Here is a 122,479-nt window from a genome sequence, read left to right as displayed (position 1 = left end):
TTTACCCAACATAATAGTAGACCTGCAATTTGTAAATAGCCCACCTATAATTTAGCCCAAACAACTACCTCTTTCCCAACTGTATTTTATTTATTTATTTATTTTGCTCCTTTGCACCCCATCATTTTTATTTCTACTTTGCACATTCTTCCATTGCAAAACTACCATTCCAGTGTTTTACTTGCTATATTGTATTTACTTTGCCACCATGGCCTTTTTTGCCTTTACCTCCCTTCTCACCTCATTTGCTCACATTGTATATAGACTTGTTTATACTGTATTATTGACTGTATGTTTGTTTTACTCCATGTGTCGTTGTATCTGTGTCGTTGTATCTGTCGAACTGCTTTGCTTTATCTTGGCCAGGTCGTTGTATCTGTCGAACTGCTTTGCTTTATCTTGGCCAGGTCGCAATTGTAAATGAGAACTTGTTCTCAACTTGCCTAACTGGTTAAATAAAGGTGAAAAAAAAAATCATTATGGCATTTAGCTTGAGCCAATCCTATGTTTCTCAAATGAAATTCCTGCTATATAGCTCCTGATGCTGGAAGTTTTTGCCATTCTAGAAATTACTTAATCTTAACCGGAATGCATCCCTCCTATGGTTATAATGTCCTTAAGTGTTCATGGTTTTGGGATTCACACAAAGCCTAGCCGTTTCACCAGTACTTGAAATGAATTTGCCATCACAATGGTTCTGAACATATTTGAAGCTGGGCTGGTTTAAACTGCCAAGTCTGAGCCCCAGAAGCACCATTTGGGTTGTCAGCGGGTGGAATCACAGGGTAACAGATTGTTACTCTGTGACAGGCCAGCATAAAGGATGTTGTATTACAAGGTGTGACCCCCCCCCCCCCACCCCACAGACACACACACACACACACACAAAACACTCACAAGGAAGAGGGAAATTGCAAAACCACAACAACAACAGGAACACTTCCAACTTTGCCTCCCCCCGGTCAGATTTCAGTAATTTTGAATAATGCATGGGAAACAAGCTGTTCACTGGTAAACAGTCTGAGGAAGGGAGAATTAGACAGAGGGTAGGGAATCCTTCACGGTCCATTCCCCAGCCAGACTCACCGACGTTGGACATTTCAGGCACTCTGGCGTAGTATGGTCCATGTAGGAATTCAGGTGGGTTGTCATTGATGTCCTGGACCTTGACTATGAACTCAGACGGAGGCTCCAGAGGCTTGTTGGTGGCCCTGTCCACAGCCTGAGCTGTGAGGGTGTACTGGGCCTGCTCTTCCCTGTCCAGTGTCTTGGTGGCATGGATGTTGCCTGTCTTGTCATCAATGACGAAAATGGTGCCTGCACCCTCCCCTGAGAGAATGTACTTGCAATTGCCATCCCCAGCGTCAACGTCTGAGTGGAGCTGGAAACAAATGGACAGCAGAACATTTTAGAAAAATTACTTGGGGGAAAATATGTTAAAAACCATTTTAAAAATACTACATTCCAACATGTAGTGTGATCACTAGGAGGAACATGGATAAGGAGAAGCACATTCAGCCCAGGCAATCATGTAAATGTGATTATGCTAAACTGCCTTGAAACCAATATGTTGCAACACAGAGAATCAATCTATATTTACTCTGATGATAAACATTAGGTGCAACACAGCAACATTACAATTAGTGGTATGTCACCTTGTCAGGTAGTTAGTCACTTAGTTGATTGGTTCATTTCTGCAATTCAAAACACATAGGACTATATTCCCACAAACGCATATATGAACGATATTTTAATTTTGCAATATCTACCAACTTTTCATTATATTCTATGAACTATTGTTCATAGAAACCTGTCCTGCATGCATGTTGTTTTTGTTGTTGATTGATGTCATGATTGATATCCCAATCCAATAATAACAATACCATCTCTGTCACTGCTGGAATTAGAGGCAAATTTAGGTCCCCATTTGTAATCATCACTTCTGTGGACCCATAAATCGCTTGTTTCCCAGATGTCAGTGTCTTTGGGGATGCTTTGATATTAAAAATGAAATCCAATTCATAACCTTTAATCAAGTGGGCCACTGATTGCTTTTGTGTAACAAATTGAGGATATTGCAAGGTCTCCGCTGGTAATGAAAACCCCTTGTGACTCTAATTCAGCAGTCAACAGATAGAGAGAGGGAAAGAATGGGAGAGAAAAGAGAGGTGGGAAGGTGATGATTAAGAATTTAAAACAGTGACCTTACCCTGCCCACTAACACTGGGTCTGGCCCTGTGTACTCCTCAATGACAAAGAACTGGTTCCAGACCCAGCCTCTCTTGGAGCGGTGTAGGACCTGTCCCTCTTTGCCTGTCCTCTCCCGGTGCCTGTGTAGGGAGAGGCGGTGGCGGTGGCTGTGCTCCAGGGGTGCCGAGGCGGCCACAGCGCTGCACAGCACGGCGCCCAGGCACATCAGAAACACCTGCAGTCCTAGTCCCTCCCACATCCTGCTGCCTGCTGCCTGTTGCCTGCTGACCAACGCTACTCCGACCTTCCTCTGGGCTTTCCTGCACGTGTGCCTGTGTCCCCTGAGAGGCACAACCCAGAGATAATCCTGGGAAAACCTTCCTCTGAGGTCCTTCCTGGATGGTGGCTTCACTCCACTCACTCACTAGCCTGGGGACTTGGACCCTAAGCCTTACCGGATCCTTTGGTTTTGCTTTATGCAGTTACTCATCACAACCCCCTTCTTCTTCTTCTCTCTCTTCCTCCTTCTTCTCCTCCCGACGTAGGCCCTGAAATGAAAATACACAGTCAGTCACAGGGGACAAAACAGTTCTGTACAAGAGTAGTTATCGTCAGCCCACACTCCAACCAAAGTTTTAATTGACTCCTCTCTAAATCTCGACATATTAATTCATTTTGTGACTCTGTATCTCGCTCTAATTAAGTGACAGAGGTTGTAAACTCATTTGCTCTTATTTAATTAGACATCAAGCCACTGGTGTTCTCAAATTGAAACGTTGCCTATGTTTTGTCCCTTGTAGTATTACATTAGGTGATTAGAGCAAACGTGAAATTGTTTCCTTGAAAATTCTTATTTGGATAAAATGCATCACTTAATTTTAATTCCCTGACCATGCACCGATGGTCAACAATGTGACAATGGAGCTAAAAAGAGAATAGTCTAATAGTTGATTTTCTCAGTCACAACTGCAACCAAAAGCAGGCTTTATCACATGCCAATAGGTTATGTTACACATCCGACAATTAACCAGATGAGGTGTTGTTGTCAGTCCCATGATTGGCTTTCATCACTTCCTACTTGGCTGCTCATGGATGGACAAAGGAACAAATGGCCCTGCGGGGGGGTTTTCCCATTCAGTGAGCCACTAAGAACCTTCAGCCTCAGCACTTCAGCAACGATGCTAGCTGGAAGCCCAACCACAACAATAATGCTTTAACACACTGCTTAAAGCTGCCTCTCACTGGAACCAGTTAAACACACAGTCCAGCAGGGAAGAGAGGGAGGGAGAGAAGAGAAAAAAAAACAGAACAAATTTCCAGCTTGTGTGACAGAGCTCATAAATAAAGTCCAAATAAAGCGCATCCACCAGTGAAGTAGGGAAATGGCACCCTAACTCAGCTGGACCTCTCCACTGTCAGCCCCCATAATGAACGCCTGATAACGCTTCATGCTTTCCAGTGTCTCAGCTGTAAATTGGCAGCTACTCTGGAAAAATAATACATTTTATGCTTTCTTTCATTATTGACTGGCCACCAAAATGTCAGCAAACTGTGTGTGTAGGAGTGGTTTTATTGCCTCCGAAGCCCCATCATCTCAAGGGGAGTGTTTCCCATTTAAATGCTTCGGGAATCACCAGCATTCATTCCTTTCCAGTAAATCCAGATGGCTCCTATAGGCCCACTCTGCAGAGGTACATTAAAAAAAATGGACAGCTAATGCAGCTCTATGCTATCATGTCGGAAATTCCTATGCAGAAGCAGTTATTTTCAATCTGTGTCAAATCAAAGGAAATGAGTTGAGATTCAAACAGCCGACTCAGAAGTCTGAGACACAAGAGTCCTACTTGTTTGATGATGAAATTACGTGACTAGGATCTAATCAACGCTGGATATTCCATTATATTCCACAGGATTTAAGCTTGACTCACACACCTTTCGTAGGTCTACATTGGGTGAAATGAAACCCACTCCATGTTAGTATTTCTCTTGGTATGTCCTCTAAAGAGGTACTTGAAAGAGTGAGCTTCCACCCACAACATGTTGCAACAATATCCATGTGGTACATAGGGGAGGCAGGTAGCCTAGCATTGGGCCAGTGGCCGAAAGGCTACTGGTTCAAATCCCAGAGCCGACTAGGTGAATAATCTGCTGATGTGCCTTTGAGCAAGGCACTTAACCATAATTGCTCCTGTAAGTCGCTCCTCTGGATAAGAGCGTCTGCTAAATGACTGAAATGTAAATGTAAAAAAATTGCAGTCCTATAACTTTGCCTACATTTGATTTAAAATGCATCCCCACTCCAAGACGAATCAAGAGGGTTCTAATACATGATTCACCTCCAGATCGATCTCCATTTGCTTCCATCTTGGCTAAGACAGATGTGCTGAATAAGTAGTCTGGTCCAAAGTCACTAATTGATGGTAAGTGATTCACCAGTGATGCAAAATCTCTCATCTGTTACAGTAATACAGTGATTGTGAGTCATGTATTAAGTATTCCAGTGGATGGCTAGACAGCTAAATGTTTCAATGCAGCACCACTATGGAATGGTGAGAATTTGTGAATATGGAAAAATACACTGAATATACCAAACATCAGGAACACCTTCCTAATATTGAGCTGCACCCCCCACCACCACCCCTTGCCCTCAGAAAAGCCTCAATTTGTCGGGGCATGGACTCTGCAAGGTGTTGAAAGCATAACACAGGGATGCCGGCCCATGTTGACTTCAACGCTTCCCACAGTTGTGTCAAGTTAGCTGGATGTTCTTTGGATGATGGACCATTCTTGATACAAATTAGTAACTGTTGAGCATGAAAAACCCAGCAGCCTTCCAGTTCTTGACACAAACCTAACTTTTGTCTTGCCTATTCACCCTCTGAATGGTACACATACACAATCCTACAAAGCCTTCTTTTACCTGACTCCTCCCCTTCATCTACACTGATTGAAGTGGATTTAACAGGTGACATCATTAAGGGATCAAATCTTTCAACTGGATTAATCTGGTCAGTCTATGTCATGGAAAGAGAAGGTGTTCTTAATGTTTATATACTCACGTGTATATCAACACGCTATAGCATCTTATAAATATTGTAAAAGGATGGATAGGCCATAACTGCAGACTGTAATATATGCAGGATTACTGTCATGAGTCTTGCCCTGGAGGCAGGACTGAGCGACTGCAGCAAAATTGACCAGCTGCAAAGTGAACATTGGCTATATTGTAAAAATGTATGATTTTTTTGTTGCTTTATGGCCCTTTTTTTAGGGTTAGCAGTTGTGGTTAAGGTTAGGGTTAAGGTTAGGTTTAAAATCAGATTTTATCACTTTAAGGCTGTGCCAGCTGGTGACCACTCTGCGCTGCCTCCAGAACAAGATTCATGAAGAAAAATGTTAAAGAAGAGTATCCTGTTCCTCTTGAATAAATAACTTAATGAGGGGTAAGAAAATGCCACAGCTGCTTGTAAGTGCAAAATTATTACTGAGACGTAGAGACAATAATTATGGGAAAAAGGGAAAAAAATAGCTTGTGCTCCAGAAGATACTAAATTGCTAGCTACAAATATCCTTGTTTCTTAATTGTAGTGTGTGACTCCGGCTCTATTTCTACTGTTCAAGCCCAGCCATGGACAGTGGTGGAGAGGGGATGTCTGAGGAGAAATGGAGAGACCTGACAGTGAGGGACAATTAAAACAATCCCTCTAGTCTTTCTCCAAGTCTCCGCTATTCTAAAAGTAGCCAGTAACTTCACACTATCACAGCCATAAAAAAGAGAAGATCAGGAGAGAGGCACTGGGCAGAAAAATCCTCCCTCTCTTTCAGTGCAGTCTTTTTGACATTAAGCAAGTGACTTCAGTATCTCATAGAGGTGCTGTAACAGCACGTCTTAGTGCCAATAGGACTATTTTAAATGGAACCAAGGGGAAAGTCGAATACTTGGGTTCGTTCCATGCTGACGTTTCATATTGAGTAGCAACACATCAATAGACCCTAAAAGGCATACGATCCCACACCATTTGATTGGGGGGGAACCCCAAAAAGCACTTATCAGCTCAGTGGGGCTCTTACATAATTGAACTCTAACCAGCAAGTATAGTCCTCAAAGGAAATATCATTAAGCAGTGCATACAAAAAATATTTTACTGGTTCAATGCAGGGCTTCATTAGGGTTATAATGAGAATCAAATATCTCGTGATTTTCACACAGTAGAAAGGGGGCCTGTCAAATGATGTCCTCAATAAGTAAAGCATTTCTTCAGCCTCTGAAGGTGCATGTGGGGGTTGGGGTTTGGTTTTTACAGCTGGGAGATGTGTTCTTCTTTTTTTTTAAGTATGAAGCACAATCCCTCCCCAATGGTTATTGGAGCTATCATTTTTTCATCGCAAGCAAAACAAATGCATTTTAACAGAAGACAGAGGATGGAATTGTATGCTCAAACCCGAACCTCCCTGTGCAGAGGGGTTCAGCTTACCTACCATTAAAATTGTACAAGGGGGCTTTCTTCTCTCTCTCTCCCTCTCCCTCTGCCACTCCCTCTCTCTCTCTCTCTCTTTTTCTCTTATTCTCTAGTGCCAGTTTAATTCTGTAAGTCCAGTCACACATAGGCATAGATGGAATTGGTTTAAAGCAATAAAGGTGATTCATGTCTGTGTAGATTTGATATATGCCCCTGTCTTCCAGAACCCTGGAGGCTCCACCGTCTGTTCTCACAAGTGTTTAGGACTGTATTGTCATACTATTGTGTGTGTGTGTGTGTGTGTGTGTGTGTGTGTGTGTGTGTGTGTGTGTGTGTGTGTGTGTGTGTGTGTGTGTGTGTGTGTGTGTGTGTGTGTGTGTGTGTGTGTGTGTGTGTGTGTGTGTGTGTGTGTGTGTGCACAAAGTATGTCTATTGAGTGTGCACATGTACTGATTGTGTGAATGGTGTGGGCAAACAGTATATTTATTGGGTGTTGTCATTATACAATGAATTGCCTACACTAACCTTTACTAGGCAAGTCAGTTAAAAACAAATTTTTATTGACAATGACGGCCTACCAAAAGGTGAGAGGCCTCCTGCGGAGACAGGGGCTGGGATTAAAAATACAAATACAGGACCAAACACCCATCATGACAAGAGATACACCACAACACGACATAAAGAGAGACCTATGACAACAACACAACATGGTAGAGAGAGAGAGAGAGAGAGAGAGGGAGAGAGAGAGAGAGTAGAGAGAGAGAGAGAGAGAGAGAGAGAGAGAGAGAGAGAGAGAGAGAGAGAGAGAGAGAGAGAGAGAGAGAGAGAGAGGAATACAGAGAGAGAGGGTGGAGAGATATACAGAGAGGGAGGGTAAGAAATACAGAGAGGGAGGGTGAGAAATATAGAGAGAGAAATACAAGAGAGAGAAAGCGAGGGAGAAAGAGAGAGGTAGAGACTCCAGTCTAGCGTTACAAATGGGGTTGCTGAGAGGGATGCAAGCCGCTTTGGAATTAATTCTCCATGTGCTGCCTGCATCCTGGCCTTCCCTTTTCGTGACCAGCTTTGAAGCACTTACTGGAGCAGTGGAGGAGGGTTTAGTGCTTGGTTTACTGTGCAGCTTGAGGGGATGTAAAAGAGTGGAGGTATTTCTGCTCCTAGAATGGCATGTGTGACATACCTTTGCACTGCTCAAATGCGATATTGAATCATTTCACATCCTAATTACCTAATCTATATGGAATAAAATAATGAACATTACAACAATAACAAATACCATTAAATATACAGCCAAATGTATTTTCATTCAAGTTCCAAGAAATGTTAAATACAGGGAATAAGATGGCACCTCTGAACAGTAGGCTATGCATCTGTTAAAGATACAAGCACGGTACTGTACAGGTTATAAGGATAAGAAAATGCTTGCGCTCAACACAAAGTGGCCATATGATCACGGCAGATTGTTAGACAGACCATATCATAATGAAAATCAACCACCCCTCTAAGCCAACCACATGCTCTGCAATACGCCACTTTCATGGAAAAACAAGGTGCACTGCAGTCTGTATATTACACCATAGGTGCTGAGTGTTTCCCTTTAACAATGCTGTATTTTGGAGCATGACCCCTGTATCCGCCTGAGTGGTGGTTCTATTCCTAGGACTCAAGCTTTCTCGGAATCTTAACCCCTTGCACACATAAAATCTTTGTTTGGATAAAAAAAAATAGAAATAACACCACCGTCACCACCTATTCTTACAGTGTTGAAATAAGCAGATCAGGGTCAAGTGATCAGGACTGTAGTCTTGTGTAGTCCTCAGAGCTTCATCATGCTGCTTCTCACTCTGACAGGTAATTGCACTATTACCATAGAGGACTCTTGAGATCAGGAGGTTCTCTGCTATTCTCCTATTCATTTTAGAGTGAGACATTTTGTTTCTTTTAAAGTTAATTTCCTGGAATTCCACACATTTTGCTATGGGGAGCAGAGAACATGTTGCCGTTTTAAAGCAAGCTTTCTGCAATTCTACACATTTTGCCATGGGGGAGCAAACATTTTGCAATCTTATAACACATTTCACACAATTCTACCCATTTTGCCATGGAGTGTGGAGAACACTTTTGCCAAAACGTAGGCCATGTTAATGATAGCTGAGTGAGAGTGACTAACAAAATCAGTGGGGGTCCCCTGGCAGACAGGACCCCTGGGCACCTGCCCAGTCTCAATCCGGACATGATAACTACAAGTGTAGTTAGCTGGCTAGACTAACTTACCAAGCAAAAAATTGTTAGCTGACATTCAAATTTAAATTTAGTGACTGACAAAAAAAAGAGAAACTGCTGAAGCGAAACCAAATTTTACTATTCTAAGTTGCAACAGTAAGTTGAGACACCGACTGAGTCCCAATCGGCCAGGGGCCCTAAGCAACCACTTGTGTCACATATACCCTGCTGACAAGTTTGTCAACTTTCAAAATACTGTCCTGTTTTTACCTTTTGTATACGACACGGCTTCTGTAAATCAATGCCTCACAACAAAGACATGCTAGTATATCTACAAAAGATATCATAGCATTCATGGCCTTGACGGACTAAACTCTTTAAAAGAAGACATAAGAGGATAAACAACAACAACAAAAAAACGATTTTCTACTCAATACGACTGCATGGAAAGAGGCTTTGAAGCCGCACTGCAAGGAGGAAAAGTGGTCTTTGGTTTCTGGTTACTGCGGGCTGCTTCCTGTGGCTTTTATAAGCAACGAAATAGAGAAAAGAAATCAACGATTGTGCTCCCAGGACATATCCTCTTAATTGCCATTCAATTACACAGACTAATCAGTGTAGGTGTTTCACAAACAAAATACCCCAGTCTGGCTTTCTGCACTTCAGAAACAAAGAGGTCATTAGTATTCTAACAGGTGAGTGACGCACCCGCTTTTTTCCGCCTCTGAGCTGACAGAGTCAGAATAATATGCTAAAGCCATCATCTACAATGTGGCGTCACAGCTACAGGTGAAGGAAGAGTGCATGTACAGAAGATACTGTTACTGCTGCTACAGCCTTTGCATGCTGCTGTTCGTGTTGCTGCCGATGCCGTTGTTCAGAGGGATCTCAACAGCCGTGGAAAACGACTGATTCCACGGATAGCAGCCAGTAATTTGCACCTTGGGAGTAAGGGAAAGCATCCAAAAAAAGGGGCGAGGGAGAGGATGCAGAGGATGCAGCTGAGCTTGAAGCGATGGTGGGAGTCTCGTTACCGAGACGGCTGGCTGTGGGATGGAGATGGAAATGGCGGAGGAGGTATGTATCACAGAGGAGCTGCACTCAAAGTGATGATATTTCAGATCGGCCCTAGGCTTCTTTCCTCTCTCGTGTGCTCAGGAAGGCAGTGCATGCCCTTGGAGTTGAAAGGTTTATGACTGGGTATCATTTTACTGTGGCAAACAAGGCTCAGCACTCAGGTTAAGTTACCTTGAAATATCTGAAGGTTAGAAGCCCTGCACAAGTCAACCCCAGTGCTTCTTCTGTATACCTGGCTACAGGAGTGTGGGTGGGAAGGGGTTTGATAGAGCACTGTGAAGGTAGGATGCACCTGTCACTCAGGACTACAACAAACTGGAAGGAAAACAAGATGGAGAGTAAGTGAAGGACAAGAAGCTACAGCTGAAACAGTACAGTGCATACACAGCCTGAACAAAGGGCAGTCACAGACAAACCACAAAGGGAATGATAAGGTTCAGCGAGACAAACGTGATTGTTCCACTTCACAGGAGCTTCTGACTATGTGTGTTCATGTGTGTTGCGTGTATCTGGTGGAGTAGGGGGTATCGGATCTCTCTTAAGCCACTACATAAAGTTAAGGAGTAATTATTAACTACAAGTACCCACATCAGTTTGTTCATAGACTAGTAAACCTAGTCTCAGAGGACATGAGTACACTGTATTATGTATATGAACACAAACAGCATTAATAATAGGCCTATCTAGGAAGTCTGACATTTTACTTATTCATGCCAGGATCCCCAAACTGTGTCATTTAGAAAATGCATCTTAAACTTAAAATGAATAAAGCAGAGGAAAGACTATCTTTGTAAATGACGAAAATGGTTAGGTGCGCACAGAAGTTATGCATCTTCTTAATGAACATTTACTTCAGTCAGCAAAACTGAATTGATGTTGCAATTGCACAACAATACCATTAACCAAAGAGTTGTATCATTAAGAAAATGCTGAATAACTATTCAGCTCAAAAATATACTTTCTAAACAGCTGGGAATACAATTAAAGAAACAAAAAAGCAGTAAGACATTTGAATCGGAAATAGCTAAATAGACTGTAATTGCAAGCACCAATCTGAAATCTCTCCACTGAATGTGAAACTAAATGGCATGTACTCAAAACCTTTACAAAGGGTCTCCACTACTGACAACCAGCAGACGTCAGAAGGCAACGCATGCTATGGTGGGGCCTCCAATTAGTAAGAACCAGGGTTTCTCTTTTTGTGTCACATCCATAACATAATAATTATGTCTTCGGTTATTATGCAAGTCTAATTGCTATGCCTCATTGCTGTGTATCCAAGAATGTTAATGACTAGATATATAGAAAAAGTAAGAAAAAAAATAATTGAAGACATCTGCATCTCTTCCGCTATTCAATCACCCACAAGACAATTTAACCATAATTATAATGTGTGAGGTTTATAAAAAAAATCCTGTCTTTTCCCTTTTGTCTAGCAACGAGATGCTAGTATTTTAGTCACAAAAAGAGGAATTGCCAGCATAATGTCTTTTTACAGCTACACTCAAACTGTGGAACAGTGGAACTGTCAGTTTCCAAAGCCCCAAACTCCCCAGCCTTCTCCTATTCCTGGAAATGAAGGAGTAGCTGGAGTTTCAGATGGCCCAGTCCAGCCAGCCTGATCTAGGGAGCAGGAAACTGCGGTGTCTGGAAGTGATTTGAGGCAAAGGGAAAATAAAATACTTCAGATTCTTAAGGATAGGGGACAGGAGACAAAAGCTCCAGATCCCAACCATTATGGCTGGGGGATGACACACGAGAAGGACGGAGCAAAGTGAGAAACTGTAATAGAGTGGGGGTTTTGTTAGTTAATTCTGTGTTGAAATGCCCAGAATGAAAATGGAGACCAGAAATGTTTGGAGAAAAGCCTCATACACAAAGTGTATGCACAGAAGGAAAAAAATACCTAAATATTTTTGTGGGGAGAGCACCTTTGCACCAGACTGTATGACCAGACTTTACTTTTCATAACTGTCATAATTGAACTTAACTAATTTGAATTAAATATATATATATATTATCTTCTGTGCAATGTATTCCCTTGATGAACAAATTGATTGACAGCTTTCCAACTTGGAATTTGTATAATGATAGAAAATCTCTTCTCCTATTAAAGAGGTAATCCGCATTTGAAACAATAACAAAGCATCTCCCCACCACTATTTTTGGGTAAAAGCTGAGGGCTGGGGCTTGAAAAATGTAACCACTCAAATGTATTGACAGAGCTATGGATGCAAGGACTGACCATCCATAGTTTTAATGTCATAGCCAGCGTAATAAGTCATTTTAGCCATTGCTAAAAGTAAGTAATTCGTCAGTGGTAATGAATCTGCCAGGTTGAATAATGATATAGAAGATAGTCTACACTGTGGGTTATGTATCAATATATTGAATCAGTAGAATCCATAAAGCATCTCACAAACCATCTAGCTACCACTGGTTGGTAATCTGCCTTTGCAGCAGCCGAAGAGAAAAAAAAAACATTACTAAACTCACAATTTCATAGCCACTGAACTGATTTCTTTCATGGACAAGAGCAGCAGACCTGAAACAGTCTCCATGGTTGTTAAACAAACAAAGAAGATGTCAAGGTGATGAGAGAGAGCAAAGTGATCAAGATGAGCAAAGAGAAATCAAAGGGAAAGCACACAGAATGTCAGGGACAACTTCAGTGCTTCAAAGTTCCCCTTATTGATGATGAAGACAACAATGTCAATTCACAGAAAGAGATTTCAAATTGAATGCATACCTCTAGTTTCCGGATCAGATTTCAGTTGACCCATAAAATACACTGACCTTGTTGGCTTTTTCCATAAGCAGTTGTCACAACCCACTGGACACAAAGTGGTTGAATCAACGTTGTTTCCACGTCATTTCAACCAAAACAAATGTATGTGATGACGTTGAATCAATGTGGAAAACTGATTGGATTTGAAAAAAGTCATCAGCGTAAGGGCATTTAGTCTTTTTCTCACCCAAATTTTTACCTAAATCCAATGACATGGTGATTTCACATTGAATACACATTAGTTGACAACTCAACCAAATGTAAATCAAAAAATCTAATTTATTTGTCACATACAGTGAGGGGGAAAAGTATTTGATCCCCTGCTGATTTGTACATTTGCCCACTGACAAAGAAATGATCTGTCTATAATTTTAATGGTAGGTTTATTTTAACATTGAGGGACAGAATAACAACAAATAAATCCAGAAAAATGCATGTCAAAAATGTTATAAATTGATTTGCATTTTAATGAGGGAAATAAGTATTTGACCCCCTCTCAATCAGAAAGATTTATGGCTCCCAGGTGTCTTTTATACAGGTACCGAGCTGAGATTAGGAATACACTCTTAAAGGGAGTGCTCCTAATCTCAGTTTGTTACCTGTATAAAAGACACCTGTCCACAGAAGCAATCAATCAATCAGATTCTAAACTCTCCACCATGGCCAAGACCAAAGAGCTCTCCAAGGATGTCAGGGACAGGATTGTAGACCTACACAAGGCTGGAATGGGCTACAAGACCACCGCCAAGCAGCTTGGTGAGAAGGTTGGTGCGATTAGTTGGTGCGATAATTCACAAATGGAAGAAACACAAAAGAACTGTCAATCTCCCTCGGCCTTGGGATCCATGCAAGATCTCACCTCGTGGAGTTGCAATGATCATGAGAACGGTGAGGAATCAGCCCAGAACTACATGGGAGGATCTTGTCAATGATCACAAGGCAGCTGGGACCATATTCACCAAGAAAACAATTGGTAACACACTACGCCGTGAAGGACTGAAATCCTGCAGCGCTCGCAAGGTCCCCCTGCTCAAGAAAGCACATATACATGCCCGTCTGAAGTTTGCCAATGAACATCTGAATGATTCAGAGGACAACTGGGTGAAAGTGTTGTGGTCAGATGAGACCAAAATAGAGCTCTTTGGCATCAACTCAACTCGCCGTGTTTGGAGGAGGAGGAATGATGCCTATGACCCCAAGAACACCATCCCCACCGTCAAACATGGAGGTGGAAACATTATGCTTTGGGGGTGTTTTTCTGCTAAGGAGACAGGACAACTTCACAACATCAAAGGGACGATGAATGTGCCATCGGTGAGAACCGCCTTCGCTCAGCCACGGTATTGAAAATGGGTCGTGGATGGGTATTCCAGAATGACAATGACCCAAAACACACGGCCAAGGCAACAAAGGAGTGGCTCAAGAAGAAGCACATTAAGGTCCTGGAGTGGCCTAGCCAGTCTCCAGACCTTAATCCCATAGAAAATCTGTGGAGGGATCTGAAGGTTCGAGTTGCCAAACGTCAGCCTGGAAACCTTAATGACTTAGAGAAGATCTGCAAAGAGAAGTGGGACAAAATCCCTCCTGAGATGTGTGCAAACCTAGTGGCCAACTACAAGAAACATCTGACCTCTGTGATTGCCAACAAGGGTTTTGCCACCAAGTACCAAGTAGTCCTTCTTCTGATGACCAGGTGGCGAATCGCATCTCTGCATGTCTGGCAGACATATCAGTGTGGATGACGGATCACCACCTCAAGCTGAACCTCGGCAAGACGGAGCTGCTCTTCCTCCCGGGGAAGGACTGCCCGTTCCATGATCTCGCCATCACGGTTGACAACTCCATTGTGTCCTCCTCCCAGAGCGCTAAGAACCATGGCGTGATCCTGGACAACACCCTGTCGTTCTCAACTAACATCAAGGCGGTGGCCCATTCCTGTAGGTTCATGCTCTACAACATCCGCAGAGTACGACCCTGCCTCACACAGGAAGCGGCGCAGGTCCTAATCCAGGCACTTGTCATCTCCCGTCTGGATTACTGCAACTCGCTGTTGGCTGGGCTCCCTGCCTGTGCCATTAAACCCCTACAACTCATCCAGAACGCCGCAGCCCGTCTGGTGTTCAACCTTCCCAAGTTCTCTCACGTCACCCCGCTCCTCCTCTCTCTCCACTGGCTTCCAGTTGAAGCTCGCATCCGCTACAAGACCATGGTGCTTGCCTACGGAGCTGTGAGGGGAACGGCACCTCAGTACCTCCAGGCTCTGATCAGGCCCTACACCCAAACAAGGGCACTGCGTTCATCCACCTCTGGCCTGCTCGCCTCCCTACCACTGAGGAAGTACAGTTCCCGCTCAGCCCAGTCAAAACTGTTCGCTGCTCTGGCCCCCCCAATGGTGGAACAAACTCCCTCACGACGCCAGGACAGCGGAGTCAATCACCACCTTCCGGAGACACCTGAAACCCCACCTCTTTAAGGAATACCTAGGATAGGATAAGTAATCCTTCTCACCCCCCCCCCCCTTTAAGATTTAGATGCACTATTGTAAAGTGACTGCTCTACTGGATGTCATAAGGTGAATGCACCAATTTGTAAGTCGCTCTGGATAAGAGCGTCTGCTAAATGACTTAAATGTAAATGTAAATGTAGTCATGTTTTGCAGATGGGTCAAATAATTTCCCTCATTAAAATGCAATTCAATTTATAACATTTTTGACATGCGTTTTTCTGGATATTATTGTTGTTATTCTGTCTCTCAATGTTCAAATAAACCTACCATTAAAATTATAGACTGATCATTTATTTGTCAGTGGGCAAATGTACAAAATCAGCAGGGGATCAAATACACGTGTTTTCCAGATGTTATTGTGTAGCGAAATGCTTGTGTTTCTAGTAGAGGTCGACCGATTATGATTTTTCAACGCCGATACGAATTATTGGAGGACCACAAAAGCTGATACAGATTAATCGGACAATCTTTTTTTTTTTGTAATAATAACAATTACAACAATACTGAATGAACACTTATTTTAACTTAATATAATACATCAATAAAATCAATTTAGCATCAAGTAAATAATGAAACATGTTCAATTTGGTTTAAATAATGCAAAAACAAAGTGTTGGAGAAAAAAGTTAAATTGAAATATGTGCTATTTAAGAAAGCTAACGTTTCAGTTCCTTGCTCAGAACATGAGAACATATGAAAGCTGGTGGTTCCTTTTAACATGAGTCTTCAATATTCCCAGGTAAGAAGTTTTAGGTTGTAGTTATTATAGAAATTATAGGACTATTTCCCTCTATACCATTTGCATTTCATTAACCTTTGACTATTGGATGTTCTTATAGGCACTTTAGTATTGCCAGTGTAACAGTATAGCTTCCGTCCCTCTCCTCGCTCCTCCCTGGGCTCGAACCAGGAACACAACGACAACAGCCACCCTCGAAGCAGCGTTACCCATGAGCAAGGGAAACAACTACTTTGAAGGCTCAGAGTGAGTGATGTTTGAAACGCTATTAGCCCGCGCTAACTAGCTAGCCATTTCATTTCGGTTACACCAGCCTCTTCTCGGGAGTTGATAGGCTTGAAGTCATAGACAGTGCAATGCTTGACGTACAACGAAGAGCTGCTGGCACGAAAGTGCTGTTTGAATGAATGTTTACGCAACTGCTTCTGCCTACCGCCACTCAGTCAGATACTTAGATACTTGTATGCTTGTATGCTCAGTCACATTATATGCAATGGAGGACAAACTATATAATATCTAGTAATATCATCAACCATGTGTAGTTAACTAGTGATTATGATTGATTGTTTTTTTAAAGATAAGTTTAATGCTAGCTAACAACTTACCTTGGCTTACTGCATTCGCATAACAGGCAGTCTCCTTGTGGAGTGCAACGAGAGGGAGGCAGGTCGTTATTGCGTTGGACTAGTTAACTGTAAGGTTGCAAGATTGGATCCCCCGAGCTGACAAGGTGAAAATCTGTCGTTCTGCCCCTGAACGAGGCAGTTAACCCACCGTTCCTAGGCCGTCATTGAAAATAAGAATGTGTTCTTAACTCTCTTGCCTAGTGAAATAAAGGTATAAAAATAAATCGGCAAATCGGCACCCAAAAATATCGATTTCTGATTGTTATGAAAACTTGAAATCGGACCTAATTAATCGGCCATTCCGATTAATTGGTCGACCTCTAGTTTCTAGCTCAAACAGTGCAGTAATATCTAACAAGTAATATCTAACAATTGCACAACAATACACACAAATCTAAAGTAAGAAATGGAATTAAGAATATATAAATATTTGGACGAGCAATGTCAGAGCGGCATAGAATAAGATACAGTAGAATAGGACAGAATTCAGTATATACATATGAGATGAGTAATGCAAAATATGTAAACATCATTAAAGTGACTAGTGTTCCATTATTAAAGTGGCCAGTGATTTCAAGTCTGTGTATATAGGGCAGCAGCCTCTAATGTATTAGTGATGGTTGTTTGACAGTCTGATGGCCTTGAGACAGAAGCTGTTTTTCAGTCTCTCGGTCCCAGCTTTGATGCACTTGTACTGACCTTACCTTCTGGATGATAGTGAGGTGAACAGGCAGTAGCTCGGGTGGTTGTTGTCCTTGATTATTTTTGGGGCCTTCCTGTGACATCGGGTGCTGTAGGTGTCCTGGAAGGAAGGTAGTTTGCCCCAGGTGATGAGTTGGGCAGTACTCACCATGCTCTGGCGAGACCTGCGGTTGCGGGCGGAGCAGTTGCCGTAGCAGGCGGTGATACAGCCAGAGAATGTTGCTGTAAAAGTTTGTGAGGGTTTTAGATGCCAAGCCAAATTTCTTCAGCCTCCTGAGGTTGAAGAGACGCTGTTGCACCTTCTTCACCACACTGTCTGTGTGGGTGGCACATTTCAGTTTGTCAGTGATGTGTACTACGAGGAACTTGAAGCTTTCCAACTTCTCCACTGCGGTCCCGTTGATGTGGAGAGAGGGATGCTCCCTCTGCTGTTTTCTGAAGTCCATGATCAGCTCCTTTGTTTTGTTGACGTTAGGTGAGAGGTTATTTTCCTGGCACCACACTCCGAGGGCCCTCACCTCCTTCCTGTAGACTGTCTCATCATTGTTGGTAATCAGGCCTACTACTGTTGTGTCATCTGCAAACTTGTTGATTGAGTTGGATGTGTGCATTGCCACACAGTCATAGGTGAACAGGGAGTACAAGAGGGGGCTGAGCACGCAACCTCGCTGGGGCCCCAGTGTTGAGGATAAGCGAAGTGGAGCCGTTGTTTCCTACCTTCACCACCTGGGCGTGGCCCGTCAAGAAGTCCAGGACCCAGTTGCACAGGGCGGGGTTCAGACCATGGACCTCGAGCTTAGTGATGAGCTTGGAGGGTGCAAAGGTGTTGAATACTGAGCTATGGTCAATGAACACCATTCTTACATATGTATTCCTCTTGTCCAGATGGGATAGGGCAGTGTGCAGTACGATGGCGATTGCATTGTTTGTGGATCTATTGGGGCAGTAAGCAAATTGAAGTGGGTCTAGGTTGTCAAGTAAGGTAGAGGTAATATGATCCTTAACTAGTCTCTCAAAGCACTTCATGATGACAGAAGTGAGTGCTACGGGGAGATAGTTATTTAGTTCAGTTATCTTTGCTGGACATCTTGAGGCATGTGGGGAGAGTGGACTGGGTGAGGCAGAGATTGAATATGTCCGTAAACACTACAGCCAGTTCGTCTGCGCATGCTCTGAGGATGCGGCTAGGGATGCCATCTGGGCCGACAGACTTGCGAGGGTTAACACGCTTAAATGTCTTACTCACGTCGGCCACGGAAAACTAGACGTTGAACTGATGTCTGTGCCCAGTGGGAAAGTGCTTTACAGATACTCAGCCTAAAATCACAACGAGCAAGCAATGCAGATGCCGAAGCAAAGTGTCTCGGAAAAACTCCATAGAAGGCAAGAACCTAGGAAGAAACCTAGAGGCTCCGAGAGGTGGCCAGTCCTCTTCTGGCTGTACCATGGTGGTCATTTAAAAGTACATGCGCCCATTACATGGGTGAAATTTTTTGTCATTATTCTGAAGATAAATGTAGGCTATTTACCGGAGGTCATACCATTAAAACTCCATACAAATTAGGGCTGGGAATTGCCAGGGACCTCACAATATGATATTATCAGGTGCCGATACGATGTTTATTGCGATCCTCACGATTCTCACAATTCTATATGTATTGCGATTCAAAACTGCGATTTCATTACGATTGAATGTTCCAAACATATTGCTCACTATATCTGCTGCAGAGAGGCAAGAGTTCTGGCGCATGTATAGCGAACTAGCTTTAGCTGACTCTACCTAAAGTAGCAAAAAAATAAAATGCATGTTTTTATTTTGTTACAAATCGATACTTGGAGTCAAATATTGATAGAATATTGTAATAAAAATAATGTTGTGATATGTTACTGTATCACATTTTTCTGTCCAAACACAGATGGGACTGTTCAAGTGCTACTACAACGGCACGCTGCTGACTAAACTGACCATATCCGCCTTAAGAAACATTAGTATGACAACAACAGTTGATAGGCTTAATCCCTTCTTCTGATTCAGTGAAAGTGAGTAAAAATGAGCCAAGCAAGAGGATAATAACTCTTAGACACAACAGAGTGGCCAACAGGGGAAATAAACAAGGGAAGGAAGATAAGAGACAGGAAATGTGATCCCACGTGTTATCAATCTTACCGGGTCTTGGCGGTTCAGTCCAGCCACCATTAATTAGAAATATCCTTTACGTCTGGGACTGATATGTCTATTTGTGAATAAAAATCCCATATATCATCTATTCCACAGACGCAGGTTAATGAGTCACATTCTAAAGTCAATTATATCCAACTCAAGCCTGTGGGAGTCACCATTGAGGAAATTACCCATCACCCTCTCCTCTCATAGCACATGATTGTGAGACTAATTGGAGAGAAAATGAACGATGGTGTGTTATGACCTGTCTCTAAAGATCCTGTGAAGATTGAGCACTGGCAGGATATCTGCTCATTTAAAATGAGATATTGACAGAGATGTTCAACTCCATCAAGGTCCTCAAAAGATAATTGTGTCAATTCCGAGCAGAGGTATGAAAAGGGGGCATTTAAACTATAACACATAGACCAATAATGGATGAGGGGCTCTCATCATCTCAGGATCAGAACAATGTGCTGGGCCTAAATCAACACACATGCTCTACTTTTGAATACGGGCACAGGGAGGAAAAGTGAATATACTGTATTTTACACAGTGCTAAAAAACGTGCTACAAAAACCCAAAGCATGAATGGACACATTGATAACACAACAATGACAATGATCTGTATGCACCCTTAACCCCTGTCTCTAAAGAAGTCAGCCATGGTTAATAAAATCCCAGTTCTCTGCAGCCTGTGACAGCAGTGACCTTTGGCAGTGTTGTGAGGCGGAAGGCGATATAGCGTTATCATCAGGTCTGTCTCCCGGAGCCCCAGAGCCCTAGGCTAGGTATTCTCTGGGTTTAATCCAACATTTAATGCACCATTACTGTATCTGTATCTTGGCCTTTGCTTTATCCTTTTCCCTTTATATAAAGTGATATTCTTTTCTGCAGGCAATGGAAGGAGGGGGAAAAACATGCCTGACAGGGAATTCACCCTCTACACACAATCCGCCATTTCAGGTAACGCACAAAGGAGACAAAAAAGAAATGTAGCCCTGCATCGCTTTGACCGGAGCTGTCTAGGCTCTGATGCACAGGGCTATGCTTTATCCCATAAATTGCAGAAATTAATACATTATTAATATGACACATATCAAAGGAGGAATAGAAATCCTCTTTTCATTCTTGCAAGCAGAGAAATTAGATTGTTAATCCTCAAGGGCTTACATTTGTTTTCTGTATCTCTGAGTTTGATTCCTTTGGGATTTATGAACCATGGTAATCCCACAGGAAGTGAGTTCAGCTTCTTTTTTTCCCTTTGCACTGGGACAGCATCAATATTGCTTTGATCTGTGTCACTGGAGCCTGGCAAACATTTGGTTTGATTTGGGCACCCAGACAGAATTCTAATTCTTCCAGGTGACCTTGATGCCCAGTCGATCAGAGTATCGAGGCATAATTTCACCGTTTGACCTTGCTGTCAGGTTTGGATTTAGATGATGGATTGTTGCAAGTATTGCAATGCCCTAAGTCCCAAGAAATACGGAAACTTGTAATGAATTGTAAAAAATAAATAAGGAAAACTGGTTACATCATGTCACTCAATGTTTAGCTAATTCAATTCATTTGCACAGTGAAATACAGTAAATATCCGGCTGCTACTTTAACTTTACTGTTTGTACTGATTTGTCAGTTTTCTACCCTACATTTGTTCAAACCTCCTGGTAACAATCAATAGTGTTACTGGGTATAAAACACAGCAGTGGCACAGGAAAGATCCCAGCAAATCTGCCCCAACAAGGAGATGGATTTGGCAACGCCAGTCAGAACCAGGTATTCAGACAGAGGGAGGCTGTTTATCTATTTATAGTGACAAACTAAACACTAAAAGAAAATCAGTCTTCTACCATGGCAACAAGACAACAAGTAATTGTGTAGCGTGGCTGAAGCAGTAATCTGCAGCTGAAAGCCCTGACGCTAAGCGCTTTTGTCCCTGTGCGAGATGTGCACAGAGCTGATGCTCCACCCTAAATGTGTCTGCGAAGAATAGAAATAATCTGCATATTCAAAAGAGTTAAGGCTGAAATAAAAGTCCCTATATCACTGATGGATCTGGCTTTAGGACCAGGGGTCAGGGGTAGAGCTAAGAGGGGAGGCCTTCTGCTGGAGATATTGACATCCTACTGCCTTGCCTTGTAGCTAAAACAGCTGCCATGCTGTCTGTCTTTTTCTCACATTGCAGGACTTTTCTAAGATTAGAGACTCTGGTACTCTCTGACGTAAGGTCACCCAGGGACACAATCCTAATAACTACATCTCATTTAGATAAATATTTCGAAATCATACATTATTTAAAAAAAATATATAATACACGTGTTTCTCAAATTAGTGTTGCTCACAGAGGGGGTGGGCGGCAACTACATGTCTCCTCCGATTCTTTTCAGTGTGGAAAAAGTGACTTTGAATAATTCTATACCGCTATCTGAGTAGTGGGTGTCACAGACAATTTGCACACTTTTTGATTTCAAAACACCAAGGGATGTTATGAAGCACAGTTTCTACATAATTCCAGTCAGTTATAATCAAACCATGTTTATTCTGTGGCGGCCATGCTTTCTATTTATCGATGTAGCATGAATTCCATATGACAAGAAAATCACATAGCATAAGTCAACCAACCTAATGAAATGGTCATGAAGTCCATCAAAAATCTGGAAAATTAATAAATGTACCCTCAAACATGTTACAGTGCTGCAGCGAATCCACAAAGTTGTATATTTGAATAAGGTCAAATCAATTGCCTTTTTGTAGAAGTCATCTCACTCTCTTTTAGAAATGGGCATTCCCATGTAAAAAGCCCTGTGAGCACTAACATGTGAAGTTCATTGGAGCGCATACAATTATGTCAAATGAAAGCTAAGAGTCAATTTGGACAAAAATATAAACACAAGAAGTGTTGGTCCCATGTTTCATGAGCTAAAATAAAAGATGACAGAAATGTTCCATGTTCACATAAAGCTTATTTTTCTCAAATGTTCTGCACAAATTTGTTTACATCCCTATTAGTGAGCATTTCTCCTTTTCCAAGATAATCTATCCACCTGACAGGTTTGGCAGATCAAGAAGCTGATTAAACAGCATGATTACACAGGTGCACCTTGAGCTGGGGACAATAAAAGGCTACTCTAAAATGTGCAGTATTGTCACACAACACAATGCCACAGATGACTCAAGTTCTGAGGGAGGGTGCAATTGGCATGCTGACTGCAGGAACGTCCACCAGAGCTGTTTCCAGCTAATTGAATGTTAATTTCTCTAGCATAAACGTCATTTTAGAGAATTTGGCAATATGTCCAACATGCCTCACAACAGCAGACCACGTGTATAGCAGTGTGCGGGCGAGCGGTTTGCTGATGTCAATGTTATGGTAGGGTTATGGTATGGACAACAAACACAATCGCATTTTATCCATGGCAATTTGAATGCACAGAGATACCGTGACGAGGTCATGAGGCCCATTGCTGTGCCATTCATCTGCCGCCATCACCTCATGTTTCAGCATAATAATGCACGGCCCCATGTCACAAAGATCTGTACACAATTTCTGGAAGCTGAAAATGTCCCAGTCTATGATTTATTTGGTGTTATTCTGTTACCAAATCTGTAACAGATTGACCAAAAAACCTGTAACAGATTGACTGCAACTGAATTGGCAACAATGGGAATTCATAGTAGTCACAAACCACAGTTGGGTCACCTGCTTCTGTCCTCCCTTCCAGTGGCATACTGTTGTGTTCAGCTCATAACTGATTTCTTTCTATTTCTGTCAAAGCAAGAGTGTGAAAACTGTCTGGACAACCCGTCCCTCTCTCTGTGGCCTTGTTTGGGGGGTGGAACTCAGAATAATAATACCCCAACATGCAAAGGAAAATGTTCTACCTTTGTATACCTTTCAGGGTGCATCACCATGAAGATAATGGCGTTCACAATAATGCATTTCTGTATAGTACAGATCAGGGACTCGTGATGAAATTATCTTACCAACATTCTGTTACCGGGTGTTAATCGACTTTACTTACTGTCGTTCGATAACCAAAATAGATTTTTTTCAAACCCGTGTCTTATCATAGCTGACACCCCATTATTTCTGCAGACATCTTTGAATCTTAATTCCGAGTAACTATATAACCGAGTTCAGGGGAAAATATAGTCACATACAAAACTGAGGAAGATTATACTGCCATTCCGTTGCCAAACTTTACATCTGCACTGTTCGAGTAAACGTATTTTTGTCAAAAGATCTATGGAAATTCAAATAAATAGTTATTGTGCATAGAGCTGTATGCTTTGTTTAACTTTGCAATCAATGGGTTTTGTTTGCCATACTTTTAAAGTGAAAAAGCAGTCACAGCGTCATTCTGTTACCATTGAATTTGGCCACATATGAAAATCCTCTCGTTTTTGATTCTCTGTAATGAGTTATCATCAACTGTTCTCTCTAAACTATACAAAATTAAGCTGTTTAATAAAAGTATTCCCGTGATTGAGTGTACAGTAACTGCACACTCCAACAGTCTACATTACCAGGTTGAATACCAGAAAGTTTTGCTTATACATTCTTACAATTATTTTTATTAGCCACATAAAACCTCTCACTCACATACTTGATTTATTTCACTGTAATGATGTAAAACTGGCATATACTACTTACGTAGTAAGACAGCAGTGAGGGAGGAATACTTTTTCTAAATACTGTAGCAATGAAATAAATTGCATCAAGCTACAAGGACATTTGGAAGGGATTTGAGTAGATCTCCATTTGTCTTCCCAAGGAACAGTTACACAACACCGACTTCACCCTACAGCAATCATTATTTCTTGCTTTGTCTTTTAAACACTGAAAAGTCAGATTATTTACACACGATGACACACAGAACTATCAAATCCACAAAGAGTTAATTTCCCCCTTGATGACAACACCATCAGCCTTACAGACGACATCAATCAGACACAAATCTCTAAGGTGCACCGTTAGTATGTCCGTAGACATTCACTCTCATCAAAGAGACCAGAAAAGAGCTTTCCACATTGAAATGCAGTACAATTCGATCAGCTACGCACCTCCATCTGAGGAACTTTTATAAAAATTGAAAAGTTATATTTCACATCTCAGTCATTCTTTGAGACCCTGCAATGACAATGGTCTGCATACAAACACTGGTACCATTTCCATAATGTGGTTTTCACTCTTGATTAAGATACAGTATATTGGACCACATTTGTGGTGATCATCCACCTCTTTTCTCTCCATATTAAATGATATACAGTGCCTTCATACCCCTTGACTTATTTCACAATTGTTTGTGTTACAGCCTGAATTTCAAAATGGATTCAATATTATTTTTATTTTTGTACCCATCTACACACAATACCCCATAACGACAAAGTGAAAACAGGTTATCATTTTTGGGGGCAAATGTATTGAAAATGAAATACGGAAATACAGTATCTTATTTACATAACTATTCACACCCCTGAGTCAATACATTGTCGTTGATTCCCCCTCAGTTGTATCACATCCATCCAAACTCTGTAGTTGGTTTGATGTCACCATTGGCCCCCTTCCTCTCTGGAAACAAGGACGCCTGTATCGTTGCAGTAACTGGGTGTATTGATACACCATCCAAAGTGTAATTCATAAACTCACCATGCTCAAAGGGATATTCAATATCTGTTTTTTTTACACATCTTCCAATAGGTGCCCTTCTTCGCGACGCTTTGGAAAACCTTCCTGTTTTTTGCGATTTAATCTGTTTGAACTACACTGCTCGACTGATGTGTGGGGTACAGAGATGAGATAGTCATTCAGAAATCATGTTAAACGCTATTATTGCACACAAAGTGAGTCCATGAAACGTATGGTGACTTGTTAAGCACATTTTCACTACTGAACATATTCAGGCTTTTGCCATAAGAAAAGGGTTGAATACACATTGACTAGCTTTTCCTTTTGAATTCATTGGTGCAAATGTAAAAAAACATAATTCATCTTTTACATTATGGGGTATTATGTGTACGCCAATGACAAAGTCTAAATGTAATACATTTTTAATTCAGGCTATAACACAACAAAATGTGGAAAAAGTCAAGGGGTGTGAATACTTTCTGAAGGCACTGTATCTGCATACAGCACATCATCGTACTGATCATCTTCAACATAAGAATATTACTGCTAGTGGATCTCTGGTATCTGATTCACTCTGACAACACAAAGCCACGGCAGATGGTCATGGATGGTGCGATATAGGCTCCTTTGGAAAAACATTCACACAACACAGTGAAAGTAGGTGTATGTCTCTAAATGTTTGTGTCACTGAGGCCTCCTGAGGTCAACTCACCCTGGTCTGTGATTCTACAAATCCTCTACTGTGAGATAGGGATTACCAGCAAACAGCAGTCTGACAGAGTAATTATTATAAGAAGGAACAAGATATTGTTGAAATAAGGTTTGTTTTTGGTCAGATCGGTTATGGGTGACTGCTCGGACATAGGAGAGGGCACACAAATGAAATTGAGATCTATGTCTCTAGAATTATGTGTTGTAACAGCAGCTTCCTTTCAGGCCTTGGTATTCAACCTCAACAGAACCTTGACTTCTGATACTGCGAGAGCAGGACCAGTGCTATTGGACCCAACCTATACTCTACTATGCTCTTACCTGTGATGCATGGCTGCATGAGCAGAATCAATGAGAGGGCTTTCAGGCAAAAACAGAATTATACCAGCTTTCGGGAGGATTTTGCAGGCCACAGCTGTGTGGAGTTGACAGGTGGCAACGATGCCAATGTTCCGAAGTCCCTTACACACACACACACACACACACACACACACACACACACACACACACACACACACACACACACACACACACACACACACACACACACACACACACACACACACACACACACACACACACACACACACACACACACACACACACGACCAACGTAGCTGAACAAGGCCACAACCACACCAAAAAAAATGTCCGTGCAGAAAGACTCAGTTCATCTATTCTGCAAGTCTGATTAAGAGGACTGTCAAATGATGCCAGGCAGAGATGTTCAAAGGACACGTCTTCATCCTGGCGCACTAGGGCCAGTATTTACCCTAGATAACAGTTTCCCACTTCCTCTACATTAGATGTTAGTCATTCTAGTCACACACACGCACGCACGCATGCACACACACACACACACACACACACACACACACACACACACACACACACACACACACACACACACACACACACACACACACACACACACACACACACACACACACACACACACACACACACACACACACCGAGCACCTCTGGACACATTCCTGGTACATATAAGTCATAGGCTATTCTGAAATGTCCTTCAACTTCTCACATTTTCCACAGTTCCTCTGGTTAAAACCATTGTAAGAGAAGCTCATAGAAAAGCCTAAGGATGGCTTGCTGAACATAACATAAGCAGATATTTCACAGCTTATTGCATTACAACAGGGAAGTCAAACTCAATCCATGGAGGGCCTATTGTCTGCTGGTTTTTGCTTTATATTTTCAATTAAGACCTAGACAACCAGGTGAGGGGAGTTCCTTACTAATTAGTGACCTTAATTCATCAAGTACAAGAGAGAAGCGAGAACCTGCAGACACTCAGCCTCATGTGGAATGAGTTTGACACATGCTCGACAAGAACACCTGCCCACACGATGTGTTCTGCAAGCAAAATGTAAATTTAGACATAAAATATATATAGAAAAATAACAAATTGCCAAAGTCAATATAAATGCAAAGTAACGTAACAATAACCACCTTAAAGAAACCCAGTACTACAAACCTGCTGCAATCCCCCGGAGATGTGTTCGTGGTGCCATCACTGACAGCTCTGTATAGGCTTGATTTCACCCACTTCAAATGAAACGTGGGAGAACAAACTGAATGAATAAGTAACCACAAAACAACATGAGCCACCATACACAGCAAGTGCAAAAGGTAATTGAACGGAATCAGAGTAAATCTCCACAGAAGAGACTAGCATTATCCATGACACATTGATTTAGTGAACCAAGAACAACAACCCAAATCCTTCTAGCCATCTGACAGGACTATCGAGTAGAGGAGGGCCAGAGGGGGTTGTCCAATACAGAATCAAAATAAGCAACATTTTACATTTTATAATACGCATTGCAGCACTGGACTAAGGAATATGGTGGCTCAAAACAGCTTGGATGAAATCCAGTATTCAGAGTGGATCGACTTAATATCAGTCCCCAACAGAATATATCAATGCCATCCTAGCAAGGGAACAAAAATAAGGTCATTGGAGTAGAAAAGCCTATCAGAACATCAGCTTCGACAAGCATCATTCACCCACTCTTCCTTTCAGAGCCACTAGGCTTTGATAGCAGACTACCCTTTGTGTGGCCCCTATTTGACACACCCATTGAGCTGTTGATAATGACAAATGACATTATTCAAGTCAACTCTCCTGTCACTCTTTTCAGCAGCTGTATTTTCTTTCCAGTCTTTTAAAAACAATACATATGTGAGACGGAGGGAAAGGGAGATGAAAACACCCCGGCAGTTTTTCTTTTTGCATTTTGTATGAATTATACAATAGGCGCACATCCTCGTGATGAGTTTCAGGGCCATTTATTTGACCTTGCCCCTTCTTTATCAACAATACTCAGCATTTTTCCATGGTTGGAGAGAAGATTACCTAGCCAAGGTGAGTGAGCCTGTGTGTGTAATGGCAGCAAGAGAGCCAGAGTGAAATTGCACAGGTAATACATTTAAGAGTCGAGAGAGGTGGGAGTGGGAGTAGGGAGGTAGGGACATAAACTAGGCCTGGACAGTTAGGAGATAAAAACGCTCAATCCCCGAGCCTGAATCTTTTCCCCTGTATGTTGACATTCAGAGCAGTGCTCACCTCTTGTGGATGATGTTTATGGATAAGCTGATGAATATGTATTTGCCTGATTATGAGCTTTTGCCACCAAACGACCGTCCTCTATTTATCCAGATAGAGGTCGCTGACCTCCTCTGCTGACGCTCACCCTACTTGTGCCCGAATTAAATCCCTCCACTTTGCCTCCTTGTCTGGTGATTCATTCTGAAGGAGATGCTGCCACCGCCCTCGTATTACCTGTGTAGAGAACCTGCAATTGAGGGAAATTCAATATGCTTTTAACGTACATTTAGCCTCAGCAGCATGGGTGTCCGATTCGAAATCTATGTTTCACCCAGGAGAACAAAAATTAACATCAAATCATTTAAGTCCGTCTTTCAGTTTATAAACCATACTATTTTGCTTCACAACCGAAAGCAAATGATGTTGTCTCTCACCAGTGCTGACTAATAGGATGTGTAGCGGCTGATATTAGATCGCATCAATTTATCTCCATACATCTTCAAACTGCATAGGAGTAGAGTACATGCTGTGAAAATGATAAAGTGCTATTTAGACATTGGTATTTCTTTGTTTATGATATTGCAGTTCTCTCTGTGGAGGAGATTAGTTTGTGTAAAAAAATAGCATAAAATTGAATAGCCATGCAATACATAATAGATAATTAGTGTGGTGGTGGACGTTTGAAGAACTCGCCCTATTTAAGAAAAAGCAACTGCATTTAATGAGATAAGCCCTTGGGTAATCTGCCATACTCTAAATTCCTGAACTTTGCCTTACACCATTTCAATAGTCAATAAAAATGTTGAGCATGATTTGCATTAATATTTCCACCATTCTCTCCACTTGTATCGAGCCTGTATCTAATGGCAGGCTGGAACCATCAGTCCTAAAGGATAAGACAACAATCTTCCTCTTCTAATGAGAAGTAAGTGCAATTTCTCTTCTTTGCTTTTTTTGTTGTCATTGGTAAATAACCTATAGTATCTCTTTTTTTTATTTCCTGGAGTAGTCAAAAGAGCTGGGCCACCGAATGGTTATCTTGATAGGAGTAAGCCCTGAGCTAGTCGCGCTGAGACAGCCTCCAATGAATATCAAGTGACATGAGTCAGAGTGGGAGCAGCTCCGGGAAAAAAAAAATGCTCTTCCATTAGAGTCGCCTTCTTCATTTAAACAGCCATTTCTTCACAGCACACTGGCCAGAGGTGAGGCGGGGGGCGCTGACATACACCCGCTGTCGCTTGCCAAATTAAAAGAGGCTCCGGCCTACTTTGGTGAATACTAAACATCGCTTGGCTCGCTCTCTATGCCACTAATTCATTCCCTCCGATTGGACTTTCACAATTTGCCCACACACTGCAAACTCCCCACAAACCCTGTTACATGGGTGGGAGAAATCGATCACTTTGAATCATTTGATAAATAAGGCTTTGGCATGGGCTTATTTACAGGTGTTAAGAATCATTGGTGCGGACGAAATTGGCTGCAGCAGGATGCTAAAGGACTCTCTCCTCCAACCACCCCTCCCTCCCTCCCCCTACCTCTCCCTCCCTCCCCCTACCTCTCCCTCTCTCCCTCTGTGCCAGCCTGTACGCTGTATAATCGGACCCAGTTGGGGCTCATTCATCAATGCTGGCTAGTCTCCTCCCACCACACACGCCCACTCACTGAGAGGACCAGGAGATGTAGGTTTCCCACTGTACGCTCCGCTCTGCCACTAATGACTAAATCTGTCATTTTCAATGTTATGAGGATTTCTGTGCATTCTGCCTACAACTCCATCATGGCTGATTAGTTCCGGTGAGCGAGATCCAGTGTGAGATAAGCTCCTCGCTTTCAGACTCGACCTCCCTCACTCTCTGTCCCCTCTCTCATCCTTTACAGTGTCTTCTCACTCTCTATCTCTCACTCTTTCACCATCGCCCTTGATTATTGCACAGACTACAATGTGAAATAATTCATTACATAATGAAAATGGTTTGAGCCAGCCAGCTCGACTCCTCACTATTTAAATAATGCATCATTCAATAATTTCCATTCAACGTGCCCTGCTCTCCAGCTTCTGATGTTTAATGGTTGCATATTAACTTTTTCTTGCAACAAAATAGGATAAGTTCAATTGGATAACAGCTGAAGTAAACACAATTCATTATCTATTTGGAAGGGGGGGACAATGGGACAAGTTTGTATTATTACTAGTACAAAATATATGCCAGCTGTGTAGACCCTCATTACCACTTGAATTGAATTATTTACCTAGTAATTAATGGAAGCACTTGAGCAAATGAGAGATACATATGAAATACTCACAGGTGTGGTTCCTAAGTTAATTAAGCAATGAACATCCCATCACGATTAGGGTCATGTATAAAAATGCTGACCGTGAACTTAAGCATGAGAATAGTGTGCTATTCACCTGCTATTCGTTTTGATCGTGTGGAGATCTAATAATTTAAGGTGTGGCAGAGGTGTGTTTACAGATACGCTGTATTCTGACCTTTCCTAATAATTCCACAGCCTTTACGCAGGAGAAAACCATGAATGAGGTCTCGCGAACCTACCAGTTCCAAGTGGAAAAAGATAGACTTAATTTTTCCCAATAGAAATAACACCATTCTCCACGCAATGTAATTTACAACTTGGTAAGATATATTGAGTAATCTGTTCAGATAAGGGATTTGTAAATATGAATTTGTTTTAGATATATTTTATTTTATATTCGCTACAGAAAAATGTGAAACCAGTCATATGGCAGTAAACTGAAGCATATCAATATATATATAAACTTTATGAAATGTCATTATGCAGAATTTACATTCTACAGCCTTTTAACTTGCAGGAATGGGCACTCTCGAATGTCTTAATTATAGGCTACCCCGACTTTCTCTGTTTCCTGTTTCTATCATGTAAAATATTAGCAACTATCTGTACCAACCGTCGGTAGGCCTAATAACAACATAACTTCCAATTTACTTTCAGTTCCCTTCAGTTGGTATAGCCTACATTATCATGCCATTTAATTACATTGTTTTGTTTACCTTCATTTGCTTCCTCTGTAAACAATGTCACAGCCATGTGGTAGTTGCAGAGGATCATTAGTAACCGTTGTTAATATTAAAAAAAGACAAGTAGGCAAATTAAATCGCTACGGAGCAAATCGCAGACCAAGCGTAACAGTTTGAACCCAAATCATGCCGCAATACTTGGCTGTGTCAGTACACAGTTCCATGGTTACTGCAGGCAATAGACGAGGGTATATCCTACTATTGTAGACTTTTCTCCCTATGATAATGTTATGTAAACTAATCTTCCAACATCACAATGGGTTAAATAACGAAATATTCAGAATGAATCAAACCAACGTTTTCTTTCTTTCGCGCATAAAAGCTCTCCAAACCTGATTTTTATGATTCATAAATACATTCCTAACCCTAAATAATCTACAAGATCAGAGTATTTTCAAATATAGCAAAAGGTGCTGAAACGGCTTGCTTTCATTGATACCTAATATTCTGAAACCATTGTCTCGTAATATTCAAACTGAAGTGTACACAATTCATTAAAGGAAAGGCTTAAGATAAATGTACTGAAAACCATATTGAATGAAAACTCCATGAGAAAATCTGTGGGCCAGCAAGAGGGAGGGTTTTCAGCAGTTGAATTACAATTATTCAGCACGTGTAAAGGAACCATGCCTGCAATGCCTGTTATGCACCTTCATACGGTAAGTCTGAATACGAAGTGCGTAGGAAAGGTGTGCGTAAGAAAGGCGTAATTTCCAATGTCTGAATGAATGCCCTATATGCTTAGGCATGTGTGAACAAAAATGTGAATGGAAGTATAGGATCTCTATGGGCACAGAGATCGTCCAGAGAGAACCCAGACAGCACAAAGCCACTCTCACCATGTTTAATCTAACAATAATTAATTAGAGAAAAAAACACTCAATTTGTTTCAATGTAATTCCACTTGTTACCACTTAGAATCAATGAAAAGGCTGACCTTAAAATAAGGGTCAAGACAATCAATTATGCAGTTATCTTAGACCTAAGTCACACACAGTCTCTGACTCTCTCTCTCTCTCTCTCTCACACACACACACACACACACACACACACACACACACACACACACACACACACACACACACACACACACACACACACACACACACACACACACACACACACACACACACACACACACACACACACACACACACACACACACACACACACACACACACACACACACACACACACATTATGCCCTGTCTGCCTAGCAATACTGGAAAGTCCCAGTCTCAACCATACTCCCACAGTGATGATATTTTTCTTCTCAATCTTAGTTTTTTCAAGTTTTTTCAAGTCAAACCCTCGACTTCGAGAACTGCCACTGGCCAGTCATAATCTGTTATTGTTTCCCTGAAACCATGTGCGATTATACTTTTTTTTCTTTCTATTCTTCTAAATTAACTATCCAGGCTGACTTGACATTGGGCAGGATATGATGGAGCTGCACTATAAATGGTTTATGTCATAGGTTTTGTCAAGTTCCTTTCCCTTGCAGCTCCACTTTGTAATGGAAAAGCCATTTCAGAATAAGATGAGTTAAGGGGGCTGACCGGCTATGTTTGCTACATTCTGAAAACTGACTCTTTGGGGAAAATGGGCGATGAGCGGCACTGGTCAACTTTATTTGACACATTATCAAAGCAGGGGCTCGCAAAACCCAGATACCAACTGAACCCAGCAAGTCTCACTGGATGCATGTATGCTTGTGTATCAGCTAAGTTAGAGTAAGATGAAGTCGCTGCATTTTTACATTGGCTCTTTTGAAAACGCCTGTTAATAGCAGGAGAAAAAAAATGAAGTCAATTTAGTATCAATGTCATATCTGTGCAAATCCATTCAGAAATCTCAGTCGAGGCCGAGCAGATTCACTTTCTAATGGCTTCGGCAGACATGCACATTTCTGTCTGACCCTCGATCTCTCTGTCTCTCCCTCTTCCTCCATCTCTCTTTCTTCATTTACCTCAGTCTTTCTCCCTCCTGCAGAGGCCCCCAGGTGCTGCTTTGCTTGCAGAGCGAAGGCTGGTGATAAATGGCCACATCTGTCTGTCTTTAATGCCAAGTGCAGTTCGAGCTTCAGTCCCTAATGTAGCCACACACAGTATCACAGGGCCACTTATCAACCCATACAAACACCCAAGAGACTCAACTAAATCCCCAAAACTAAGATCTCACATTCTAGTCAGGCATGTAATTGCTCATATTAAGTGCAGGTGGTAGTCCAAGTGCTGTACTGTTTAGTGGCTTGTGAATGGGAAAAATAAGTCAATCTGTATGCCCACCTCAGCATAACCCCTGATCATTTACACCCACATTTTTCAAGGATTTAAAAAAGATACAGCCATCAGTATGAGCTACTATACACCTGCCATATTTATGGGCCTAACAGGTGAGCCTTTACATTTTTTATCAAGTAGTGTCTGACAGATCAAGGCACCAAGGACGAGGGAACAAGAAACGTCAGCGTTTCCGCCAAACACAAATCTAACTGTGAGGCATGCAAGCGCCTCCTTCTTCAAAGCCACGCTGGCAAATTGTTTTTGAAATGCTTTATTCAGGTGGATGTGTGTGCTGAGACCAAGGCTGCTGCACCTCTCTCGAAACAACAGCAGACACTGGCTGCGTCTGAATCTCCATACTAGCGTACTACATACTTAAACTGCATACCATGTACTCATTGTCGCATACTTTTTTAGCACGTACTGTTTTAGTAAAACGTATGCAGTGTGCCACAGCCACAATGCAGTAGCAGCTGAGTAGGTGGGGCGGGACCAAGTGCGGGTGGATTTTTTCCAAATTCAACAGACATGCATAGTATTAATCAGCCTGATAATAGCTTGTTTCAATTAATTTCTCTAAACTATGAATAGAATAGGAATGAAGTTATAGGCCTACTCAGGCTGGTTATAGGCAGACTATCACATTAGACCTATACCGTAGCCAATATATCCCATCTATCCTATTTAAAAAGGACAGAAGACAGAAACAGATCATTGAGTTCCATTTCAACATACAGTATTCATCCGTGAAACCAAAGTGCTGTAACATACAGTACCAGTCAAAAGTTTGGACACACTTACTCATTCAAGGGTATTTCTCGGTTTTTACTATTTTCTACATTGTAGAATAATAGTGAAGATATAAAAACTATGAAATAACACATATGGAATCATGTAGTAACCAAAAAAGTTTTTTTTTTTAATCTAAATATATTTTAGATTTTAGATTCTTCAAAGGAGCCAAGATTTGCCTAAGATGGATTCCTAGGCATCATCTAGGAAGCCATTGAATAAACCAGCGTTCTGCTGTAACTAAGGAGAGTAGTTCAAATGGAAGCAGCTGCCAGGCCTGCAATAATGCAACTGGCCTTCAAACGTAAAGTAGGTTTCGTCCCAGTGTAAAATAAATAAAAGGCGAATGGTTTGATTGCTGGGAAGGGATGGCTAAGTACTAACTTGAACGAGCCTTTTGGGCAGCAGATGAAAAGACTACCATTTTACATGACAGAAAATAGAAGCTGGGGATTGTTTGCTCTCTTGTGTGTATTGGTGGGGGTGACAGGGTTATGGTATGGTAAGGGGCCTGGTGTTCTGGTAGAAGGCACAGCAGGAGACATGCCTTCCCATCTCCCACTCCTGCCCTCCATTACGATCAGGTCCTCGTTTACTACACCCATCTGAGTGTCATGTTAATGACAGCCCTCCTGGAGTTTACAGCCCCAATGTCCTTGCGGGAGTGACAGGCATCTTTCAGCCCACAGCCGTTTCCATTGAGCAGGCCATGACATTCCTGGTCCTTCACTGGTTGTGCTGCTCATGCTCAACTGCCTCAATTATAAAGGGAGAAAAAATGATTTCCTTAAAGGGATATTTCAGGATTTTGGCAATGAAGCCCTTTATCTACAGTACCGGTCAAAAGTTTGGACACACGTACTCATTCCAGGGTTTTTCTGTATTTTTACTATTTTCTACATTGTAGAATAATAGTGAAGACATCAAAACTATGAAATAACACACTAACTAACTTTGCACACCAACAGGTGGCCTTGTTAAAAGTTCATTTGTGGGCCTCCCGGGTGGCGCAGTGGTTAAGGGTGCTGTACTGCAGCGCCAGCTGTGCTGCCAGAGACTCTGGGTTCGAGCCCAGGCGACCTCCCGGCCGTGACCCGGGAGGTCCGTGGGGCGATGCACAATTGGCCTAGTGTCGTCCCGGTTAGGGAGGGTTTGGCTGGTAGTGATATCCTTGTCTCATTGCGCACCAGCGACACCTGTGGTGGGCCGGGCACAGTGCACACTGACCAAGGTTGCCAGGTGCATGGTGTTTCCTCCGACACATTGGTGTGGCTGGCTTCCGGGTTGGATGTGTTAAGAAGCAGTGTGGCTTGGTTGGGTTGTGTATCGGAGGACACATGACTTTCAACCTTAGTCTCTCCCGAGCCCATATGATAGTTGTATCGATGAGACAAGATAGTAGCTACTAACAATTGGATACCATGAAATTGGGGAGAAAAAAGAGGTAGAATTCAACAACAACAACAAAAAATGTACTTGTGGAATTTATTTCCTTCTTATTGTGTTTAAGCCAATCTGTTGTGTTGTGACAAGGTGGGGGTGAAAAAAGACATCCCTATTTGGTCAAATTTGGTAAAATACCAAGTCCATATTATTGCAAGAACAGCTCAAATAAGCAAAGAGAAACGACAGTCCATCATTACTTTAAAACATGGTAAGTCAATAGGGAAAACTTTAAAAAACCATCAAGCACTATGATGAAACTGGCTCTCATGAGGACCCCCACAGGGAAGGAAGAACCAGAATTACCTCTGCTGCAGAGGATACGTTCATTAGTGTTACCAGCCTCAGAAATTACAGCCCCAAAAAATGCTTCACAGAGTTCAAGTAACCGACACATCTCAACATCAACTTTTCGGAGGAGACTGGGTGAATCAGGCCTTCATGGTCAAACTGCTACAAAGAAACCACTACTAAAGTTCACCAATAAGAAGAAGAGACATGTTTGCGCCAAGAAACCTGAGCAATGGACATAAGGCCGGTGGAAATATGTCCTTAGTCTGATGAGTCCAAATTTGAGATTTTTGGTTCCAACAGCCGTGTCTTTGTGAGACGCTGAGTAGGTAAACGGATGATCTCTGAATGTGTGATTCACACCGTGAAGCATGGAGGAGGACGCGTGGTGGTGTGGGGGTGCTTTGCTGGTGACACTGTCAGTGATTTATTTACAATTCAAGGCAAAATTAACCAGCATGGCTACCACAAAATTCTGCAGCAATATGCCATCCCATCTGGTTTGCGCTTAGTGGGACATTCATTTGTTTTACAACAAGATAATGACCCAACACACACAGGCTGTGTAAGGGCTATTTGACCAAGAACGGGAGTGATGGAGTGCTGCATCAGATGACCTGGCCTCCACAATCACCCGACCTCAACCCAATTGAAATGGTTTGGAAAAGTTGGACCGCAGAGTGAAGGTAAAGAGGCCAACACGTGCTCAGCATATGTGGGGACTCATTCAAGACTGTTGGAAAAGCATTCCAGGTGAAGCTGGTTGAGAGAATGCCAAGAGAGTGCAAAACTATCATCAAAGGGTGGCTATATATTTTGATTGGTTAAAATGTATTGTTGTTTACTATCTATTATTTCGTTGTTTTGATGTCTTCACTATTATTCTACAATGTAGAAAATAGGAAAAATAAAGAAAAACCCTTGAATGAGTAGGTGTGTCCAAACGTTGCTTATGTTTTATGTTTCTACATGCAGTTTGAAGGAAGTTGCTAACTAGTGTTAGCGCAATGACTGGAAGTCTATGGTAACTGCTAGCATGCTAGTAGAGACCATAGATGTCCAGTCATTGTGCTAATGCTTGTTAGCATTGGCACTTGAAACTTCTTCTAACTTCCTTCATACTGGATGCAGAAACATAAAACTGGTATCCAGGAGTTAGACGGCCAAAATACCAAAGTATCCCTTTAATGGGTACCTACCCCTGGGCCACCCACAATGTCAGCCACTTAACCCATGTAGTAACAATTTCTGCCCTGCTGTAAAACTCATCCCAAGAAACAAAGGCCATGGAAAGATTATAAACTGCTTCAATTACCTACAATATAATCTCAAGCCTTTAAATTATTCTCAGAAGAAAAGTTTTAAAGTGACAGTTATAAAGAAATCCCTAGATATGAGGGAGTTAAAACAGAGGTAGGAAATTAGCTGAAACTTGGCCTCATACCAATCAGTGGGGCCTAAAATACTTTAATGCACTTTCCAAACACACAGAATGAGAAATGACCCAGAGGGGTTTCCAGTCACGGAAAAGCCATCTCATTGGAGGCTGACAAACAGCTCTGGGACAGAAATCAAAATGGCTTCCCTGCAGACACAGTGGAGGAGATGGTGGGGTCTAATAGGTGCCAATTCCAGAGTGGTGAATGGGTGCACTGATGCAAAGCTACCCTGACAGTTTGAAACAACCCAAGCGAACATCACATAATAGATGCAAACTTTTTTCTTTCTTTTCTCTCTTTTTTCCCTATTTTGGTTTTAGCATTGTCTGCCTTATTACCCATGGAGTCAAATGGAAAGTGACAACATACTTCAAACTCTTACAGACAGTGCTGAGTCTGCTGCTGTCCAGGGGAAGAGTGTGGTCAGTATTGACTATATCAAGGGGTCTGGCTCGGGAGAAGAGAGGGGGGGGGGGGCTCAATCCTTCATTGTTGCGAGCTGATAAAGAGATTAGGGCACTGTGAAAAGAGGCAGGACTGAATATCCCAGCATCTGAGACGCCTGTATGAAAGGGCCCTGGTACACATCCTGCCTTCCCTAAACACTTGACAACCTAAACAGTGGACAAGAGAATTCCTGTGTCAGACAAAACTCTGCACCAAAAGTTTATCAGCCTCATTTACAAATGTATACGTTTGTGACCAAATAATTCCCCATTAGCAGAAATACTAGAAGCAGAACTAAATAAATTATTCAAAGATTCACTGTTCTTAATGGTTAAAAAAGAAATACAACTGTCTTCATGACCACATGACTGAGTAAAGAAAAATAAGTTGATTAAAAAGTGCCATGCATCAGTTTGAAAACATGTGGTGGTAAGGTTTTTCTCTAGCATTTGTGTGTCACTGAGTTTGACTGGTTTGTGTGGTTAGAATCTGCACGTCAAAAGCAGAGAAACCATTTGAGTGGGCCACCAGATGTACCATCACAATGGGATTCACATGAATACAGCCTTCCCCCCTAACCTATTGATTCCCATACAATTTCCCCTGGAGGAAATTAGAACTTTAGATGTGCAAAATGAAAGAAACAAATGTAATCAATGACACTCCATTTCTTATTATAATGACAAATAAAATCTAAAATGAGAAATGGGAAAAAATAATTTGCATACCTATACAATTTTAATGCATCCAGGATGGAAGCAAAGACCACATTATACCACAGTACATAGCCTGCATCCCTCTTCCACAAGAAGTAAACAAACTACTGATGATGATCCGCGGGGGGTATTTTTGTTTCATAATTCATATGAGACAGATTTCCTTCCATGGGTAATTCTGAAGCTCGGAAGATCGCTGGAACAAAGCTGTGAATGCCAAAGACCACATAAAGGTTTTCAATGAGTCAACAGACTATGAGTGCAGCATCTGGTCTCCTTGTTTCACCCCAGTGTGTTAAGGCGTATGATGCCCTAACAACTTCTACAGTATGTGCTGACTGCACTTCCCCTTACATGTGTGCTAAATTCCCGATGAATTCAAAAACCTTTGTCTCGCCACCTCCCTCTACTGTGAAATATATGCTCACTATTGGAAGTCAAAGATCATATGCAGCCAGTCCAAGGTTGACTTAATCGTTTTTTTATATCAATAAAATGATATTACATTCTCCAGACTATTCCTAATTGGCCTCTGGTTAGAGCATTTTATTTAAACTTGTTTAAACTTTTATTTAAACCTTATGACCCCTTCTGAGGAAAAGGGTTACCAAAGGATTGAGACAACTGGGAGCAGACCCTGATTATTCCCTCACCATGGAATTGTCTAATGGTAGGATTGACAGTATTAGTATACATTGCCAAAGCTTTTAAGACCACATATATCCCAGTTATAGCATGGAGGCCTTAGGGCTCTGTTTTGTCTTACTGTCCTCCAGCTGTGACTGATAAGATGACACCTGGTCTAGTGCAGCTTGTGTTTGGCCTATCTCAAAGTGATCTTGGATTCCCCAAGGAAGACAGGCCTACATCTCACAGACACATTAAATCCAGTATTTTTTTTGTGAAAGGTGCTGAGAGGGGAGCCTGGCTGACTGGCAGGGTGCTAACAGACTGATGAGGGATAATACCAAGTGAAGAAGCCTCAGCTCAGACAGAACAGGCTGATAGGGCTGCGGCTGAGCTCAGAGAGGAAGGTAGGCCTGAGATTAAGAGTGAAGAAAAAGCAGGAAAAGCAGCCAACATGTGCTCAGCATATGTGGGAACTCCTTCAAGACTGTTGAAAAAGCACTCCAGGTGAAGCTGGTTGAGAGAAGGCCAAGAGTGTGCAAAGCAGTCATGAAGGTATAGGGTGGCTTCTTTGAAGAATCTACAATCTAAAATATAATTCGATTTGTTTAACACTTTTTTGGTTACTACGTGATTACATATGTGTCATTTCATAGTTTTGATGACTTCACTACTTTTCTACAATGTAGGAAATAGTACAAATAAAGAAAAGCCCTTGAATGAGTAGGTATGTCCAGATTTTTGACTTGTACTGTACTTCCCCAGAGTATAGCATTTTATGTTTCTGTGTGCAATTTGAAGGAAGTTGCTAACAAGTGTTAGCGCAATGAATGGAAGTCTATGGTAACTCCAAGCATGCTAGTAGAGAACATAGATTTCCAGTCATTGTACTAAGGCTAGTTAGCACTGGCTCGTGAAACTACCTCTAACTTCCTTCCTACTGGATGCAGAGACATAAAAATGCTATCCAGGTTTACATCTGACTCTGGGGAAGTAGAGGGCCAAAATCCCAAAGTATCCCTTTAATGGGTACCTATCTCTGGGCCACCCACAATGTCAGCCACTTAACCCATGTAGTAACAATTTCTGTCCTGCTGTAAAAAACCCAAGAAACAAAGGCCATGGAAAGATTGTCAAACCGCTTTCAATTACCAACAATATAATCTCAATACTTAAAATTATTTTCAGAAGAAACGTTTTAAAGTAACAGTTTGCAGATAGATAGAAGTAGTGAGGTAGCAGGTGGACAACACTAAGTAGAGCCAGGCAGCCTGAGATACGATGGGATAAGTTTCACAATCCTTTATTACAGACAGTGTGACATTTACAGTCCTACTCTGAGTGGGGAAGAAGCCGGACACAGCTCTTGGCCTTCACTTTATTACAAGCAGCACCTCCACAATATACACTCACCGGAGAGTTTATTAGACACATCATCCCGTTCACAAAAACGGATCACTCCTACAGACAGTGAGTCACGTGGCCATGGCTTGCTTTATCAAGGAGGCAGACAGGCATCGAGGCATTCAGTTACTGTTCAATTGAAAATTAGAATGGGGACAACAAGTGACCTAAGTGACTTTGAGCATTGGTATGATTGTCGGTGCCAGGCGCGCAAGGATCCAGTGTTTTAGAAACAACCGCCCTCCTGCGCTTTCATGCAAGACAGTGTCTAGGGATTACAGAGAATGGTGCGACAAACAAAAAACATCCAATAAGCGGCAGTCCTGTGGGCGAAAACAGCTTGTTGATGAGAGAGGTCGAAGAAGAATGGAAAGAATCATGCAAGCGGGCTACAAACAGATAAATAACAGCGCAGTACAACAGTGGTGTGCAGAAGGGCATCTCGGAACGCACAACTCGTAGGACCTTGTCACAGATGGACAATTTCAGCAGACGACCACACCGGGTTCCACTCCTATCAGCTTTAAAACAAGAAGAAGCGGCTCCAGTGGGCACTCGATCACCAACACTGGACAATTGAGGAGTGGAAAAACATAGCCTTGAACAAGACAGTGAGTTCAGTTTACTTGAGTGGCCAGCGCAGGACCCAGACCTCAACCCAGTAGAGCATCTTTGGGATGAGATCGAACGGGCTGTTCGCACCATGAATGTACCGCCATCCAATCTGTAGCAACTGTGTGATGCCATCACTTCAGCATGGACCAACATCCCTACGGATCATTTCCGACACCTTGTATAATGCCTGTCCTGGAGGCAAAAGGGGGTCCGACCTGGCACGATGGATGTACCTAATAAACTGGCACAATGCAGAAAATAAGGACAGCGAAAATGAAAAGGCCTATTGAAATATGTTGCCGCTTACAGTCTTGATCTATCAAGCTTCCAATCAATTTCATATGTTTTATTGTGGCAGCGTAGCCTAGTGGTTCGAGTGTTGGACTAGTAAGCAAAAGGTTTCAGATCTCTGAGCTAACAAGGTAAAAATATGTCCTTCTGCCCCTGAACAAGGCAGTTAACCCACTGTTCCTAGGCTGTCAATGAAAATAAGAATTTGTTCTTAACTGACTTGCCTAGTGAATTTTAATAAAATAAAACATTGTGTTTCCAATGTTACTATCAAAACCCTTCTTTCCCCAGAAAAACACATTATCAATCCTAGGTACCTCCCATGATAGCGGGCCGGTGGCGGCGGCGGCAACCTGTCGGCGTAGGGGTCTCTGGTACGTGGTAGGTTGTACATCGCGGGCCGAGAGACGGGGGGAGAGCCGGGAACGCTCATAGGAGTAACCGTGACCGGCGGGGGGCATGGGGGGAGGAGGGGCCCTCCGAATGGGACTGCGGTCCCTGGTGTAGTACGCAGACGGGGGAGGAGGGAGGGGGCGACGCTCCCACTCCAAAAAGTGGGTGGAAATGAGACCGTTTTCAAGGTGTCTTCAGACAGTATGGGAGTACTTGTCCAAATATAAGCCAGCAAGTAGTTTGCTCTTTGCATCTCATTCCAAATTACATACAAACGGATGCAAAAGAACCAGACACTGTGAAACACTGTTATTTCCACCTGCCATTTTCTGTTACTTTGCTAAATCCAGCTAATTTCACAGGCTGCTGAAGCAACTGATACACATTCAAAGATGGAATATGCATCCGTGATTAACACGGGCTCTTTTCATATCTACAGACACAACTTTCAAATAGCTACACATCAACAGAAAATGTAACAACAAGCAGGTTGTGATTCTCAGTTCGCTTTCATTCTTTCTTTCGGGATCGTCTAAGACGTATAATTAGACTATTTAACGAAGAGTGCACATCACTGAGAAGTTGAATTGCCCTGAATCTCACACTGCCAATAGGCACAGCAAATGATAAAAGGAAGAGAGCTAGAGTATGCATTAGCTGATTATGCAAATGTATCACCATATGCCAGCAAATAATGAATGAACCTAGTGCACTTAGCACTCTGATTGCAGACTACAGGTGATTTATAAATCAAAAAGATGTTATCTTAGCATTAGAGCAAGGGGGAAGATGGGCTGCACATTTAGTGCCTGTGTATTCCATCTTAGTGGTTCCTTTAAACAGAAACGCTTTCCCCTTGTCCTCTTTATGTTTAGGTGCTTTCTGTTGACTGGGTTGGTGTGTGGGCAACCAGCAAATAGGGTTATTGCAGATGTAGAGTGGGTGTAATGGAGCCTGTCATTGCTAATCAATTCCTCCTCCACCCCTTACAGGACTAAAAAGGAAAGTAAATGTTGAGGTTGATTACAAGGTGCACCTCCGAGATGCTTAAGATGATTGTTTTCAACCAGGGGTCTGCATTTATACTTCGGTCTTAGGTCAACGCAACAGTGTTTTCTGTATATGTTTAGCTGTAAGCATTTCCATAGTAAACCGAGACCATAATCCTCTGAGTAATAGTATCTTATTAAAAAGGTCAAAAGCAAGCTAATTGCTTTTGTTCAGCAAGCTCATTTATGTGCCCCTTCCATCGCTCCCCTCAGTGCCCTTGCTTATTGAACCTACAGTACAATGGCATTAGATGTCAAGTGCAAAGTCCTATCAGAAATACTCAGAACACATCTGCTAATGCCTTGGAGCAACAGTGTAGAAAAGCACCATGCAGTGACTGTCAGTTGTCCGTGAAAAACAAACAAAGACAATACCCAACAAACAGCATATAAACTTTTTTTGTCTTTGAAATGGAAAAGATATGCACCTCTGCTCTCAGGAAAGTAGGGCTAAGAAGGTCTCCTAAGGCCTGGGAGAGAACTCAGCCATATTACCATACATACAGTATATTGAAGCCAAATCCCTTATGGACTGTGTTTTATTTTTAAAGGTCAGCTCGGCCATAGCTCTTATCAAAGCAGTTTCTTTCGATTATGCCATGAAAAATTTCATTTAGGAATCAAGTTTGCACAGAAAATACAGGACTTATTGCATACATTCATATATTTGAATTTTTATTCAAGGACTAGCAGTGGTATGCAAGCAGAGTAAACTAAGCAAAAAAAAAAGAAACCACTTTTTCAGGACCCTGTCTATCAAGGATAATCCAAATAACTTCACAGATCTTTATTGTAAAGGGTCACTGTTTCCCTGCTTGTTCAATGAACCATAAACTAATAATGAACATGCACCTGTGGAACGGTCGTTAAGACGCTAACAGCTGACAGATGGTAGACAATTAAGGTCACAGTTATGAAAACTTAGGACACTAAAGAGGCCTTTCTACTGACTCTGAAAAACACAAAAATAAATTAGTTATTTTATTTGATTCATTTAACCTTTATTTAACCAGGTAGGCTAGTTGAGAACAAGTTCTCATTTGCAACTGCGACTGGCCAAGATAAAGCGTAGCAATTCGACACATAGAACAACAAAGAGTTACACATGGAATAAACAAAACATACAGTCAATAATACAGTAGAACAAAAGAAAACAAAAAGTCTATATACAGTGAGTTAAAATGAGGTAAGTTAAAAGGAAATAAATAGGCCATGGTGGTGAGGTAATTACAATATAGCAAATAAACACTGGAATGGTAGATCGGCTGAAGATGAATGTGCAGGTAGAGATACTGGGGTGCAAAGGAGCAAAATAATTAAATAAACAAATAACAGTATGGGGATGAGGTAGTTAGATAGATGGGCTGTTTACAAATGGGCTATGTACAGGTGCAGTGATCTGTGAGCTGCTCTGATAGCTGGTGCTTAAAGCTAGTGAGGGAGATGTGAGTCTCCAGCTTCAGAGATTTTTGCAATTCATTCCAGTCATGGGCAACAGAGAACTGGAAGGAAAGACGACCAAAGGAGGAATTGTCTTTGGGGGTGACCAGTGAGATATACCTGCTGGAGCGCGTGCTACGACTGGGTGCTGCTATGGTGACTAGTGAGCTGAGATAAGGCGGGGCTTTACCTAGCAGAGACTTGTAGATAACCTGAAGCCAGTGGGTTTGGCGACGAGTACGAAGCGAGGGCCAACCAACGAGAGTGTACAGGTCACAATGGTGGGTAGTGTATGGGGCTTTGGTGACAAAACAGATGGCACTGTGATAGACTGCATCCAGTTTGCCCAGGGTCCCTGCTCATCTGCTTGAACGTGCCTTAGGCATGCTGCAAGTAGGCATGAGGACTGCAGATGTGTTCAGGGCAATAAATTGCAATGTTCGTACTGTGAGATGAATAAGACAGCGCTACAGGGAGACAGGACAGACAGCTGATCGTCCTCGCAGTGGCAGACCACGTGTAACAACACCTGCACAGGATCGGTACATCTGAACATCACACCTGCGAGACAGGTACAGGATGGCAACAACAACTGCCCGAGTTACACCAGGAATGCACAGTCCCTACATCAGTGCTCAGCCTGTCCACAATAGGCTGAGAGAGGCCGGACTGAGGGCTTGTAGGCCTGTTGTAAGGCAGGTCCTCACCAGACATCACAGGCAACAACCTCGCTTATGGGCACAAACCCACCGTCGCTGGACCAGACATAACTGGCAAAAAGTGCTCTTCACTGACGAGTCGTGATTTTGTCTCACCTCAGGTGATGGTCGGATTTGCGTTTATCGTCGAAGGAATGAGCATTACACCGAGGTCTGTACTCTGGAGCAGAATCGATTTGGAGGTGGAGGGTCTGGTCATGGTCTGGGTCGCTGTGTTACAGCATCATCAGACTGAGCTTGTTGTCATTGCAGGCAATCTCAACGCTGTGCGTTACAGGGAAGATATCCTCCTCCCTCATGTGGAATCCTTCCTGCAGAACGAGCTCGTTCTGTGAGTGATTTCCTGCAGGTCAAGAATGTCAGTGTTCTGCCATGGCCAGCGAAGAGCCCGGATCTCAATCCCATTGAGCAGGTCTGGGACCTGTTGGATCGATGCGTGAGGGAAGGAGCCATTCCCCCCCAGAAATGTCCGGGAACTTGCAGGTGCCTTGGTGGAAGAGTGGGGTATCTCACAGGAAGAACTGGCAAATCTGGTGAGGTCAATGAGGAGGAGATGCACTGCAGTTCTTAATGCAGCTGGTGGCCACACCAGATACTGACTGTTACTTTTTCATTTTGACCCCCCCCCCCTTGGTTAAGGGACACATTATTTTATTTCTGTTAGTCACATGTCTGTGGAACTTGTTTAATCAGTTGTTTAATCTTGTTATGTTCATACAAATATTTACAAATGTTGAGTTTGCAGAAAATAAACACAGTTGACACAGTGGGAGGACAATTATTTTTTTGCTGAGTTTATATAAGAGAATATTGAATAAAAAATTATAATACAGAATTACCTTATTTACATAAGTATTCAGACCCTTTGCTATGAGACTCAAAATTGAGCTCAGGTGCATCCTGTTTCCATTGATCATCCTTGATATGTTTCTACAACTTGATTGGAGTCCACCTATTGTACTTTCAATTGATTGGACATGATTTGGAAAGGCACACACCTGTCTATATAAGGTCCCACAGTTGACAGTGCATGTAAGAGCAAATATCAAGCCATGAGGTTGAAGGAATTGTACGTAGAGCTCTGAGACAGGATTGGGTTGAGGCACAGATCTTAGGAAAAGTACAAAACATGCCTGCAGCACTGAAGGTCCCCAAGAACACAGTGGCCTCAATCATTCTTAAATGGAAGAAGTTTGGAACCACCAATACTCTTCATAGAGCTGGCTGCCCTCCAAAACTGAGTAATCGGGGGAGAAGAGCCTTGGTCAGGGGGGTGACCAAGAACGCGATGCTCCAGATGTCCTCTGTGGAGATGGGAGGACTCTGCAGCACTACACTACACCAATCTCTGCAGCACTACACCAATCAGGCCTTGATGGTAAAGTGGCCAGACGGAAGCCACTGCTCAGTAAAAGGCACATGACAGCCTGCTTGGAGTTTGCTAAATGGCACCTAAAGAACTTTCAGAACATGATAAACAAGATTGTCTGGTCTGATGAAACCAAGATTGAACTATTTGGATTGAATGCCAAGCACACAGCCAAGACAATGCAGGAGTGGCTTCGGGACAAGTCTCTGAATTTCCTTGAGTGGCCCAGCCAGAACATAGACTTGAATCTGATCGAACATCTCTGGATAGACCAGAAAACAGCTGTGCAGCGACGCTCCCCATCCAACCTGATAGAGCTTGAGAGGATCTGCAGAGAAGAATGGGAGAAACTCCCCAAATACAGGTGTGCCAAGCTTGTAGCGTCATACCCAAGAAGAATGGAGGCTGTAATCACTGCCAAAGGTGCTTCAACAAAGTGCTGAGTAAAGAGTCTGAATATTTATTTATATTTTTTAAAACCTGTTTTTGCTTTGTCGTTATGGGGTATTGTGTGTAGATTCATGAGAGGGAAAAGCAATTTAATCCATTTTAGAATAAGTCTGTAACGTAACAAAATGTGTAAAAAGTCAAGGGGTCTGAATAGTTTGGAAAAGCACTGTATATCCCATTACAGTATCTCCATGAGCACACTCATTCTTATGCAACAAATAGCCTGCCAGAAATTCACATTCAGTGGGTCCTTAAATGAAAGAGGGAAGATGGATGCAGCTTCAAAGAATGTTAAAAGAATGCTGATATGTTGTGGAGGTTACGCTGATTGCAGTGGAGTTATACGTTAGTAGCCTTAGCCTGCCAACCGCTAGGATGTTATAGATGGATACTGTCTTCACTACTGTATGTCTATATCTATACTATATCTATCATATCCTCACCTAGCTATCGTCAGATGAATGCGCTAACTGTAAGTCTCTCTGGATAAAAGAGTCTTCTAAATGACTAGAATATAAATGTAATCGGAAAGTCTGTTATTAGTTTTTTGAAAGTCAGGGTGAAATTCAGCCAAACCCTCTCATGACAAAAAGCTTTCCAGTTCACAAAATGCACTCAGAGCAAATGTACAGTACAAAACTTGCCATTCTCAAAAGTTATGGAATTGTTTAACTTTGTGTGACTTCGACCCCCTTTTCCCAAGTGCACGTGATCCAAAAATGTATACACACAAAAGTTACGAGGGGAAATGTGTTAGAACATCACGACAAGCACCAAGCTTAAAGGAAAGCAATGGGGTAATGCGTCATTTGATCAAAGTGTGAATTTGACATCAGAGAAAGACTATGCATGCTGCTGCCAGACATCAAATCCAGTTCAGCCAACATGTCCCCTCCAGGAAACAGAGGAAGGAAGGTTGATAAAGGCATTAGAATGTTCCTGAGAGGTCTGTTTTAATGAGTGGATCATTCAGACTGCAACGCTGGGTAGTGTAAATGAGGCCCTACCTAAATCAACCCCATAATCAGTTAAGCTTCATGCAGCATTTGGCATGTTGGCCTTCAGTATGTTAAGCTTGTGCGTTTGACACGCATATGGACACAGTTTGAGCATGTGTCCACATATCCGCACTCACATAGACGCTGATGCTCATACAGTACCATATACACAGCTTGTGCACAGCTTCAGAGTTGATCACCAGCAATAAGATTCTGACATATTCCCTTGTCAAAGCTACCCTTCTATACACAAGCTCTAGAGAGTATTAGAACCCCTAAAGTATGTTAATCAGAAGCATTACATTAAAATACCATGTCAGAAAGCAAAACATATTTCAAGGCAAGATACTGTCACGAAAAGGTAGCCCAAGGAGAAGGGGACTATATGGCCTCAATGTTGACACCCTTTGAAATAGACATTGACTCACACATTGCCATGCACTTATGGGTGAAGAGAGAAAATAAATACTTCATATGGCCTTCAACGAAGAGTCCTTTGAGATTACAACGTTGTACACTACAGGTGGCATGGAAGGAACATGGTGTTCTGGTCTTGTAGTATCTTAACACACTCAGGGTCAAGTCTACCAGCCCAAGTGTTCCTGTTGTTTTCAGACTGAAGAATAAGCATGTATTTTACTTGGACATTCCTACATGTGTTATGATTGTCTTATTCAGCAAGTATGTACATAAGTTGAAATAACTTGTGTTTATATTGCTTGAACGTGAAATCATTATCAATGATGCTCTTGAGGGTAAGTGACAGTGTTCTGTGCGCCCACATAGTGATTTACATTTACATTACATTTAAGTCATTTAGCAGACGCTCTTATCCAGAGCGACTTACAAATTGGTGCATTCACCTTATGACATCCAGTGGAACAGCCACTTTACAATAGTGCATCTAAATATTTTAAGGGGGGGGGGGGGGTGAGAAGGATTACTTTATCCTATCCTAGGTATTCCTTAAAGAGGTGGGGTTTCAGGTGTCTCCGGAAGGTGGTGATTGACTCCGCTGTCCTGGCGTCGTGAGGGAGTTTGCTCCACCATTGGGGAGCCAGAGCAGCGAACAGTTTTGACTGGGCTGAGCGGGAACTGTACTTCCTCAGTGGTAGGGAGGCGAGCAGGCCAGAGGTGGATGAACGCAGTGCCCTTATTTGATTTACCCATCAATAAGTAGAGTGCAACAATAAGAACAGCTTTGAATAAACTGAGCCATGGTCATACTTTCATCAGTGTCAAGCAATATTAGTACTGCATAATTCTCTAACTATTCATTAAATCTCTATAATTGTCCACCCACTATCAGTGCCGTAATTAGTGAATGAAAATAGATTCAAACACCACTATTCAAGATTATTTTTGTCCAGAATGCTTCATTAAATGAGACTTGCTGGTTATTCCACTACCTGACTATTACTATCTTCATTCGTCCTCAAAGTCACCGTAAATATCCGTCTGAAGAAAAGTCCAAGGCTAAGGGTTCAACCAGCAATGCCGTAATACCTTCCTTTCATGTCCCATTGCTTGTAAGATAGATGGCGTGGGCATATCATGGGACTGCCTAAAAACCACCTCGCCTGACTTTAATGTCTGTCACATGACCTGAATGACATGTCAACAACAGAGACGCACAGGGAATGAAAAGAAGCCTAGTGGTAACCAAGCAGTAGCCACGGAATATCTACTGTCTTTGATTGTGAAATGGTACCCCACCATTTGTCCCATAACATGAGGATAATGATTCAATCCAATCTCTCACCCTACTAGCTGCTGATGGAGAGACACAGGCGTCCCATATTAGCATACTATCGAACAGTGACATGTAAGCACGGTTAAGAAGAAGTGTCACATATTCAGATAACTTGATGCCTTAACTAGGCTGCCATGCGCCCCCAGGAGGACCAAGGCCTAGGTGGCATCCACTAATAATTATCCAGGTACTGTGTGTTTAAAAGTTGTAATATTGTTATGTCAAGTCATTTGTAGACTACCTTACGATTAGAATCCATACCAAAGGACACATGGCCAAACAAGAACTTCTTGCTTTACTTCCAAAATCGATGACAATATTCAGATATTTTTTCAGCTCAAAATCAGCAAACTGCGAGCTGTTTATTTCTATTTAGCTGACGGATGTGCATTTAGTCTACATTTTAAAAAGGGCACACTTTGGCATCTTTCCTTTTTTTTCGAAGTAGAAAAAGAACTCCTTGAAAAGCTCTAGCTGGCAGTCAAAATAACAAATGCCTTTATTTGTTGAAAATGATGGAGCCTCTTCCTCTATCGACTCACAGTAATGTGGAATTGGAATTGCACCGCGTGGAGCAGAGCAGGAAACCGGGTCCTCGTTTTTCTCCCCTCCCCAGAACTCCAAGGTGGTAACGTGACACCGAAGGTAACAGAAGCCACTGACTAGAAAGATGTTAATCCTGACAAAGTGCCACAGCATTAGCCAGAGCCTCTGTTAGATTGAATTCTCCATCCCCTGGGACCATGGGCAACACCGGTGGTGGCGCTCCATCTTTTTGAGTGTCCCTCAGAGACTAGTGCCCGAGGTAAGCAAACTGGGCCAGCTGTCCACAGACCAACAGCACCCTCTATTGATTCCTTGAATACATGTATTTTCTTCCTCTGGGGGGGTTTCAAGACTGTTGCCTGTAACTGTAGTTATAGAGGTCTATTCAGTTTTGTCATTCAACTATTTAAGTATGTTCAGTCAGTCAGAAACTAAACGGATCTTTCAGTTAACTATGATTCTGAAATGTTTTTTTTTGTTATTGTTGTTGTTGTTGTTGTTGTTCAAAACTGATTTTAAAACGTTTGAGTAAATTTGAAATAGGCTATGGAATAAGCGATGAAACAATCTATGCAATTCTTTGATGTATGCAATTCTTTGATGTATCTATATCTAAACTACTTTCAGCAGTCATGTCACACACACCAATGCCTCAGTTGTGACTGGAGCTAAGCCTTCTCTGATGGTCATTCACTTCTGGTTATGCTGCTCAAATGATTTCACCATCAAGCATTATTACACTTTCATTTTTAATTCATGAATTATTGTTTCATCAAATTAAGCATTGGGAATGAATTTTGAGGGGTAAAATCACCATTTAAATACAATCAATTAAATGATAAACCCTTTGATGTGCATTATTTCATTTCAATACCTTGTTATAGGGCATAACACAGACCAATAATACCAGTAAAAGCATGTTCAAGAAGGAGAACGTTAAATGATTATATGAATGGTTCCCACAAGAGCACATGAAGGGAAGCTGAACAGACATTTCGCTGAGCAACAGTGCGGTGGGGGTATAGAGGGGTAGCGGTTGGGGGTGGGGGGGGGATTATTTTCTTCTCGCAAGCAGCAATCATGAGCTGTGGACATGAATACTGAGGGTTATGTGAATACACACAGTCAATGCAATGAACCAGTTACGCACGCTATCTTCTTTAGGCTTCCTTCTCCCTATGAATAAAACCTATTGAAAACATGTTAGAATGCCTGTGAATTCCGAAATTCACATTTCACATGAATTGTTGAGTAGTTTAGCCTAATAAGATGTCCATGATCAATGCAACAAAAAATGTGCACTAGGCTATATCGCCTTGGTTAGAGACGCAACAAGGGGTAAAATATGTTTTGCCCCATTCAGTTTGTATTCAGTTGTAAATGATACACCAACCTGTTATCACTATAAAACTGTGACTCGGAAGTAGGCTAAACAAAAAGATTCAAACGACAGCTATCAAATAGCAACAAATACAAAACATACACATTTGAAGAAAATTAAACTGACTTTAAAAGATAATATAATAAATTATATTATGAATGCAGGACGGAGAGAAAGTGGAATATCGTCCGCATTACAATGAATACAATATACATATGATTTGGCTATTCATCCCATTCAGTTCAATTAGCTATTTAACTACAAACACTTTCAAGGAAATGTATCCCCGTATACCCTACACTTGCAGAGAAAGTTACCGTGTAGAATATTCGTCACAAAAACCTGAAAATGGATCGATGGGCTCAAATACGTAGTATAGCCAACCCGTGTGTCAAACAAGCCGTGAATGTATGTAATTGGACCGCAAGGCTTCCGATTAGAAACAGAGGAATAAAAAATTAACGACAAGAGATAATTCGATATAGGCTATGTTTACCGTTCTGATGAAAATCAAAATACCCCCCCAAAAAAAAAAAAAATAAGTCGCCTATAGCCCTAATTTACTACATTTAAAGTGCTGGACATACAATGGACACAGTCCACTCAGACTGCGTATTAAATGTATCAAAAATGTCGCTTCTGAGAGATAGGTTTTATCATTTAGAAAAGCAATTTCGGTCCAATCGCAGGACTATCACATTTTCCAGTTCAAATGACTCCAGAAATTGCACAACACAACTGTACTAAAATACATTGACAGGACAATAACTATGGGCTAAATCCTTTACCTTGCTTGAAGTAAAACCAGACTCAATGTTGTCAGTCCACTGCTTGTCCCATTAGCAGCTCCAGACTATGACCACTTCTTTATGGCTATGAACATCCAACTCGACCGGTCCTTGCGTTATCACTACTGGTCCAAGCGCCTCTCCTCTTGTGCGTTCCGCTGGATAAGAGAAATACCGTGGACCGTTTGAGAAGACAGTGGAACTAGACGCCTAGGGCGAGTATAGTATCATGAGAAAATGAGAATGAGTGAAGGATTAAAACTGTAGCATCCCCAACGATCAATCCGGTGCAGATGCTTAGGAGCGCACGTCCTCTCCAGCTTTCTAGTGAAACGTAACGAAGCTTGCAGATCTTAGTAGCAATGCAAACAGGATGTCTTGCCGAGGGCGCCTAAGTAGAATCACCCTCTTTTCCCTGCGATACCAGATGGAAGCCGTTTCTCATCTGTCGCACGTTCCCAGACCCAGACAGTGCAAGAGAACAGCGCGAACGGTTAGACTAGGTTAAGAAATCTTCGTCCAATCAAAACAGGCGGGTGGAAGTAAAGCCCTCACTGGGAAATGAGAGCACTCAAGGGAGATGGAGACAAAACTCATCTTCAAAATAAATGTACATCACATGAAAATAAAAACTTTCCAAGAGTAAATTGATATAGTTACAAAGTATTCCATTTCATGACAAAACAGTTTTGCTTCCAATTACAGGTTAGCTTCCCTTCATTATTACCCCTACTGACCTTAACAGCCTACTGTAGGCCTATGTTGCAATGGTTGAGCCACTGTTTAATTAGGCTGTAGGGAAATACATTTTTTTTAAAGTGAAAAACATAAACCTATAGCTGTAGCGTATGGCAACACATAATATTACATTGCTATTAGGTAATAAACCTATAATTGCATACTATTTTAGTATTAGCTTTGTAACTGCATAGCAACATTGAGAGCTGTGGTGAAGTACACTAACAGGGTATCTCACGGCCAAGGGTGGCATGTAGGTGCTGGACAAGTCTTTCAGATTTGATTTAAAGCCAGGTGATCAGTGTTCAGCAGTCGAATTGTGTATACACAAATGGATCCAGAAAATATAAGCTATTTTTAGCAGTCCACCTCCTAAATCTAACCCTAAGGTCTGAAACAGACTGTCATAAATAAATAGGCCATCAGTTGGCAACCCTTGTACCTGGATTTGGTCATACCAACTCACTTCTCCAGAGAGGTGATGTTATCGCTCTAAAATCAAATCAAATCAAATTGCATTTGTCACATGCTTCGTAGACAACAGGTGTAAACTAACAGTGAAATGCCGGGTCCTTTTCCAACAATGGAGAGTTCAAGATAATATTTATTTATTTATTTTAAAGACACGGATATACATCCTCGTAGGCTTATTACACTCATAACCATGGCATGACATTCCAAGATGAATCAGCATAGAACAAATTGTGCATACCTCAAAGCAGAAATAATGAAGAGCTCATACATTTATATTCTCAGAATAACAAACAGGGAGAAATTGAACCCTTGTGCCATTGGAACCTCCAAACTGGGCATGAATGGGCATTGGGCACCCAATCCGGAACTTCCCCTCCGCCTAGGACCAGGAAGTCAACGTCGGACGCGCGGGAAACATTGTAGCAAATGCTATAAACGTTACTAAAGTGAGTAATATATTACTTTTAATTACTGAAAAATGTATAATAGTTAGCGGACCATGTAAACTAAGGGCTGACTGTGTTTAAAAATTGAATGCTAGGCCTACTAACATGAAGGGGAAATCAAACAAACACCGAAACAAGGTGAATGAAGCTATGCATATCTCCAACCACAATAGGCCTGACTGAAGTATGACTGAAAGTGGTTAAAATGACTTTAATAGTGTTGCTGTTGCAAATAGCTACTGGCATAGCCACAGGAAGTAGGGGTGGTGAGGGTTGTGCAGCACCCCTGAAAAGAAAAAACATATTAATACTCAGTGACTTTCAACGTGGCACCGTCATAGGATGCCACAATTCCAACAAGTCAGTTTGTCATACGTATGCCCTGCTAGAGCTGCCCCAGCATTGTCCTGCTGGAAAAACCAATCCTCAGAGTTGGGGAACATTGTCAGAGCAGAAGGAAGAAAGTTTTCTTCCAGGACAACCTTGTACTAAGCTTGATTCATGCGAGACCTGGAGAGGCCTACAAGCCACAGTGTCTCGCACCCACTGTGAAATTTGGTGGAGGATCGGTGATGATCAGGGGGTGCTTCAGCAAGGCTGGAATCGGGCAGATTTGTCTTTGTGAAGGACGCATGAGCTCCAGAATTATTCTGTGGAGATGGGAGAACCTTCCAGAAGGACAACCTTCTCTGCAGCTCTCCAACAACCAGGCCTTGATGGTAGAGTGGCCAGATGTAATCCAGCACCTAAAGGAATCTCAGACCATGAGAAACAAGATTCTCTCGTCTGATGAAACCAAGATTGAACTCTTTTACCTGAATGCCAAGCATCATGTCTGGACGAAACGTGGCAACAAAGCTACGGTGAAGCATGGTGGTGGCAGCATCATGCTGTGGGGATGTTTTTAAGAGATTGGGACTGGGAGACTTGCCAGGATCGAGGGAAAGATGAAAGGAGCCAAGTAGGGAGAGATCCTTGATGAAAACCTGCTTCAGAGTGCTCAGAACTCTCAGTGGGACGAAGGTTCACCTTCCAACAGGACAACAACCCTAAGCACACAGCCAAGACAAAGCAGGAGTGGTTTTGGGACATGTCGCTGAATGTCCTTGAGTGACCCAGCCAGAGCCCTGACTTGAACCCGATTTAACATCTCTGGAGAGACCTGAAAATATCTGTGTAGCAACGATCCCCATCCAACCTGACAGAGCTTGAGAGGATCTGCAAAGAATGGGAGAATCTCCCCAAATCCAGGAGAGTCAAGCTTGTAGCGTCATATCCAAGAGGCTGTAATCACTGCTAAATGTGCTTCAACAAAGTGTTGAGTAAAGGGTCATGTTATTTTTTTCAAGATATACATTTGCAAAAATGTATACAAATGTGTTTTTGTAGCATTATGTGGTGATTTCCATCTGGCCATGTTGAGATTAGCATAGCAGGGCTGCCATAAAATGCCTGGGGAGCTTGCATTTGTCGCCACACTTTTGATTCACGTTTGATATTTTCTACATTGTAGAATAATAGTGAAGACATCAAAACTATAAAATAACACATGGAATCATGTGGTAACCAACAAAGTGTAAACAAAACAAAATATGTATTAATATTTTAGATTCTTCAAAGGAGCCACTATTTGTCTTGATGGCAAGAACAGCTCAAATAAGCAAAGAGAAATAACAGTCCATCAGACATGAAGGTCAGTCAATCCGGAAAATGTCAAGAACTTTGAAAGTTTCCTAAAGTACAGTCGCAAAAACCATCAAGCACTATGATGAAACTGGCTCTTATGAGGACCGCCACAGGAAAGAAAGACAGAGGATAAGTTCATTAGAGTTACCAGTCTCAGAAATTGCAGCCCAAATAAATGCTTCACAGAGTTCAAGAAACAGACACAACTCAACATCAACTGTTCAGACTGGTACTGTATATTCAAACTTCAGTTGGCTAGGCTATTTAGACCTTATCAATCCAAAATGACTGACTGGAATAAATTAATCAAGACAATAGTGATGACATACTGTGTGAGTAACTTTTTAATCACAGATGCAAATGTCACTATGCAACCCTGCATAAAGCAAGCCCAGCCCTGTTAGTTCTATTGTTCAATCACAGTTGTTGTCTAGTTTTTAAAAGGCTTTTTGTGCGAATACAGGTTCTGCGCATGTGTTATTTTACACACACATTTCTTCTACGTAGATGCTGTTCACACTGCTCTTCCCTTTATGTTTTCCTCTTTACTCACCCTCTTCTGAACCATGATGATGTAACCTATGTCTCTGCCTCATATTTCCATATATCTACTAGCCAGAGTTGCTGAAAAAGAACACTATTACTTTGACTGCCTGTCTGCCTCCTGCTTAGCCAATGTTTGCAAAGATGATCAAAAAAAGAACATTAAATCACTAATTAGACTGTGTGTCTGTGTCTTGCTTGTGTTTGAAATGCTGCCTAGATAGCTGCATGTATACTGAGTGTACAAAACATTAGGAACACCTTGGTAATATTGAGTTGCACCCCCTGTTGCCCTCAGAGCAGCCTCAATTCGTTGGGGCATGGACTTTACAATGTGTCAAAGGAATTCCACAGGAATGCTGGCCAAAGTTGACTCCAATGCTTCCCACAGTTGTGTGAAGTTGGCTGGATGTCCTTTGGGTGGTGAACGATTCTTGATAGACACGGGAAATTGTTGAGCAGGAAAAACCCAGCAGCTTTGCAGTTCTTGACACACTCAAACTGGGGCGCCTGTCACCTACTGCCATACCCGTTCAAAGGCACTTAAATATGTCTTGTCTTGCCCATTCACCCTCTGAATGACACACGTACACAATCCATGTCTCAATTATCTCGAGGCTGAAAAATCCTTCTTTAACCTGACTCCTTCCCTTCATCTACACTGATTGAAGTGGATTTAGCAAGTGAAATCAATAAGGGATCATATATTTCACCTGGATTCACCTGGTCAGTCTATATCATGGAAAGAGCAGGTGTTCCTAAGGTTTTGTACACTTTAGTATAACTCCCCACTTGAGTTTTGCATTGTGATAAAAACTACAGTATCTGCGAGTTTGTACGAACATGTTGATTGTCTTTTGTTGACAACATGTAAAAAGATGCATGTAGCCTTACTCGCCTTATCAAAAAAGTGCATGAAATCGAGTTTATGCTTAATGACCTACTGAGGAATGGAACGCAGTAGGTGGAACATGTCGATCATGTCCTTTGTGTACACCATGAAGATTGTAGGCTACAGCAGACAAAGCCATTCATCACTGATCAAGAAATCTCTCTCTTTTTTTGCCACGGGAAATCAGGTTTCCAGAAAAACTGGAACCGTAGCCATCATAGCCCACATAAACCGTTTTACAGCTGATTTATTACTATGTCATACCCTACAACTAGGATCCAGAGGTTTACCCGGTTACATTAGCTTACCAAATCAGGAAAAACTCTGAGCCCCCATTGGTGGCAGGAATGGGCTTTCATAGGAACAAATATATTTTCTGCATACATATATTTACCTGGCATATGAAGCAAAGACTCAGATTTGCTTTTTTTTCTTTACATTGGACATACAATGTAATAAACAGAGCCTAATCAAACAATGTGTTTGATTATCAGTATTCAATTTTCTCTGATTACAAGTAGAACAGTGGCCCCTCCACTCTGGGCGGTGAAAGCTCATTTTCAGCCACAGAGTCCTATTCCTGTCCTACCGCAGGGAATATCAAACATGATCCTTCCTGCATTGGCCATTTGTCTGGGAATATAGTGAACAATCAATTCCGTCAGATTATTAGCCCGTCTAATAATTGAATGTGGCTGTCGCTGGGGTAATGGATTCACTGTTCACACAGACGCATTTAGCAGACTAAAGCAGGGAGGAGAGGGAAGGAAAAACAGATACCATGTCTGAGGTGACACTGGTGGATGGCATAGCAATCAGCAAGTGTGGCAGGTTTTAATCAGTTCTCTAAAAGCACAAATTAGTCATTGGGTGAGAACAACACCTTCCTTCTCTCCTTTTATTGGCTGCGATGTGAACCACCATTTTGCTTCTCTTTCGAGTCTGGTAGGAACTGGGCCAGTGATCTAAGTAAAATAACACACATCAGACATTGCTCTATATATAGAACCAATTACAGTTTCAACAAATAAGGTATGGGGCAAACAACTTTGGACTAAACACTTATTCTGTATGACAAAACAAAATGCCTTTATTTTCAGGTATGCATGGATACATTAGTATGGTTACTTGAAGAATACTGAATGGCTTATGTAGGCTAACCATCTTTGTGACTCCCAAAGATCAGGAATCAAATGTAGAACCAAATCGGCCTACAATCGGAATTCTGAAGAATATAGTTATTTATCATAGCTATGAACATAGCTTCTGAAGAATATAGCTACCCCATGTTGACTTTTTTATTATATAAATATGGTGTTTGTTCTGTCTGGTCCCATTTAAAAGTCTCCATCCAAAAAGATTGATTTCTGCTGCAAGGTCTGATGCCTCAGCAGACAGCCCACAGAGCATGTTAAAGAGGATGATTCAAATGTTTTTATGCTGTGGGAGTTCAGATTAAACAAAAACAGAGCAGCTCCCATCATATGGAGAGAGCAAGATATCTGACACCTTATCAGTCGGTGGGCATTGGAGCATGGACTGATTTTCCTCTCAGAGAGAGAGCGAGAGAGAGAGAGAGAGAGATGGAGGGTACCCCACTGTGTTTAGTGACAGTTAAAACACAAACTGTACTGCATCATTGACCTAATCGCACCAGGGCGTAATTGCTAAAGAAACAGAGAGATTTCACAGGCAGTGTAGGCAACTAAGATTGTGGTTTATTAAAAAGTCAACCAATATCACTTTCTTCTCACATTATTTTGTAACTTAGGACATTTGAGGTTTTTCATGGTCAGGTCACATGGCCAGAAAAAAAACAGTTATTCTTGGTTATAACTGCTTTGTTCATTTTGAAGTTATTACACAATTATTCACAAAGGTAAAGGGGGATACCTAGTCAGTTGTACAACAGAATGTATTCAACTGAAATGTGTCTTCCCCATTTAACCCAACCCCTCTGAATCAGAGAGGTGCAGGGTGCTGCCATTATCGACATCCACGTCTTCGGCGCCCTGGAGAAAGTGGGTTAACTGCCTTGCTCAGGGGTAGAACCACAGATTTTTACCTTGTCAGCTCGGGGATTCGATCCAGTAACCTTTCGGTAACCTCTCCCGTGAAGAGCAATGCCTCTCCATGGGAACACCAATAAATGTTCGGCTCTAAAATAATTTATATGTGAAGGAGTGTACAGGTTATATGCAAACATTAAAAGCAGGGCTGATCATGTCTATGATGTTCTTTTTCTGATGATGTCAACCTTTTTTGATCAAATTTAGGCTAATTAGTGTCTGAGTTGTTAAATAGATGCAGTGTTTGACAGATGTATCAGGACAAGCTCTTAGATATTGTCAGTGGAAGAAAGACATTGCCTTTCTAAATATATGAACGTCTGCCAAGAATGCTTTAATAACAGTTAAAGCAACTGGCATCCTTACAATAAAAAGTAGACTCAATTTTTGCATTCAAAGAAGACCACAAACACAAAAAAAGGTTTGATTTAATTTGATGTTTAATTTAGTATAACTACTGACTACTCCTTGAAAGAAGAATCATGTTTGAACATAATGACTAGGGCAGCATCAATGTTAAACTTGAATAAAAATAAAGTATTGGTGGTAAGAGTGCCTTTCTCTCTTGTTCTTTATTCTCTTTATTCTTATAGGTGACAGATCCTGCATTTGAATGGGGATACTCAGCGGTGCCATGGACAGTTGGCTTGATAAGGTAGCGGCGATGGATGGTCTGGCTGGCGGTGCATTGCTGGGGAGCAGGGGAGCCATTGGCAGGTACAGCAGATGTAATTGAATGAACGTGGGGCCTGTGCCGCGCCAGCTAATGGAAAGGAAACAAGCTGCTGGGCAGAAATGAGAATCTCACAGACCAAACAGGGGGTGTGGGCCAGGCGGGTGGTGGGGGCTGCTGCGTTGGTGATATCCAGTACATAGGATAGATCCTTTCAGGGATCTGCCTGCTGGATCATGGGCAGGGGGCAGGACCCTTAGATGGACCTTTTAGAGGGAAACCCATTCCAGTCCATCTACCATCTACCATCTATCTACTATCTCCTCCTCCTTTTGACATGCGTGGCCTGCTAATCTGATCTCCTGTGGTGTGATAGCCCAAACATAACCTCCATTTATTGACAGAGATGGATGGTCACTGAAATACATTCAAGACTGTATTTCATTTAATTAATTATTATGACTTGGCTCATATGATATGCATACTGTAAAAAAAGTTGGATATGTCAGTAAGCTGTCGGTCTGTACTACACACTTGTGTATTAACACATGTAGAATATTATAAAACCAGACTCATTTGCATTCTCACCTCTCTCTGAACCCCACGATAAGAGGCAAACATTCCCCACTTCAGTAAACAAAGTTTTGAAGCATCTCCACACAAGGGACAAACAAAGCTGCACACATTATTTGTTTTAGTCAGTGACAGATCTTATTTAGGTTGACGAAATCCAGACCTGGAGGTACAGCGTAAACACAACAAAGCCACACGGGAAGCTGTTCAGCCCTCTCCCACCAAGAGTTTTATAACTGGTTCCAAGGGCACATTCATGAATTCATTCATTCCTATATTTATTCATATCTCCACAGATGCTTGATATGTGATGGTGGGCTTCCTGACACAAAATGGACACAGTCGCAGTTACATCCCCCAGGAGTCTGCTACATTATATAGATAGTGGATGAGGTTAGTTCCCCCTTGGCAAAGTGTTATATAAATCCTGTCTGTTTAAAATGTGGTACTTTAGTAGTTATGTAACGTGACTAAAGTAGCTTTCAGTCATTGATATGCTAAGTAAAACAAAGAAACCATCATTCCATGGTTTCTCAATGTATTTCAACCTTGGAGAATAGTTTTCTCGTTCTGCTGGAAGCCATCTCAATCAGCCCAAATATCACCTGAGCCATACCTGTCAATTACTAGTTCTGGGTTTAGACAGAGAGGCAGAAGCATTATCCTGCCCAGTTGGGGACCCTGGACTGGACCACATTAGGCCCTTTCATTGCCCCTCACCCTACCCCATCCATCACACTCACAATAATGTGCCACACATATTGTAACACGATACATCCTCCACATTGGTACAAGAACAAATGCTACTCCAGGCCGACAACAAACAGCCTTTTTCTTTCTCATTCATACCCAAGCTGGCCAAGTAATCTGACACATCCATCATGACCTCTGCAGCTCTGTTTAATATAAACCTCACTGGAGACAGTGTCCAAGCCCCATGCATCATTAAGGTCTCTGTAAATATTTACACTGCAATTTCTGAAGACTTTTCACAATGGATGATTTTCAATGTTGAAATGGGCTCTTGTTTAGGGTTCTGAAGGGGGTGATGGGGTATGACCATAGTTTCCTTTATCTTTATTTTTCTGCCTTTAGTTATTCTTAGGTAACAATAAAATATCCTTGTGGGTTCCCTGAAATTAATTGACACTCATGACTCACGAGTCCTGTATTCGTTTTGCAGAATAATCTGAACTCTTCATGTCAAATTAAGCAAGGCTATTCAGAGAATTCCTCCTCTTTCCCTCTATACTGTTTTTTTTTTGCATAATGAATTTATAAGAGGCGTTTGTGCTGTATTGTGAAATGGCATTAACAGTAGACAATGGTTTAGGGTGATTTTTACCATTGAGACATGAGCCTATGCAACAACAATGCTGGATTTGCCCATATCACTTCTCCTCTTTGGTGAGATAGGGAAGAGGTGGGGAAGGAAATGTCAAATGTCAAGCCCAAAGAGATTAAACAGCTCGTGGACAGGGACCACACTCCACTCCGCACTGCATATTTTAATATAGATGTAGTAGGATTTCGTGGACCCCAATTGTTTTTTTTTAATGATGGAAATACATTTTAAATAGCTTGGAAAAACATTTCAAATGTTGCTACATAGTCACATACAGTATGATGTTTATTATTATTATGCATGAAATATTTCCTTCACTTATCAAGAATGCTGGACTGGATTTAAAAAAAATACATATACAGACTGTTTAACCCTTCCTATTAGCTATAAGGGAACAAACCTACAAAAGAATACACATTGCAACAGATTACAAAATGTGGACAATTGCCAAACACAGTACACATAATTTCAGTACACATAATCAGGACAATCATTTAATAATTCATAAATGAATATCATTGCCTGGGAGCTACGAGCCAGATACAGGAAGTTTGTTTTGCTGGGTCTTACTAAAATAATTTGAGGAACACTATTTGGCGGATGACAAAATGTATTTTGCTTTTGTGACCACATTTTTAATTATGGGATAGCCATGTTATGGACTAGACTTGAGAAACCGTCTCCAAGACATGTTAGTCATATCCCTCTGTCTCCCCAACCAACCCCTTTAGTCACTGACTAAGTTGGAATGGACTGATGTTCTATATTTAGGGTTAGTGTGTGTAATGATTTTATGTGCATCATTCAAACAGTGAAGAAAATGTCATATATTTCATCCCATTGCTCCTTCTCAGTTCTTCTTTGTGATTTGTAACACCTGCATTGTGCTCTTAACTTCCACAGCTGGAGGCATCAGTGGAAAAAGCATGCTACTGAGCTATGCTTTTATTGGTGGCAGTTTAAGACATATGGTAGAAATGAAAGCCACACAAAATGGCATGGGTGTAACTAAGCATATGTGGAGTGAAACAGACTGGAAATTCTAAGAGTGAATCAAAGCTTCAACTGTGTAATTGTTCACTTGTGTGTGTGACTGTTCATGTGTCGTGAGAATAGCTGTTTCATCTGTGCTCAAGATGGATGTGTTTATGTTGCTGCCAAGTTTGTTGTTTGAGCGTTGTGCGATTTTTGAAAGAGCATCTTGATCTCTTCTGGTCACCTGCTTCCCTAATCTCTCAATCACCATAATTAGGGGTCAAAGGCTCAGATGTCAATTTTTGATTGCTCACAGGCAATTATTGCTACAACAGATGTGTGTAACTGGGGCTTTGAAGTGTGCATGGGTTTTCATTAGAAAATGTCCATTAAGATTCTAAACCAGGGATGGGCAACTTTTAATGGGGGTGGGGGCCACCAAAAATCATGGGGGGCCGCAGAATCTCACGTCCATTATTTTTTAAATGTAACCTTTATTTAACTAGGCAAGTCAGTTAAGAACAAATTCTTATTTACAATGATAGGCTGCCCCGGCGCTGGGCCAATTGTGCGCCGCCCTATGGGACTCCCAATCACAGCCGGATGTGATGCAGCCTGGATTCAAACCAGGTACTGCAGTGACGCCTCTTGCACTGAGATGCAGTGTCTTTGACCACTGGCCCACTCAGGAGCCCATACCCACACATACAGTCAGAGCCGGCCCTAAGCAACATTTTGTCGGCACAGGGTGGATAGAAATGTTTGCAGTTTTCAATATAATATCTAAGGGACTAACAAAATCAATGCCCCCCCCCCCCCAGTCTGTAATTCGACCATGATCACTACATGTTTATATAGCTGGCCGCTAGACTAATTTAACAATCTAAAATAAATTGCTGACATTGGCTAATTGAGTGACTGTCATTGATTGACATAACAGAAAAACTGCTGATGCACAGCCACATTTCGAAATTGCACATTGTGTATTCGACGATTCTGAGTTCCAAATCTGGAAAGCCTACAAAAGGGGGTCATGCAGCCTGCGGGCCACTACTTGCCTATCCCTGTTCTAAACAAACCCAAATAATATCAATGTTGCCAAGGATTACAAATGATAAATATGCTACATTGAAACTTAAATCTTTAAAACTCTGTGATATACTGTAGCTTCTACTGTATGTCACATTTTGCAGCAGTGAGTGAGACAGCCACTGTGTCCTTCGGCTTGTAGCCACAGCACACAAAGGAAGTCTCTGAAGAGCCCTCAAAAATAAATATGTTCAACCCCTTTCAATATGTCCAATGGCGGGTACAGAGATGCACAGTGCCCCAGGGACTGTGGTCATCTGAGTGGAGAGAGGACACTAATGTCACAGATGTCTGCCTGTTTGTTTGAGAGGCAAGTTGAGTCTAATGTCATTGCAGAGAGACAGGGCTCCGTCTCCACTGTGGTCTCTGGTGGGCTTCAATCAGCCTTCACCGCCGGGGAAGGGTCAAGTAGATGATTTCTTCACACAGATTATATCCGAGACAGAGAGGAAGAGCAGAGATTTTCTTGTAGTAGATTGTGTGTTACACTTGAGAACTTTCTGCATTTGACTCTTCCGGTTCCGGTTGGAGCGAGTGGTCGCATCTGCACGTCGCTCCAACGGGTAGTATAACTTTTTCATTATATTTCATTATATCACAACGGTTTGATTTGTCTTATCTTAGCAATTTCTTCTCAGCTAGCTACATAGCCGTCTTTGTATCAAAGATAATTGCGTAATTATCGTATTTCGCCGTCCTAACGTAGTCTTCACTAGCCAGCTAGCTAACGTCCACTGATTAGCTGCACTGAGAAACTTTTACACTCAACTGAACGACTTGATTAGTTTAGTGTTAGCTACCTACATAGCTGTCTTTGCTGTCTTCGTATCATCGTATCATCGTATCCAAGATAATTGTGTTGTTTAGGTTTAGAGTGTGTAGTCTTAGAGTGATTATCTTAATTTACCGAGGTTAGCTAGCCAGCTATTTGTCGTCCTTAACGTAGGTGACTCTGCTAGCTAGCCAACAGCTAGCCAACGCTAGCCAACGTCTTCTGTATAGAACTCAACTACCCGGTCGCATTCACAGGTTGTATCACATTTTCACTTCATTTCATTACAGTACAACGGTTTGATTTGTTTGATCGTAGCTAGCTACTTAGCTAGCTACATAGCCGTCTTTGTATCAAAGATAATTGTGTAGTCTAGAGCGATTTTCTAGGTTCGCTAGCCATCTATTGTCGTTCTTTTAACGCAACGTAACGTAAACAACACTGCTAGCTAGCCTGCTAGCCCCGAATAGCAACACTGCAGAAACTATTACACTCAACGGAATGACTTGATTAGTGTAGTGTCAACAACGCACCCACTGCCAGCTGGCCTACTTCAGCAGTACTGTATCATTTTAATCATTTTAGTCAATAAGATTCTTGCTACGTAGCTTAACTTTCTGAACATTCGAGACGTGTAGTCCACTTGTCATTCCAATCTCCTTTGCATTAGCGTAGCCTCTTCTGTAGCCTGTCAACTATGTGTCTGTTTATCCCTGTTCTCTCCTCTCTGCACAGACCATACAAACGCTCCTCACCGCGTGGCCGCGGCCACCCTACTCTGGTGGTCCCAGCGCGCACGACCCACGTGGAGTTCCAGGTCTCCGGTAGCCTCTGGAACTGCCAATCTGCGGTCAACAAGGCAGAGTTCATCTCAGCCTATGCCTCCCTCCAGTCCCTCGACTTCTTGGCACTGACGGAAACATGGATCACCACAGACAACACTGCTACTCCTACTGCTCTCTCTTCGTCCGCCCACGTGTTCTCGCACACACCGAGAGCATCTGGTCAGCGGGGTGGTGGCACCGGGATCCTCATCTCTCCCAAGTGGTCATTCTCTCTTTCTCCCCTTACCCATCTGTCTATCGCCTCCTTTGAATTCCATGCTGTCACAGTTACTAGCCCTTTCAAGCTTAACATCCTTATCATTTATCGCCCTCCAGGTTCCCTCGGAGAGTTCATCAATGAGCTTGATGCCTTGATAAGCTCCTTTCCTGAGGACGGCTCACCTCTCACAGTTCTGGGCGACTTTAACCTCCCCACGTCTACCTTTGACTCTTTCCTCTCTGCCTCCTTCTTTCCACTCCTCTCCTCTTTTGACCCACCCTCTCACCTTCCCCCTACTCACAAGGCAGGCAATACGCTCGACCTCATCTTTACTAGATGCTGTTCTTCCACTAACCTCACTGCAACTCCCTCCAAGTCTCCGACCACTGCCTTGTATCCTTTTCCCTCTCGCTCTCATCCAACACCTCCCACACTGCCCCTACTCGGATGGTATCGCGCCGTCCCAACCTTCGCTCTCTCTCCCCCGCTACTCTCTCCTCTTCCATCCTATCATCTCTTCCCTCCGCTCAAACCTTCTCCCACCTATCTCCTGATTCTGCCTCCTCAACCCTCCTCTCCTCCCTCTCTGCATCCCTTGACTCTCTATGTCCCCTATCCTCCAGGCCGGCTCGGTCCTCCCTCCCGCTCCGTGGCTCGATGACTCATTGCGAGCTCACAGAACAGGGCTCCGGGCAGCCGAGCGGAAATGGAGGAAAACTCGCCTCCCTGCGGACCTGGCATCCTTTCACTCCCTCCTCTCTACATTTTCCTCCTCTGTCTCTGCTGCTAAAGCCACTTTCTACCACGCTAAATTCCAAGCATCTGCCTCTAACCCTAGGAAGCTCTTTGCCACCTTCTCCTCCCTCCTGAATCCTCCGCCCCCTCCCCCCTCCTCCCTCTCTGCAGATGACTTCGTCAACCATTTTGAAAAGAAGGTCGACGACATCCGATCCTCGTTTGCTAAGTCAAACGACACCGCTGGTTCTGCTCACACTGCCCTACCCTGTGCTCTGACCTCTTTCTCCCCTCTCTCTCCAGATGAAATCTCGCGTCTTGTGACGGCCGGCCGCCCAACAACCTGCCCGCTTGACCCTATCCCCTCCTCTCTTCTCCAGACCATTTCCGGAGACCTTCTCCCTTACCTCACCTCGCTCATCAACTCATCCCTGACCGTTGGCTACGTCCCTTCCGTCTTCAAGAGAGCGAGAGTTGCACCCCTTCTGAAAAAACCTACACTCGATCCCTCCGATGTCAACAATTACAGACCAGTATCCCTTCTTTCTTTTCTCTCCAAAACTCTTGAACGTGCCGTCCTTGGCCAGCTCTCCCGCTATCTCTCTCTGAATGACCTTCTTGATCCAAATCAGTCAGGTTTCAAGACTAGTCATTCAACTGAGACTGCTCTCCTCTGTATCACGGAGGCGCTCCGCACTGCTAAAGCTAACTCTCTCTCCTCTGCTCTCATCCTTCTAGATCTATCGGCTGCCTTCGATACTGTGAACCATCAGATCCTCCTCTCCACCCTCTCCGAGTTGGGCATCTCCGGCGCGGCCCACGCTTGGATTGCGTCCTACCTGACAGGTCGCTCCTACCAGGTGGCGTGGCGAGAATCTGTCTCCTCACCACGCGCTCTCACCACTGGTGTCCCCCAGGGCTCTGTTCTTGGCCCTCTCCTATTCTCGCTATACACCAAGTCACTTGGCTCTGTCATAACCTCACATGGTCTCTCTTATCATTGCTATGCAGACGACACACAATTAATCTTCTCCTTTCCCCTTCTGATGACCAGGTGGCGAATCGCATCTCTGCATGTCTGGCAGACATATCAGTGTGGATGACGGATCACCACCTCAAGCTGAACCTCGGCAAGACGGAGCTGCTCTTCCTCCCGGGGAAGGACTGCCCGTTCCATGATCTCGCCATCACGGTCGACAACTCCATTGTGTCCTCCTCCCAGAGCGCCAAGAACCTTGGCGTGATCCTGGACAACACCCTGTCGTTCTCAACTAACATCAAGGCGGTGGCCCGTTCCTGTAGGTTCATGCTCTACAACATCCGCAGAGTACGACCCTGCCTCACACAGGAAGCGGCGCAGGTCCTAATCCAGGCACTTGTCATCTCCCGTCTGGATTACTGCAACTCGCTGTTGGCTGGGCTCCCTGCCTGTGCCATTAAACCCCTTCAACTCATCCAGAACGCCGCAGCCCGTCTGGTGTTCAACCTTCCCAAGTTCTCTCACGTCACCCCGCTCCTCCGTTCTCTCCACTGGCTTCCAGTTGAAGCTCGCATCCGCTACAAGACCATGGTGCTTGCCTACGGAGCTGTGAGGGGAACGGCACCTCAGTACCTCCAGGCTCTGATCAGGCCCTACACCCAAACAAGGGCACTGCGTTCATCCACCTCTGGCCTGCTCGCCTCCCTACCACTGAGGAAGTACAGCTCCCGCTCAGCCCAGTCAAAACTGTTCGCTGCCCTGGCCCCCCAATGGTGGAACAAACTCCCTCACGACGCCAGGACAGCGGAGTCAATCACCACCTTCCGGAGACACCTGAAACCCCACCTCTTTAAGGAATACCTAGGATAGGTTAAGTAATCCCTCTCACCCCACCCCCCCTAAGTTTTAGATGCACTATTGTTAAGTGACTGTCCCACTGGATGTCATAAGGTGAATGCACCAATTTGTAAGTCGCTCTGGATAAGAGCGTCTGCTAAATGACTTAAATGTTAATGTTAAATGTTAAATGTTAAATGACTCAAAGGGGATTGTGTTTATGTTCTGAAATGTATGTCTACATGTGTGCAGCAAATGTTTTGTTACCCTGAAGCTGCATTTTAGGTTTCCTTTAAAACAGGCTCCAAAACAAGACAATTGGATAATTGAATTACCTTCAGGGACACGAAAATGAGTCCAATCGATCAATGTCTATGGACCTTGTTGACTGGCCTTTTTGTTTCATTCTGTCTTACTGGAATGCCAGGTGACTTGGCTAAGTGACACAAAAACAAACTATTTCATTCTCCTGCAGTGAATGCACGCAGCAAATCCAGTGTATTCCGGAAAAATATCCTTGCAACAAAGGTATACAAATTATTTTAAGAAAGTATATGTAAAGAAGAGAGCTTTTAAGAATTACTGTGCAACTGTTGACGATAGACAGGAAATCCAATGAGGGGAGACAGAAATGGGCTATACCAGCGGAGAGGGAGGAGTTCTGATCCTGACATCTGCTGACTAAGGTTAATAACTTAGCATTTTTCAATCCCCCAAACTGTCATAACTACATAGCAGCAAACCTTCAATTCAGAGCCATTTACTATATACACTGACTTATTCAGCCTGCTGTCTGCACACACTGGCGTGAATAACAGTCTCACTGTCTCAAAAGGCTTAATACAGCATCAGTATATATAACAATTATGATAATTCCTACATCTGGGTTTAGGCGAAGCAGCAGATTCTCAATCAGAGTTGCTGTCTGGTCCAAATGTTAAAGCCTGGTTTGCCTGGGGCCCTATCCTGTAGGAACATATCTGATCATAGGGTCTATCTTCTGGGAGATACCTCAGTTACAAAACATGAAGCTCTGAAGTCCCATTCACTTATCTGTGGCTCTCTGGTCGTAATCAAAGTAAAATAATCATTTTCCATTTGCCCCCCTCTTCCGCTATGCTTTGGTAAATTGTCATGAGAATTTTTATCCCAATGTTGTAAACTCAACTATCACTTAAGCTTTGAATAATTCCCAGGGTTTGTAAATCCCTGGTTAATGAAGAATTAGACAAAGTCCCAGTCTGCAATAGGTCAAAAGTTTATTCAGAGAACGTTCTATAAAAATAAATAAATCATACAACGCACATAGCCTTTTATACCTCACATTTGGTCATATATATGCCCCTCCTCCTCTAACACTGTCAATGCTGTTTACAAGAAATTTCCAACAAATACATTGCTTCAATATGTTTCCTAATCTACTGCAAGTCTAACTGTTTCTCCCCTCCCTGGGTGGGGAGACCTTCTTCACTGTTATCAGTTTCACAGTGGTCACAAGTTGTCAGATTCGTCGTATGAATCGGACCAAGGCGCAGTGTGTTATGCTTACATTCTTTATTTAATAGAATGAACACTGAACAAACTAGCAAAACAAAATCTTAACCAGAGCAGACGCTCTGGATAAGAGCGTCTGCTAAATGACTTAAATGTAAATGTAACCGTGAAGCTAATATGAATAGTGCAGACAGGCAACTAAACATAGAACAAGAACCCACAAACACAAAAGCGAAAATGGCCACCTAAATATAATCCCCAATCAGAGACAACGATGAACAGCTGCCTCTGATTGAGAACCATATCAGACCACCATAGACATAAATACCTAGACCTACAAAACCCCTAAACATACGAAAACCCTAGACAATACAAAACTACCATACCCACGCTCATCACACCCTGACCTAACCAAACTATAAAGAAAACAGAGATATTAAAGGTCAGAGCGTGACAGTACCTCAGGGTGAGTGCGAGGAGGAGGCACAGGACGTACTGGACTCTGGAGGCGCACTAGAGGCGCACTGGAGGCCTGGTGCGTGGTGCCGGCACTGGTGGTACCGGGCTGGAGACACGCAACTCAGGGTGACATGCACATCAGGGCGAGTGCGGGGAGGAGCCACAGGACATACTGGACCGTGGAGGCACACTGGTGATCTGGAACGTAGAGCTGGCTCAATGTGTCCAGGCTGGATGCCCATTCTAGCCCAGTAAATGTGAGGAGCTGGAATAGAGCGCACCGGGCTATGAATGCGAACTGGAGACACCGTGCGCATCTCTGCATAACACGGTGCCTGACCAGTCACACGCTCCCGACGGTAAACGTGAGGAGTTGGTTCAGGTCTCCAACCTGACTCAGCCAATCTCCTCGTGTGCCTCCCCCCCAAAAAATATTAGGGCTGCCTCTCGTGCTTGCCTCGTTTGTATTTCTCCTCGTAATATTGCCGGTCCGCTTTCGCTGCCTCTATCTCCTCCTTAGGACGGCTATACTCCCCCACTCCATCCAGAATCTCTTCCATTGTCCATTCCTCCTGAACACGCTGCTTGGTCTTTTTGTGGTGGGTTCTTCTGTCACGTTTGTCGTATGAATCGGACCAATGCGCAGCATGGTATGCGTACATTCTTCTTTATTTAATAGAATGAACACTGAACAAACTAGCTAAACGAACCGTGAAGCTAATATGAATAGTGCAGACAGGCAACTAAACATTAAATAAGAACCCACAAACACAAAAGGGAAAATGGCCACCTAAATATAATCCCCAATCAGAGACAACGATAAACAGCTGCCTCTGATTGGGAACCATATCATGCCACCATAGACATATAAATACCTAGACCTACAAAACCCCTAGACATACAAAAACCCTAGACAATAAAAAAACTAGCATACCCACCATCGTCACACCCTGACCAAACCAAACTATTAAGAAAACAGAGATATTGAAGGTCAGAGCATGACACAAGTTGTCTGCCACAGTTCCTTGTCTGTTAATAGTTCCTCTTTTCCTATGCACATACAGTGGGGCAAAAAAGTATTTAGTCCGCCACCAATTGTGCAAGTTCTCCCACTTAAAAAGATGAGAGAGGCCTGTAATTTTAATCATAGGTACACTTCAACTATGACAGACAAAATGAGGAAAAAAATTCAGAAAATCACATTGTAGGATTTTTAATGAATTTATTTGCAAATTATGGTGGGAAATAAGTATTTGGTCAATAACAAAAGTGTATCTCAATACTTTGTTATATACCCTTTGTTTGCAATGACAGAGGTCAAACGTTTTCTGTAAGTCTTCACAAGGTTTTCACACACTGTTGCTGGTATTTTGGCCCATTCCTCCATGCAGATCTCCTCTAGAGCAGTGATGTTTTGGGACTGTTGCTGGGCAACACAGACTTTCAACTCCCCTGAAAGATTTTCTATGGGGTTGAGATCTGGACTCTGGCTAGGCCAGTCCAGGACCTTGAAATTCTTCTTACGAAGCCACTCCTCCGTTGCCCGGGCGGTGTGTTTGGGATCATTGTCATGCTGAATGACCCAGCCACGTTTCATCTTCAATGCCCTTGCTGATGGAAGGAGGAAAAATCTCACGATACATGGCCCCATTCATTCTTTCCTTTACACGGATCAGTCGTCCTGGTCCCTTTGCAGAAAAACATCCCCAAAGCATGATGTCTCCACCCCCATGCTTCACAGTAGGTATGGTGTTCTTTGGATGCAACTCAGCATTCTTTGTCCTTCAAACATGACAAGTTGAGTTTTTTACCAAAAAGTTATATTTTGGTTTCATCTGACCATATGACATTCTCCCAATCTTCTTCTGGATCATCCAAATCCTCACTTTTTTGCCCCACTGTACATATAAGAATTCTAGTCTTATGATCCAAACACATTTCACTCCATTATACAGTGACAGGGTGGAATACTGTTAGTTATTACCGTATCATTAATTTGAACGTATAAATCATTTAGTCATTATCTTACCTTAAACATATAAATCATATGAATTTCTATAACATAAATTGACATCTCTGTAATAGTTCTGAATGTCTAATCACCAGTGTACTACTGAAGGTAGACATCTTCAGTAGTAGGATCTTGTTAGTGGGGCAGGAAGTGAGGGCTGCTTGCTATTATAAGGACATTATATATAGGAATAGAACAGAGAAACAGATAACATTACAAATCAAATCAAATCAAATCAAATCAGCTGATATCTCAAAGTGCTGTACAGAAACCCAGCCTAAAACCCCAAACAGCAAACAATGCAGGTGTAAAAGCACGGTGGCTAGGAAAAACTCCCTAGAAAGGCCAAAACCTAGGAAGAAACCTAGAGAGGAACCGGGCTATGTGGGGTGGCCAGTCCTCTTCTGGCTGTGCCGGGTAGAGATTATAACAGAACATGACCAAGATGTTCAAATGTTCATAAATGACCAGCATGGTCAAATAATAATAAGGCAGAACAGTTGAAACTGGAGCAGCAGCACAGTCAGGTGGACTGGGGACAGCAAGGAGCCATCATGTCAGGTAGTCCTGGGGCACGGTCCTAGGGCTCAGGTCCTCCGAGAGAGAGAAAGAAAGAGAGAATTAGAGAGAGCATATGTGGGGTGGCCAGTCCTCTTCTGGCTGTGCCGGGTGGAGATTATAACAGAACGTGGCCAAGATGTTCAAATGTTCATAAATGACCAGCATGGTTGAATAATAGTAAGGCAGAACAGTTGAAACTGGAGCAGGAGCATGGCCAGGTGGACTGGGGACAGCAAGGAGTCCTCATGTCAGGTAGTCCTGGGACATGGTCCTAGGGCCCAGGCCAGTTGAAACTGGAGCAGCAGCATGGCTACTATTGCAACCTGATACTCTACTACAGTATGGGTACCATCATGTTCTTAGTACATTTGTAAACACTGTTTTGATTGATTTTTCTATTGTGTTACTGACTGTACGTTTGTTTATCCCATGTGTAACTCTGTGTTGTTGTATTTGTCCCACTGCTTTGCTTTATCTTGGCCAGGTCGCAGTTGTAAATGAGAACTTGTTCTCAACTGGCCTACCTGGTTAAATAGAGGTGAAATAAAAATACAAATAAAATAAATTAAAATGTTGTGGCTACCATTACATTGACTTTTACTACAACTACCACCATAACTGTTCCCGCTACAACCAACAGTATAGCCATCATCTTTGAGGTTGATGTAACCTTCTTCATAATTACATTTTGAAATCAATTCAAAATCTAAACGGACGCGACTCTGGCGGGTGATGGTGTCATCCAATCCCAAAGCATGAGAGGGTTAGAGAGCGTGAGTCATACCTCATATTGGCTCTGCCTGAGAGACAATACAAATCGGTAAGCCATGACTCAGACAGCAGGACACCAGTCTTGCAGTTGACATGTTGCATTTCCAGTGGACATTTACAAGACAGACTAAATAAATTGTGCATAAGGTTGGCCTTCTATTTCATGTTACAGACAAGGCCATTGACGGGAGTATTTGTTTCTCATTTACTCCTTGTTCTCTCCTTAAATAAGAATGAGACTCCCTCATTCTTATTTAAGAGGCAAAGGAAAAACACCGCTTGTGGCCCACAGCACTTTGAAGCGAATGGATGGTTCAAAACAAATGAGGCAATGTCAATGTGGGAAATAGGCCGGCAGAGATGATTAGTGTTCTACTACAGTCTGATAAGGTTTGACCTTTCAGGGCTGCCATAATAATTCCCTGCCCAAGTCATAGTGAGTGAAGATACCTAGTTGAGAACGAAACAACACAATACACAATACACACTAATCACAGTAGATAACACACAATTATGTTGTTTAGGTAGTTTAGGTAGTTTAAGTAGGGAAATATTCCCATTCAAGGATTGGAAGACACTGTTAGGAATATCAGACATATGGTACACTAGTATAAATCATGTTAGTTTCACAGTGTCCATATTATGAATAAGTATAACCCATGTGATAATTATATCTATATTGTACTTGGGTTAGGCCTATTTGTCAAATACACAACCAAGGTAAACAATTGTATAGTAACATGGTTAGAGAGGTGGTTTTAGGCTCAGGATCATCAATTAGATTCAGCTGTGGGCCAATTTATTTATTGAGCGGATGGTCAGGGTTCCGGAACATACAGTATATTTGACTTAAACATAATTTCAAATCTTGCTTACATGATATTGTGATCACGTCTCTATAATGCTTGTGAATATTTGGGAACAGATTTACTAAATTGAAATCACTTGGAGCCGATTTCCTGGTGTTGTCACAGTCTTTTACAGGATGTCCAACAATGAAAATGCTAAAAAAATAAATACAAATAAATAAATACAAAATTGAAATACAAAATCGGCCCGTAGGCCACTAGTAGGGGAACCATGTTTTAGGCCATGCTAAAATAAAACGTATTCATGCAAACGTGTGTCAATTGAGCAAAAATGAATGCCATCTAGTATGCTAAAACAAACAGAAACATGTGAGGCATGTCTTTTATCGTGGTGGCTCTGATAAACACAGGCCCCCTGCCAGCATCCATTTACTGAGCCTGGTAACGTGGGCTCTGATATTACTCATTCGCCGCCTCGCGGCCAGCTGCGAGTGCTGGGGAAACAGAGATTCTTATGTGACACAAACAGCAGCACACTCAGTGGAAGATGGACGCTGCAGGCCTCGGCCTTTGCCAGCGTTAATTGCTTTAAATTATTCAATTGCATCCGATGCCGACGAGGGCACAGAGCACTTCTCTAGTGTGCGCTTGCTGGGCACACAGCTGCTAAGGAGATGTCACGTGCATGCGTGGCCCCATTCACATTCAAAGACCGACCACACTCTTCATTACTCTACGAAGTGGGTTAATGTGAGTGGGCAGCATGGCTGATCTGGTCAAATCCCACAGTAAGAACAAGCATCACTCAAGCCATCATAAGTCTAAGGTTATTGATTTGCTTTTCTCATGTGTTTGTCCTTGATGCTCTCTCTCATAGCTTACATTTCACATATATCAAACCCATATGTATGAAGGGACATGTATTGCATCTTCCGATATCACATACTACTAGGGATGTCTAGGGATAAAATGATGCAAGATGCATCTTGTTTTTGCCCTGCAACCTAGAGGCACAATAATGTCTTCTTATGAGGATGTCATATTGCATAAACAGTCAGCTCTTTCAGGGCAGACAAACACACACACACACGCACACGCACACGCACACGCACACGCACACGCACACGCACACGCACACACACACACACACACACACACACACACACACTTAAGAAACTCTTCAAATGTAGTATCTGGATCTAAAGCCTTCTTTCACTCTCAAACAGAGGAATTTAGTGGGATAGAGGCACAGGAGTTTTATAATAAGTGTTATAATAATTGTATGTACAGTATTACAAGCCCATTTCAAATGTATGTGTGATATTTCTTCCAACAGTATAAATACGGTAAGAGAAAAGGGAAACGTTGTATCACTCGTCCCATTATGTGATCATGCTAGGAGATACAAACTGAGTCATACATGATTCATTGGATGGGTTTGGGACTGAATGTTGGGGTTGTGTTGGCCCATTGTGTACAATGTCTTCCTCTGTTCTCGGAACATCAGACACCCTCCTTTGATGATTTAATGCCATGGAAGCTAGAGTCTTCCCCCTGACAGGCTTTCAGGACACATCGAAAACAGCTCCAGATAGGCAGCATCTCCAAACCAGCATGGAAACTGAAGGGAAGAAAAATGGGGAAGAGAGTAATGGGTTAGGGTGGTTTGGAGTGGTGAGCTGAGGTGATCCAGATGGTGGCTATGACAGGGGTGATATGACTGTTGATTACCATAGTAAAAACCTTTATCAGAAGTTTAAAGAAATACTTGGCCTCCTTGCACAGATTTCACATCCTGTTGCCTTAGAGCCTGTTATTTTGATGCATTCAAGTAGAATTTTCTTTCACAGCTTGTGCAAATTGCACATTTGGCAGCTGAATCAGAGGTAGTGTAGAGTACAGCCAGCCTTTCAGGCTGCCCATTTCAGTGCTGCTCCCTTGCTTTTAAAAGCCTGTTATGCAGCAGTTCACCAAGGCCTTACGAAAGGTACTGCTTGTTGGTTGTCACATCTCTCCTCTTCTCCTTATCTGTTTTTTTTGTTTGTTTTTTTTTGCTAGGCAGCTGAGTGGAAGGGGGAGGTGGGGTGTCAGAGGGAAGTGGGGAGTCCTCCGATGAGACTACAGGCACCCTGTGTCCAGTGTGAAGCCCCCACCTCTTCACTAGGAAAAAGCTTTTTGCGACCTGTCACCAGATATGTCACAGCTTTCCTGTTCCACGTTTTTTACGTGTTGCTAAAAGAAACAACTCTCCCACTATCGAGCATCAACATGTCATGGCTGTTGGGAGTTCTCCCTTTCCCCCCTCCCCCCTCTCTCTCTTTCCATAATATCTTTGAATGTATATTTACTCAAAGGACATGATGGATGTAAAATATACATACTGGGTTATATTTTGTGCATGTGTAGCTGAAGTAGGCCGACTCTTTTCTCTGTGAACGTGCTTATAAATGTTATGGGTATACAAATCCATAAAGAGCCAATGAATAACTCAACGAGCATGAGACTGAATGATCACTGTCAGCTTGAGTTGAGTCTTCTGGGTTGACATGGCTTTCCTTGCATCTTGTATAGGGACTGCCGCTGTCTGCCAGCGTGATGAAACGGGTTACAGAGCGCCAAAGATACATCCAACAGAAAGCCTGGCAATCCTACAACAAGGTATTCGTCACTCACCAGGGACTATTTGTCATGCGTCTGAAAGCGAGAGGATACCTCTGGAGAAGCTACGGTGGCACATCATCAAGTTGAGTCAAATAAATAGTGACAGTCAGGTATATCCAGAAAGTCACTTGAGAAAGTCCGATCTGATTCCGTCAAGCTGGAACACTTAGCATCAGAGTGGGGCAGGCGCCAGATGATCTCCTTCCTAACTGCAGAAGACAATGATGATTTTCTCACTCCTTTAAAGACTTTAGGGTGTAACAGACAAACACCAGTAAATTCCCAATTGCCGCGTTCTGACCTTAGTTCTTTTGTTATGTCTTTGTTTTAGTTTGGTCAGGGCGTGAGTTGGGTGGGTGGTCTATGTTCCGTTTTCTGTGTTGTGTTTGCGTTTGGCCTGGTATGGTTCTCAATCAGAGGCATGTGTCGTTAGTTGTCTCTGATTGAGAATCATACTTAGGTAGCCTTATCCCAGTTTCGTGGGTGTTTATTTTCTGTTCTGTGTTTGTATTTCGCCGTTCAGGACTGTTTTCATTTCGTTCTCGTGTTTTGTTGCTTTTGTTTGAGTATTCGTTTTCATTAAAAGAGAATATGAATACTTACCACGCTGCACCTTGGTCCTCCTTTTTATCTCCCAACGAGGAGAGTTACACCAATGGGCTGCATAATTATTCAATCTGATCGTTGTTGAAAGAAGAGACAGATTCAAGCAACACATTAACTTAACAGGAAGAATATTTCGAAAACCAAACAGACCCAAAGGTTTTGAATGTGAGAACAACAAAAATGTTTTTTTTTCCCTCAAATATTTTACAATGACAAGCTAGTTGGTTAATTATCCTGCTCCCCCCACGCACACAAGCAAACTTGCACACACACACATACATACAGTTAAAGTCGGAAGTTTACATACACTTAGGTTGGAGTCATTAAAACTAGTTTTTCAACCACTCCACAAATGTCTTGTTAACAAACTATAGTTTTTGCAATTCGGTTAGGACATCTACTTTGTGCATGACATGACCCGAAACGTTTGACTCAAGTTAAACAATTTAAAGGCAATGCTACCAAATATTAATTGAGTGTATGTTAACTTCTGACCCACTGGGAATGTGATTATAGAAATTAAAGTTGTAATAAATCATTCTCTCTACTATTATTCAGACATTTCACTTTTAAATTAAAGTGGTGATCCTAACTGACCTAAGACAGGGAATTTTTACTATGATTAAATGTCAGGAATTGTGAAAAACTGAGTTTAAATGTATTTGGGTAAGGTGTATGTAAACCTCTGACTTCAACTGTACATAAATACACACACACACACACACACACACACACACACACACACACACACACACACACACACACACACACACACACACACACACACACACACACACACACACACACACACACACACACACACACACACACACACACACACACACACACACACACACACACACACACACACACACACACACACACAAAACACATAGCATATCATGTTCTCTAAACATCTCTCTCTACTGATTTTTTGTCTTTATCGCCATCTGTGTCTGACAGATTTTGAGGCAACACTGTGGGGCCATTCGTTCCACACATCTGTTAATTAGAAACAATCCTATTTAGTTGCTTTATCCCAGATGCATTACTCAAGCTTTCAGCAATGTAATTTTAAGTCAAAGGTATATAGTGTTGATAATAATGGATAATAATGGTTGATAATAATATGTTCTCCATTGAAATTTCCAATAAACCCGCATCGGATGATTTTTGATCATAATGGCTTAATCAAGAATGTATTGGTCTGGTCGATATACACTATATATACATACAGTGAGGGAAAAAAGTATTTGATCCCCTGATGATTTTGTACATTTGTAATGGCTCTCCTCTTCGTCCGATGATGAGGAATAGGAATCATCAGACCAACAAGCAGCGTGGTAAGTGTTCATAGTGAATTTAATTAAATAAACGGAACATTGAATGACCAAAAAACAACAAAGAGAGTGAACGACACGAAACAGTCCTGTAAGGTGAAAAAACACAAAACAGGAAACAACTACCCACAAATCAAGTGGGAAAAACAGGCTACCTAAGTATGATTCTCAATCAGAGACAACGACTGACAACCATACCAGGCCCAACACATAGAAAACCAAAACTAGAACACATAGAATGCCCACCCCAACTCACGCCCTGACCAACCTAAACAAGAAACATAACAAAGGAACTAAGGTCAAGACTTGGCAACATTTCCCCACTGACAAAGAAATGATCCGTCTATAATTTTAATGGTAGGTTTATTTGAACAGTGAGAGACAGAATAACAACAAAGAAATCCAGAAAAACGCATGTCAAACATGTTATAAATTGTTTTGCATTTTAATGAGGGAAATTATAGACTAAAATTATAGACTGATCATTTCTTTGTCAGTGGGCAAAAGTACAAAATCAGCAGGAGATCAAATACTTTTTTCCCTCACTGTAAGTATGTGGACACCCCTGCAAATTAGTGGATTTGGCTATTTCAGTCACAACCATTGCTGACAGGTGTATACAATTGAGCACGCATCCATGCAATCTCCATAGACAAACATTGGCAGTAGAATGGCCTTACTGAGGAGCTCAATGACTTTCAACATAGCACTGTCATAGGATGCCACCTTTCCAACAATTCAGTTCATAAAATATCTGCCCTGCTAGAGCTGCCATGGCCAACTGTAAGTGCTGTTATTGTAAAGTGGAAACGTCTAAGAGCAACAATGGCTCAGCCGTGAAGTGGTAGACCACACAAGAACGGGACCGCCGAGTGCAGAGGAACGTAGCGTGTAAATATTGTCTGTCCTCGGTTGCAACACTCACTACCGAATTCCAAACAACCTCTGAAAGCAACGTCAGCACAACAACTGTTTGTCAGGAGCTTCATGAAATGGGTTTCCATGGCCGAGCAGCCGCACACAAGCCTAAGATCACCATGCGCAATGCCAAGCGTCAACTGGAGGGGTGTAAAGCTCTCCGCCATTGGATTCTGGAGGAGTGGAAACGCATTCTCTGAAGTAATGAATCACACTTCACCATGTGGCAGTCCTAGGGACAAATCTGGGTTTGCCGGGTGCCAGGAGAATGCTACCTGCCCCGATGCATAGTGGCAACTGTAAAGTTTGGTGGAGGAGGATTAATGGTCTGGGGCTGTTTTTCATGGTTCGGGCTCCTTAGCTCCAGTGAAGGGAAATCTTAACACTGCAGTATGCAATGACATAATTGTTTTTGTGGTAACAGTTTGGGGAAGGGCCTTTGCTATTTCAGCATGACAATGCCCCCATGCACAAAGCAAGGTCCATACAGAAATTGTTTGTTGAGATTGGTGTGGAAGAACTTGACTGGCTTGCACAGAGCCCTGACCTCAACCCCATTGAACACCATTGGGATGAATTGGAACGCCAACTGCGAGCCAGACCTAATCGCCCAACAACAGTGACCGACCTCACTATGTTCCAACATCGAGTGGAAAGCCTTCTGCAGAAGAGTGGTCTGTTATAGCAGCAAAGGGGGGACCAAGTCCATATTAATGCCCATGACTTTGGAAGGAGATGACATGCAGGTGTCCACATACTTTTGGTCATGTCACGAATCGTCTGGAAGTTTGTAACAAAAAGGGAGACAACATGGAGATAAGGAATACAAAATATATTTATTAACTGAAGTAAACAAAATACAATTAACAATGGTGTGTGTAGTCAGTAATCAGTAGAGTAAGTGAGTGTTTGCGTGTATAAATGTGATTATGAGGGGTGTTGAATGGTGCCAAGGCAAACAAACAAAAAGGCCACAAAAATGCCACAACCAAAATCTATCAGTGTGTCTGCATGGAGAGAGTCTCCTCAGTTAATGGGGAAAAGGTGTATTCATCCCGGGATACACCCGGGCCCAGGTGTGTCCCATGTCGCCGACATCCTAATAAGGAAAAGAAGAGCAAAGAGAAATAATACGGCAGACAGAGTGGGAGGGTTGTCACAGTCATGTAATGTATCTTGTGATTACTGTAATCTTTAAATAGTAATCCCACCATTCTCCCAATACCACAATCCATCAGTGATCAGAAGCACCAATTCTCATTTTTAATGTACATGTCCTCTTCCCACCACTCACTCTACCAATGGGGCCTAGGTGTCTGAGTAATCTTGGACTCATCTATCGATTTTAGTTCTCCAATGTAAAGTGAACCAGTTGGTTGACCATGGGGCACAGTATTGATTCACGATGTCTGGTATTGAACCTAGGCACTGGTGTCCTATATGAATTACATGTATTGGGATCCATCAACCATGTGCAAAGCTCTTTCTGCTGAGGCTAAGAAAACACTCTGTAATCTCATCCCCCGTTGCCTACGTTTGCGATGGTCTCAGGCTTTGTATTTGAACCCTGTGCATAAGGATATTTAATTATTTATTGTCTGGACACTGTTACTACCCTATGTAACACAGTACATCTGATTGTGCATTCGAAGAATCTCTTTGATAAGAAGATCAGGGTGCTAACACCACTAGCATTCACACCCACTCTGCCTTTCGTGGTGGGTGCATGACCATCGGTGAGGGGTGTAAAGGTAAGTGATGAGAGGCAGACAAAGATGTCATGATGCACAGCAGCAGGCCAGCAGGCCAGGGGAGCCAGGGTAGAGCAGAGCACATCAGCATATCCCCACTGGGCTCAGGGGATCAGCAGCAGGGGACAGGAGACAAATGGAGAGGCGCCCAGGTGGAACTACCGCAAGGTGATCAATGGCCACGCTCGAAAGATTCACCTGTGATGCCAAGGCGATCATGACGTGCATACTAAGTGCCTGAGACAAAGACCACATTTAGAAGCTAAACATATTTACCGACTGTGATTTGTCAAATCAAATCAAATGTATTGGTCACATACTGTACATATGTTTAGCAGATGTTATTGCGGGTGTTGCGAAATGCTTGTGTTTCAAGCTCTGACAGTGCGGTAATATCTAACAAGTAATATCTAGCAATTTCACAACAATACACACAAATCTAAAGTAAAGGAATAGACATAGATAAATATAAATATTTGGATGAGCGGAATTAAGATTATATAAATATTTGGATTGTGCCACGTGTTCATGTCTCACGGTCATGTAAGAAAACAGCAAAATTAGCTTATGACCCAAAAGAAGTGATATAATAGTTATTGGTAATATAATAGGTACGTGATGTGTTACACATGTCCATCTTACATGTCCTTAATCAAACATCAGAAGAACCATGAACACAATGAAGAACACAATGAAGTAGAGCCATTTCATTCTACCTGCAGGGGCTGGCTGGCTTTTGTCGATGGTCGAAATTGTAGCTACTGTAGGATGTCCAGATATCTTTTTTTGTAAAACAGAATAATCCAAGGTAATATACCAGTTTAGAGATGTGTTATTGTCAAGAGTGAAATCGGGATTTTGTAGAAATGTCTCCAAAACGGATTGTTTTGCCATGGTCATTTAACAGCAATCGGCTTAATTCCCTCTGTAACGTACACTGCCTAACAACAGCTTTGTCGTTTGAAATGGGAACCTTTTTATGAGACTGTCAAGCTTCTGAGGGAGGACCTTGCCACGCAATTTCAACAATTAGTGTGTCATGATTGAAATACGTTTCATCTTGTAGCTAGGCCTTTGGCAAAGAGAGAGAGAGAGGTACAAGCTCTAGGGGCATAAAATCAAAACAAGCGTATAATCGGAAGATTTCTACCAAGGGAAGGCTTCCTGCCCCATGCAGCTCCTTCTGCAGCCTTGTCCACGAATGGCTGTGCACACTTGGATAAATAAACAGAGATGGAAGGAGATGGACTTAATCTGCAGTCATCCTCTCTTGTTGGTTTTCCACTTTGAAAGCAAATATCACTTTTAAAGGATCCGTTTGAGTGGACCACAGGCTCCCTCGTGTCCAGATAGGAAGAGGAAATTTCCTGCCATTTTATTCTGGCATGTAAAAAATGCATGTTGAAATCTGATACAAAGCATATGTCATATATACAGCGTTGAATTAATCATTGGTTTTTAAACCACTCACAAAAGTCAATGGCGTTCTAAATAATAGGCATTTTGGGTATGCAAATAAAATAACATTTAACAGTATTCGAAATTGTGTATCAAATCAAATTGTATGTGTCACATGCGCCGAATACAACAGGTGAAACCTTACAGTGAAATGTTTACTTACAAGCCCTTAACCAACAATGCAGTTATGAGAAAAATACCTGAAGAAAAATAAAGATAATTCAAGAGCAGAAGTAAACTAACAATAGCGAGGCTATATACAGGGGGTGCCGGTACAGAGTCAACGTGCGGGGGGTACCGGTTAGTCGAGGTGATTGCGGTAATATATACATGTAGGTGGAGTTATTAAAGTGACTTGTGCATAGATAATAACAGAGAGTAGTAGCAGCATAAAGGGGCGTGGTGGTGGGTGGGGGGGGGGGCAATGCATATAGTCTGGGTAGCTATTTAATTAGATGTTCAGTAGTCTTATGGTTTGGGGGTAGAAGCTGTTGAGAAGCCTCTTGGACCTAGACTTGACACTCCGGTACCACTTGTCGTGTGGTAGCAGTGAGAACAGTCTATGACTAGGGTGGTTGGAGTCTTTTAGGGCCTTCCTCTGACACCGCCTGGTACAGAGGTCTTGGATGACAGGAAGCTTTGGCCCAGTGATGTACGGGACCATACGCACTACCCTTTGTAGTGCATTGCAGTTGGAGGCCGAGCAGTTGCCATACCAGGCAGTGATGCAACCATGCTCTCAATGGTGCAGCTGTAGAACCTTTTGAGGATCTGACCACCCATGCCAAATCTTTTCAGTCTCCTGAGAGGGAATAGGTTTTGTCATGCCCTGTTCACGACTGTCTTAGTGTGTTTGGACCATGATAGTTTGTTGGTGATGTGGACACCAAGGAACTTGAAGCTCTCAACCTGCTCCACCGCTGCCCGATAAGAATTGGGGAGTGCTCGGGCCTCCTTTTCCTGTAGTCCACAATCATCTTCTTTGTCTTGATCACATTGAGGGAGAGGTTGTTGTCCTGCCACCACATGGCCTGGTCTCTAACCTCCTCCCTATAGGCTGCCTCATCGTTGTTAGTGACCTGGCCTACCACTGTTGTGTCATCGGCAAACTTGATGATGGTGTTGAAGTCGTGCCTGGCCATGCAGTCATGCCTTGCTGTGTAATGACTCAACAATAACCTGCAAGAGATATTGTTTCGATATATGGTATAATCTATTTATTTTCTTTCTTAGTTGCTTGGTGCAGGCCGGCATTGTAAATTGTAAATAAGAATTTGTTCTTAACTGGCTTGGCTAGTTCAAAAAAGGTTACATACTAAAAACAATAATAATAATTTTGAAAATACAATATACACAGGACCTTCAAATCAGCAGATTTTGCATGGGTGGAGTTTTGGCTTGACTGGTGACATCACCAGGCTGTGTAAGTTAACAGACTAATAGCAAAGAGTTCAAAACCTCATTGACAATAAACAGTTCGTTTTCAGGTTACATATCCCTCCAACTGGGCCCCTTCACTCTAGTGATGAACTTCGGTTTATCCACTTCTTTGATTACTTTTTACAATTTGAATAGAATAAGATTACAGTAAGTTACTTATTTATTACCCACACACTGGCCCTTTAAGACATACCACAGAAAATAAGCTTAAAAGTTAGTTAACTTTCTAGACAATTGCATATTTAAGAATAAATCACTGGGGAAAGTATTTTCTACCTGACCAACTTATATTCACTTACATAACTGTGAGGTGAAATAATAGCAAGTTCGTCCATGCACTCTCACCGACCCAATTGGGGGAAATATATTTGTTGTTGTTCAGAAGTCACAAAAATCTGCCGTCTTTAATAATTCACCACAGTTGAGCAGTGATTTTATACCCCCTTTGAATCTTTAAGTGTTATCTCTGTGGCCAACTGAGTTTGAAAGAATGACTCTGGCCTTGAGTGTATTCCTTAGGTGATCACAACGAACAGTGCCCTTATAAATTGAATATAAGCAGCAAACTTTGATGTGACATAATTAAGTTTAGGTCTGGATGTTCCCTTGCCTGGCGTGACCTACATCCATTTATCAATGTAGAGAATTCATCATCAAGTCACAAGTTAACTCAGTGTTGCCACTTACCAGTGTTTTCTGAAGACAGAAAACAGTTATAATAAATAATAAAGGCAATTCCTGGGAGGTGTTATCTTGTGCACTTTCATTATTTACCTACAGCAATTTGCTCAAAAACAGGCACAATGTGTGAACAACCAAAGTGGACAAAATAGTTTTCTAGGGAGAGACAATTTGATGGTCGTTGAAGGGCCTTACCCAGCCTCAAAGGTGAGCTGGAGCGCTTGCCGTCATACAGTACAGTACTTTCTCATTGCAGGAACTTCAGTCTTTGTTTTTTGTCTTTTTATCAGTGACCTTTCTATCTTTTAATCACCGATTCCTGCTTGCCTGTACTTTCAATAGATAAAATCTCCTGGTCTGTAGTTTTCAAAGAACATGTTGGATAAACTGTATGACAGTATGAAGATTGACCTTTGTGATGTGTTTGATGATGTATAAATGCAACATGGACACATGAGTCGAAGATGGTGAAAGTGATTGTATGCTAATATAATCTAGTTGGGTCTAACTTGAATACTGCCTGCAGCCTCACAAAATTTGAGATTGGCACAGACCGGTGCATCATCATCCACTGTAATTGAATCCAGTGTCCCTCTTCCTGAGTTATATTTAGGGGAGCCAGTTGGAGACACAGGCCATGTTATCCAATCAGAACACTTGAAAGGCTAATTTTTCCACACTTTGAGTAAAAAGTACATATTTTCTTTCGGTATGTATTGGAGTAAAAGTAAATGTTGTCAAAAATATCAATAGTAAAGTACAGATACCCCAAAAGGTAATTGAAAGTATTTTTACTTATGTACTTTACATCACTGTCTGAGCCTAACAGAAAACATACAAGATTATATAGGCCTAGTCATCTAACATCAAGATTCATAGGCTACAAAAATATAGATAACCTGTGGCACTGAGACATAAAAGGGAAATACATTTACACTGAAACATCAGGTCAGTGATACTGATAAACCTGAAAGAAACAGATGGTTCGGCCTCCTCTGATGCATTCCTCATATTCATTCCTCATATCTTATCTCTGTAATGCACAGATAGTTCCTGGTCTCATGACAAAGTTATTTGTTACTAAACATGGTCCAGAGATGAAATCCTTACAAACCTGTGAATTCCTGAGAAAATGTAGAATCATTTCAGGCCCATCCGTATATTATGATCAAATCAAATCAAAGTTTGTTTGTCATGTGCGCCGAATACAACAGTGGACCTTACAGTGAAATGCTTACTTACAGGCTCTAACCAATAGTGCAAAAAAGGTATTAGGTGAACAATAGGTAAGTAAAGAAATAAAACAATGGTAAAAAGACAGGCTATATACAGTTGCGAGGCTATAAAAGTAGCGAGGCTACATACAGACACCGGTTAGTCAGGCTGATTGAGGTAGTATGTACATGTATATATGGTTAAAGTTACTATGCATATATGATGAACAGAGAGTAGCTGTAGCGTAAAAAATAGGGGTTGGCGGGTCGTGGGTGGCGGCACACAATACAGATAGCCCGGTCAGCCAATGTGCGGGAGCACTGGTTGGTCGGCCCAATTGTTGGATATATGTTGGGGGGTGAGAGTCCTCTCTAACTTCCTCACAGTAAGAGCTCTTTCTGAGAAATGACTGCTCTACCATGTCATCCTTTGGAGTGGGCAGCACGGCAACATTTATCACTCAGATCAGTGTGACATCTGCCATGACTGATAAAGTGAGAGAGAGCGGGAGTACACTTTTTCCAAAAGTGTCTTCTTTTCTATCCTTGTTTGGTGAATTGTGTCAGTAAAAGAAATCGATTAATACCTAAAGGTGAAGTCAGAGATGAAGTCCTACTATCCCTTCTTATAAGTTTGACTCCTATTGGTGTACCACAAAGTCACATCACTTTATCTGAGTTGTAATTAAACTTGTATGCAAGTCACATGCTACAGTATGTAACGAACAGAAATCAAACACACAAACAACTCTTGTCTTTAGAAGAGGACTTTAATGTACGCTTGCTGGTTCGCATAGCAGACGAGGTGACGTTCCACAAATGTTAGGTTTAGTCAGCCTCTATGTCTTGAGTTAGCATTGATTACAGTTGTAAAATGTGTATACTTCATATTCAGACATTCTGTAGTCTCTGATTTGTAGGCCTTAAATCCCTGGCAGGGATGTTTTTTGTGGTTGCAGGGCAGAATCTGTAGCTCAGGTGCAGTCCCCAAATCAGTAGGGGAAACCATCTGGAAGCCTTCTGTGCCATGGCCATCAATAACTCTCAGGGACTGGGCTCAGAATGGAGGGAGGGGGGGGGCCGAACATCCGCATGTGGAGCGATTAAAACTATGTTGTGAAAAACTTCCATTAATAAGATATGTGCATTATGGACAAGAGCATCCGCTCAGCTTGAAATAAAAAATTCATACCGAGGAGAGATAGCCTGCAGAAAAGCGCCTCCTGAAATAAAACAAGGACCCTTGTAGGCACATTAGCGGTATCAATAAATCAGGAAATAAAAGGCAAGTTTCAAATGAATAAAGGGCAGTTCTGTCGCTTATCCCCTGCAGGTACAGTAGAAAAGTATGAAAATGTATGCACTCAATACTGAGCGTCTGCTAAACGACTAAAATATCAATTGAAAAATGTTGATGTACTCTGAGCTATGAGATGTTCAATTAAATCCGATAAAGGCCGACACTTATTTTCCTGTACACCCTGTGTAACGGTTCTCTTGTGGTGAAGGATAGTCGGACCAAAATGCAGCGTGTAGATTGCGATCCATGTTTATTCAACAAACGTAACACGAATCTAAATACAAACACTACAAAACAATAAACGTAACGAAAACCGAAACAGCCTAATACTGGTGCACATACACACAGAATAAGGACATCAAGACACTTAGGACAATCACCCACGACAAACTGAAAGAATATAGCTGCCTAAATATGGTTCCCAATCAGAGACAACGATAAACACCTGCCTCTGATTGAGAACCACTTCAGACAGCCATAGACTTAACCAGAACACCCCACTAGCTACAATCCCAATACATACACACCACATACACAAACCCATGCCACACCCTGGCCTGACCAAATAAATAAAGATAAACACAAAATACATCGACCAGGGCGTGACACCCTGTATCAGGCTTATAGGAGAAAACTGGATGTACCGTATATATTTTACTTCCTACTCAGACACTTCCTTTGTTTCTCTTTAGTTGTAGGTACATTATGCTAGATAAACTCATCCAACAATGAGTATTTCTTTCATAAGCTTTGCAATAGGTATTTAATATCAAACAAAAACAGTTTAAAGACTAACAATTATGAAACTGCTCTCAACTGCTGCTATTATGTGCTAGACATCACTAAATGATTTACTAAGTGCCTAGTATTTGCGGAGAACATTATAATCTCTGAGCAATTATGCTTTAGAATAATTAAGACACTCAAAATTGTTCAGTGATTGCAAAGTAATCAATACTTATTATTGCCATTATCCATTTTCATGTGCTTATATTACTAATACGCAAAATAGCTGAGGCTTCCAGTAGCATTTACATAAATCAGAGAAGGAAAAAATGCAATTCAAATTATAAATTGTCCAAGCCAAAGTATGTCCAGAGGGTATGACTACAGCTAAGAGTCTTAAAAGACGAGAGAGAAGTAAAAATGCGTCGGTAGCTCTTAATGGCCTTGAATATCAGCGTTTCCTTTTCATTTCCATGTGCCCATGGCCAGCTTGAATCCTGGAACCAAGCAGGATACTGACCTTAAACCAAGTAGGCCGGTGGGTGGGGTTACAAATGGCAGTACTCAATGATAGGTCCCGCACAATAATGTTGTTATTAGGTACAGTACAAAAAAACGGTACAGCCACAGACAGAACTTGGTACAGCTACTGTACACTAATGAATAACTCCAAAGCTAAAACTGAATAATGGAAGCAGCAAATTGGTCAGTTGGAGACGCTTATGCGCACCTGGGCAGACTCCAGCATCCAGAGTCAACTGGATTCTTCCACCAGGGATGAAAAGGTATTCAAAAGAAGAATATAAAAAGATAAGCCCATAAGACCACACAACAACAAAAGTGTATCAGACAGAGATATTTGAAACCATGATGACGCCGAGCAGCAATGATCAGCATGGTAATACATTGTTTTTAGACTAATTACTATCTAGCTAGCAACCAATGTCTTCAGCATAGCTAGCTGTAGCGTGTGAGAGTGAGAGTGAGCACTGCGCGAGACGTGAACCAGGGTCGACAACTTGTCATATAAACATCAGTGGAGGCTGGTGACTTGAAACATTGAGGAGGATGGGAGACCCACGGTATAGGCATGGAATGCATAGACACTAAGAAAACTCTGGACCTTATAAGGTATGACAGTGATTAATAGTTTATAAAATGTTTCTGTATGGGCAATTTTTTTTCTAATCACATCGTTAAAAAAAACTCCTGGCCCTGGGGGGCCTTATATTTGCTATCTCATATTTGCCCATATAAATGATATTTAGACTAGATCAGGAGGGTGATTTCCTCCACCCAGACACATAGACAACAACTGATAGACAATAGAACTTAGTACCCCCACCCCCGGGGCGCCACCTGGCGTCCTACACAGGCGCATACCTGATTGACCAGGGTGCCGGCGGTGGAAGTCAGCGATGAGTTAGCTGGGTCCAGGATGTCTCTAGCGTGGACCCAGCACCTCTCCTCATGGGCCATAACCCTCCCAGTCATCCAGGTACTGGAACCCCTGCCCTGCAGTCAAACACTCAGGAGATGTCTTACCGTTTACATCGGATGGCCATCGATGACACAGGGCAGAGGGGTGGGCCTGGAAACAGAAGACAAAGGGCTGTGAGACACAGTCTTAAACCTAGACACATGGAACTTAGGGTGAATATGGAGGGTACGGGGTAACAAAAGACAAACTCCTTCAGTGCCATCTTGACTGCCAGGAGTTCTCGGATACCCATGTCGTAGTTTCTTTCTGCAGAGTTGAGACGATGGGACAGGAAGGCACAATAATGAAGCCTTTGGTCCTGAATGGATCACTGGGACAGGATAGCCCCCACTCCAACGTCAGAAGCATCGACCTCAACCACAAACTGACGGAACGGGTCCAGATGGACGAGGATGGGGGCCGTAGTGAACCGGCGCTTCAGGTCCACAAAGGCTCTATCAACCCCTGGGGACCATGTGAATGGTACCTTGGGAGAGGTGAATACCGAGAGGGGGGCCACCAGGGTGCTGTAGCCGCGAATGAAATGCTGGTAAAAAATGGGAAAACCCCAGGAAACGGTGTAGCTGCACCCTGGACGTAGGTTGGAACAAATCCACTACTGCTTTTACCTTTTCAGGGTCCATCTGGACATTTCTTTCAGTGATGACATATCCCAGAAAGGAAAGGGTAGAACGGTGGAACTCGCATTTCTCCACTTTCACAAATAACTGGTTCTCTGGGAGGCGCTGAAGGACTTGTCGAACATGGAGGATGTGTTCTTGGGCAGAACGGGGAAAAAACAGGATGTCGTCAAGGTAGACGAACAAGAAACGGTTTAACATGTCCCAGAGCACATCGTTTACAAGGCCTGGAAGACCGCGGGGGCGTTGGTGAGTCCAAATGGCATGACCAGGTACTCATAATGTCCGCTGGCAGTGTTGAAGGCTGTCTTCCACTCATCCTCTTTGCGTATCCGAACCAGGTGGTAGACATTCCGAAGGTCCAAGAAGATGGTAGCCCCCTGGAGAGGTTTGAAAGCCGAGGAGAGGAGTGGTAGGGGGTAACCATTCTTGATAATTATGTCATTAAGGCCCCGGTAGTCAATGCACGAACACAGGGTCTTTTCCTTCTTTTACACAAAGAAAAACCCTTCGCCGTCAGGGGATGCAGAAGGACGGATGCCTCCAACAGCCAGAGAGTCCTCAATATACTTCTCCATGGCTTTGGTCTCTGGGCCGGATAGGGAATATAGCTAACCACGAGGCGGTGTGGTGCCTGGGAGAAGGTCAAATGCACAATCGTAGGGACAATGCGGGGGAAGAGAAGTAGTCCGTGCCTTGCTGAAGACCTCCAAAAGGTCATGGTACTCTGCGGCAGAGAAATGCGCGGCTTGACTTAAGCCCTGAGGAGGCCATCTCGGGGAAGGACAGGACTCCAACAAAGGATGGAACTTGTGGTCCAGTCAATAACGGGGTTGTGTTTTTGGAGCCAAGAAAATCCCAACACAACAGGAACATGGGGTAACTCAATGAGTAGAAGCTATATAGCCACACTGTGATTTCCTGAAAACCGCAGATTAACAGGAACAGTGGGTAACTCTGCCAATGGAGCGGTCTTCCAGTGCTCTAGCTTCCATGGGAACAGAGAGGAGTTGAGTGGGGATACCTAATTCAGAAACTCGGGTAGCGTCCATAAAACTCTCATCAGCCCCAGAGTCAATGAGCACCCGGAGAGACTTAGACTGGGCTCCCCACAGCAATATCATGGAAAAAGGGGTGCGGTTGATGGGAATTAGAGAATTCCCAGTCTGGCTCACCAGAGTGCTTGTACCTAATAATTAAATAGGTCTCTTAACCCAAAATAGGTCTCTGAAGCCATCAATGAGTGAGTCACTAAGCTTTATGTAGGTGCCGAGGCTATATGACTGTGCCGTCAACTTGATTATTTAGCAGACATCACCTGCTTATATTCAGTCAACACATATATCTTAAGAAATCATGGAATATAATTGGACATTTTTGTTTCTCCATGCTTGTCTCAGAGAAGCACGAAACGATGCTGAAATAGCGGGTAGGCTATATTTAACGATATTTTAGAGATTATATAATTCTCCAAAAAATGTAAGTGAGTGATTGTAATCTGAAAAAAGAACAAAATTACATTTATAAAGGCCAAAATATTGATATATGTTTTTAGAGGGAGAGAAACCAAGGACATCCCGACCATCCAAACCCTCCCCTTAACCAGATGACGGTGGGCCAATTGTGCATCACCCTATTGGACTCCCAATCATGGGCAGATGTGATACAGCCTGGATTCAAACCAGGTACTGTAGTGATGTCTCTTACACTGAGATGCAGTGCCTTAGACCACTGCACCACTTGGGAACCATGACCAATATGTCCAATATATATTGTCCTGCCAAAAGCCCATCCTAGAAATGTTATATGCAGAATTCACAGCCTGCTACACTTGTGAAAAACAGGGTTAATAATAATAATAATAATTTAATAATAATAATTTCATTAGTATATTTGAGTTTAACCAAAATATTTGATGTATTATTTGTTTTGTGTTTTCTGGTGCATTAAACTGAAATTGCAACCAATCAACTAAGAAATACATTTGACGATAGAATTCTCCCCCTACCCTCCTTCTAGGCATGTCTATTGTCCTGGTAATAGCCCTGCTAATAGCCATAATGGCGATGAACAAGGTGACTGTGTGTTTGAAAGAGGATTTTCCAGTAAGCAACAATTTGTTACCTTCATTAGCCTACTTTGTCCCAATATTTCTGTCATTCAGTGACATTTATTCCCATAGTAATTTGATATGGATCCATACCTAAATAAACATCTGCATTTTGAAACAGCATTTTTATCATTATTTTATGAACGAAAGCATAAAGCTGCTGATGAATAAATATAGTACTGTACTGTATATGCTTATCCAACAGTTTGGGGTTAGATGAGGTCGCCCACACGCACTTTAAACATTTGGATAATAAAGCATTTAAAGCATTTTGAAGATAGAAGCCGCCTGCATTTGTTTATTAGGCTACTGTGTAGTCTGACAAGTAAACATAGCCTACAGTACATACTGTAGTAAACATGGTAAAATGCCTAATTCCTGACATAACGGTGAGCAGGCCATGTCCAGAATTTCTTGTGACCTCAAATACTCATTAACTCTGTCTTTAATGCTTTTTCAGATTGCATCAGTCATGGATATTAACCCCAGAGGTTCACTGGTAAGCCACATTTGCCTCAGGATCCATCCCAGTTGGTATTCTGTGTCCACTCGTGGATCTCTCTTCGGTTACACATCCTTGGAATAGTAGAACAGCATAACGGTCCGGACGGCCCTTGCTGTGCCTGGTGAGCAGATGGTCAAGTTCTGTTGTCAGAAGAGGAATGGAAATGTCAGGGTGAACCGACGACCTGATGAACCCGCCACGTATATTGACTCTGCCTGTCAGAGGTGGAGTTCCAGAGCTCACAGGTGTGCCTGGCATGGATTGTCACTCCATCTCATTCCTCGCCCTCTTCAACATCTCATTCTCTGCTTGACTCTCCGCCAATGACGAGTGACTCTCTGCCAATGCATCAGCTGTCGCCCGTATCTCTGCCTTCAGACAATGTTTCTCTTTCTGCTGGTCTGCCTTCAATGACTCGAACTCGGTCTTCAAAGTTTGAATCTGATCCATGTGCATCTTCATCAAATGAGCAGAATGGTACTGCCCTGAGCCGCCATCGATTACAGTGGCCTATGATAGAAATGGTAGATCAATTAAGAATTTAAAGTGACTCCAACACACAAATGCTGCGTACACATGATAAGGATATTGCAAAACTAACCTCTTTCTTAGCAACCATGTATGCTCTGCAAAAACACATGAATGTTTTTAGTACACAATTTATTTTTATTTAAATTGAACCTTTATTTAATTATTTGATTTTATTATACAGTATGCCTACACATTGATAGTCTATATACATTTTTTGTTTAAGAAAATGCACTGAAACCAAAATACATTCAGTTTTGGTGATCCTCCCAGCTGCGGGTCATTTTCAAGTCGTCCTGAAAATCCTAACCCTGGAAAGGGTAGCACCATAGAAAGAAGCTGGCTTGATGAAAACGATGTCCATTTCAACCATAGGCCTTATAAAAAATTTGTTCACATCTGTCATCACTATTATTTTGATTGATTAATTCCAGTGAATCATTTCTTATTAAAAATGTATATGTAACATGTACCCTGGGAGTCGGGAAGCAAGTACAGGAAGTGACGTTAATAAAAAATAACACAAGGAATAAAACAAGAAAGACGAGTAGTGTACATACATGAAACACTGAAAGAGAAACAGTAATGATTCGGGAAAGAACCAAAGGGAGTGACATATAGTTAGTTGAAGTCAGAAGTTTATATTACACTTAGGTTGGAGTCATTAAAGCTAGTTTTCAACCACTCCACAAATTTCTTGTTAACAAACTATAGTTTTGGCAAGTCGGTTAGGACATCTACTTTGTGCATGACACAATTAAGTTTTCCAACAATTGTTAACAGACAGATTATTTCACTTTTAACTCACTGTATCAAATTCCAGTTGGTCAGAAGTTTACATACACAAAGTTGACTGTGCCTTTAACAGCTTGGAAAATTCCAGAAAATTATGTTGTGGTTTTAGAAGCTTCTGATAGGCTAATTGACATCATTTGTGTCAATTGGAGGTGTACCTGTGGACGTATTTCAAGGCCAACCTTCAAACTCAGTGCATCTTTGCTTGACATCATGGGAAAATCATTAAATCAGCCAAAACATCAGAAAAAAAATTGTAGACCTCCACAAGTCTGGTTCATCCTTGGGAGCTATTTCCAAGCACCTGAAGGTACCACATTCATCTGTACAAACAATAGTACGCAAGTATAAACACCATGGGACCACGCAGCCTTCATACCGCTCAGGAAGGAGACGTGTTCTGTCTCCTAGAGATGAACGTACTTTGGTGCGAAAAGTGCAAATCAATCCCAGAACAACAGCAAAGCACATTGTGAAGATATCCACAGCAAAACAAGTCCTATGTCGACATAACCTGAAAGGCCACTCAGCAGGGAAGAAGCCACTGCTTCAAAACCGCCATATAAAAAGTCTGCACATGGGGACAAAGATTGTACTTTTTGGAGAAATGTCCTCTGGTCTGATGAAACAAAATTATAACTAATTGAGTGTATGTAAACTTCTGACCCACTGGGAATGTGATGAAAGAAATAAAAGCTGAAATAAATCATTCTGCGGTCCTTCTGTAGCTTCTGTAGCTCAGTTGGTAGAGCATGGCGCTTGTAATGCCAGGGTAGTGTGTTCGATCCCCAGGACCACCCATACGTAGAATGTATGCACACATGACTGTAAGTCGCTTTGGATAAAAGCGTCTGCTAAATGGCATATATTATTATTATCAAATCATTCAGAATTGTTTTCAACATCCAGAAAAGACAGTCGAAAGTTAGAAATATTCAGCAATTAAAGCATCGTAACATGCAATTACCTCTGCAAGCTCCTTGTAGTTGCTCTTTTTGGGGGACTTTCCCTCTCGTTGTGTCCTCTGAAAGCAAATTCTTGAATACCCAAAAATGCAGTAGTGTTGATCAGCCACTTGAGAACATTCACGTTTCTTCTTACTTTCTCGTCGTTTTGCAGTTTGAATACGCAGACCTTCGTCATAATCAATGCAGCTTTTTCCCAGAAGCTTGAATCTGATGTGGGCATTTATATGCTCCCTGCCTTTGTTTTGCCGTTTAGCTGAATAATCAATGTTCTTCAGGTCACTATGCCCACCTTTCGACCAAGGCTTTCCAAATTCAGGCAAGGCCAGCAATACAAGCACCTTGATGAAAGGCTCCCAGTTAACCAGCTAAACTTTTGATACCACTTGGTAGTGAACACCCTCCCCTTTTCATCCTCCTTCATGAAACTGATCTCAGGCAGAGGTTGACCCTCACTTTTAATTCTCACCTTTTCCCTGTACCCCAGAGAATGAAAGGGGTTCTTCAACAACAAGTCCATAACATACTCAGCAGAGTTGGCCATTCTACCATTCTGGTGGAGAAAACTCACACAAGTCTACTAACTGGACACAAAATAAAGTTCTAAATCCAAGAAAACAATTTAGAATATACCTTTATAATATATCTCATGTAATTTGAAAAAACAAATTTGATAGTAAAATCCCCAAAATGCTCAACATTCACGCTGCATCTCTATTCAACAATGTCACCAAGCTTCTCAACACATAGAACCCCCATAATGCTCTGTGGCACAATCTCCATCTCCAGTTCATTCTCTGATTCTAATTCTGTGGTTGGATGGACCACATGTCAGTTCATACTGCAAACGTTTTGATTGGTTGGAGGACATCCCCTGGAAGTGATCATTATGTCTATGGAAGGAGGTGAGGCCTACTAGCCTCCTAGGTTTTGTATTGAAGTCAATGTAGCCAGAGGAGGACGGAAGCTAGCTGTCCTCTGGCTACACCATGGTGCTACCCCAGACAGTGCGGTTGAAGTTACTGTAGACCTTCATTGAAAAACAGTGTATTTCAATCAATTATTTGGTGACATGAATATATTTAGTCTAGTTTTATCTAAAAAGGATAACTTCTTTCACGATTTTTCACCATTTTTATTAACTTCCACTGAGGATATAGGAATTTACATATAAAACTGTTACATTGATTCTGTCACACTCTGATCTGTTTCACCTGTCTTTGTGATTGTCTCCACCCACCTCCCCCATTATCCCCTGTGTCTTTATACCTGTGTTCTCTGTTTGTCCAATGCCAGATTGTCTTGTTTGTTCAAGTCAACCAGCATTTTGTGTCTCAACTTCTGCTTTTCCAGTCTCTCTTTTCTCGCTCTCCTGGTTTTGACCCTTGCCTGTCCTGACTCCGAGCCCGCCTGCCTGACCACTCTACCTGCCCCTGACACTGCCTGCTGACTGGTACCTTTGCCCCCCTCTGGATTACCAACCTCTGCCTCACCCTGACCCTGCCTGCTGTTGGGATATTAAACTGTTGTTTATTCGACATGGTCTGCATCTGGGTCTTACCTTCATACCTGATAGATTCAATGAATCATATTCTGACCCAAGACCTTTATTATTTGCATCACTGGTGTATCTAGTTGGTAGATCTGGTTGGCCCCACACTGGCCTTTGCAGGATAATACTTAATACATTTGACGAGACAATACATGGTTGGAGAAAGAAAACTGCACTCACACTGGCTGCCCTCAGGTTGTCTTTGGAGTCTGTATGTAACGATTTTCTTCTTCATCTGACGAGGAGTATGAAATATCGGACCAATGCGCAGCGTGGTAAGTGTCCATAATGTATTTATTTAAACTGAACACAGAATACAAATAAAAACAGATAAATAAATGAAAACCAAACCAGTTCTGTATGGAAAATACAGACACAGAAAACAACTGCCCACAACCCATAGTGGGAAAACAGGCTGCCTAAGTATGGTTCTCAATCAGAGACAACGATTGCCAGCTGCCTCTGATTGGGAACCATACCAGGCCAAACACTTAGAAATAGAAAACATAGAACACAAAACATAGAATGCCCACTCCAACTCACGCCCTGACCAAACTAAAATAGACACATAAAAAAGGAACTAAGGTCAGGACATGACAGTACCTCCCCCCCAAAGGTGCGGACTCCGGCCGCAAAACCTAAACCCATAGAGGAGGGTCTGTGTGGGCATCTGTCCGCAGTGGTGGCTTTGGCGCGGGACGTGGACCCCACTCCACCTTAGGCTTGGCCCACTTAAGTGGCGCCTTAGGAGCGACCCTCGCCGCCGACCTCGGACTGGGACCCTTGCAACAGGCCCCGAATAGACGGGACACTCCGGCAGCACCAGACAGGCATGAGACTCCGGCGGGTCCTGACTGACGGGCGGCTCTGGCAGCTCCTGACTGACGGGCAGCTCCGGCGGCTCCTGACTGACGGGCGGCTCTGGCGGCTCCTGACTGATGGGTGGCTCTGGCGGCTCCGGACAGGAGGGAGTCTCTGGAAGCGCCGGACAGGCGGGAGAACCTGGAGGGAGGAGACGGAGAGACAGCCTGGTGCGTGGTGCTGGCCTATAGCGCACCGGGCTATGACCGCGTACTGGCGACAACGTGCGCTTGACCGCATAACACGGTGCCTGACCAGTACTGCGCTTCTTCCGGTAAGCATGGGGAGTTGGCTCAGGTCTCTTGCCTGACTCCGCCAATCTCCCTGTGTGCCTCCCCCAAAACATTTTTTGGGGCTGCCTCTCATGCCTGTTGCCTCATATCACCGCCGATCAGCTTTCGCTGCCTCCAGTTCTTCCTTGATATTCCCCAGCCTGTGCCCAGGGTCCCTTGCCATCCAATATCTCCTCCTAAGTCCAGGAGTCCAGAACCCTCTGCTCCTGGTTACCACGCTGCTTGGTCCGGTTGTGGTGGGTAGTTCTGTAACGATTTTCTTCTTCCTCTCACGAGGAGTATGACATATCGGACCAATGCGCAGCGTGGTAAGTGTCCATAATGTATTTATTAAACTGAACACAGAATACAAAAAAACAAGAGAAATAGATGAAAACCGAAACAGTTCTGTATGGAAAACACAGACACAGAAAACAACTGCCCACAACCCATAGTGGGTAAACAGGCTGCCTAAGTATGGTTCTCAATCAGAGATAAAGATTGCCAGCTGACTCTGATTGGGAACCATACCAGGCCAAACACATAGAAATAAAAAACATAGAACACAAAACATAGAATGCCCACTCCAACTCACGCCCTGACCAAACTAAAATAGAGACATAAAAAATGAACTAAGGTCAGGACGTGACACTGTACCTTATCATTCCTGTACTGTACATGCCATTACTTCTGCCTATATATTATCCCAAGGAAAAGAAAACACACTGCAAGCACAACCAGCAAATACCTGAATTTCATGAGGGAGACTGAGGCCTCATTCCTGGAGACACTTGAGGCCCAGCGTCAGCAGCAGGATCAGCACTTCAATCATCTATGTGAAGATGAGGCAGCAGCCAGCGCAGCAGACAGGACAGCCAGGGTGGCTACGTGGGACTGACAGCGTCGTTTAACAACAGCTTCATAGCTGTATTTGCAAAGTTTGTCCAAGCCATAAAACAACATAAGACACCAGCAGCCGACATTTCAATATTCTAAACTTGCTGAAGTTCTTATGTAAAATAATTAGTTTTTATTCACTTAAATTTGCACTACAACAAAATACTATGATTTACACACTTTTCTTAAACAACAATCACACATTGGTTGAAGATAGAATATACAATAGTGTCGTAGGGTATTCCCAGCGGATAAAAACTAAAAACTTAAAAGACGGTGCACTACCATTCAAAAGTTCGGGATCACTTAGAAATACCCTTGTTTTTGAAAGAAAGCACATTTTTGGTCATTAAAATAACATAAAATTGAAATACAGTGTAGATATTGTTAATGTTGTAAATTACTATTGTAGCTGGAAATGGCAGATTTTTAAATGGAATATCTACATAGGCGTACAGAGGCCCATTATCAGCAACCGTCATTCCTGTGTTCCAATGGCTCGTTGAGTTAGCTAATTCAAGTTTATAATTTTAAAAGGCTAATTGATCATTAGAAAACCCTTTTGCAATTATGTTAGCACAGCTGAAAACTGTTGTTCTGATTAGAGAAGCAATACAACTGGCCTTCTTTAGATTAGATGAGATTAGTTGAGTATCTTGAGCATCAGCATTTGTGGGTTCGACCTGTCGACCTATCCCTCAATGTAACCAAGACTAAGGAGTTGATTGTGGTCTACAGGAAAAGGAGGACCGAGCACGCCCCCATTCTCATCGACGGGGCTGTAGTGGATGTGTACACGAGGCGAAGTCAGGTGCAGAAGAGCAGAGTGAAGTGAAGAGGCGCACACTTTATTCCGGTAAAATATAAAAAGCACAAACAACATGCCCAAAACACGGAACATAGACAAATGTCTGGCGCGCAACAAACACACCAATAGACAAAATACACGTAACACAAACAATCTTACACAAAGACATGATGGGTAACAGAGGAATAAATACATGTCGATTGATTGTGGAATGAAAACCAGGTGTGCAGGGAACAAGACAAAACAAATGGATACATGAAAAATGGAGCGGCGATGGCTAGAAATCCGGTGACGCCGACCTCCGAATGACGCCGAACAAGGAGAGGAGCCGACTTCGGCGGAAGTCATGACAGGTTGAGAGCTTCAAGTTCCTTGGTGTCCACATCAACAACAAACTAGAATGGTTCAAACACACCAAGACAGTTGTGAAGAGGGCAGGACAAAGCCTATTCCACCTGAGGAAACCAAAAGGATTTGGCATGGGTCCTGAGATCCTCAAAAGGTTCTACAGCTGCAACATCGAGAGCATCCTGACTGGTTGCATCACTGCTTGCTAGGGCAATTGCTCTGCCTCTGACCGCAGGGCACTACAGAGGGTAGTACGTGCGGCCCAGTACATCACTGGGGCTAAGCTGCCTGCCATCCAGGACCTCTACACCAGGCAGTGTCAGAGGAAGGCACAGCAACCCCAGTCATAGACTGTTCTCTCTACTACCGCATGGCAAGCGGTACCGGAGTGCCAAGTCTAGGACAAAAAGGCTTCTCAACAGTTTTTACCCCCAAGCCACAAGACTCCTGAACAGGTAATCAAATGACTACCCGGACTATTTTCATTGTGTGCTCCCCAACCCCTATTTTTTACGCTGCTGCTACTCTCTGTTCATCCTTTATGCATAGTTACTTTAACTACACATTCATGTACATACTACCTCAATTGGACAGACCAACCAGTGCTCCAGCACATTGGCTAACCGGGCTATCTGCATTATGTCCCGCCACCCGCCACCCGCCAACCCCCTCTTTTATGCTACTGCTACTTTCTGTTCATCATATATTGTAACGATTTTAGTCCTCCTCTTCTGAGGAAAATTAGGAAGGATCGGACCAATACAGTGTGGTAAGTTAAATTTATTCAATAACTGAACACTGAAACACAAAGTAAACAAAAGAACAACCGAAACAGCCCTGTCTGGTAGAGTCACAGAGACAGAAAACAATCACCCACAACCAAAATGGGGAAAACAGGCTACCTAAATATGATTCTCAATCAGATACAACGATAGACAGCTGCCTCTGATTGAGAACCATACCAGGCCAAACACAGAAATACAACATAGAAAAAGGAACATAGACTACCCACCCCAACTCACACCCTGACCAAACTAACACAAAGACATAATAAAGGAACTAAGGTCAGAATGTGACATATATGCATAGTCACTTATACCATATATACATGTACATACTACCTCAATCAGCCTGACTAACCGGTGTCTGTATGTAGCCTCGCTACATTTATAGCCTCACTACTATATATAGCCTGTCTTTTTACCGTTTTTTTATTTCTTTACTTACCTATTGTTCACCTAATACTTTTTTTGCACTACTGGTTAGAGCCTGTAAGTAAGCACTTCACTGTAAGGTCTACACCTGTTGTATTCGGCACACGTGACAAATAAACTTTGATTTGAATGCAGGCTCAAAATGGCCAGAAACAAATAACTCTCTTCTGAAACTCGTCAGTCTATTCTTGTTCTGAGAAATAAAGGCTATTCCATGAGAGAAATTGCCAAGAAACTGGCAACAACGCTGTGTACTACTGCCTTCACAGAACAGAGCAAACTGTCTCTAACCAGAATAGAAAGAGGAGTGGGAGGCCCCGGTGCACAACTGAGCAAGAGGACAAGTACATTAGAGTGTCTAGTTTGAGAAACATATGCATCTCAAGTCCTCAATGGCAGCATCATTAAATAGTACCCGCAAAACACCAGTCTCAACGTCAACAGAGAAGAGGTCGACTCCGGAATGCTGGCCTTCTAGGCAAAGTTCCTCTGTCCAGTGTCTGTGTTCTTTTGCCCATCTTAATATTTCATTTGTATTGGCCAGTCTGAGATATGGGCTTTTTCTTTGCAACTCTGCCTAGAAGGCCAGCATCCTGGAGTGTAAGCTTTTGAACGGAATCAAGGTAAAACCCAAGACTGTGTGAAGTAACAAGGTTAACTATAACAACAGGGGCAGGCAAACGACAGGTCAAGGCACGCAGGAGTCGTTAATCCAGAGCAGAGGTCAAGGTACAGGACGGCAGGCAGGCTCAGGGTCAAGGACAGGCAGAGTGGTCAGGCGGGCGGGTACAGGGTCAGGACAGTCAAGGGTGAAAAACCAGGAGGACGAGGAAAAGGGAGACTGGGGAAAAACAGCAGCTGAGACAAAACGCTGGTTGACTTGAACAATCAAGACGAACTGACACAGACAGACAGAAAACACAGGTATAAATACCCAGAGGATAAGTGGGGAATATGGGCGACACCGGTGAAGACAAGTACAAGGACAGGTGAAACAGATCAGGGCGTGACAGTGTATGTCTAATGGTAAAATGAACATAAAGGAGTATATAGTAGCAGTTTATCAAGCTAAAGACATCAGCATGCATCTCAATTCACCACATCCACCTATGTTGGCCTTCCGCATCCGCGTTGGAAGGTGGCCGAGATACAGTGATGGTTGTAAGACCATGAGACATCCCGAAAATCGGTCTTCTCACAAAAATGCCTGTAGCGTCCGAATGGTTATGACGAAAACGATGGTGTTCTCCGTTTTGTTCTACGACCCCCACAAGTGTCACAGGACTTGTCTGACGTAACACACACAGAAACAAATGGATGTATGGAGGTGCCAACAAAAATAAGGTATTAAATATGTGTTAAATGTTGTTATATATACATATTTTCCTTGGCATATCAGCCACACACAAGCCTAAGATCACCATGTGCAATGCCAAGCTTCGGCTGGAGTCGTATCAAGCTCGCCGCCATTGGGTCCTGGAGCACTGGAAACACCTTCTCTGAAGTGATGAATCACAATTGACTTCTGGCAGTCCAAAGGATGAATCTGGATTTGGCGGATGCCAGGAGAACTCTACCTGCCCCAATGCAACTGTAACGTTTGGTGGAGGAAGAATAACGGTCTGGGGCTGTTTTTCATGGTTTGGGCTAGGCCCCTTAGTTCCAGTGAAGGGAATTCTTAACACTTCAGCATACAATGACATTCTTGACAATTCTGTGCTTCCAACGTGCACAACACAAGGTCCATACAGAAATGGTTTGTCGAGATCGGGGGGAAGAACATGATTGGCCTGCACAGAGCCCTGACCTCAACCCCATCAAAGACCTTTAGGATGAATTGGAACACCGACTGCAAGCCAGGCCTAATCTCCCAACATCAGTGCCCGACCTCACTAATGCTCTTGTCCCCGCAGCAATGTTCCAACATCTAGTAAAAGCCTTCCCAGAAGAGTGGAAGCTGTTATAGAGGCAAAGTGGGGGCCAACTCCATCTTAACGCCCAATATTTTGGAATGAGATGTTCGACGAGCAAGTATCCACATATTTTTAGTCATGTAGTGTATCTGTCGAAAAGACAAATACACATGATGTATCTAGCTAAATAGATGCATTTTACATACCTGCTAGGGGCCTATAACACAGCATACTGCAAGAGTAATACCGTATTTGCAGGACTTCAACTTATTGAAAGAAACTGTAATACTGTAGCTGTCCTCATTCCAAAAAGGTTTTGAACAATTCACAGCTAGCTAAACAGATGAAACATACCTCCCTTGAGCAGTTTCTTCGATGCATAAACTGGTCTGTCAACCGGCTGAAGCAATCATCTCCTCGCGTGATGACACGTTGTGTTTCTCTGTCTCTTTTCAGCTGTCTCCTCTCGTTTGCTGCCCACAAACCAAAAAAATGAAAAGGACGGCACAAAATAGCCCAGCTAACTCCACAGTATGTCTCCCTCCTCCATACTTAAAAATGTCAGTCACTAGAATCTTTTCCCTGAGTTAAACCTAGTCCTGTTTCCAGTTCCACTGCAAATGGAAAACAACGAAGAACCAACAAGTCTAGTTAGTGCTGGTTCCGGCACGTCACGACCCAGCACGGTTTGGTTCCTCTAGTGGAATTGCGCCATAAATTGCAGGGTAATAGCCTAGTCATCACTATCAGGTGATTATTGCAGTGCCCCATCTTCAGAAGTCAGGTATACTGGCCCTCCTGTGGTTATTTATGGTGGTCTATCTCAACATACCCAGCTGGGGGTGAGATGCATCAATGCACCAGTGAGCTTTGAAAATCTCTCTTCTCCTTCAGACTACCTCCCACCAAATTCCCCATGGGTTTTCTCAGCGGGTTTTGGCAGACACTATGCCTCCTGCCAATAGTTGGCTGTAGGCTCAATAGCAGCACTTTTCTTTACCAAGCTGGGAAGCGGTAGGGAGCATTATAAAGTGAGGGGACAACTTGAGAGGGAGACCAAAGTGATGACCAGAGATGTCCTATTGTCATATTTACATAGACCCTGATGTTCATTAAGTTTTCCCTTTTGTCCCTTCCCTCCTTGGTGCTCTTGAGATGATGTGATAGGCCTATCTTTGATCCTGGAGCACGGAGAAAGACCAGCCCTCGCTGTGTCACTCAGAGCAAAGCCAAACAGGCAGACAGCCAGGCGCTTCAGAGACATTCCTTGGCGGATCTACCCCATGTCCTCCGACATGCTAAAGTCTCTCTCAGCGTGTAATTACTGATGCAGCCTGGGATATAATTTCATTTCCCCTCAGAGTGTAATTTTTCTTTACACTATTTTACATGGGTCCCCTCATTGGGCCACCATCACAGGGTGACTTTTATTCCCGACTCATGAAAAAAAGACTCCAGTTCATAGTCTTAGAAAAATGTAATGTTATCGTCAGTTTCTAAATTACATAGAAGGTCTCAATGGACCCCATACTAAACATGCAATCAAGGCGTACTACAATTCAAGACTCACAGCAATTATGCAGAAGAGGCCATTTATGTCCCAGTGGTTCCACTAGCACTATTTACGGGCTTCTTTGAAATTGCTTCTTACAGATGCACATACAAATCAAAGTCTTGTTTTTGTTTCATGCACATAACTGCAGGTTCAGCTACCTCTCACAATGTAAATAGCAGCTAATACACTAAGTACACATGCCGTAAGTCACAGTAGTGGTGTCCTAGGGCATCCTATTTTTCTACCCTTCTATGACAATATTGTGTAGGTTCTTACTGTAACTCGTCCAAAGACATATAATCAATGGACATTATTGTCACTTAAGTGTTGGTTGAAATGCGTTAGGCGATGAACTTTATTGAAAAATCAACCGTTTACACAGTACAGTGATACTGCAACCTTATACCTGGGGTTTGGGCTTAGCTATGTGTCCAATGTCATCATCCACATCATTCATATTAAAGATATGCTGGTTAGTGCTGCTGTTGCTTCCAATTGGCTCATTCATCCCGCCTCTCCCCTGTAACTATTCCCCAGGTCATTGCTGTAAATGAGAATGTGTTCTCAGTAAACTTACCTGGTTAAATTTGTGTGTTTTAAAAAAAATGAGAAATAATTCTCAGCCTTATTCTGACCTTTGGGTGGTTTTGCTTTTTTTTCAGCCACTGATTTAGTTACAATTTCCAAGAAAAGCTATAGAGAATCTATAGAGACTTCTCCGACCCTCCTTGTGGCATGTGATGTGGTAGTGGACAGGGTTAAGAGCTAAGTAGTGTGCTAGAATGTCCTCATTCATCTCCTTCATCTACAGATATTTTATAAACAGTCCAATGAACATGGCAAGCTGGCACAGATTCACTTGAGAGTAAAGACTGAATGAAAATGAAACACTGTGTTATATATATAAAAAGTAAATGTCTCGCATGGGAAAATTACTATTTAAAGCTCTGTGGCGACAGCACTTTTATTAAATCAGTGTATTATATTATGTGCTCCCATCTTTAAGAAACACCTAGATACTTGCCAGTACTACAGAACATACTGGGTTTGGGGCGGATTCTGACATTTCATCTGACAAGATCTGTAATCTCAGAGAAATTGCAGTTCAGTCAGCTGTATGGACAATATAGATTATTTTTAGAGAAATTATTCCCCTGATAACCTTGCAAGAGGCAAGGTATATTTTAATAAAGCTTGCCTGTTTGAAGGGTTGTGATGCCCTGCCACACCTCTCCCTACGGTAATGCTGTTATGAAAAACCTTAGTTACTCTCTATACCTGATTCACATCAAAATAGTGTTCTCCTGACTGCCTGTCCACTTCACTTTGTCACACCCAAACATTGTCTAACTCAGTGTTTTCCTAAACACTGTTCTTTCTATGCCCAGTGCACTCAGTACAGAGAGCTATTGACTGTAGGACAGTGAAATAAAAAAAGGTGCTAAAACAAATCATGGGTACACGTTACAGTCATAGTAAAATGTTGACAGGTTCACTGCAGCGAGACAGGAGCTGACATAAAATATGCTTATTTGGGTAGGGTTATAACAAGGAGAGGCCTGGAAGACTCATACAGAGTGTCATACTACTCAAATGAAGAGGCATTTTAGCACACTATGGAATTCAAAAAATATACCTCTTTCCTCTGACAAAGGAGGAAGTTTTGCTTCACTGCAGGCACAGGACTATACAAACCAGCATTCATTTCTGCCAGTGTGATAAAGCAAGATCAGAGCTGACAACAAACTTCTCTTCTTCCGTTTTCCTTCTTTCACAGAGTGATAGAACGTAGACCTAAGACGGAAAGGTTGTCTGATTGCATTATGGGTCACGTAATGAGCCAGTGTTATAGATCCAGGGTTCTGTTGGCACCAGTCGCCTTAGGTAATGCAGTAACACAAAGTCATTACCTGTGTCATTTAGTTTAATGTCCCACATCTCAGTGCTCTTAGAAGGCTTTTATCCTGATTAAAGCCTTGACTGGCACAGACCTTAATACTGCTGTTTCGGTTGCCTACAGATTACTACAATTATTTAGATTCGGTACACTTAGCTTTCTGAACTTACCCAAAATATATGGTACGAAGGAGAAGCAATTGCCTCTTGCACTTTACTTAGTATCAGCAGTGATTCTTTTTAGACCAGTGTTTACATAATTTTTGTAAAACAAGTAGCTAGACATCTCTACTTGAACAATGGAATGTGATTCAAGTCCAGTGCTGAGATCCCTCATCTAACTACAGTACTACTGACTTGGAATATTCAAAACATGTAGAAATGTGCTCGCCTGTGACCTCGTTTCCAGGTCATCTACAAAACTAACACTGACATAGATATTGAGATAACCATCTTTCTAAGTCTCACTTCTTCAAACAATTCCACAATGTTTGGCATGTGACTTCAAGATGAAGATTGTCTGTCTCCAAGTAAGGAATTGGACGTGCATCTGAAAACTAGAAAATATACACAGGGGAGGATTAAACATGAGCTTAATTGAAACCAAACAAAGGTCTCAGAGCCATATACAAGTCACAAGAGGGGAGGAAGATCATCCCAGACTTCCTAGACCAAGGACCACATGAAGTAAATCAGTGCTATTAATAGTGACGTTGATGTAGAAGAACTTGTGATGTAAGGGATGAACAGTGGCCAGAGATTTTTATGGTACTGCTCAAAGCCACACAGCTCTTTTAATGACACCATGCAGCTTGGGATGTGTCTCACCACTCCTCTGCCCCCACATAGCCAGGCCTGACAGATGAAGTAAGCCAGACGCCATTTCCCTGACTTGCATATTCCGCAGAACATTTCACCTGTGTAATTGATGCGATTGGACGCCTGTCTGCCTGTCTGTCTCAGTATGCTTGACATGTCCTTACGTAACCTAGGCAGCTTTTTCACAATCCTGTCTTGGAAACTGTAGTATGATGATTGGATTATTGGACAAAAACATACACTGAGTATACAAAACATTAAGAACACCTGCTCTTTCCAGACTGATCAGGTGAATCCTGGTGAAAGAAATTATTCCTTATTGATGTCACTTGTCCACTTCAATCAGTGTAGATAAAGAGAGGAGACAGGTTAAAGAAGGCCTTCAGACAATTTGAGACATGGAGACATGGATTGTGTATGTAGGCCATTCAGGAGGTAAATGGGAAATAAAAATATTTAAGTGCAAATGAAGAGGTTTTGTTCGTAGGTGCTAGGCGCATCGGTTTGTGTCAAGAACTTCAACGGTGCTGGGTTTTTCACGCTCAACAGTTTCCCAGGTCTATCAAGAATGCTCCTCCACCCAAAGAACATCCAGCCAATTTGACACAACTGTGGGAAGCATTGGAGTCAACATTGTCCAACATACCCGTGGAACACTTTCCACACCTTGTAGAGTCCATGCCCTGACAAATTGAGGCTGTTCTGAGGACAAAGGGGTAGAGTGCAACTCAATATTAGGACAGTGTTCCTAATGTAAGGTATATATGGTATTCAGAGACGGTAAGCTGAAAGGCGCAACGGAGATGAAAGAGGCAGTGCTAAGGGTATCACAGGCCTGCTTAATGCTGACTGGAGGGTGAACTAGTCAGTGTGTTAGAATGGGTGGGGTTCAATGTAGGTAGGTAGGCCTACCCACGACACACTCCTCACTCTCTCCTGTCTGTCGCAGTTCCACCCAACTACTCTGCTGATGGAGTTCTTTCATCCCAAATCTAATTTAACAGGCTTCTCTGAGATGGTTGACTGTTCACTGTAATCCCATCAGCATCAAGCAGCATTACACTGGAGTCTGACAATGGCAAACAAGACAATAGTAAAAGGTTTAAAATACTATTTTCAGCTCTTTACAGTGCATTTGAATCTAAAACCACACTTCTCGTATCCACACATCTCGTATCCAAGATGGCGTAGCAGTCAGACGTCTTTGTCCTGTCGTGTCCCTTGTATATATAGTTTTACATCTTTTTCAGTCCTGCAGTGCCTAGCTCCACTCCTACCCCCCAGGTGCTCTCATTTGTTGACTTCTGTAAACGTAAAAGCCTTGGTTTCATGCATGTTAACATTAGAAGCCTACTCCCTAAGTTTGTTTTACTCAATGCTTTAGCACACTCTGCCAACCCGGATGTCTGAATCCTGGCTTAGGAAAACCACCAAAAACCCTGAAATCTCCATTGCTAACTATAACATTTTCCGCCAAGATAGAACTGCCAAAGTGGGCGTTGTTGCAATCTACTGCAAAGATAGCCGGCAGAGTTCTGTATTACTATCTAAGTCTGTACCCAAACAATTTGAGCTTCTACTTCTAAAAATTCACCTTTCCAGAAACAAGTCTCTCACTGTTGCCGCATGCTATAGACCTCCCTCTGCCCCCAGCTGTGCCCTCGATACCATATGTGAATTGATTGCCCCCCACCTATCTTTTGAGCTCGTGCTACTAGGTGACCTAAACTGGGACATGCTTAACACCCCGGCCATCCAACAAACTAAGCTTTATGCCCTCAATCTCACACAGATTATCAATGAACCTACCAGGTACAACTCCAAATAAGTAAACACGGGCACCCTCATAGATGTCATCCTAACTAATACACCCACCAAATACACTTCTGCTGTTTTCAATCAAGATCTCAGCGATCACTGCCTCATTGCCTGCATCTGTAATGGGTCTGCGACCAAACGACCACCATCACTGTCAAACGCTCTCTGAAACACTTCTGCGAGCAGGCCTTTCTAATCGACCTGGCCGGAGTATCCTGGAATGACATTGACCTCATCCCGTCAGTAGATGATGCCTGGCTATTCTTTAAAAGTGCCTTCCTCATCATCTTAAATAAGCATGCCCCTCTCAAAAAATGTAGAACTAGGAATAGATATAGTCTTTGGTTCACTCCAGACCTGTCTGCCCTTGACCAGCACAAAAACATCCTGTGGCGTTCTGTATTAGCATCGAATAGCCCCCGTGATATGCAACTTTTCAGGGAAGTTAGGAACAAATATACACAGGCAGTTAGAAAAGCTAAGGCAAGCTTTTTGCAAACTGCCAAAGCTCACACCATTTCTCCTTTGCCCAAATCCAGATAGCTGATGTTCTGAAAGAGCTGCAAAATCTGGACCCCTACAAATCAGCCGGGCTAGACAATCTGGACCCTCTCTTTCTAAAATTACCTGCCGAAATTGATGCAACCCCTATTTCTAGCCTGTTCAACCTCTCTTTCGTATCGTCTGAGATTCCCAAAGATTGGAAAGCTGCTGCGGTCATCCCCCACTTCAAAGGGGGTGACACTCTAGACCCAAACTGCTACAGACCTATATCTATCCTATCCTGTCTTTCTAAGGTCTTCGAAAGCCAAGTTAACAAACAGATTACTGACCATTTCGAATCCCACCATACCTTCTCCGCTATGCAATCTGGTTTTAGAGCTGGTCATGGGTGCACCTCAGCCACGCTCAAGGTTCTAAACAACATCATAACCGCCATCGATAAGAGACATTACTGTGCAGCCATATTCATTGACCTGGCCAAGGCTTTCAACTCTGTCAATCTCAACATTCTTATTGGCAGACTCGACAGCCTTGGTTTCTCAAATGATTGCCTCGTTCAGTGTGTCAAATCGGAGGGCCTGTTGTCCGGACCTCTGACAGTCTCTATGGGTGTGCCACAGGGTTCAATTCTCGGGCCGAGTCTCTTTTCTGTATACATCAATGATGTTGCTCTTGCTGCTGGTGATTCTCTGATCCACCTCTACGCAGACGACACCATTCTGTATACTTCTGGCCCCTCCTTGGACACAGTGTTAACTAACCTCCAGACGAGCTTCAATGCCATACTTTTCAATCGATCACTGCCCGCACCTGCTCTCCCGTCCAGCATCACTACTCTGGACGGCTCTGACTTAGAATACGTGGACAACTACAAATACCTGGGTGTCTGGTAAGACTGTAAACTCTCCCTCCAGACTCACATTAAGCTTCTCCAATCCAAAATTAAATCTAGAATCGGCTTCCTATATCGCAACAAAGCATCCGTCACTCATGCTGCCAAACATACCCTCGTAAAACTGACCATCCTACCGATCCTCGGCTTCGGTGATATCATCTATAAAATAGCCTCCAACACTCTACTCAACAAACTGGATGCAGTCTATCACAGTGCCATCCGTTTTGTCACCAAAGCCCCATACACTACCCACCATTGCGACCTGTACGCTCTTGTTGGTTGGCCCTCGCGTCATACTCGCCACCAAACCCACTGGCTACAGGTTATCTACAAGTCTCTGCTAGGTAAAGCCCCGCCTTATCTCAGCTCACTGGTCATCATAGCAGCACCCACTCGTAGCATGCGCTCCAGCAGGTATATCTCACTGGTCACCCCCAAAGCCAATTCCTCCTTAGGTCGTCTTTCCTTTCAGTTCTCTGCTGCCCATGACTGGAACGAATTGCAAAATTCTCTGAAGCTGGAGACTCACATCTCCCTCACTATCTTTAAGCACCAGCTGTCAGAGAGGCTTACAGATCACTGCACCTGTACATAGCCCATCTGTAAACAGCCCATCTATCTACCTACCTCATCCCCATACTGGTATTTATTTATTTATTTATTTTGCTCCTTTGCACCCCAGCATCTCTACCTGCACATTCCTCCTCTGCCGATCTACCATTCCAGTGTTTATTTGCTATATTGTAATTACTTCGCCACCATGGCCTATTTATTTCCTTTTAACTTACCTCATTTGAACTCACTGTATATATAATTTTTGTTTTCTTTTGTTCTACTGTATTATTGACTGTATGTTTTGTTTATTCCATGTGTAACTCTGTTTTGTTGTATGTGTCGAATTGCTACGCTTTATCTTGGCCAGGTCGCAGTTGCAAATGAGAACTTGTTCTCAACTAGCCTACCTGGTTAAATAAAGGTGAAATAAATAAAATAAAAACTTGAGAGAGAGATGGGGAGGGATTGAGAGAGAGAGAGAGAGAGAGGGAGAGAGAGCAAGTGAGAGCGACAGAGAGAGAGACAGAGCAAGTGAGAGAGAGAGAGAGAGAGAGAGAGAGAGAGAGAGAGAGAGAGAGAGAGAGAGAGAGAGAGAGAGAGAGAGAGAGAGAGAGAGAGAGAGACTGAATGAATGAACAGTCAACAAGGGAGTAGAAGTGTGAGTGAAAGACAGAACGACAAGCGTCTGTCATGAAGCCCGTGGTCTGAGGATGTTTAAAATTCCAAACCGTTCCTGATTGTTACGTGAGGAGGAGAATACTAACGTGAAATAGTGGGGCCAGGACATACATTCATCCATCACCAACCCTTCCACGTTAACTTCATACAGATGCTAAATATATTTTTACATAGGCCTGTAAATATTTTGAGTGCTGGAGGAGACATCGTAACAAACAACCTCCAGCTATAAATGTCTTGAGATTTAACACAAACATCACTGCAGAAATGAATAACGGCAATGCTAATATCCATGTCTGACAAATCAGTAAATGTTCAGAGCCACAATACATTACCAGATTATTATGAATTAATTAAAAAATATATATATTTCTTATTTGGTTATCTCAATTTCCCATTGCTGCAGCGTTATAGATTTAGAAGTTACAAAAACTCATTGTAACTGAGGAAGTCATTCTATTGGATCCAGCAGGGGTCTGATTGGAATTGTTCAGACTTCGACAGACAAAACATTCCAAAGGAAAATTCTTGTAAATGATGGGCATTTGTTCTCATAACCCCAGAACCCAGAGGATTATCCCCTTAATGATTAGAAGGAAAAGTGATACCACTGATTTAGATAATTAAAACAGGATGTGACACAGGCCTCAATTTACAACCTGTTTTTCCACTAATTACTCCTTGTGACCCCTGGTAGCAGCTGAACATCTTACTGGTCTGGACCCTGACAAAGGCACCTTGTGAATCCTGCTAGGCCGGTGAGAGTGATGGGGAGGGGGAAGACAAAGAGAGAGGGAGATCTAAATGGCTATATCCTGTTCTTCTGTTGAATACTTCACCTGGCACCGGATAACTGAATACCAGTCACAACTCTGTCAGAGGTTCATCCTCCAGACAAAAGGTAGTGTATGAATGTATGTGTGGGGGGCAGAGCAGGTTCAGGTTGGTGGCATCCGGACAGGGCACTGGGAGGGCGAGTGCTTAGCTGCAGGACTAGCTCCAGCAGTCTAAACCCCCAGTGGCTCCCCAGTAGATCTGGTGCCATGGAGTGGGAGTGGAGATAGTGATCCCTCGACTAATCCCCTCACGGGAGTGATGGATTAGTGCTGGAGCCCCTGGGTGGCCACATTGCCACACTGGGCAACGTTCTGCCCAATTATCTCCTGTCTCCAGCAGGTCTCAGGCCATGCTCCCCTGATCCCCAGCAGCCCTGTCACAGCCACAGCCACCTAGGACTCACAGGGAGGGATGTGACTCACACCACCAACTGAATACAGGAACACTGACACCACTACTATGGGTGACAGACACAACAAAACAGTCTACAAAAGAACATTACTGTATTATAGTAGTTTGATTTCACTGTAGTGGACTATTCAGATAAAGAGGTAGATTAAGTCCTTCCCATCGGTTTCCCATTTTATAAAATGTATAGGAAATGAGGCAGCTCAAAGGTTATTTAGAGCCAAGCTGTGGTTACATACATTTTCCAGTAATGATTGAATTCAATGGTCACTTACTGTACGTAAGGATAAATCATGCAAATTGCTAACTTCCATGAAATCTATCTCCACAGAGGCTAACCATACATTTAAAATGCCTTCAGATAGTATTGACACCACTTGACTTTTTCCACAATTTGTTGTGTTACAGCCTGAATTTGAAATGGATTGAATTGAGATTCTGTGCCACTGGCCTACACACAATACCCCATAAGGTCAAAGCAGAATTATGTTTTTCCCAAAATGTCTTTAACAAATTAATTTAAAAAATGAAAAGCTGAAATGTCTTGAGCCAATAAATATGAACCCCTTTGTTATGACAAGCCTAAATAAGTTTTGGAGTAAAAAACGTGCTTAACAAGTCACATATTAAGTTGCATGGAATCTGTGTGCAATAATGGTGTTTAACATGAGTTTTGAATGACTACCTCATCTCTCTACTCCACACATACAATTATATGTAAGGTCCCTCATATCAAGGCACAAGGCGAGACCCAGATGCAGACACAGGAGGCAGATGGTTGGAGTCTTACAATGTTTATTAACCCCAAAAGGGGTAGGCAAGAGAATGGTCGTGTACAGGCAAAAGGTCAAAACAAGTTCAGAGTCCAATAGGTACCGAAGGGAAGGCAGATTCAAGGTCAGGGCAGGCAGGATGATCAGGCAGGCGGGAAAGTAGTCCAGAGTCCGGCAGGGGTCAAAACCAGGAAGACTAGCAAAAGAGAGTAGAAAAGGAGTACGGGGAAAAACAAGCCGGTTGACTTGACTAAACATACAAAACGAACTGGCACAGAGAGACAGGAAACACGGGGATGAATACACTGGGGAAAATAAGCGACACCTGGAGGGGTGGAGACAATCACAGGGACAGGTGAACCAGATCAGGGCGTGACACCTCAGTCGAGTAGTGAATTTCAAACACAGATTCAACCATGTCATGTCTAGTCCCGTTCCCCTTCTCCGGTGCTTGACGTCACCAATCTACTAACCACCAATCCTGGCAACCCTTCATTGCGCACACCTGCGCCCCTGGATTCCATCACTTCCCTGATTACTCCCCCTTTATCTAGTACTTCCTAGCACCACTCTTCAGGCAGTATTGGTTATGTTTCCTTGTCAGACGTTTCTCTTGTTTTGTATGGTGCTACTTTCATTATTATTAAACTCGCTAACTGCAGCTGCTTCCTGACTCCCTGCATCAATGTTACAGAATACTGCTGATACAAATGGAAGCAGCAGTTAATCAGTTGATCTCCCAAATGGTCGGTGAACAGGGATACCTACTTAACCAACAACATGACCAGCTGGCGCAACTGGGGATGGCAATGGATGAGGTCCTCTGCGTTCTTCAATGTCTCAACATTCCTGCGGGGCATCACCTCCAACAGGCGGGGAACTCTCTACCACAAGTCGACCCAGCGAGCCAGCACCCCAGCCCATCCAACAGTCCGCCCAGATCAGCAATGCCCATTCGTCCCTCCCGGACAAATATGACGGGTCTCCCTCCAAGTGCCGTGGCTTTCTACTCCAGTGCTCCCTCTATTTCACTAATCAAATGGGAGCCCCCACCACAGAGAGGTCCATTGTTGCCATGGTCATTTCCCTGCTGACCGGGCGGGCGTTAGAGTGTGCTATGGCCATCTGGGAGAAAGGAGAGGAGGAGCTGGGTTCCTATGAAGGGTTCATTACTCTGTTCAGGGTGGTCTTCAACCATCCCCCAGAGGGCAGAGAGGGGGATAAGCGCATACTCCAACTACGGCAGGATGGCCAGACCACTCACCTTTCAGACAGTGGCAGGATCCAGCGGATGGAATGTGCTGGCGCTCTGCAGGGCATTCAGAAGAGGATAGCGCGAATAGGTCCAGACTGAGTTAGCGTGCCAAGACGACAAATCTAGCCTTGGACACACTCATCGCGATGGGCATTCGTCTGCATAACCTTTTTCGGGAGCTCCAGCACCCCCATCGCCTCTCTTCCTCCTTCGTTGATCATTCTGAGTCAGCCCAAACCCATGGAGGTAGGGGCCACATGCATCCCCGCGGCTGAGCAATGCCGACAGAGACAGTTGCGGCTCTATCCTTATTGTGGCCAGGAGGGGCACCAGCATCAACTGTGTCCGGTACGTCCCGACTTGAAATCCACGAGAGCAGAGGGTCGTCCCGTGATCATCCGTCTCCTGGGTTAGGCATGAGTAATCCATCATCATCGCTTTCCGCCAAACCTTTTTTAATATTGATTTCACTAGCTGGCTATCCCGCATCTATTGTTTCTACAGCTCTAGTGGATTCCGGTACCGCAGGGAATTTTATTGACCAGGCCTGTGCCTCTTATCTGCATATCACGTCATACCCGCTCTCCTCTCCGTTTGCGGTCCAAGCATTGGATATGCGACCATTGGGATCCGGCACTATTACGCACGTCACAGCTCCGCTCACCCTCACCGTGGGACTCAAGCACCAGGAAAGCCTTCCCTTCTTCATCCCCTCCACACCCGTGCACAAAGTCATCTTTGGCCTCCCGTAGCTCCAACTCCATAACACCACCAACTCCTGGTCAGAGAGGAGGATTACCACTTGGGGACCAGGATGTCGGAGGACCTGCTTTCCTGCACCCTGTGGTTCCACGTCGGTGGAGGGCCATGTGAGTATCTGCCAGCCCATCAATCGGTCCTCCCGTGTTTTTGGACGTAGATGTGGACATCCGCCGGGCTCTAGAGAGGGAACCCACTCCTGCCACCTGCCCTCCGGAGCACATCTACGTTCCTACGGTGGTCAGAGATCGGTTGTTGACCTGGGCGAGACACTTCCCTCGTTGCTGGACACTCAGGTATCCCCCGCACCACTCAATCCCTTTCTAAGAAATACTGGTGGCCCACTTTTGCGCAGGACATTGCACACTATGTCAACGCATGTTCAGTATGTACTCAATCTAAATCTCCCCGGCATGCCCCAGCAGGAAAACTCTTTCCCCTTTCCGTGCCTCAGTGTCCCTGTTCTCATCTGTCCAATGATTTTGTCACTGATCTCCCCTACTCTGATGGTTTCACCACCAAAACTCTCAAAATCATGCAGTTTAACCCCTCTCTCTGGTCTCCCTACCACTCTCCAGGTTGCTGAAGCACTGTTCCAGCAGGTTATCCGGCACTATGGCCTTCCGGAGGATATTGTCTCCGATCGTGGCCCCCAATTCACATCAAGTGTATGGAAGGCTTTCATGGAGAAGCTGGGGGTCACGGTCAGCCTCACTTCCGGTTACCGGCCTCAGTCTAACGGACAGGTGGAGTCACTACAAGGACCGGCAGGGGGAGTGGGCCCGATTCCTTCCTTGGGCTGAATATGCCCAGAATTCATTGTGACACTCCTCCACCGGGCTGACTCCCTTCCAATGTGATCTGGGTCAGCCGGCCCTGGCTCCGTGGACTCCGAGCCAGACTGAAGCTCCTGTGGTGGTGAGTGGTTCAGGCGTGCAGAAGAGGTATGGAACAATGCCCACGTGAGTCTCCAGTGCGCCATCCGCTGTCAGAAAGAGCAGGCGGATCACCACCGCAGTGGGGCGCACGTGTTCCATCCTGGTTATCGAGTCTGGCTCTCCATCAGGAACCTACTGCTCCACTTGCCCTATAAGAAGCTGAGTCCCCAATTTGTGGGGCCGTTCAAGGTCCTCTGGAGGGTCAACGGGGTAATTTACAGATTACAACTCCCCACCGACTACTGGATTTTACCGTCTTTTTATGTTTCCCTCCTTAGGCCGGTGGTTACTGGTCCCTTGGCTGACACCGTCCTCCACAACACCCCTCCAAAACACCCCTCCGCCTCCCTTGGATATCGAGGGGTGCCCGCCTGTGCCGTCAGATCACTCCTGGACTCCCGACATCGTGGGGGTCGGCTCCAGTACCTGGTGGACTGGGAGGGGTTGTTTTGTATCTTTCTACATTCATTATTATTAAACTCATTAACTACACCTGTATCCTGACACCCTGCATCAACATTACAAACCACAAAGTCCAGGGAGTTTTTCCAATGCCTCACAAAAAAGGGTAACTATTGGTAGATGGGTAAAAATAAAAAAAGATGATATTGAATATCCTTTTGAGCATGATGAAGTTATGAATTACAATTCTGATGCTGTATCAATACACCCAGTCACTACAAAGATGCAGGCATCCTTCCTAACTCAGTTCCCGGAGAGGAAAGAAACCGCTCAGGGATTTCGCCATGAGGCCAATGATTACTTTAAAACAGTTACAGAATTGAATGTTTGTGATAGGAGAAAACTGAGGATGGATCAACAACACTGTAGTTACTCCACACTACTAACCTACTTGACAGGGAAAAGAAGGAAGCCTGTACTGAATAAAATTATTCCAAAACATGCATCCTGTTTGCAACAAGGCAGACGCTAAATGTAGCAAAGCAATTACATTTGTGTACTGAATACAAAGTATTATGTTTGAGGAAAATCCTATTTCAAAACATTGAGTACAATAAGTACCACTCTCCATATGTTCAGGCATAGTGGTGGCTGCAACATGTTATGGGTATGCTTGTAATTGTTAAGGACTGGGGAGTTTTCAGGATAAAACATGTAATATAATGGAGCTAATCATAGGCAAAATCCTAGTGGAAAACCTGATTCAGTCTGCTTTCCACCAGACACTGGGCGATGATTTCACCTTGCAGCAGGACAATAACTGCAAACACAAGGCTACCAAATCTACACTGTGGTTGCTTACCAAGAAGACAGTGAATGTTCCTGAGTGGTCGAGTTACAGTTTTCAATTAAACCTCCTTGAACATCTATGACAGGACCTGAAATTGGTTGTCTATCAATAATAAACAAACAATTTGACAGAGATTGAAGAACATTGAAAAGAATAATGGATAAATGTTGTACAATCCAATATGCAAAGCTCTTATAGATTTACCCAGCAAGACTCCCAGCTGTAATCTCTGTAATCGCTGCCAAAGGTGATTCTAACATGTATAATCTCAGAGGTTTCAATACTTATATAAATTAGATCAATCTAATTCAATACATTTCCAAAAATGTCTTATAACATGTATTCACTTTGCCATTATGGGATATTGTGTGTAGATGGGTGAGAAAGAAAATCTATGCAGACCTTTCCTGCTGTCAATGACCCTGATTTAGCCCACTGCAGTAAAAGGTTAATCAATTTTGTATTCAGGCTGTAACACAACAAAAATGTGGAATACGTCAAGTATGAATACTTTCGGAAAACACTGTCCATGGATAACAAACCAAGGAAAATAATTCCCATTTACAAGGCGTGATGAAACGAAAGGTCAAAGGTGAGTGAAGGATAGTGTGAACCTCTGCTATGACTCTCTCATTTATCTCTTGTCATGTTCTGTAGCCAGCCTCATCAAATATACTGCCCATAGATTCCACTTCAAAGTTACATGATATGTAATGACACATTTTAATACAGTCCAGACTTAAAAGACCATTTAAAATCACATTAATAAAGTTTATAGCCGTATAATTCTGCCCTCTCTCAAGACTCATATAAAACATTTATTTTGATCGAGGAATTATGAGATGAATAGGGTCTACTTATTTGGTCACTGTAGAGATACTGAATGTTTTAAACATGATTCACTTCTGGAAGTTCAGAAGTCCTAATGAGTTCCGAGGGGTCTCAGAATCTATCTTCGTATTGTCTTTGATGACTGTTGAATTCGGGGGGAAAATATTGAGAACACATTGAAGATGTAATAACTCCAGAAATGCACATCAAATCCATTGCTGTGCATTTCATGACACAAATAGCGAATGATTATAACATAGAGCAGCTGTGTTTTTCTGTGTATCGATACATCTAAGTCAGTGTTTAAACCCAAGCTGCATCTGTCAACAGTGATGGGAGCGAGGCAATATTATTAGTGCTGACACCCTGCCAGCGTGCACCACCTGACCCCCTTCATCCACCAAATCCCTGGGTCTGTACAGATACAGTATGTGACCCCAGGCTTGTCCTATGTGGTCCCAGCAGTCATACCCCAGGCTCTCACTTTAAACTGACAGGATAAAGAGGCTTTTCTACCAGATGCACAGATCCAAGGCCTTATAGGCCCGATCAGGGGAATCAATAGGGAGGTTGGAGGTGAGGAAAAAATGCTTCCAACTCGAATGATGTGGGAGAACATTATAGAACAGCGCAGTATTCAACCTTGTTGATTACAAAGATGGCACATGGTGATCACTTGGCATGGCCCATATGCTTTGCTTGTGCGAAACAGGTAGAGAGAATGAGGGCTGTTGTTGCTGAGACAGGTAACAGGATGCAGAGTGAGACACAATTCAAAAGCTCTCTTGCTGTAAGCATTTGCATTCTCTGAAACCTTTCATGTCTTTCCCATGGTTTTGGTCCAGTTTGTAACGTAGTTCGTCTGTTGTTTGAAGAGAGTCAGACCGAAATGCAGCGTGTAGGTTACTCATGACTTTTAATGAAGATAATGCGGTACATGAAATAACTGAAGAAGAAAACAACAAACGAGTGAAACTAATTACAGCCTATCTGGTGACTAACACAGAGACAGGTACAATCACCCACGAAATACAACGCGCACTCAGGCTACCTAAATACGGTTCCCAATCCGAGACAACGAGAATCAGCTGACTCCAATTAGGAATCGCCTCAGGCAGCCAAGCCTAACTAGACACACCCCTAATAATACACACTCCCAATTAATACAAACCCCAATACGAAATACAACATATAAACCCATGTCACACCCTGGCCTACCCAAACATATAACAAAAACACAAGATACAATGATCAAGGCGTGACAGTTATTCTATTTGAATGAATGGTTTGCGATTGGTATTAAAGCCAGGTTGAATTTGGGATTACATGCCCAGTTTTATAAACTATCTCTACAGACTCTGTTATTGAACTAAATCCGATCCCTTTTCTGACCATTTCTGTCCATAAGTGTTCATCCGTAAACCAATAAACATATTCCTATTGTTATCTTTCTATGATGACATCACACAGTTGCTTGCACATCGGATTAATCAATTGCAAAAAAGCTCCTCTCTTTTACAGCAATAAAACCAGCACACTCACACTATTCAGTAATCCATCTTTAAAAGCATAATTCACTCTTTGGCTCCATTGGAGTCCGATTATTAATATCCCATTATCAGGCAGTGATTTACCCAGGCAGGGAATAAGAAATATATTACTCTGGCAACGAAGTTTTAAAGTCCTGGCTCTCACATAGATCACAGCTCTCAATCCCTGGCTATGACAACTGATTTCCCGATTTCTTTTTTGTCTTACTCGATACAAATTGCGTTCTTGTGAGAGCAAAACTGTTGATAGATTTTTCCAAAAATCTAAGCAAAGACATTTTCTTTATATTAGACCCATGACATATATACAAATACAATTTTCCTCATATGTTCTGACGTGGACTGTATCTGAGCTGGTGCACGTGTCTGTATATTTCCATGATCCTTTGAGTCAGTTCGGGGGCTAGTTCAGTTCCCCAAAATCTGGTACCGGCATGTTTGTAAGCATATTTTGTGGTCTACCTGGAACCAAATAGGAGTTTTTATCCAGTTTTTATGAGAGAACCAAACAGAAAGAAATACTGCTAGGTCAATCTGTAAATAATGAAAAGGACGACGAGTCAGTCAGACAGCTTTTTCCCCCTCATGCTCTTTCTTTTTCCATACGGCCAGCTTCACACTTTGTTCCAATAAAGCAATGTGAAACATGAAAGATGTTTGACACATGTTATTCAAAGCGACACCAGCTAATCTGGATTAATTTCCAAGAACAACTGAAAGTTATTATCATGCTAAATGAGGAGAAGATGGAACTTTTTGAAGACAAAGGATACATATAATGGGATTCAGTCTGTTATGCCTGCAAAAATGACCTTCAAACTTGACTATGATAAATTATGGGGTGTCTTCAAGAAGTGCTTTGGTAGATTAGCCAGCCTCCATGGCCAGTGTCAAGTTTTGGTCTGTATTTTTGCATTTATTTGGCCAATAGTTCTCAATGTGTCGTCCCATAGTCTGTAGATAGTCTGCAGTAATATCTAACAAGTAATTTAACAATTCCACAATAACTACCTAATACACACAAATCTAAGTAAAGGGATGGAATAAGAATATATACATATAAATATATGGATGAACGATGACCATAGGCAAGACGCAATAGATGGTATAAAATCAAATATATACATGAGTAATGCAAGATATGTAAACATTATTAAAGTGCCATTATTAAAGTGACGAGTGATCCATTCATTAAAGTGGCCAACGATTTCAAGTCTGTATGCAGGCAGCAGCCTATCTGTGCTGGTGATGGCTGTTTAACAGTCTGATGGCCTTGAGATAGACGCTGTTTTTTAGTCTCTCTGTCCCAGCTTTTATGCACCTGTACTCACCTCGCCTTCTGGATGGTAAACGGGGTGAACGGGCGGTGGCTCGGGTGGTTGTTGTCCTTGATGATCTTTTTGTCCTTCCTGTGAAATCGGGTGCTGTAGGTGTCCTGGAGGGCAGGTAGTTTGCTCCCGGTGATGCGTTGTGTAGACCACACCAACCTCTGGAGAGCCTTGCGGTTGTGGC

The 122,479-nt window shown here is 42.7% G+C and overlaps 1 protein-coding gene across 1 annotated transcript; it reads right to left on the bottom strand.

Annotated features, from left to right (window-relative positions):
* Window positions 1-1,086: 1,086 nt before the first annotated feature.
* LOC124033856 (cadherin-11-like) lies at window positions 1,087-53,179 on the bottom strand (the record flags this gene model as incomplete). The annotated part of the gene is given in 3 exon segments (XM_046346226.1): window positions 1,087-1,381; window positions 2,210-2,738; window positions 52,686-53,179. Coding segments are annotated over 2 exon segments (535 nt in total), but the record flags the coding sequence as incomplete, so codon positions are not given.
* Window positions 53,180-122,479: the final 69,300 nt, after the last annotated feature.

Source organism: Oncorhynchus gorbuscha, linkage group LG04 (assembly GCF_021184085.1).
Source record: "Oncorhynchus gorbuscha isolate QuinsamMale2020 ecotype Even-year linkage group LG04, OgorEven_v1.0, whole genome shotgun sequence".
Classification (NCBI taxonomy): Eukaryota; Metazoa; Chordata; class Actinopteri; order Salmoniformes; family Salmonidae; genus Oncorhynchus; species Oncorhynchus gorbuscha.
The sequence above is the reverse complement of the archived record's forward strand: the minus strand, read 5'-3'. Positions and strand labels throughout refer to the sequence as shown.